The sequence below is a fragment of the Paroedura picta genome, chromosome 5 (genome assembly GCF_049243985.1).
Source record: "Paroedura picta isolate Pp20150507F chromosome 5, Ppicta_v3.0, whole genome shotgun sequence".
Lineage (NCBI taxonomy): Eukaryota > Metazoa > Chordata > Lepidosauria > Squamata > Gekkonidae > Paroedura > Paroedura picta.
The window spans coordinates 10,601,001-10,722,129 of record NC_135373.1 but is presented as its reverse complement, the minus strand read 5'-3'; the positions used below and the strand labels follow the sequence as shown (position 1 = coordinate 10,722,129).

At 46.4% G+C, this 121,129-nt stretch overlaps 4 protein-coding genes and 1 long non-coding RNA gene across 7 annotated transcripts; 1 reads left to right on the top strand and 4 right to left on the bottom strand.

Annotated features, from left to right (window-relative positions):
* Positions 1-11,208: 11,208 nt before the first annotated feature.
* Positions 11,209-19,364, bottom strand: LOC143837061 (chemerin-like receptor 1). 3 transcript variants are annotated; one of them, XM_077336480.1, is made up of 3 exons: positions 19,164-19,364; positions 17,995-18,919; positions 11,209-13,251 (listed from the first exon to the last, which is right to left on the bottom strand). In XM_077336480.1, exon 3 carries the CDS (start codon positions 13,241-13,243, stop codon positions 12,191-12,193), a length of 1,053 nt encoding a protein of 350 aa, XP_077192595.1. In that variant the 5' UTR covers positions 13,244-13,251; positions 17,995-18,919; positions 19,164-19,364; the 3' UTR covers positions 11,209-12,190. The 3 variants fall into 3 exon arrangements, with proteins under 3 accessions (XP_077192595.1, XP_077192597.1, XP_077192596.1); XM_077336482.1 differs by having other exon boundaries at positions 17,995-18,260; XM_077336481.1 differs by lacking the exon at positions 17,995-18,919.
* Positions 19,365-31,614: 12,250 nt separating this feature from the next.
* On the bottom strand, positions 31,615-50,665 carry LOC143837060 (ly6/PLAUR domain-containing protein 3-like). Its single transcript, XM_077336479.1, has 5 exons — positions 50,439-50,665; positions 40,671-40,802; positions 37,384-37,554; positions 35,111-35,251; positions 31,615-32,974 (listed from the first exon to the last, which is right to left on the bottom strand). Exons 1-5 carry the CDS (start codon positions 50,500-50,502, stop codon positions 32,421-32,423), a joined length of 1,062 nt encoding a protein of 353 aa, XP_077192594.1. The 5' UTR covers positions 50,503-50,665; the 3' UTR covers positions 31,615-32,420.
* Positions 50,666-55,361: 4,696 nt separating this feature from the next.
* LOC143838952 (uncharacterized) lies at positions 55,362-66,658 on the top strand. The gene is made up of 3 exons (XR_013231491.1): positions 55,362-55,436; positions 64,896-65,040; positions 65,404-66,658. It is a non-coding gene; the product is annotated as an uncharacterized LOC143838952 (long non-coding RNA).
* Positions 66,659-71,827: 5,169 nt separating this feature from the next.
* On the bottom strand, positions 71,828-84,139 carry LOC143837059 (uncharacterized). Its single transcript, XM_077336478.1, has 6 exons — positions 83,996-84,139; positions 83,148-83,240; positions 80,615-80,767; positions 77,835-78,020; positions 76,972-77,103; positions 71,828-75,630 (listed from the first exon to the last, which is right to left on the bottom strand). Exons 2-6 carry the CDS (start codon positions 83,227-83,229, stop codon positions 75,119-75,121), a joined length of 1,065 nt encoding a protein of 354 aa, XP_077192593.1. The 5' UTR covers positions 83,230-83,240; positions 83,996-84,139; the 3' UTR covers positions 71,828-75,118.
* Positions 84,140-92,895: 8,756 nt separating this feature from the next.
* Positions 92,896-111,409, bottom strand: LOC143838951 (urokinase plasminogen activator surface receptor-like). Its single transcript, XM_077340843.1, has 7 exons — positions 111,268-111,409; positions 103,979-104,089; positions 102,898-103,044; positions 101,562-101,723; positions 97,263-97,403; positions 96,500-96,646; positions 92,896-94,013 (listed from the first exon to the last, which is right to left on the bottom strand). Exons 1-7 carry the CDS (start codon positions 111,320-111,322, stop codon positions 93,748-93,750), a joined length of 1,029 nt encoding a protein of 342 aa, XP_077196958.1. The 5' UTR covers positions 111,323-111,409; the 3' UTR covers positions 92,896-93,747.
* Between the last annotated feature and the right edge of the window lie 9,720 nt (positions 111,410-121,129).

Sequence of the window (121,129 nt, the reverse complement as noted above, 5' to 3'; positions counted from 1 at the left end):
AGACACCCTGTGAGGGAGGTGAGACTGAGAGAGCCCTGCTCAGTCAGAACAGCTTTATCTGTACTATGGTGAGCCTAAGGTCACCCAGATGGCTGCATGTGGGGGAGCGCGGAATCAAACCCAGCTCACCAGATTAGAAGTCCGCACTCCTAATCACCACACTAAACCTGCCGCCTCCAGCCAGCCAGAAAACTTGTTTCCTCTTTGAATGGACATAGGGTAGGCTGGCCTGTCTTCAATGCATCACAGGACACTAAGATTTCCCCAAAGCTCTATAGTTTCAGGTAAATTCTAGAGCATCCTGCAATGCAATGATGTTATTTCTGGTTATGCAACTGGAAATGAGGTTCCGGGATGCTCGACTGGTCCCCTGATTCCCTCTTCACAGTAAGGATAAGACCAAGGTCAAAGGCAGGTGTAGCATGTAACAAATGCTACAGGGTTACAGGGTTCTAGGTAGAGCCTGGAGATCTCCTGCAATTACAGCAGGTCTTTGGACCACAGAGCCCTGAAAAAAAATGGCTCCTTTGAAAAATGCTCCCTGTTGAATCACTTCCCAAGCCCTACCTTTCTCAAGCTCCACCACCAAACATCCTGCAATTTCCCAACCTGGGGTTAGCAATGAATGATGTCACACATACCTTCCAAGTGGGGCACGAAGGGGCTGTTGGAATATGAAAGGTCTGTAGGGTACATGATTCAACAGCATATCTGAAGAATGTCCTGCAGGGGGCATCAGAGTAGATGGGTATTTAGCATAGTTCCATTGAGAACTTCCTGACATTTTTCAAATGCATCCCAATTGACTCATTGGAGACTTCCAGCTCCTTCGAGCCTACTTCCTTCTCACTTGCCTCCAGAACAGACAGGATGTTAGTCAGAGACTATGGGACTCTCTGTATAAAGTGGTTTCTCTTCATAATAAAACTATTTTATTCTTTTAAGTAGCCTTGTGCTGTGCACCTCTTTGCAAATTTAAACTCTGCCAACAGAGCCAAGAGTCTAAGCCAGGGGTGGCCAAACTGTAGTTCTCCAGATGTCCATGTACTACAATTCCCATGAGCCATCCATCTAATAAGCCATCCATCTAATGAGCCATCCATCTAATAAGGGGTAGCCACAAAGGGGGAGACAGAAAGGATGCTAAGATCCCTTCTCTCTCACACACAAACTCCCCTCTGGAGCCTCTTCCCAATGTTCTCTACTCACAGCCCGAACACAGGGATCGAATGTGCCACAATTAAAAGGCAAGGGATCTCATGCACGACCCTGTCCTAGATGCAGTTGCCAACTCTGGGTTGCAAAGCTTTGGAGATGGAATGTGAAACCTGGGGAGGGCAGAAGAGGGTTATAATGCCATGAACTTCATCCTCTGAAGCAGCCCTTTCTCTCCCAGGGAACACTTCTCTGTAGTCTGGAGGTTAGTTCTGCATTTTATTTTTCAGTAATGCAACTTCAGTTTTGTAGCATTCAGGTTCGGGGGGGGGGGGTGGTTAACAGCAACTCACGAAGAAGAAGAAAAAGAAGAAGAAGAAGAACTGGTTCTCACATCCTGCTTTTCTCTACCCAAAGGAGTCTCAAAGTGGTTTACATTCACCTTACCTCTCCCCACAACAGACACCCTGTGAGGGAGGTGAGGCTGACAGAGCCCTGATATTACTGAAGGAGGAGAGTTTGTTCTTATATGCTGCTTTTCTCTACCAGAAGGAGTCTCAAAGTGGCCTACAATCGCCTTCCCTTCCTCTCCCCACAACAGACACCCTGTGAAGGAGGTGAGGCAGAGAGAGCCCTGATATTACTGAAGAAGAAGAAGAGTTGGTTCTTATATGCCGCTTTTCTCTACCCGAAGGAGTCTCAAAGTAGCTGAGATTTGCCTTCCTTTTCCTCTCCCCACAACAGACACCCTGTGGGGTGGGTGAGGCTGAGAGAGCCCTGATATTCCTGCTCGGTCAGAACAGTTTTAGCAGTGCCGTGGCGAGCCCAAGGTCACCCAGCTGGCTGCATGTGGGGGAGCAGGGAATCAAACCCGGCTCACCAGATTAGAAGTCCGCACTCCTAAGCACTACACCAGTGGTTCTCAACCTGAGGATTGGGACGCCATCGGGGGTCGAATGACCCTTTCACAGGGGTCAGAAGGGTGAGCAACGTGGGGGAGGGCGCCGTCACTCTTGCCGCTCCTTATGAAGGCGCCCGCCAATTTATATACAATTTACAACGAATTTATATACGCTCATGAACAATGGATCTTCACGCCATTGGTCAGGTTCAGTTTGATTTCTGTGAAAGAACCCTTGAAATCATTTTATGGCTGGGGGTCACCACAACATGAGGAACTGGATTAAAGGATCGCGGCATTAGGAAGGTTGAGAACCACTGCGCTACACCAAGCTGGCTCTCAGGAAGCAGTCAGTTGCTGCTGTTCACCTGATGGACAGAGGGGGAGCTAAACCCAAACGAAAGGCATAGATGAATATTTTGTGCTATACTGAGACAGTCTACACTACAGTTTGCCGGTAACAGCTCCATGTTAACTTCAGAGGTACCATAGATCAGGGGTAGTCAACCTGTGGTCCTCCAGCAAACGCTGGCAGGGGCTCATGGGAATTGTAGTCCATGGACATCTGGAGAGCCACATTTTGGCCACCCTGCTCTAACGGCTGGATCATACATGCCTGTGATTGCTCTGTGTTTTGTAACTGGTGAACTTAGGGCAAGAACCAGATGTTACAAATCATACAGATCAACTCAAATGCTGTCCATAAAACAAAAATATTTGCATCTGAGCTTTCTGGGAAAGGAGAGATTATTTTAACCCTTCAAGCTCACTCATTTTTGCTGAATGTGGTTTGCTTACCCCTATGCAACTATGGACTCCTTAAAGGAAAAGAGACAATGTCTTTCAACAAAACAAAATTTTCTCCCCTTTAAAAATACCGGCAGCCATGTTGAGAGGCTCTCTGTGATTAGCAGAGGCCCAATGATTGAATCACATCTCCTATGGTTGCCAACCTCCAGGTGGGGGCCAGAGGTCTCCTGGGTCTCCAGGCACGAGAAGTCAGTTCACCTGGAGAAAACATCAGCTTGGGAAGTTGGGCCTTTACAAGTCTCTCCCCTCCCCAAAACCCAACCTGCTTAGGCTTCACCCTTGAAATTGCCAGGCATTGCCCAAGGGGGAGCTCGAAACTTTAACCTCTCCCTTTGCTGCCAACAAACAGAGGTTTTCAGAATATGCAGGTTACATTATAGCAGGCTTTCTCAACTAGGGTGTTGTGAAACCCTGGGGTTTCTTGACAACCCTGGAAGGGTTTCCTAAATGGGTGGGAGTTAATACGTTTTAAATATATTTAAAAAATGTTAGACATTTTTGGGTGATATGATGAAATATGGTCATGTCAACTCCCCCCCCCCAAAAAAGGCCAATGATGGGCCTGGAGGGGGAGGGAAGGAGAGGGGTCCCAGGTGGGCATGTACACAGCTATGCTTCCCAAACATATTTCGCACAATCACACTGCTTCTAGGGTTACTCGAAGCCTGAAGAATATTTCAGGGGATTCTCTGTGATAGAAAAGGTTGAGAGAGGCTGCTTCATAGGGAGGGAGGGATGACCTGCAACCAAATTTGGCTCTTACTCTGTTGTGACAAACAGCACAAGAATTATTTCTGCACAACAGTAAAAATAGTAAAATGGTTATAGTAAAAATGGTAAAATAGTCCCCCGTCCTCCAAAACCCTAGTCTATAATACCCATGTAAAACTTAGAACACATTGAGAAAAAAAAAGATTTGATCTGTTTCCATATTGGTGTGGGATCAATCACCCTTGAGGAATGCAGAACAGTGTAAGAAACAGTCAAGGGACTGTATGACCTCAAAGTAACTGTTCTATTACAATGGAACTTTAAAAATAGACTGGAAAGGGAAATTACTGAGTTGCAAGTCATGACAGCACTCAAAATAAGGATGTCCCCAGGACTCAACAGAGATATTGGTTTCTTATCTCACAACATATGCTAACAGTCCCCCAAAAGGGCCATAGATCCTCTTCAGTTTATTTTGTTTATTTGGGGTAATAGAATTGGATAGTGATTCTACACAATGTAACGTAATTTAGGAAGGGAGATTGAAATTTGATTCTCAAGTCTGGGGACAGAACTCTCCATGCTTGGGTGAATATGGATTGAGCATAGTGGCATGCTGACTTTTAATTACTCCCAAGTTCAATAATTGGGAAGGCACCCTTCCCTTAGTCTTTAATCTTGACATTTTTATGAGAGCCAACATGGTCCCGTGGTTAAGTGCGGTGACCTCTAATCTGGAGATCCAGGCTTGATTCCCCACTCTTCTTCCTCCATGTGCAATCAGTCTCTACCCAAAGGAGTCTCAAAGCAGCTTACAATCTCCTTCCCTTCCCCAGAATCCCTGTGAAGGAGGTGAGGCTGAGAGAGCCCTGATATTATTACTCGTTCAGAACAGCTTTATCATTGTTGTGGCGAGCCCAAGACCAGCCAGATAGTTGCATGTGGGAGAGCGAGGAATCAAACCCAACTTGCCAGCTTAGAAGTCCACACTCTGTAACCATTACACCAAGCTGGCTCTGGCTGGGTAGTAAAAAGGGAAGGGTAAGTACCAAGTCTTATTATTATTTCCCTTATAATATTTCTTTTAGAGCCTCTTGTGGCTCAGAGTGGTAAGGCAGCAGACATGCAGTCTGAAAGCTCTGCCCATGAAGCTGGGAGTTCAGTCCCAGCAGCCGGCTCAAGGTTGACTCATCCTTCCGAGGTCGGTAAAATGAGTACCCAGCTTGCTGGGGGGTAAACGGTCATGACTGGGGAAGGCACTGGCAAACCACCCCGCATTGAGTCTGCCATGAAAACGCTAGAGGGCATCACCCCAAGGGTCAGACATGACCCAGTGCTTGCACAGGGGATACCTTTACCTTTAATGTTTCTTTTATGCAGAGTTGAAGGATGATCGTGTAATTTGGCTTGTTATTCCTGTCACGCCTTTTTTTCTAGTAAACATCACCATTATGCTGGACCCTCTTTCTCCTTATGTGCTGAGGTTATTTCCACGTCATTGTCTGATGAAGTGTGCTGTGCACCCATAATCTCGCACCTAGAATAAAACCTTGTTGGTCTTAAAGATCCCATTGGCCTCAGTATCTGTTCTGCTGCTTTAGACCAACACAGCGAGCTATTTCAACCTGAACATAGATATTTATATTAAAATCATTCCTCAAAAGCCAGGATAAGAAAAGCACCCTTTCCCTGCCCCTGTTCTATCACTTTGACAGCATATATTTTACACGTTTACATGGGAACAGCTGGGGCTCATTGGGAGAACATCTGCTTGACATGCAGAAGATCTCAGGATCAATTCCTGATATTTCCAGTTACAGGGACCAGGCAGGAAGTGATGGGAAAACCTGAGACCCTGAAGACCCATCGCCATTTAAGCAGACATGACTGACTTTGGATCAGTGGTCTGATTCAGTACAAAACAGCTGCTTGTGTTCATATCAGGGATGGGCATATTGTGGCTCTCCAGATGCCCAAGGACTACAATTCCCAGGGGCTCATGGGAATTGTAGTCCATGGACATCTGGAAGGCCATAGTTTGGTCACCCCTGGTAGAGCCTGATCTCATCGGATCCCAGAAGCTAAACAGTGTCAGTACTTGGAAGAGAGAATCTCCAGGAATAATCCAGGCTGGAGTTGGCAACTCTGTGTGTGAACCTGCTATGCAATGCACAAGAGGGATTCGCTTCCTGGCTTTGAAACATCTCTTTGTCTCCAGTCCATTTCCAGAGTCAACTTCTCAAAACCGATTTCTCAGAATGTTTCTCTTGTTCTCCAATTAAGCCGAACTTCCCTTTCCAGGCTACTGATGGGGCTCAAGCAATCTTCCAACTTCTTGGTATGGCACAGCTGCGGTTTGAAAGCATCTAACAAGCAGCAATGGGTTCCATACAGTCAGGTTTTTCTTAGGTTTGCCAACTTTTGGCCAGGAAATTACTGAAGATTTGAGGAGCGGAGTCTGGGGAGGGCAGAGTTTGTGGGGAGAAGGACTTCAATGGGGTATAATGCCATAGATTCCACCTTCTAGAGAGGCCATTTTCTCCAGGGGGACTGATCTCTGTTGCCTGAAGATCAGTTGTCATCTCAGGAGGTCTCCAGCAGGGGTAGTCAAACTGCGGCCCTCCAGATGTGCATGGACTACAATTCCCAGAAGCCCCTGCCAGCATTCGCTGGCAGGGGCTTCTGGGAATTGTAGTCCATGCACATCTGGAGGGCCGCAGTTTGACTACCCCAAACAAAAATGAATCTGTGTGAGGCAAAAAATGTAAATAAGAAATTTTACTAGTGTAATCAAGTAGCTTCAATACAAACAAAACATGTTGTCATTTAGGGAACGAATCCTCCTTAAGTCTTAATTCTCAAACAATTTCTAGTAATTAAATTGTTTTCGTTGGACTTTGAATGCTGCAGGAAAGCATATGGTCAAAAGCTCTACAAATAGCCTTCCTGCAGTTTGACAGACGTGATAAAGATCTTGAGTTCTCCAGACAAAGTTCAGCGAAAACAAGTTTCTTTACTAGAAATGGTTTGAGAACTAAGACTTAAGGAAGATTCATTCCCTAAATGACAAACTTGTTTTGTTTGCACAGAAGCAGAAGCTGTTTGATTACACTTGTAAAATTGCTTAGTTTTGTCTCACATGACCTCATTTTTGTTTAACTTATTCACCATGTGGCCACATTTTGGTTACGTAACCATCTGGAGGTAAGCAAGAGAGCAACAAGGGGGTTGCCCAATGTCTGGGGATATGCAACAGACCAGGAATCACTGTGCTAAAAAGCCCTGTGTAATAAACTCAAATAAACCTTACCACTCTGTGCCACAAAGAGCCTCTTGTGGCGCAGAGTGGTAAGGCAGAAGTCATGCTGTCTGAAGCTGTCTGCCCATGAGGCTGGGAGTTCGATCCCAGCAGCCGGCTCAAGGTTGACTCAGCCTTCCATCCTTCCGAGGTGGGTAAAATGAGTACCCAGCTTGCTGGGGGGTAAACGGTAATGACTGGGGAAGGCACTGGAAAACCACCCCATATTGAGTCTGCCATGAAAACGCTGGAGGGCGTCACCCCAAGGGTCAGACATGACTCGGTGCTTGCACAGGGGGTACCTTTAATAAACTCAAAATCCCAAATCAAAAATGTTTTTTACAGAAATGTAATATTCAATTCCTTAGAAAGAATGCATGTACATTTTGACAAGATTGTTGTTGATTTCTTATTTCAGATGTCACTGTTGTTCACACGAAAACCCAGTCAAACTCATTTCGTCAAGTGCTTGCTTCTTTGGTGGACTCACAGGGTATTTCCGCACATCAGTTAAAAAAGCTGAATGGCAAAGCGCTAAATTTTTCGCGCTTCTGAGCCAATCCTCACCTATTCTGCTGTCTTCCCTTTCTCTCCGCCTTTTCATGCGTCTCACCTGCCACAACTGCTGCTGGAAATGGCAAAAGAGAGCAACACACCTTATACGCATTGTGCTTCCACCTGTCAATCAATGCAGACAACCAGTCCCCTTTCTTCATATTCTAAAGCCAACGCAATACCTGCTAATTTTTGTTTGAAAATGCATAATTCGTAAAAATGCCTATGCATCGAATCATAGATGAATAGTGCTTTTTGAATGCCACCCTTATCTGATCACAAGTCTTTTGAGACACTTAAAAACTAATATCATTCCTGATTTTTTTGGAGGGGGGGGGGGAACTTTCAAGAGGCATGCTTTGTGTTACAACTTTGAATTTTTTAAAAAAAAATTCTGGCATCACCTGCATGCTTGTCTTCCTATTTGTTGCTCCAGTAGGTTAGCCATACCCCCTTCAAGGATCGCTGCCTTGTTGTGGCAAGGGGGCTTGCGTAGCTCAGTGAAGCTATGAGCTATGCCGTGCAGGGCCACCCAAGACGGACAGGTCATAGCTGAGAGCTCTGACAAAAGGTGATCCACTGGAGAAGGAAATGGCAAACCACTCCAGTATCTTTGCCATGAAAACTCTATGGACAGTTCCAATAGGCATGCAGATGATACCACTCTAATGGCAGAAAGTGAAGAGGAACTAAAGAGCCTGTTGATGCGGGTGAAGGAGGAGAGTGCAAAAGTTGGCTTGAAACTCAACATCAAGAAAACAAAGATCATGGCAGCCGGCCCTCTCAATTCCTGGCAAATAGATGGGGAAGAAATGGAGATAGTGACAGATTTTATTTTCCTCGGCTCCAAGATCACTGCAGATGGGGACTGCAGCAAAGAAATTAAAAGACGCTTGCTCCTAGGGAGGAAAGCTATGGCAAATCTAGACAGCATCCTAAAAAGCAGAGACATCACCCTACCAACAAAAGTGCGTTTAGTCAAGGCTATGGTATTCCCAGTTGCAATGTATGGCTGCGAAAGTTGGACCATAAGGAAGGCCGAGCGTCAAAGAATTGAGGCTTTTGAACTCTGGTGCTGGAGAAGACTCTTGCGAGTCCCTTGGACTGCAAGGCGAACAAACCGGTCAGTCCTAGAGGAGATCAGCCCTGACTGCTCTTTAGAAGGCCAGATCCTGAAGATGAAACTCAAATACTTTGGCCACCTCATGAGAAGGAAGGACTCCCTGGAGAAGAGCCTAATGCTGGGAGTGATCGAGGGCAAAAGAAGAAGGGGACGACAGAGAATGAGGTGGATGGATGGAGTCACTGAAGCAGTAGGTGCAAACTTAAAAGGACTCCAGGGAATGGTAGAGGACAGGAAGGCCTGGAGGATCATTGTCCATGGGGTCGCGATGGGTCGGACACGACTTCGCACATAACAACAAGGTTAGCCATTTTTAAAAATAAATTCCTGTCCCCAGGAAGAAGGGAAAGGGAGGTGGGTATGAGGGCAGGATGAGGCAGGTGACTCTAGGACGTTTGAGCCTTCATACCTTCCCTCAGCTGGTTGACTGCTGGTTGCTCTCCTGTGCTCGTGCTAAATAGTGTAGTGTCTGCACTTACTTTGTTTATTCCATTGTCAGTCCTGTTGAATTCAGATCGATTTGAGCTCGGGTCTTCCTCTCCCCCCCTCCCTATTGAAACAGAAAAGTGTTCTGCACATGGTTAGGGTAGTTCAGAAGGGGGGGGGAGCCAAGCATAGCCTCTTTCTTACTTTTCTTGAAGGGGAGGGAGAGGATCGAAGAAGGCAGAGGAGAAAGAAAAAAAATCCATGATTGACAGAAGTTTAGAGAAATTAGGGGCTTCTCCTTTAAGGCAAGTTTGTCACATGAGCAGCTTTGGCCAATCAGGGGTTCTCTACTACGGAGTAGAGCCCAGATTCAAAACAGCCTGTTTTCTCTATCTGGATCATAAAATATTGAGGATTAAAAACACTCTAAGATATCACACAATAAAGGTAGGGTCACTCCGGATCAATCCTGCTTGTTGCAGAAGGAAAATTTAAATTGCCCCAAATAAAAACGGAAATCGTATTCTGTGTAGACAGGAGAGACTGAATCGACCTGGGATTGGAATAAAAGCTCCATACAGTTTACACCCAGGTTGGGGAAAAAGCTCAAAGACAAAATATATGGAGTTAAATCAGCAGTAAAGTATTAATCATTAGCAAAAGATTTAACATGGAGGTAAATAATTAGTCTGAGGGTTCACATTGGGGAAAGTAGCCTGTGGATTGTTGCCGCCATCGGTCGATTGTGCTGGGAGTTTTATGTTGTTTTTATCTTTTTTATGTAAACTGCCACAAGCCAGCTCTGCCAGGAATGGTGGTCTATAAATATAAATAAATATCTGTTCCATTTAATATTTCTGGTAATATTTAATTAATATTTAATATTTCTCTTGGGGGAGGAACATGTCTCATGGCTTCAGTGCCGCTCAGCACATAACACCCACTCAGGGTGGCTGTCCCGCTCCTGAATGCCTCCTTCTTCAACCAGCTTGTCTGTCTGAACAGTGGCCAGCCAATCACCTTCTGTCCCCCACTTCTGACCACCCCCTCCTCCTTCCACTTCCCCCTAAGGCTTGAAGGCTGCAGATCCCTGCCGCATGAGAGCTGCCCCTGTTGGGGAGTTCCCTAACAGCTGCCCACAGCCTTTCCAGGTCCTGGGGGGGGGAGAATTCTTCCACTCCACCCCCCTAATCTAGCACCCGTTGTATTCCTGAATGCAACGGGCTTGGCCCCTAGTATATAAATATAAATGGTAGGTCATAAACCCAGCTGATGGGTGGTTCCACAGTAGTAGTAAGGATAGTAAGGATTATATACTGGAGGGTGTAATTTTGAATTACATTGATGGCGCCACTTCTAAATTTCTAATGGTACAGTACCCCAGGTTCCAGCATTTTACACTTTACATAAAATCCACAAGCTAGGTTATCTGCTCCCCAAGGGGAGGCCCATTGTGTTGGGCAGTGGATCTGCACTAGAGTCCTTGGCAAAATATGCGGGCACTTGTCTCATGTGGGTAAGAAATATGATTCTAATTCATAACTCAGTTTTTGTGATATGTTAGTTCTGCGAGTCCACCAAAGGAGTAAGAATGTGCGGAATTGAAGTTTGACCGGGTCTTCATGTGAGTGTCATGAACCCCGATTCATGCCATCTAAGTTTCATTTTGGGCTTCTCACCAGCCGGCCCCAGCCAAGGCCATAAAGCAATAAACCTGTCGGCTATCTCCCAGCCTCCCTTCCTTTTCCCAGCGGGAAATGCTCCATGCTGATGTATCAATCTTATTATAAGTGTCCTTGTGGAGACAACTCCAAGTCTCAACAAGATAAGATAAGATAGATAAGATTCCAGGCCATCTGGTCACCTGGGAATCACCCCACCTTTGCTGTCTTCTTGCTCTCCCGTCAAAATGCCTATGTGCCCCCTCCCTTATGTGGTGGGCTCTATATCTGCCCGGAGTGTCCCTTTGTACTTTGTTATCATCAAGATCTTTGCTTAGGAAGATCTTGGTTTGCCTTAGCGTTCTGTAGACTCTCTTAGAATCCTCAACTGGCTGTTGGATTTCGGATGTGCCTTTATCTTGGACTCTGCAGGCTGGGCTCAGCCTAATTCCTGACAGTGAGCAACAGTGTGACATCTGAAATAAGAAATCAACAGCAATATTGGAAATTACACACATTCTTCTAAGTAACTGAATATAACATTTTTGTAAAAAAAAAAAAAACATTTTTAATTTCTGATTTTGCACAGTGATTTCTGGTCTGTCGGGTTACAACCACCAGGTGGTCGGGAACCCTATTTGTCATGCATAAAAAATATGTAAATCCTATTTACATTTATTTCATAGAGTATTTACATCCCCAACTTTGTATCTGAACAATAAAAAAGGCATCACACAATTGTTAAGAATTCATACAAAACGGTTAGCACCAATAGCAGCTATTAAAAACATACAATGACACAAGAGGGATGGGGATTTTTTAAAGGCCTTTTGGGGAACAAGAAAAGTTTTCAGCTGACACTGGGGGGCCTCTAGTGAGGAAATTGTCCACTATACAGAGAGAAGTGGCTCAGGGGAGCATAATCCTGTCAGATCTCAGAAGCTAAGCAGATTTGGTCCTGGTTAATACTTAGATGGGAAAGCACCCAAGATGTTCCAGGTTTGCTTTCTAGAAACAGGTAATGGCAAATCACCTTTGAACATCCGTTGCCTTGAAAGACCAATGGGAATGCCATAAAGGGGCTAGTTGCCCTCTGGCCACCAGCAGAAGATGGGGGGAAGGGTTACCAGATCCTGATTGGAAAACTCCTGAAGATTTGGGAGTAAAGCCTGGGGAGGACTGGGAATCTTAGTCCCAGAAAATTCACCCACCAAAGCATCCATTTTCTCCAGGGGAAATAATCTCTGTAGTCTGGAGATGAGCTATAACTTCAACCCAGGTCCCACTTGAAGGCTGGCATTCCTAGATCACCATTAGTTGGCTGCGACTCAAAGGCACTTTTCATACACATGTATGCCTACAGTGAAGAGTGAGCCCCACAGGACATTTGCTGAGAAAAACCTGGTGCAAAATTCTAATGGCTGTCTCCATCAGGTGACGAACCAACAGTCGACCTTTCGGCAAGAAGCCGGAAGTACAGATGAAGGCAGCAAATGAAATCCTTATGGGCTTCAGAAAACCGTCAGTGTATAGAAACTTGAATCTGTCTTTTAGGCCAGCTCGTGGGCTATGGTGGAGCAGCCCAGTTCATCAACTGAATCAGCCGCTTCTTTCTTGCGACCAGAAAGCCCCCCCAGAGAGTGGACAGTCCCTTCAAGCAAAGTCCGTCTGAAGGCCCCGGCCAGGTTCAAGCGGTTTATTTCTCGGCGGAAGTCCAGGCCCATGAAGAAGTAGAGGATGGGGTTGGTGCAGCTGTTCAGGTAAGCCAGACACGAAGCGAGAGGAAGGCCGATGGAGACTGCCTGGCCTTTGTAGCCCTTCAGTTTGAGCAAGAGGAAGAGATGGTAGGGTGCCCAGCAGAGGAAGAACGTTATGACAATCAACAGGATGACCTTGAAGGGCTTCTTGGAGCGAATGGTGGCTTGGCGTTGCTTCACCTTCACTGCAATCACCCCGTAGCAAGCCACAATGATGACAAAGGGGGCCAAGAACCCACAGACCAGCCTCAGCAGATATAAGACCCACTTCACACTCTCCCCATCCCCCAGGGCAAGGGAGCATTTTGTCTCATTGCGCTTGGAATCAAAGATCACAGTTCGATAGACGTAAAAAGGGAGGCTGGCTGCGGTGGCCGCCGACCAAGCGCCGAAGGCGGACAGCCACGCCAAGCGAGGGCCGCGGCGATTTCGGGACCACACCGGGTAGAGCACAGAGGCGGCCCGGTCCATGCTGATGGCCGCCAAGAGGAAGACGCTGCAGAACATGTTGAGGTACTTGGTGAAGCTGTTGGCTTTGCACAGGAAGCTCCCGAAGGGCCAGTTGCCTTTGTAGAAAGCGTTCTTCATCAGGGGCACGATCCGGCTGATGGAGAACAGGAAGTCCGCCAAGGCTAGGTTGAGGAAAAAGATGCAGTTGACGACGCAAGAGGCCTGGCGGACTGTGATGGCGATCACGGCTCCGTTGCCAAGGGAACCAAGGAGGAAGACCACGCTGTAGAAGAAGGCCTGAACCATGTCCACGATGTCGCTTGCATCAGTTTTGCCTTTAGGGGGCGTCAACCAAGAGGCACCAGTAGGCCACAGGGCAGTGAGGTTGGCCTCCATAGTGGAACCTGGCAAAGAAAAAGAGATAGGGGTAATGAGATGGGTCTTTTTCTGTGTGGGAGGCTTGAGGGGGCAGAAGTTCCTCATTTTTGGACCTTTGTGCCATTCTGCCTGTTGGCACTGGAGCTGAGTCATGAATACCACCTTTCAATACCCTGGGCACAAGCTTGAGTTGTGGTAGAAGCTGAGAGGCAGAGTTTGGGACCTCCTGTCATAGTGAATGAGTTAAGTAAGCAAAATGTGGCCATATGGTGAAGAGGTTAAACAATGAGGAATCTCTGCGAGGCAAAAGTGTAAACAAGAAATTTTACTAGAGAATAGCTTCGACTTGAATACAAACAATGTTATTATTTAGGGCAGGGGTAGTCAAACTGCGGCCCTCCAGATGTCTATGGACCACAATTCCCAGAAGCCCCTGCCAGCATTTGCTGGCAGGGGCTTCTGGGAATTGTGGTCCATGGACATCTGGAGGGCCGCAGTTTGACTACCCCTGATTTAGGGGATGAATCCTCCGTAGTTCTCAAACAATTTCTGGTAAATAAGCTTGTTTTCTTCGAGCTCCATCGAGAGAACTAAGTGGGCTGGCATACTCATATCCCATCCATTTAGGGATCCAAGTCTACAAGCCGTAATAACACATTATAAACACAAATGGATTTATTTTGAAAGCAATCAGAACAATCCTAGGCACATGGACAGGAAGAAGCTTAAATGAGAATGGCTGAGCCAACACCAAACAAAAAAGTCTTCACTTGCTAGCAGCAAAAGGCAATACTATCAGGGACAGTCAAAATCCCCTAGGAATTCTGTAATTTTGGGGCCATGACAAAGAATCCCTTTCTTCGGCTGCCACACATCTCAACTCAGATGGCAGAGCCCTACAAAACAGGGATTATCATAGTAAGGTAGGATCCCTATGGGAGCAGCCCATATAGGTGAGAATGGATTAAAGTCCAATTCAATGAATGAGGACTTCTGTAAAGCCAAAATATCTGCTTGTCACACACACACACAATACCTTTATTGGCATAAAGCAGCTTAGCAAGATAAACAAAGATAGTCCAGATACATCAGTCAGTTTAAATTTAAAAACTGAAGACAGAAATTCTGCCATAACAAAAGTGACATCGGCATCCTTATCACTCAATAAAAATGGGCAGATCAGGTCTCTTGAATGGTTTCTTCAAAAATATCTGCTTAACAATGAGGCTTCCTGTTGCATCTCTGCATGATTTGCAGCACAGACCATAAAGGCTAACAAAAATTGTGAGGGGATGAGTTCTGTGAATTTTTATGGCTTTCAGACTTGGGATCCCTAGATGGATGCAATGTAAGTATGCCAACACACTCACTTAGTTCTCCTGATGAAGCTCAGCGAAAAGAAGCTTATTTACCAGAAATTGTTTGAGAACTAAGGAGGACTCATAGAATCATAGAATAATAATGACCTCCTGGGTCATCTAGTCCAACCCCCTGCACTGTGCAGGACACACACAACCCTATTGCTCATCCACTGTAACCTCCCATCCCCTTGAACCTTCACAGAATCAGCCTCTCCGCCAGCCTCTGTTTAAAAATTTCCAAAGACAGAGAATCCACCACCTCCCGTGAAACCAGTCTAACTGGCAGGAACTTCTTCTGAATGTTAAGACGGAATTTCTTTTGCATTAATTTCATCCCATTGGTTCTGATCCGTCCCTCTGGGGCAAGAGAGAACAACTCTGCTCCATCCTCTATATGGCACCCTTTTAAATACTTGAAGATGGTTATGAGATCCCCTCTCAGTCATTTCCTCTCTAAGCTGAACAGACCAAGCTCCCCCAACTTTTCCTCATATGTCTTGGTCTCCAAACCCCCACCATCTTTGTTGTCCTCCTCTGGACACGCTCCAGTTTGCCTACATCCCTCTTCAACTCGGGTGCCCAAAACTGAACACAAGACTCAAAGTGAGGCCGAACCAGAGCAGAGTACAGTGGCACCATCACCTCCTGAGATCTGGACATGATACTCTGATACAGCCCCAAATCTCATTTGCCTTTTTAGCCACCGAGTCTGACATGCTGACTCATATTCAATGTATGGTCTACTAAGACTCCTAGATCCTTTCCCCACATACTACTGCCAAGACAAGTCTCCCCCATCCTATATTGATGTAATTGGTTTTTCCTAACCTGTCAAGATCATCCTGTATTCCAATTCTGTCTTCTGTTGTGTTTGCTACCCATCCCAGTATAGTATTGTCTCCAAATTTAATAAGTACCCCCTCTAATCCTTCATCCAAATCATTTATAAATATGTTGAACAACACAGGCCCCTGGTCAGATCCCTGGGGAACTCCACTTGTCACTCTTCTCCAAGACGATGCTGAACCATTAACAAGTACCCTCAGAGTACCATTTGTCAACCAGTTATTGATCCACCTGACAGAATTAGGATCCATACCGCATTTTACCAACTTGTCAACAAGAATATCATATGGACCCTTATCAAAAGCTTTACTGATATGCAGATAAACTATGTCCACAGCATCCTCCTGATCCAGCAAGGTAGCCACTTTCCCAAAAAAGAGATAAGGTTGGTCTGACATGACTTCTTTTTGTGCAACCCGTGCTTAGAAATCACAGTGCTCTGTTCCAGCTGCTCAAAGACTGACTGTTTGATGATTTGTTCCAACATTTTGCCACCTACAGATGTCAAGCTGACTGGTCGGTAGTTGCCCGGATCCTCCTTTTTCCCTTTCTTGAAGATGGGGAAAACATTGTTCTGCCTCCAATCATCTGGCACCTCACCTGTTCTCCAAGTGTCAAAAATAATGGACAGAGGTTCAGAGATGACATCTGCAAGTTCTTTTAGTACCCTTGGATGCAGCTCATCTGGCCCAGAAGATTTTGTTTCATTTAAAGAAACTAGGTGTTTATGTTGTTGTTGTTATGTGCGAAGTCGTGTCCGACCCATCGCGACCCCATGGACAATGATCCTCCAGGCATTCCTGTCCTCTACCATTCCCCCGAGTCCATTTAAGTTTGCACCTACTGCTTCAGTGACTCCATCCAGCCACCTCATTCTCTGTCGTCCCCTTCTTCTTTTGCCCTCCATCGCTCCCAGCATTAGGCTCTTCTCCAGGGAGTCCTTCCTTCTCAGGTGTTTATAGACTGCCCCAACAGTGATCCTTGGCCACCATTCCCATCCCCCTGTTGAATTAAGTTTTTGCCACATTGAGCACTATTTCCCTCACAAGAGAAGACTGAGGAGAAATAGGAGTTAAGCAGTTCAGCCCTTTCTTCATCATCTGTTATAATTTCACTTTCTTTCCCTCGCAGTGGTCCTACAGAGTCCCTGCTCTTATTCTTACTTGAAATATAACTAAAGAAGCCTTTTTTGCTATGTTTCGGACTTCTTGCTAGCCTAAGCTCCTAATAAGCTTTAGCTTTTCTAACACTCTCCCTACAATAATTCGTTATTTGTTAATAGTCATCCTTGGTAGTAAGGCCTTCCTTCCATTTCCTAAATGACTCTCTTTTATTTCTCAAATCATTTGAAAGCTGCTTATGGAGCCACCTTGGCTCCCTTAGGCTCCTTTCCTTCTTAATTGTTTGTGATTGAGCCATCATTTTTTCACTTTTAAAAAACTCCCAACCCTCTTGGACTCCCACCTCTTTGTCTTTCTGACTACGGGAATCTGCCCAACATACCTTTAAATCATCCCCTAAATCAGGGGTAGTCAACCTGTCATCCTCCAGATGTTCATGGACTACAATTCCCATGAGCCCCTGCCAGCAAACGCTGGCAGGGGCTCATGGGAATTGTAGTCCACGAACATCAGGAGGACCACAGGTTGACTATTCCCACCCTAAATAATACTTTTGTTTGTATACAAGTAGAAGCTATACCCTTTCTTGTTTACACTTTTGCCTTACAGGGACTCAGTATTGTTTAACCTATGGTGCTCCAGGACTCTTGTTCCTTTCCGCTACAGGCAAACACGGCTACCCATCTTGATCTAGCTCCGACCTTGCCCCTTCCAACCACCCTCCTCTGAGTTTTAGTCATCTCCTTTGCCCTCTGCACCAGAAACAGCTGGATCATTCGAACATTCCCAATACAGAGAATCTCCACTGCCAAAAGAGGCTGCCTTCTATAGATCCGCATGAGTCACTGTACTATGTCTCCAGTCAGGAGCACACTAGGAGCTTTGAGATGCACAGAGATGCTGGGACGGGTTCTTGAAAAGTGAATAATTCTAACGAAAGATGACTTGAATTTCTCTGCCCTGATCTTTTGACCTGCACATCTCCGTTTTGATTCAGCTTCTCCCTTTTTGACACTAGACCCAGGATTCTTTATCTGCTGGCCAGATTCCACTTCCTCATCCCTATTTTATCTCCCAAACTTCACATATTTTTGACAGCGTTTATGAGTTAATAAAACCAGTGTTGTAATGTGCATCAACGGTGCACAGCGTCTAGGAAAACATCCGAGCAATTGCATATAAAACGACACAGAAAAACACTACCCCAGGCATACCAAATGTGATCTAAACTAAGAAACCGACAGTGCGGAGCCCAAAACGGTGGGCAAAAATGCAAAAGAAAGAAGCGAAACTGGAAATATGCACATATCCCCAGTTCTTACATCCGTCGGAATGAAACCTGTTGGGCGAAACAGAGAAGTAGATTTGAATCCATTAGCACCTTAGAGAGAAAAGTGATTTCACAGGTATAATCTTTTGAATCTACTAAACTTGACTCTACCTGTTGTACTGCAGGCCAGCGCAGCCCCCCTCCGATGCAGTGACCTTTGCCTCCTTCCTTCCCGACAGTTGAAACCGAATTAAGATTTTGAAATGCTGCTGTCTTTTCAGAATGAGGGCCTAGCCTGGTTTGCAGTCTGTATTGTAATCTGTTGCCATTTAGGATCTGCGTTGTGGATGCTTCCTGCCCACCATTATCTCATAACATCTAATCAGCATTGCGGGGAGATGCAGATGCACCAAAATCTTGCAAGCCAACTTAGAACGCTCGAAAAGAAAGAAAGAAAGAAAGAAAGAAAGAGTACTTTGCAAAACAAAAAACAAACCTTATAGCAGGAGTTTGCCATTCACTGCCCAAAATCATTTTGAGTGTGTTGGGGGTCAGGCCTTTGTCTAATACTCATTTAGGAAAGTGTTGTCTTCTCCAATCAGTCATGGGGCCATTCTCTGCTCTCCTAGGATCGAACCTGGGACTTTCTGCATGCCAAGCAAAGGCTCATCTACTCAGCTGTAGCTCCCCGCTAGAAGTTTAGGGTCACTACTAAAGAGCAGTTACATTTGGTGATGATAATATTTGTAGAAGTCTGCATAGTGGATATCATAGAAACATTTGGAGATTGAACCACATACATATTACCATAGGATTCAGGTCCTATCCTTCTGATATATGATAGGAATTCATTTAAAGAGGACTGATTATTAAAGGTTAAAGAGTATCTTACATCACTGACGAAGAGACCGAAAACGAAAAAATACCTAGGAGTTGGTTTTGATGTTTTGGAAGATCGAGGAATTGTTTACAGTGGAATAAACTGTTCTTTGCCATCTCCAGCTTGAAAATCATTTCATTTGCTTGTCCCCCGAGAAGTTGGCAGAGGAGGAGACATGGACAGGAAAACCCAGAATGGCTCAATCCTGTAAACGTACTGAGCACCAAAAGCAAAGTGGAACAAAAGGCACGCAGGCTACACACACAACAACACAAATCCCAGGGCAGACGCCGTGAGCGCCTAGCCACAAATGAGGAGAAACCTAAACAGTGGTCCCACTACACAGCAGTCCTCCCTAGATGGGGACGAAGCGTGCTTCCCTTGCGCGGAATGCTCACAGGAACAGAACACAGGAAGCCCAACATCAAGGAGATGAAGAATCCCAAACCCATCCCATTACCTGTCCCCAGCTCCAGAGGAGTTCGCTCTTCTCCTGTCTGCCACAAACGTCCTTTTACAGGAAACGGGTGGTTTGCTTGCTCACTGCCTTCCCGCAGCCTGTCTGAGGGCTTGGCCTTGGGCCAACCTGAGAGCTGGCTCTCGATGAAAAGCGGAATCTGGTGCGAAAAGAGGAATCGCTTTTTGAGAGGCAGAGGGGAGAACACCAAGGCCAGTGTGGAGTAAGGAAATGTTGCCAGATGTATGCATGTGGCAGCTTGAGGCCGTGCGAAGCTGGGAGGGCAGTGACCGGGGTTTCTAAAAAACAGGGATCATTGTTCGATAAAATCTCACTCTCTTAAATTGGGGCAAGATGATTCACAGAGTCTGAGAGTTCCCTAGGAATATGCCTTGCAACAGGCAGTGTTTTATTAAGATATGAGCAGAAGGCTGAATTTCACAAGCTGAATAAAGGAGGCAAACGAGCAACAGCGTGGTGTAATTTCTTCTGATGTTTTAACAATTGCAGCGCTTCTGCTGACCAAGCTGAGGAGTTCTACTCCAATTGTCTCCAATTTTGTTGGTCTGTGTCGCTGGTAAAACTGAGAGCATTTCCGCACATTATTAAAAATAGCGTTACGCCAGCTGAATGGTGTAGCGCTAAGAGCTGTCTCGCTCTTGTCTGCCACCTTCTTACGCTTCTTGCACCCCACAAGTGCTGCTGGAAATGGCGGAAGAGAGTAATGCGCTTTATACGCTACTCTCTTCTGCCTGTCAATCAATCCTGGCAACCAATCCCCTTTCTCCATGTTTTAAAGGGCACGCGATGCCTCCTAATTTTTTAAAATTTAATACTTCTCCATTTAAACACCTATGCATCTAATCATAGATGCATAGTGCTTTTGGAATGCCACCCCTTATGGAATCACGAGTCTTGATACTTTAAAAAAAAATCTCGCTCCTGATTTTGGAGGGGAGGGGGAGGACTTTAGAGAGTCATGCATTGTGTAACAACTTTGGGAGAGAATTATTTCTGGCATCACCTGCATGCTTGTTTACCTATTCATTGCGTGAGGCTGTGCTTAATTTTTAAAAAGCACTTCCCATCCCCTGGAAGAAGGGAGAGGGAGGCAGGTACAAGGGCAGCACATTGGAGGAGGACATAGCGCTTCTTCACCTCCATGCATTTCGTTGGCTGGTAGCCTGCTGGTTGCTCTCCTGGAGCTTGCGCTTTTTAGGTTGTGGAATCCACTTTATGCGATTCCCCAACTAGCGCTTGATGTAGCAAGCAGTCTGCTGCATAGACACTGTTGGCAAGACATGTGGAATGGATAGAATATAACGACTCTCCATAGTCAATGAACAGGCAGGCTCATTTCTTTCTGCAAAAAGTATTAGAACACGCAAGAACTGCAGTTTGCATAGTCGAGCACAATATAATGGGTGTCCTGCAGGGGGCATTGAAGGAGGAGCATATTTAACATAGTTAGGACAGGAAATTGCTGGTGATTGTCAAATTATTTCCTCTAATGTCCTGATTGGAAGCCAACAGGAGAGTTCCTGCTTTTTTAACACACTGCTTCTCTACTTGCCTCCAGAACACACCTGGAGTACTGTGTGCAGTTCTGGAGGCCTCACTTCAAGAAGGACGTAGATAAAATTGAAAGGGTACAGAGGAGAGCGACGAAGATGATCTGGGGCCAAGGGACCAAGCCCTATGAAGATAGGTTGAGGGACTTGGGAATGTTCAGCCTGGAGAAAAGGAGGCTGAGAGGGGACATGATAGCCCTCTTTAAGTATTTGAAAGGTTGTCACTTGGAGGAGGGCAGGATGCTGTTCCCGTTGGCTGCAGAGGAGAGGACATGCAGTAATGGGTTTAAACTACAAGTACAACGATATAGGCTAGATATCAGGAAAAAAAATTTCACAGTCAGAGTAGTTCAGCAGTGGAATAGGCTGCCTAAGGAGGTGGTGAGCTCCCCCTCACTGGCAGTCTTCAAGCAAAGGTTGGATACACACTTTTCCTGGATGCTTTAGGATGCTTAGGGCTGATCCTGCGTTGAGCAGGGGGTTGGACTAGATGGCCTGAATGGCCCCTTCCAACTCTATGATTCTATGATTCTATGATTCCAACAGCAGCTGAACAACAGAATGACTGCCGACAACAGCTACCACTTAGATCTCTCCTCTCCTCTTTCCATGCATAGTTATTTCTCTTTTGAATAAAAACTATTTTATTCTTTAAGCAGTCTGGTGCTCTGCTCTCACTGCATATTGAAACTCTGCCAGCAAAAAATGGGAGAAACATCCAAAATTTTAGCAACGTACTCCAATGCGACATAGATGTGACATAGGCTCATTGGGAATGTTGGGGTGATGCTCTGGTTTTTGAGCAAAAATTCTGTGGTGGAAGCTAATTTTACCATAGAGTTTCTGCCCCCAAACCAGAGCATTGCCACGATGTCCTTGACGTGCTTTCATCTCTTCCAGGTCACATTTAAAGTCACATGGGCACATAGCTGAAACATTGGTCGAGGCTCCCTTTTCCTGGTAAGCCCACTCCCCAACTCCCACCAGCTGTCCAGAGAGCTCTGGCCACCCAAATGCGCTGCCATGAAGTCCACCCTTCAAAGCTGCCACTTTCTCCAGCGCCTTTTCCTCATTTGTTATTTGCCAGCACATTCTCGCTGCATTGAATTCTGAATACAGACCCCAAATTTGTGCCTGGCATTCTACATTTATGGTTTTCTCCAGCGCTGTCTGGAAGTTCATTTGTAGTTTGCATTGTGCGCTTCTGTGGAGAGAACTTGTGTTCCCCCTTTCTGCCTTGCCTCCTTTCCATTTTTTTTAAAGCTGAGCATGTGCAGTAATGCCATCACCTAACTGGTGTCTTGATGCAGTCTGGAGATCAGATGCAACACGAGGAGGTCTCTAGGCCCCACCTGGAGGTTGGTAACCCTACCTCATCCTAGGTGCTTCTGAAAGGAGTGGAAGACCGTCAATGAGAAGGCAAAGGCATTTGGTCCCTGCTCAGAAACCCTCTATTCATTAACTTAATTATATGTTATTTATTGTTCCCCCTTTCTCAGTGGGACTCAAGGTGGATTACACAGGAAACAAAGCAGTTCAATCAATAGGGTGAGACATCTGATAAGACCACACAATTGGATTTGACTTGTAGGAATCTGGAAATCAACTGGAGGTTAGGCACTGTGTTGTGTATGCAGATCTGCCGAGGATTGGAGCCTGAAGTTCGAGGCAGGATCATAATTCTGATCTAACAAGCAGGATGAATATTAAGGCCCATTCAGCACAAGGACCAATGTTGCCAATTGATTTCACAAAGCAATAACGCTATTTTAAATAGTGGAATCTCGGCGTTCCGCATACCTGCATTTGTAGTGGAATCCAGTAGCGGTTCATTCATTCCCCACAGGTTTCTGGTCTCGCAGGAATCGCTAGAAAGGAAGCGATTTTCTTCTGTGCTTGTTCCCGTCCCTGGCCGTCAATAAAACGAACAGCCAATGGGCGGTTGTTATCATGCTCCCGAAAAGCCCCTTCCCCTTTAAGCACAGTTTAAAACACACACACACACAAACACACATTTGAACGAATATGCCTTGATTCTTCCTAACGTAGAGACCCATCTAGCTGGCGTGTGAGCTGGCGAGTCATCGTTACCATGCTCCCCCGAGTGGAAAAAAAATCCCCCTCCACACGGGGGCGATTTTTGGGTGAAATTAAAGGGAACTGGCAAACAGGGGGCTGTGTTGTGCTTGTGGACTTAGCTTTAAAGCACTTCTGTGGAGAGACTGTAGCCGGAGAAGCCTCGCTGGGTGAATCAAGCCTCGCTGGTTTGTTGCTTTCCCCGCTCACTCCGAGGAAAAAAAAATGGTGATCGCTTTGCTAGAAGTTCGGAGGAGAGAGCCAGGGGGAGGGACTTTGTTGCAACCACTACATTGAGGGCCATTTCGCACGGCTTCAAAATAGCACAATGGTTGCTAATTGGAAACGCTACTAATTTGCCATAACCCACGACGTCGTAGACAATCTGCAACAATCCTGAAACCGACCCGCAAAAAGCGCTTCGTTGTAGCGCTTTCAGGGGAATCCAGAAAAGTGGATTCACCCTCCGGATAGCGATACACTCCTGCAACCAATCTGCAACAGTAGCGCTAAAGACCTGTGCGTTACCATTGTTGCTGGTTCTTCAAAGTCCCTCCTCCTGAGCCTGTCCTCCAAACTTCCGGCGAAGCGATCGCCATTTTTTTTTCTCCGAGCGAGCGGGGATAAACGCACCAGCGAGCCTCTTTCTGTTTAGAGGCTTCCCTGGCTTCAGTCCTTCACCTTTAGTCACTAAGCACAAACCACATAAAAGCCCGTATGCTGAAATAAAGTCCCTTTATTTTTTACACATTAATTCAGCCGAAAATCGGGCCCGTGAGAGGGGGGGGGATTTTTTTTTTATCACTCGAGGCAGCGTGCCAACGATCATACAATCAAACGACAGCTCACATTAGGCAGCTGGATGGGTCTCTCCGTTGCAACGAATCTACCTAGATTCGTTGCTATGGGTCTGTTTTTTTTTTTTAAACCTTTCTTAAAGGGAAAGGGGCTGTTTGGGAGCATGCTAACGGCTGCCCATTGGCTGCTTGACGGCCAGGGGCGGGACGAGCTTGGCAATAGCGCTTCCTTTCTAGCGATTTCTGCCGAGACCGGAAGCCTGTGGGAAACGCTAAAAAACGCAACTGATTCCACTACAAAGGCAGGTATGCATAACGACGAATTCCACTATTTTAAATGGCGATTTTTCATTCCGCAAACAATTTGCAACAAAGATCCCCGTGCGAAAAGGCCCTGAGAATGCACAGGTCTTTTTCACAAGTGTTGCAGGTTGTTGGCAGGAGTGTAGCGATTTTCTGAGGGTGAATCCACTTTTCAGGATTCACCGGAAATCGCTACAGCGAAGCGATTTTAGCGCTAGTATTGCAGGAGTGTTTCAGATTGTGTGCGACGTCATGTGGAACATCAAATTTGTAGCGTTTACCATTTGTAAGACTTCTGCTACTTTTAACTCGTGCGGAATGGACCTAAATATGAGCCATGAAATGAAAGCAGAATTTATACGATAGGAGCCTACTTAGCAGCAACAGCTAGCAAAAACTGTTCATAGGCCCTTGCCCTCTTTCACATGTCCCAGTGCAAACCCAGTGTCTGGAATGCCTTAAGCTAGGAGTATCAGTTGTTATAATAGTCTTACTCTCTGTTAAGAGATTGTTTCTCTAAACTGAAGTTTCCTCTCGAAAACAATGATTGAAAACAATGAAATCGATCTCCCATGAAAAAGCCAAGCAGTGAAACACACCGGGATCTGTTTAATATTCTGGACATCAAAGTACCAGCTGAAGTTTGAAGAGGCCTTAGAAGTCTGTTTATTGTACTGTAACATTCAATACACCATACGGGTATCTCAGTGCCCTATTACTTGGCCATTACTTGCCCTGGCATTGAAAACAGGATGGGAGGGCCAATTCCAATTCATCAAGGCAGGGGTGGTCAAACTGCGGCCCTCCAGATGTCCATGGACTACAATTCCCAGGAGCCCCTCCTGGGAATTGTAGTCCATGGACATCTGGAGGGCTGCAGTTTGACTACCCCTGCATCGAGGCCTGGGGACCTCTAAACAGGCATACAATTTTGCGGAGATTCCCTCCTGAATTGCTTCAGCTAGGTGAGAAGACCTTGGATGCTGCCAAACTGATCTCTCCTTGCGAAGTAGTTGTTAAGAATGGTGGGCTCCAACCTGGAGAACCGGGTTTGGTTTCCCATTTCTCCTCCACACAGAGCCTGCTGGGCGATCATCAAGACAGTCACAGTTCTCACAGGACTCTCTCAGCCCAACCTACCTCAGGAGATGCCTGTTGTGGGGAGAGGAAGGGGAAGATGGTTGCAGGCCTCCTTAAGGGAAAGAAAAGTGGGGTATAAAACCGTACTCTTCTTTGAGAAGAGAAACGCCAAGTCAGTCCCAAGAGACCTCCTTGTCCCATCATGCATTGCATCCATATTGACAAGTGGTGCTTTCATTTGCTTGATGAACAAGAGACTTTTGAAAATGTCTTTGTCTCCAGTTTTGTCACCTTTCAAGTGAGTGGAGAGGGAAGTCCAAGCGGCCAATCTCAGCCAGCGAAACCTGCATGGATTCAAACGCAAAGGCCTCACTTCCCTTTTCAGCATGGTGAGCCTGCGCATGTGGTGGTTAAGAGCAGCAGCTTCTAATCTGGAGAGCTGGGTTTGATTTCCTGCTCCTTCATGTTCAGCCAGCTGGGTGACCTTGGCCTAGTCACAGTCCTGATAGTGCTGTTCTCACTGAGCAGTCCTGTCAGGGCTCTCTCAGCCTCACCTACCTCACAGGGGGTCTGCTGTGGGGAGAGGAAGAGTAGGCAATCTCAAGCTGCTTTGAGACTCCTTTGGACAGTGAAAAACCTGGTTAAAAAAATGAACTCTTCTTCTTCCTGGGATAAGAGGCCTTTCTTTCCTCTCCCACAGGACTCCTAAAGCGATATAGTGCTCAGAGCAGACTCCACCTCTGACCTTCCCTTTCCCAGGCCAGCAAGAAAACAAAGAGGAGGCGTCAGATTTGGCCTTTGACTTCATTTATGGCCTCTGTTTAGCCCCAGACATATTTCTAATTCCAGGGCTACATTTTAGAGCCTAATAAGCAAAATGACAGCTTCTTTTCCAGTGTGACTGAGCGGCCACAAGTAGCTCGCCCACATTCCTGTATATAAATAGGATTAGAGAAGCTCTGCTAGGTCAGCCCAGCCAGGATTATGTATGCTTAACCCTTTGCCCCTTCCCCTTCCTCTTGAGAGCCAGTTTGGTATCATGGTTAAGTAGCAGTGCCCACTAATCTGGAGCACTGAGTCTCATTTCCCACTTCTCTACATGCAGCCAGCTGCATGGCCTTGGGCCAGCCCCAGTTCTCTCAAGGGTCTCTCAGCCTCACCAATCTCACAGGCTGCCTGTTCTGGAGAAAGGAAGGGGAAAGTGTTTGTAAGCTGCTATGAGACATCTTTGTATACTGAAAAGTGGGGTACACAAATAGCTTCTTCTTCTTCTTCTTCTTCTTCTTCTTCTTCTTCTTCTTCTTCTCCTTGTCCTTGTCCTTGTCCTTGTCCTTGTCCTCCTCGTCCTTCTCGTCCTCGTCCTCCTCCTCTTCTCCAATTCTTCTAGCTCTTTCTTCGGTATGCTGGGAACTGTAGTCATCAGGCTATGGAAATTCCCCAGGAATGCATTTGTTACTACCTATCCCTTTTGTTGTGTTAACCTAACTTTGGGATCTGTCTCAGCAAGACCATGAGGTGGGGAGGGCATCTGTAAATAGAGAAGTTGATCTCAACTTATGTACTTAAATGATTTCTTCCTTGTGCTGCTGCCAAGAGGCCTTCAAGGTGGTGCGGGTGTATCAGTACTAGTATCTTGATGTTGGGATTGCAATCAGCAAGTAATTGGGTGAATTCAGCCTTGAAGGGCTGTTGTTGAGCTGTTTAAGCAGCTAAGCTGTACCTGTGTGCTCACTAGGGGCATCAAGGTGTCACAGGTGAGGTTGCAATGGAAAACCCTGAGCACTTGTCCTGAGGATTCCTTTGTTTAAGGTGGGCTCCTGCCCACTTCATCCTTCTTCCGGAAGAGGAAGATCAGTGTGTACATTCTGAAGCAAAGAGTATTCAATAGGCTCTCTGCTCTCTTCATATATAGTTTCACCTGCAAAGCTAGTCATAGGGGCTTGCACTGTGTTTTCTTTGTAACAACTCTTTAAGCAGACTGAAGCAGATGAATATGACATATTTCCTGTAAATAACTATGCAGTAAACATTCTCTTTTTTAAACCTCCTCAGACAGTGAGATGTTAGATATTCCCATGCATGTGCATACTGGTGTCATGGATAATACCAAGGAGCCAGCTTGGTGTAGTGTTTAAGAGTGGCAGCTTCTAATCCCCTAACATGCAGCCAACTGGGTGACCCTGGGCTTATCACAGCCCTGATAGCACTGTTCTAACCAAGCAGTTCTCTCAGAGCTCTCTCAACCCTACCTCCCTCACATGGTGTCCGTTGTGGGGAAAGGAAGGGAAACCACTTGGAGACTCCTTCAGGCAGTGAAAAGCGGGGTATAAAAACCAATTCTTCTTCTTTTTCTTCTGGGAGAGGAGAAAGAGAAAAAACTGCAGGAAAAGCAGTGGATAATATTACCATTCGTTGAGATGTTGTGCAAGGAAAAGCCGCAGAGGGTAGTTTCCTAGTGTCTAGGCAGCTGACTATCCACAGATCTACACAAAGTTTAGGCTCCCCAGTGTGGGTGCTGAGCACCCAAGAGAAAATGCAGGCAAAATCCAAAGAGAGATCTAGCAAAGGATCCAGGGTAAACACAGCCAGAAGCAGCCACACATGGAGTTCAGGGCACACAGCAGAGCAGGGCCTCAAAATCAGATTATGGAACACGAGCTAGAATAACAAAAGCGGCTCTTAATATGGGGGGGGGAGTAAAAGGAACAAAGGTTTCATTTTCCTATATTTGGATGGAGTTGGGGGAATTTCAGAGTCCAAGCAGCCTGCTCCTGCCTATTCTGCCCCCCTCCCCAGTCCTGCCAACGCTTTTTAGAACCGGGGGTGGCCCAACTGTGGGTCTCCAGATGTCCATGGACTACAATTCCCATGACCAAGAGACCAAGAGCTCACAGCCTCGACTCTCTATTATACAGGAGCATTTGCCTCATTATATTCAAACATTAACAAGGACGGACTCATTGCCACTGACGAAAGCCAGACTGAAAACGGAAAACAAATGAATCTAGAGACTGTTTTGGCAGAGTCAAAGTCTAAATCAGGGGTAGTCAAACTGCGGCCCTCCAGATGTCCATGGACTACAATCCCCATGAGCCCCTGCCAGCATTCGCCAGCATTCGCCACTCTGTTCCGTCCACAGCCCTTTGACTGTGAGGCTTCCAGAATTGTGGACAGATGGGGCCAGCATCTAGTCCAGGAGTAGTCAAACTGCGGCCCTCCAGATGTCCATGGACTACAATTCCCATGAGCCCCCTGCCAGCAATTGCTGGCAGGGGGCTCCTGGGAATTGTAGTCCATGGACATCTGGAGGGCCGCAGTTTGACTACCCCAGGTCTAAATAAATGACATAAGAGACGTTTTATCTTCTTATACTTAATTAAGCCACTGGATAGATTCTGTCTCTCCTTTGTGGCATATTTATGACTGACAGCTGGTAGGGGCTTATGGGAATTGTAGTCCATGGACATCTGGAGAGCCACGGTCCACCTCTGCTTTAGAACAATGGCCAATGAAGGACAGGGCTAGAGTTTCTAACCTCCAGATGGCACCTGGAGATCTACTGATGTTTACAATTGATCTTTAGAGGACCAAGGTCAGTTCCCCTGGAGGACATGCCTGCTTTGGAGGGCAGATTCTATGCCATTATACCTTGCTGAAGCCTCTTCCCAAACCAAGCCCTTCCCAGGCTCCATCCCCCAAATCTCTAGGCATTTCCCATTCTAGAGCTGGCATCTCTGGGCAGGGGGACATTTCTGAGTCTGGGAGAAGAGATGGATTGGGTGCAACTCAAGGATTAAAACTGGGTGCTGACGAAATGGGAGCTCAACAGAGTTGACCGCACAGCAACCAACCGACCAGGGGAAAGACCAGGGGAAAGACTAATTGTAATGCTATTCACCTTTTTCAACCTTTTACCAGGGAGGAGCCCTGGAAATAATTTTTCAGGCTTTGAGGAGCCCCGGAAGTGATGCCAACAGGCCACACCTCCCAGCCATGCCCCTGGAAGTAACATCACTGCCCACGTTAACAGGTAGGCTCAAGGAAGACTGGGCAAAGAGACAAAAGGCAGTTTAAGGTAGGAGTAGGCATGCAGGCTCTGCCCCCTCCAAGGTGCAGAAATCGTGAGAGATCTCACTCAGAAGAAGAAGAAGAGTTGGTTCTTATATGCCGCTTTTCCCTACCCGAAGGAGGCTCAAAGTGGCTTACAGTCGCCTTCCCTTTCATCTCCCCACAACAGATACCCTGTGAGGTGGGTGAGGCCGAGAGAGCCCTGATATCACTGCCTGGTCAGAACAGTTTTATCAGTGCCGTGGCGAGCCCAAGGTCACCCAGCTGGCTGCATGTGGGGGAGTGCAGAATCGAACCCAGCATGCCAGATTAGAAGTCCGCACTCCTAACCACTACACCAAACTGGCTCTCACTCAGATATCTCAAACTTGGGAGGCAGGTTGGGGGAGCAATGACCATTGGCCAGTTCCCTAGTTTGTGACCAAGTCCATTAAGGCAGGAGGGGGAAGGCCCCTGGTTGGAAATCCCTAAATTCTGTTGCAGGACAGAAGGATGACAAAACATTGCTATTATGGGCTGAAAAAAGATTAAAAATGAAGATAGGTGCGACATGTATCTCTTCTCCTAAGTATACAAGAGAATGGAATCATAGATAGCATAACATTCCAATGATGTGACGATCCTCCTACTCTCTTATTTCCTATAATTTTGACAGTCTTAACTGGCCCAAACTAGTTTGTGGCTTTGGTGGCAGGCTCCTGTCTAATCCAGGATGTTCTCATTACTGGTTTTACCTCTGCCTCCATTCATTGCATTCATTGGTTTACAGCAGATAGTTTAAAACGCCTCTCTTCCACCAAGTGGAAACTCAACACTCAGCTATTTTTTTTTTTTAGAAGGACAGGAAGGTTGGTTTTTGTGGCTCTTCTGTGAGGCCTAAAACTCCATGTGTCTGCAAAAATTCTTTCATAACTTTGATGTGCAATTTTGGCAACTTATTTGAGAAAAAAACCCCCAATAAAGCTCTGCAAATAGGAGCCACTGTGAAACAATACAAGAGCATGGAGAATGATGAAGTAAAGATTCTTCGGGTCTTCTGATTACAAACAGTTAAACACCAGGAACATAAAAGGTAAAGGTAAAGGTATTCCCTGTGCAAGCACCGAGTCATGTCTGACCCTTGGGGTGATGCCCTCTAGTGTTTTCACGACAGACTCAATACGGGGTGGTTTGCCAGTGCCTTCCCCAGTCATTACCGTTTACCCCCCAGCAAGCTGGGTACTCATTTTACTGACCTCGAAAGGATGGAAGGCTTAGTCAACCTTGAGCTGGCTGCTGGGATTGAACTCCCAGCCTCATGGACAGAGCTTTCGGACAACATTTCTGCTGCCTTACTACTCTGCGCTACAAAAGGCTCTTGTGGAACATAATACCCCTGCTATCACAATTGTAGAAAAATGAGAAATAGAGTTTGGATCATAGACATTGCAATCCCAAGAGACAGTAGAATAGAAAAGAAGGAACAGGAGGAGATAGTGAAATACCAAGACCTTTGAATAGAGTTAGAGCAGAAGATCACTGTCATGCCAAATATCTTTAGAGCTTTTTGAGCAATGCCTGGAAGTTCAACAAGCAAATAAACACTCTGGACATTGAGCAAATGACACCAGTTCCAGAAGACCGTGTTGCTTGGAACAGGAAGAATCCTGCAATTCTCAAGAACTTGGATAGATATCAAATTGTGGAATACCATCTACCAGTCAGATATCTGATTGTGACCATTAATAACAATAATCATGGGAAAAAATAGCCAGAGACATTCTTCAGCCAAGATAAATGCCTTTTATTTTATACCCTGTGATATTACTGATCTTGGCAACAGTAGAATCTGAAGCTATTTACAAAAACAGTAGAAGAGCAGCTCCATTTTCAGCCGCCTGGGGAGCCAGGTCCATGTTTGGTGGCATTTGTGAGGTGACATACAGTTACAAAAGATATTTGAAAGTGTCCGAAAGAAAACTCGTGACCGAATTAACGAATTTTCATTTCATCCATCCACTTAACCCATCAGGATACATTCTCCTTTAGGAACTGCTAAAAAACCAAATAGCTCCATTCCAAATCTTGATTCCAGAGTTCAAACGATAAATTTTGGCATCACGGACCAAAAATCTAAAATTTTGAAGACATTCGGAACATTTTATTTCCATTCTAAACCGGACCTGACCTTGTGCATCCTAGATTGTAGGCAAATGTCTTATTTTGCAAGTAATTTCCCAGAAGTTCTTCATGAGGTAAAGTCACCAGGACTTTACTGTTCTGCAGCAATTGATTTTTGTTCAGATAAGCTCTGCTATATCATGTGGGCCTATCAATCCCTTTGATAATCAAGTACCAGCATAGATAAAACATACTGGATTAAAAAAACAAAAACAAAACTAGCACCTATATATTAGTTTAGCTGTAATTCTCACTAGCAATAGTTTCAATAATATTGATGAACCAAAGTGAGAGTCGTCAGAATGCACCTTTAATGATCTAAAGCAGGGGTAGTCAAACTGCGGCCCTCCAGATGTCCATGGACTACAATTCCCAGAAGAGAGGCTCCTGGGAATTGTAGTCCATGGACATCTGGAGGGCCGCAGTTTGATTACCCCTGATCTAAAGTCTAAACAGAGTACTTGGTTGGCAACCAAGTCTTGACTGTTAAGGTTTGGAGGAGTAGCATGTTTCTACCTTACACTCTAGATTTAAAAGGCTTCATCTTATTAAATCCAAAGAGACCTGATGGTCCATCAGTCCATCTAACAGAAGGTCCAGACATCTCTAGCCACCAGAAGCTACCTTAGCAGCCCTTCTCAGTCCCCCAAAGCCTAAAAACCTATGATATATGTCCTCTAAAGTTGTTAACTTGAAACAGGTTGAGAATTGAATATGCCTTGGTAAGTTGGTAAGCTACACCAAAAACGACCTCCCAAAATGGCCACCTGGAAGGACGGGAACAAAATGGCCAAGTGTGGATGATCCTTGAAAAAGAGCCTGTACGAAGCACCACGTACAAAAGGAATTTGACAACACTTTGTAAACTCAAAACCTGAGTTTTGTTACAAATACCTATAATGCAAAGCTCTTGCCTTGTTGGTTTGGTATCGAATTTGAGTCATCCCTTCCAAGGTGCTACAAGATAGTGCCCATAAAAACAAGGCAGTAGAAGGTGCCTGAATGAAAAAGTACTTCTGATAGGCAAAATGTGTTGCATAGATCTTGTACCTCTCTTCCCATGTTAGAGGCCAAAACACTGGTTTCAAAACAAGATGCCCAGCTTGTGTAGGCCGAAGCCTAATTTGAGTGCGAAAAAAAATCATAGAAAATGGTCTGGATTGGAACTGAACTGAGAGATGAGGTCAGTTTTCTTGGCATTCCCCTTACATAAGCAACCCAACTAGCAGCAAGTTCAGCAAAAACAACCCCCCTAAGCCTCTCACACCACCGCTATATGGGACTTGTTCTTGGTGCTTGCGCTCCTCAACGTGAACAGCATTGATAAAATATTCATTTTTCACTGGGATGGTTGCTTTGTTCTCATCGTCGTGGTCGTGGTCATGGCTGTGGTCGTGTTCATGGTCATGGTCGTGGTCATGGTCATGGTCATGGCTGTGATCATGGTTGTCGTGATTGAGCAGCGATGGGGTCCCAGTGACAGAGGGGATTTTGATGTTGGCCTCAGTAGGAGCTGGCAAACTCTCCTGAGTGGACCCAGGGGTAACTTCTTCAGTGGTGTTACTGTCACTTTGCTCGGGCAGGATTGCAAGTCGTGGGATCTTGGGAGCGAAGTAAGTTTTGTTGGAGAGGTCAACATTGCAAAGGTTACCGGAGCAACAGGAACCCACCAGCGTGATGGCTGGGCTTCCTCGCGTGACTTTGGTGCACTCCTCATCCTGAACGCAACCCTTGATGGGCCTGGTCAATGAGAACTTGCCTGAAAAATATTTGAAAAGAGGGATGGAAAAAGTGGGGAAGTGAGGAGGTTATTCGGAAGAATTTTTACTTCATTTACTTCATACTTGGCCTCTGGTTCTGTGATATTTATCACACAGATGCTGGTGCTCCTGAATGCAGCCTGCTGGTTGAGCCCGGGCAGGTTGCCCTTCCCTTCCCTGCTCCCGCGTGGGGGGAGCACTTGGCCTGGTACAGCTTGTCTGCCCTAGATTTATGTTCCTATAGGGAGCCAGGGTGGTGAAGTTTAGAATGTGATATTACAGTTCATCACAGTACCCCATTCTTAAAAATAAAAATTGCCACAGGAGGCTCCACAGTGCCATGCAGTACCACAGAGCCACTTGAGGCATTTTTTGTCCCTTCTGGGATGCTGTAGTCGGGGAAGGAGCCAGGGCAGGATAGCCTGACTCTTCTCCTGCCTCATGAGCCAGTCTTGACGTAGGCCTCCGTTGTCCTCTAGGGCAAAAAATGGAACGTGGATATATCCACATTCTCTTGCCACGGGGCAACAGAGGGCCTGAGTTGGGCCACACCTGGCATAGCAGTGGACCGGTGTCAACATCAAGAGGAACTGGGAATTAGCCCTGCCACTGGATGAGTGGTGAGGCGGGGCAAATTCCCAGTGCGGAAAAGGGTTCCTGAAATTTTTGCTGAAGGGCAGGACACATGTGCAATTAATAAGATATTATTCTTTGAAAGATAAAGAAACACAGATAGACTTGCTAGACCCCTGCCCCCCCAATCTGGTTGGGGGTTCCATACTTTCAGACTGTAGTTCCCACCCAATTACCCCCCCCACACACACACAAACACACAAAAGGAAGAATGCCAGAAATTAACGCAATACGCCCACTTGGCCAGGAGTAACTTGGCATGTTGGGAATGTCCAGGGTAATGATGCTCTGTTTTTTGGGCAAAATTCTATCATTACAGCATTGCCTCTTGATGTATGCCTACATAATTTCCAAGTCATGTAAGCATGTTGAGTTAATTTCTGTCATTCCTCCCTGCTCCCAGTAAGTGCATCTCCAATTATTCTACAGGAGAGATTTTTGAATAGGCCTTATGAAGGCCCTTGTGGCCTTAATAGGACTGATACATCTTTTCATGTGCTGCTCAGGTTTTCTGAGCATAAAAGGGACTATTATATTAAGCTAGTAATGGAACAGTCTTCCTCCTTCATCTTCCTTTGCTTACTGATAAGGATCCTAAAGCTGTCATTTTATCAATAATAAAATAATAAAAAGCCCTTATGTTCAAACAATGATGAATCGTATTCAAGTATTCAAATATTTAAAAGGCTGCCATATAGAAGTTGGAGCAGAGTTGTTCTCTCTTGCCCCAGAGGGACTGACCAAAACCAATGGGATGAAATTAATTCAAAAGAAATTCCATCCAAACATCCGGAAGAAGTTCCTGACAGTTTGGTTTCTCAGTGGAACAGGCTTCCTCAGGAGGCGGTGGGTTCTCCATCTTTGGAGATTTTTAAGCAGAGGTTGGATAGCCGTCTGATGGAGAGGCTAATTATGTGAAGGCTCAAGGGGATGGCAGGTTACAGTGGATGAGAGATAGGGTTGTGAGTGTGCTGCATAGTGCAGGGGGTTGGACTAGATGACCCATGAGGTCCCTTCCAACTCTATTATTCTATGATTCTACAGGAGAGATTTCTGAATAGGCCTTATGAAGGCCCTTGTGGCCTTAACAGGATTGATACATCTTTTCGTGTGTTCCTTGGATGCAGGTTTTCTGAGCATAAAAAGGACCGTTATATTAAGGTACTAATGGAACAGTTTTCCCCCTACATTTCCTTTGCTTACTGATAAGGATCCTAAAGTTGTCACTCTAGCAATAATTAAATGTGTTTTAATCCTTATAGCCCTTACGTTCAAACAACGATGAATGAAAATACTTTGCTGCACAAGATCTGTTATGCAGTGAGCTTCTGAGGGAATAAAAAAGGGGAGGGGGGAAGGAAAGGAAATTCCCTGCTTTCAGTAGGCCCCTTATATGGTTCACACCAACTACAAACTCTGGTGTTTGTTTTTCTGCCAAACTATCAAGTCTCTAGGGGGACTGGAACACCCAAGCTTGCCTAACTGAATGGTGGCCATCTTACCAGCTCTCATAGTGATGTTGCCATGGAAACAACCCCGAAATGAATTGTAGCACTTGACGATGGTAGAATTGTCCACTGAACACTCATCACCTTGGCAGCTATAACATTCCACCCCGTTCGGAACCATTGCAGACTCGTTCCCTGGAAAGCAAAAACCTGGAATGAGTGTGGACAAAGTGCATAGGTGCACCCTCTATATCAGCGATCCCCAACCTGTGGGCCGCGGACCACATGTGGTCCGTCAACTAATTGGAGGTGGGCCGCAAAGGACGCCTTCTCCCCCTCCCCCGGCCCTTTACTTCATCCCCCCCGGCCCTTTACAACACACTTCGGGTGTCATTGTCTCCCATCACTCGTTGCAGAGAAACAAGCTCAGGGTTCTCATTGATTTGTCATTGTCATGAGTTAAAATGTCCATGAAAATAAAATGTTCCTTATGTTCATTGTTGTGGCGTGTCTGTATCTTATTTTGAAGGGATGTTTAAACATTACCATAGCGATCAGAGAGCGTTAGGGCAGTGGTTGAGAGTAGAGGAGTAAACAACCCCCCCACACACACACCGGGCCTCAGTAAAATTGTCAAGCGTTGAGTGGTCCCCGGTGATAAAAAGGTTGGGGACCACTGCTCTACATGGTTTCAACACCCTGCCTTCTCTTCCCAAAGCATGCTGGGTACACTGGTCTGTGAAGGGGGCGTTAAGAAAACGGTGCAGTTTCTCAAAACTATAGTTCCCTGTTTCACACATAGGGATGCCATCCTTCAGGTGGGACCTGGGGGTTCCCTTGGAATTACAGGCCGTCTTCACACTAGAGTTCCTCTGCAGAAAATGGCTGCTTTGGAGGGTAGACTCTATGGTATTGGCTCCTCTAAGGTCCCTATCCTCCCCAGGAACCATCCCCAAATCTCCAGGAGTTTCCCAACCTGGATCTGGCAACACTACCTCCTTATTCCTTGCTGGTGGCCAGGGAGAACCTGGAAACCTATTTACATGAAGGAAATCATGCAATTGTACAAGTTTAAACTGGTCTATGTTAATCATAGCCTCTCGTGGTGCAGAGTGGTAAGGCAGCAGACGTGCAGTCTGAAAGCTCTGCCCATGAGGCTGGGAGTTCAATCCCAGCAGCCGGCTCAAGGTTGACTCAGCCTTCCATCCTTCCGAGGTCGGTAAGATGAGTACCCAGCTTGCTGGGGGGGGGGTAAAACGGTAATGACTGGGGAAGGGAATGGCAAACCACCCCGTATTGAGTCTGCCATGAAAACGCTAGAGGGTATCACCCCAAGGGTCAGACATGATCCAGTACTTGTACAGCAGATACCTTTACCTTTACATTTATGTTAATCATTCAGAATGCACCCCAAGCGTAGGATGTTGGGGCACCAATAAGGACACTTGTCTTCCTCCCCTCCCCTCCTAAAAACAGTGATAGGGAAGGGGTGTTCTGATCAGGCCACGGTAAAAGGAAGAGGGAAGCATTCATATATCTGTTCTCCATTCCAGTGGCTCTGATCCATACTGGGCTCCCTGAACCTGCTATCTGAGGCTATATACTGAAGGATCTGCTCACTGGTCACAAACATAGCATTTGGCTCTCAGTACATTTAGAATAAGAGAAATGCAGTGACTGGGGTTCAAAGGGGCTGTCTTTTGGAGAACACAACAAATGGTAGTGGGGCGTTTGAAAGGAAGATGATTCTGTTGGAACTGCAATCAGTAAGTAATCTGGTGAAGTCAGCCTTGAAGGGCTGTTGTTAAGCTATTTAAGCAGCTAAGCTGTTCCTGTGTACTTACTGGTGCATCATGTGTTACAGCAGAGGTTGCAGTGGGAAAATCCCAAGCACATGCTCTGGGATTCCCTTTATTTAAGCTGGGCTCCTGTCCACTTCCTCTTTCTTCAATAAGAGGAGATGTATGTGTATGTGTGCTCTGAAGCAAGGAGAGTCCTCCATTAAAGCTCCCTGCTGACGTGTAGTCTGCCTGCAGCCTAGCCACAGAGGCTTACAATCTGCTGTTTTTGTAACTACTCTTTAAGCTGTTGTATCCTGCTTCAGTAAGGAGACTGAAGCAGATGCATATGATATATATTTCTGTATAATATTTCCAGTAAAGATTATTCTCTTTTGAACCTCAAAGCACTGTGAGGCTGGATCTGTACTTCATCCACAAAGGTAACTAATAATGGCATACTGTCAAAATGTCAGGTAGCTCAGCAGCTCTATTTCTCTGGAGGGACTCTGGACCAAGCCTAGACCGAAAGTCTGAACAGATTCTCACCAATGGCTTGCAGCTGCAGATTTCTGTGGTTCAGTTTGTTGTTGCAGAAGCTGCTGTTGCACTGGTACAGCTGGGAGAAGGCAATAATGCCATGGAGCTCAACTGCTTTGTCGTTTTGCCCAGGCATGCCCAAGCCGCAGCCCTTCTCGCCAATCAAGAAATTCCCATGACCTGCAGATGGGAACAGAAGATATGCAAGGAAGTCAGGAACGGGGATCTAACTCAGAGGGTGTGACCTGATACTGCAAAAGAACAAAACTGCTCCTGCCTCTTCCTCCATCTCCTAATTAACACATGATATTACCATGTGCACAGTATTAACAGGGGGCACAGTGGGATGATGTCACCATCAAGGATTAAATTTGCCTGGTCTGACTGGTTATAGTACAGAATCTATGTTTTGCATTTGTTGCTGCTGCAAATGCAAACTAGAAGAAGAAGTAGAAGAAGTAGAAGAAGTAGAAGAAGTAGAAGAAGAAGAGTTAGTTTTTATACTCTGCTTTTCATTGCCTGAAGGAGTCTCAAGCAGTTTACAACTATCTTCCCTTTCCTCTCCCCACAACAGACACCCTGTGAGGTAGGTGAGGCTGACAGAGCCCTGATTTTTACTGCTCGGTCAGAACATCACTAACAGGGCTGTGAATGGCCCAAGGTCACCCAGCTGGCTGCATATGAAGGAGGAGCAGGGAATCAAACCCGGTTCTCCAGGGGGTTAACCTGCACTGGTTTTTTTTTTTTTTATCCCTGGTGACTCTGAATTAAAGAAAGCCATCTACACGTTATTCAATTTCCATTTTGATATTTAGTGCTTTGAATTTTCCCTCTGCAACATCTATGCTTATGCTGTAGTGAACCTTTCCCCCATGATATCCAGGAGCGGATATAACTCGCTACATTTGAGGAAACCACTGTGACCGTTTACACAATGGGAAACTCAGTGCCCCAGTTCCCATGTAGGAGCACAAATCGGGGGCGGATGAGGCAGATTGGGCCAAATGCTCCCCCATGTGGGTGCAGGAAGAGGTGGGGCAACTTGCCACGACTAAAACTCCAGCCTGCTTCCCGGCATGAAACCTCCAGTGTGTAAATAGAGAACCCCAGTATTAAGTGTAGATCTCTGCATTTTGCCGGATTAACTTCCTTCCCAGCCTCTCCAATGCTCATGTAGCAAATCAGTCTTTCGCTGATTGGTCAGGGCATCAGTTCAAAGACTGCTTGGATCCTGGTTGCCATTCCCTTATTTCTGCCCTCATTTTGTGATCTGTTTTAAAGTGACTGCGCTCCAAAATCCTACAGTTCTCTGAGCAGAGATTTGCCTCTTGGATTTACTTTCCCCACCTCGTTCTCTGTGAAGCTGGGACCCCTCCCCTTCCCATCCCTTCCAGGCTCATCATTTGCTATTGTGGAGGGGGGGGGGTGGCTCGACAGGACCATATATGGTCCTATCACCCGATACATGTTTGACAAACTTAAAAAATATATTAAAATTAATTAACTGCCACCCATTCAGGAAACCTTTTTGGGGCTGTTAAGAAAGCACAGGGTTTTACAAAACCTTGTTTGAGAAAGCCAGGCCTGAAGCATCCAGAAGAAGTATCTGTCCAGCCGCTGCTTAGAGGCAGAAGAAGAAGAAGAGTTGGTTCTTATATGCTGCTTTTCTCTACCCGAAGGAGTCAAGGCGGCTTACAATCGCTTTCCCTTTCCTCTCCCCACAACAGACACCCTGTGAGGTGGGTGAGGCTGAGAGAGCCCTGTTATAACTGCTTGGTGATAACAGTTTTACAGCGCCGTGGCAAGCCCAAGGTCACCCAGCTGGCTGCATGTGTGGGAGTGCAGAATCGAACCCAGCATGCCAGATTAAAAGTCTGCACCCCTAACCACTACATCAAACTGGCTCTGACTGTACTTCCTTAGTTAACAAGAATTGCCTTGCTGGATCCATCTAAAGTCCATCAAGTCTGTGTTCCAACGAAAAATTGGCCAGATGCTTCTGGGAAACTGGCAAGTAGGTCAAGAAGGAGATGGCATCCATTATTACGTGTTCCCCAATATTAGGCCATTGCAGGCATTTTACTGTACAAGGAGGTTGCATGCAGTTATCAGGGCTTATAATATCATCATGGCTAATAATAATCCTATTTTTAAGAGCTATTGCTCACCCCTATATCTTGTGGTGGTGAGTTCCATAGGTTAATTACACGCTGAGCAAGGAGCCTAGCCACATTACTTGTCCAGGCAGTGGGTAGAACCTCTTAATCCTCACCCTCCTTCATTAACACATTCCATTTTGATGCTCTCCGTAAGCTGTTGGCAGAACGTACCTAGCCCGGCTTCCCAGCATGGCTTCCTATTAGCCAACATCAGAGCTAAAATAACCTGTTTTCAGTGCTGGGACTCATCCTTGAAAATATGCCAAATAACGAGGCTTCATTCGAACATCTTGCCAGGACCTTTTCCTCAACCAGGGCTGTAGTTGTCTTTCATCACTAGAGGGAGCTGCTGTGTTTTTAGTCAGAATTTCAGAGAAACAAATGAAAGGGGGAAAAACTTCCATGGTCTTCCCCATCACTCACAAGAATTTCTTCTTGCCAAGACAGTGTTTTCATGGCTGCCGTAAGATGCCACAAAACATTAATAACAGGCAGGAACTCAGGTTGTGGCCATGCTCACCTGCCCCTTCTCCACCTGATGGAGCACATCTGAAAGTTTCTTGGGTTTGGTAGTCTTGACTCAAACTCTGATGTGTCATGATAACCAATGGAAGGCACCTGATAAAATTGGACATTATTTCCTCCTGGGGTTCTAAACTGGAAGGAAGTGGTTTAGAGATCTGCTCTCACCTCTGAATAATCCTAAAAGGCACCAAGGAGAAAAGGTGAGGGACCAAAAGACAGAATTAAGGTTGCCTGGCAACTGTTGAGAAGGCTGGGGAGGGGGGGAAGGAACAAACATCACAGATGACATTTTTTGAGGGAAAATACAGCTTTACATACTCATCAGAATTTGATCCAGGAAGTGACAAGGGTAGCTCTGGGAATCACTGAATACTCTGTAATAAAACCATAGAATTGCTGGTGATTCCTAGAGGTACCCTAATCATTTCTCGTGAAAGGTCCAGCGAATACCATAGGCTGCTTTGTTTCCTTTTATCCTCCCCTCCTACGCACATACACTGCTTGAAACAGTGGTGAGCATTAGGGCCTAGGGCTTGCCAAACCTACCTCAGATGGGCTCAACCCCCAAGGCTTCCTTTTGGAGAAATTAAAGAAGAGTAAATGCCTACTCACTCCATTGTACAGCAGCCACTGTTTCCACGCACACCTTGCTGGCCTCGGCACATTTCATTGTCTTCATATTCCCTGGACTGCAGCCACCATCCCCGATGTCCACGCAGTTTCGGCACTCCAGGGCCAAGACACCTACACAACAGAACAGTGGGAAAGGATTGAGTTTTGCTCATCAATGAAATGCATCATTCTATTACACTGATAGCTCACCCTTCCTCCAAATTGTCGAAGAACACTGGATCAGAGCAGGGGAGAATCTCTCTGTCTCTGTCTCTGTCTCTGTCTCTGTCTGTCTCTGTCTTTGTCTCTGTCTTTGTCTCTGTCTCTGTCTCTCCATCCATCCATCCATTCGATTTCTAGCCTGCCACTCTTGGAGACTGGCTCTTAGAGACTGGCTCGCGGCGGGTTACACAAAAATTCATTAATACAATAAAAGCCCATAAAATCCCATTAAAAACTCAATAACAGTACAATAATCCCAGAAGGCAAAAACCCTGATTCCTAACAGAATACTTTCAGAGGCAGCATGGGGGGGGGGGCAGATGTTCGGCACTGAGATGTAGACACCCCAACATTACATTGGCTCTAGCGCTGGCCCCGATCATAAACCTTGTGGAAGAGCTCCATTTTGCAGGCCCTCTGGAAAGCAGAAAGCTCTCTGAGGGCCTGTAGCTCCTCTGGAAGCTCATTTCACCAGGTAGGGGCCAGGACCGAAAAGGCCCTGGCCCTGATCAAGGCCAGGTAAGCCTCCCTAGGCCAGGAATGGTCAATAAATTGGAACCTGAGCCATTGTATGGGAGTGGCGGAATACATACAAACAAACAAACAGATAAACCAAACAACAGGATGCTACCTTGAGGTGCCAAGACAACCATCTGGGATACGTCAGGTCTCAAGCATCAAAGGTCCAGAAATCATGACAGAAAACCAGGGAGGTTCTGACACATGCACTGATATTTTAAATGTATCTTTACAGCTTGGTCCGAAACACCATAAATAAATCTGTTGTTGATATTGGCTTCTTGATGCTGGCAGTCAGAGCATTACTGCCTCCGGATATGGAGGTTCCCTTTACTCCTTATGGCTAGTAGCCATTCCATACGCTGGTCCAACCCCCTTTAAAGCCATTTATGCTCATGGCCATCACTACGTCACTACCAGCAGTGAATTCCACAATTGAATCCCTTGTTGAGCAAAGCAGTCTTTCTGTTTGTCTGTCCTGTACGTATTTCCCATCAGCTTCATGGGATGCCCTCCGGCCTTTTCTGGGAAAGGGAGAACAAGCTCACCCCAGGAGCTCAGGTTGAAATATTTATCCAACTGTCTCTCATCCAACCACCCTATGAGGGAGATCAGTCCCATCTCTCAGCCTAACTTGGCCTTTCCCAACCTTTTGACCGTGGAAATATTTTTTCCGCCTTCTGAAACCGGGCCGGAAGTGAAGTCAGTTGGCCACGCCTCCCTGCCACACCTGAGGAGGACTGGGGAGGGGAGATAAATATGTCAGTTTGAGGCAGGAGTACGCCTCCAGGTTTCACCCCCTTACCTAGGCATGGTGTGAGAATGCCACTCCGAGGTCAATGGAAGCAGCTGGTAACCTGCTTTTGCGACAGTGCTGGGAAACGCTTGTGGCTGAGTCCAGTAAGGCAGCAAGGGTCGGGAAGCTGTAGTGGTTCCCAGGAATTTGATATTGGTGCAGCTGGGTTTTACTTCCTGCCTTATTGGATTGAGCAACAAGCTAGAGAACCAGCCATAGCTCCCCTCCCCTCTCCCAATGAGTTCTCTCATGGTTTCTTCCTTTGGGAGGAGGTGGAGCCCCGTACCTACCCTCGCCTTAAACTGCCTCCTGTCAATCCTCCCTTCAGTCCTCCTTGAGCCTGTCCATTAACACAGGTGGTGATATCATTTCTGCTGACATGGCAGTTAGAATTATAGAAACATAGAATTGGAGGGATTTCCTGGGTCATCTAGTCCAACCCCCTGCACTATGCAGGACACTCACAACGCTATCGCTCATTCACTGTAACCTGCCACCCCTTTGAAGCTTCACAGAATCAGCTTCTCCGTCAGATGGCTATCCAATCTCTGTTTAAAAATTTTCAAAGATGGAGAATCCACCACCTCCTGAGGAAGCCTGTTCCACTGAGAAACCGCTGTAACTATCAGGAACTTATTCCAGGGGCTTCTTCAAAAGGCTGCCCTAGATGGATGGTGTTAGGTCATACACACTGTAGAGTTTCAAGTGAGGCCAGTACCCATCAACAAAGGCCACAAGGGGCACATTTGGTCTCTTTCCTGGTACAGACCACCCTCAAATAGAAGGACCTGTATGATTTCTGTGTCAGCTCTGGCTACATAAATCCCGATAATGGGCATCATTGCTTGGCTATGTGCCACCAAAAGGGGGGCTAGCAGCCCACAGATAGTTCAAGCAAGTATCAAGCTCCAAATGAATGTTATTTTTAAGGAGTGGCTGCAAAGTGGCCTCCTCCAAAGCAGTCACAATGGCTTCCTTTCTCAAGGAGGCATTTGGACCCAACCACCCTTCCTCTCTCCCTTTGTTTGATATAATTAGGCAGGAAAGGAAAAGATCAAAGAGACAAGGGGAGGGCTGGATGCTTTGGAATGGTCGGTTCACATCTTCTGGCTGGAGCGGTTGGAATTCCACAAAGCCAAAGCACCAATCAGAAGACAGGACAATATCCAGTCATCAACAGCTGGTTCCATCAGAGTGGTTTGTCAGGGATCCGAAGGTTGAGCAACAAAATACACTAATATTAAAATGCAAATATGATTAAGTGTGTAGCAACCACAGACTTCCTTGGTGGTCTCCCATCCAAGTACAAAACAAAGCCAGCTCTGCTCAGCTTTTGAGATCTGATGCAATCAGCCTAGCCTGGGTCATCGAGGTCAGGGAGTCAGAGCACTACCAGAACTTTCTGATATGTCCTAATCCATGACATGTAGGGACATGACGCTTGGATGACAAATCAACAACGGTTGACTGGAATAACAGTATCAGCAACAGCCTGATGTAGCACTCCATGGTTGCCACTGGTGGTTAGCTGGATCTGGCAAAGGCATGGATTCGGAATGTTAGGTCCACCCAAAGAATTGGCAGAAGAGGTCTTTTCATGCTTTTCTCAAGTGGACTTTCCTCGAAATTCCTCTCTGAGGATCAGGGGAACCTCACAAACAAAATGTATCAATGGACAGGGGATGAGACTGGAATAACAAGTGGGGAATTAGCTCAAAGGATCACTTCCCTCCTTTTCTATGTACAGCTTGCAGCAGCAGAGAATGGGAAAAGAAACTCTTCCAGTGGATTGACCCTTGTTGTCACACTCTTGTCATCCTGCTTGTGAGGTTCTCCTGACCAGCAGGGAGGACTTTGGGAACAAACAGTGGGCCATAAAATCATAAGAGAAGCCCATCCAGTCCAGCGCTCTGTGTCATGCAGCGGCCCAAACTCAGGTGTCATCAGGAGGTCCAGCAGTGGGACCAGGGGTCCGCTTGAGGAAGCCAGGAAAAGATCTTCCAGTACATTCCACAAAGTCTTCGGTGGATTCAACCCATTTTCTTCAGACAGCACCACTTTTGACCACAGTCTCCCCCAACAACATCAGGTTTTACAATAAGCTCCTGCTAATATTATGCAGATGCATGTTCCCTTCCCTGCTGTTTCGGTCCGCTGTTGACAGAACAGCCACTTGTATCTTTCTGCCTTGCTTATGAATGGGGAAATCTCTCCTGGAACCTCATTGTACCTGCCCTTCTTATTTGGTCCTTGCCCCTTTCCCTTCCATCCTGTTGTCTTCCATTCCCTCTCCTCTCCCAACCCTTTCTTGGCAGGGCAGCATCCGCTCTGGTTCTGAGCTGGGCCCAACCCTCGGAAGAGGCCAGGAGGATTCACCAAGGTGCTGGAGACAAGTCCACGATGTACGATTCACTGTTCTGTTCTGATGTCTGTGGCAACCAGCCCACCCCACTCCTTCTTGAGCTCTCTCAGCCCCACCTACCTCTCAAGGTGTCTGTTGTGGGGAGAGGAAGGGAAGGTGATTGTAAGTTGCTTTGAGACTTCTTTGGGCAGTGCAAGGCAGGTTATAAAACCCAACTCTTCTTCTTTGACACCTATTGATTTTTGCAAATCACTTTCAGATCACGTTGCCAACCTCCTGGCACTGTCTGCAGAACTCTAGAATGACAACTGATAACAGCAATCAGTTCCCAAGGTGGGCAGAGGGAATGGCAACTCCAAAGGATGGACTTCACGCTATTATACCTTGCTGAGGTCCCTGCACTCCTCAAACTCTGCCCTCCCTGGGATCCACCACTCCGAACTTCTGGGAAATTTATTCCCCTACTAGGCTTTACCCCCTGCTCTCTGATCACGACTCTCACCTGCTTTGATTTGGGAGTCTGACTAGAGAAATGAAAATACATAAAACCTCCGGGGGGATAAAGCTACCCACTTCCAGATGGAGGCTGGAGTTCTTCTGGAATTCTCCTGGAGTTCTTAAGATTACAGAGATCAGTTCCCCTGAAGAATATGGCTGCTTTGGAGGGTAGACAGTACGGCATCTTCTCCCATCCAAACTCCCCCCACTTCTCAGAGTGTTCATGCCTCAGTTTCTACCCCCAAATCTTCAGGAATTTTCAAATTTGGAGTCGGGAACTGTACCAAGGAGGGGAGAACTGCAAGGGCAAAAAAGAGTTACGCACCAAGTCCTCCCAACAGGAGAGTAAACATGGGGCAGATAATGTCACATTTCCCTTTCTGGCTCTTGTTTATTTATAATCTGCAGGCCTAATTTGAATCAGTAGGAAAGTGTTTCCAAACAGGATTAGGCTCAATAACCTCAGGTTACTCCACTCTTAGGTGGAGTCTGCATAGGGCTTTTTATCTAGTCCCACTCTGAATAAATCCCTGCCATCCACACTGAATTCGATTTCCATTTTGATTTTGGGCACTTTAAATTTGCCCTATGCAATATGCATGATTGAGCCCCTGCAATATCCAGGAGCGCATATAACTCGGTATAATTGATCAAGCTGCTTTGAGGGCTCCCAATATTAAAGTGTAGATCTGTACTTTGCTGGATTAATGTCCTCCCTACTGAGCTAGAGTAGCAGTCTGTTCCTGATTGGCTGGGCGCCATTTCAAAGACTTTCTAGTTCCTGGTTGCAAGACTTTCCTCCCAAGATTTATTGTTGCCCTACTCTTGGAATCTGTTTTAAAGTGATTGCACTCCAGAACCCCACACTTCTCTCAGCAGAGGTTTGCCTCATTCTGTGAGGCTGCTCCTAGCTCAGCTTGACTCCCCCCTGCCCACCCGCCCGCCCGCCCGCCTGCCGGCTCACTCCTTCAGGAAAGGAAAGAAACTAGCAGCCTTGTGCTCAAGTGCAGAAGGCTTTCTGTTTCAATTCGGGGACGAAGAAGCAGAAAGACTTGGATTCAAATCAAGGCTACCCTTGAAAATGTTTTGGAAACTAGAGGTGGTCCAGAATGCAGTTGCAGGGTTGTTGACTGGAATATCATGGTCAGCTCATATTACTCCAGTTCTGCGGTGGGTGACCTAGCTGTAAGTTAGTCTTCAGATCCAATTCACTGTGTTGATGTTAACCTTTTAAGCCCTTAACAGTCTGGGATCCTCAAATCCATGAGACCGCCTCTCCCGTTACAACCCTCTGCACTCCCTTTGGTCATCACCTAGTCTTTCTCAACATTTATTATTATTATCATTATTATCATTATTATTATTTAGATTTTTATTTACCACCTCTCCCGGAACCGGCTTGTGATGGGTTACAACAGTCCATAATAAATCCCCACTAAAAATTAAACAGGATGTAAAAGAATTGGAACATACGAGTAGGAAAACATGGCGGTATCAATTGGCTATTATTATTATTATTATTATTATTATTATTATTATTATTATTATTATTATTATTATTTAGATTTGTATTCCCCACCAATCCCAGAACTGGTTTGTGGCAAGTTACAGCAGTCCATAATAAAAACCCCAATGAACCCCAATCAAAATTAAACAGGGCGTAAAAGAATCAGAACATATGAGTAGGAAAACATGGCGGTATAAATTAGCTGTTCAACCCCCCATTATGACATCCAAAAGGGGAGTGTTGAGAGGGAGCCAGAGCCCGACACCAATAGGTTTCCCTGGTGTATTGCTGCCATTGACGCCCGGGGGGGGGGGCTTACTTGAAAACCCATTTGCAGACAAAAAAACGCTCCCAAGTTCTGATCAAGCCTTATAGGATAATGATTAACGGAGGCAGTTTTGAGACATAAGCTGTTATTGTGAATAACTGTTTTTAACTTTGTAGTTAACCATCCTGAGCTAAACAGGAGATGGTGGAGAAATCCCCGAGATATTCTTTAGGCTTTCAGGAACCCCAGAAGTGGTGGGTTGAAGCAGACCCACTTGGGGCCCCTCCCCTTCTCACCCCTTCCAGGCCTATCATTGGCCACTGGGGGAGCAGGTCAACATGGCAAGATATGGTCGTGTCGCCTGATAAATGTGACACGTTTTGTTTCCACAGGGCATGCAAAGCTGAATTATTTAGGCTGGTTTTTGGAGGGCAACCGTGTGTTCAGGCAGTATGGTGACAGACACATATTGTTATATTATAATGTTAATAATCATAAATATCTTATGTATCTACCACCATCTGCTGTTTAGCTCTGGACAGTTAACAACAAAGAGCCAGCTTGGTGTAGTGGTTAGGAGTGCTGATTTCTAATCTGGTGAGCCTGGTTTGATTCCATGCTCTCCGACATGCAGCCAGCTGGGTGACCTTGGGCTCGCCACGGCACTGATAAAGCTGTTCTGACTGAGCAGTAATATCAGGGCTCTCTCAGCCTCACCCACCCCACAGGGTGTCTGTTATGGGGAGAGGAAGGGAAGGCGAATGGAAGCCGCTTTGATACTCCTTCGGGTAGAGAAAAGAGGCATATAAGAACCAATTATCTTCTTCAATAATATCAGGGCTCTCTCAGCCTCACCTCCCTCCCAGGGTGTCTGTTGTGGGGAGAGGAAGGGAAAGGCGATTGTAAGCCGCTTTGAGACTCCTTCAGGCATATAAGAACCAACAGTTTTTCACTATAAAACATTTTACGTCACAAAACCGCCTCTGCTAATCATTATCCTATACGGCTTGAGCAGAACTTGGGAGGGTTTTTCTGCCTGCAGAGGGGTTTTCAGGTAAGGAGGCTTTTCTGACATCAGCCATAGGCCTGGTGGAACAGCTCCATTAATATTCATGTTTTATATTTGTTATTTGGTTTTATGTGGTTTTTACCTTATTGGTTGAAACCAACGCTGTGAATTGACTAAAAAATCCAATAAATAAATGAACGTTATAGTTCAGTTAGACTGTTTCCACACTAGGGTTTTGTCCCGGATTTGTATTTTCACAGGGTTGAGCTTTTTGCTCATTTCCACACTGAAATTCCCCGTTTTGGGCGCAGACTCGATTGGTCAACAGCAAGAAAATCCTCCAAAATCGGTTTTTTTTAAAAAAAAAAAATTCAAAGCAGGGTCTAACGGGGTCTAAATCAGGAATGGCCAGGTTTTCCCGACACATCCAGCAGCTTTTTATTTTACAACGGTCTGGCTTGAACCCCTTAAAGAGGGTCATCTTTGCCTCCATCCCACATATCTTCAACCTCCCAGTCTCAAGCTTGGTAACATAATCACAAAACTCTCTTAAGATTCATGCTATTGACCTGCCGGATAATCCCTGATTTACACTGTCAATATCTAACCTATTTGAATCACTCAGGACTCAGTAACCTCAAGGAGGTTGTGTTTGAGAAAGATAGGGCTCCCAAGTTACAGTGAACATACACATAATCCATGTACGGTGTACGCTTGATTTTCTTTATGCAGCAGCTAATTCCCAAGTTACATCTGAACAGCTGAACATGCAAATTCAACCCCAGGCACTGATCTCTGATTTAATTTGGAACATGAATTCATGTTGCTTCCTTGTTACAAAGAAGTGTACACACATACATGAAGGTTGTATTCATGTCACGTCATAACACGTGAACGGGGTTGAAGTGTGATTCTAAACGGCACCCTTTCCATGGAGGTATTGTTCTTATGAGAACAATGGCACACAATAGTGAGTAGAGAAACCCCCTGAAGGACAATTCTCACGGAAAAACAGAACATTCTGGAAGGATCTTTTTGTTGACTGTTGATATGCTAAACCTTCCCCGCTTGGTATTTTCCTATTGTCTCACACTCTATTCTGGGAGAAATTGTTCAAGTGGGCCAAGCGGAATCCTGATAGAAACACCCAGAGAGAAGAGGCGAAAACACTCACTCTTCTCCGCGTAAAAATTTCTTGAATTTTCGTTACTGCGACAAAAACGGGCCTCAAGTCTTCTTTACGAGCACATGAGTAATGTATGGCCTGCCCTTAGAAGAACTGTGACTCAAAGTTTTTGATGGAATGGGGGGGGGGGTTGGTTGAATAGAGAGGCCACAGTAAACATTTAAGTTCTGGGGTCGGTTCTTGGGTTGGGTCAGAGGTGAACCCGTTTCTGCCACTCGACTGAGCAGACCCGAAGAAAAAAATTCCAAAAGTTGAACTTTGACCTCTGGATGCCCTACCTGTGTTGGCAATCTGTTGTCTATAGCCCCCATTCAGTTGGGAGAACTTGGCCTCAGGCCCATTTTCCCAAGTGCAGTTTTTGTGGCAAAATTCTCTTGAACAGATGGGTGGAATTCATCCCTAGCAGGTTCCATGGCCACCAGATTAAGTCCTGCTTGCTCAGTGAGTGTCTATATGCAACTTTTTTGGTGAAGGTAACGTGAAATTAGCATGTATTAGTAACTAGCCTGGAGCCTTTGACCATAGGGTGAGAAAGAAAATCTCAGCAAATAGCTTCCATGTTGCAGCCTGTAAGGGAAGCCAAGCAGTAAAATAATAAACTGCTCAAGGTCACAATCCTGAGTGGAGATTTCAACCAGGTTTTGCTAGTCCAACTCCATCAGCCTAGCATCAGCCTTGGAAGTTGGACCCCTCATTTCTAATTAGAAGTCTCATGTTTGGAGAAAGAAAAGACAGAATACCCTATTGAAAGGCACAGGATCACCTGCTCCTTCAGCCACTGGCTATCAGATGCACATACAGAATCATAGGATCATAGAGTTGGAAGGGGCCATACAGGCCATCTAGTCCAACCCCCTGCTCTACGCAGGATCAGCCCTAAACATCCTAAAGCATCCAAGAAAAGTGTGCATCCAACCTTTGCTTGAAGACTGCCAGTGAGGGGGAGCTCACCACCTCCTTAGGCAGCCTATTCCACTGCTGAACTACTCTGACTGTGAAAAGAGTAGTTCAGCTGTAAATACACATTTACTGTAAATACACATGTCCGTACACTGGCAACACACATTCCCAATCCCACAACTGCGGTCCAGTTTCCCATAAAATGGAAATGCTCCTTGCACCGGACATGCTGCAATTTTTTGTAATTTCTTTCCTGGCCATCCCCAAACCACGTCTTCTGTACATGACAGTGATTCTCTTTCCCCGAAATCCGAGACAATTGAGGATTTCATCACCTCAGAGGATCTGCTCGACACCATATTCAGCACCAGGTAATCTAGATTCCACAGGCCCTTCTAAGAACCCAGCTATCAATCTATGTGTATCTGAGGATCCATCATTCTTGCACATCCAGGATGGTCCTCTGATGTCAATAACACGCATGAGCCTTCGACCTCTTACCTTTTGAGGAGAACATGAGTGTCCCCAGGAGGACACAAGCTGGGAAGAGAAAGCGGGACACCATTGTTATGTTTTGGCTCCTTTCCACCTCCCTTGGGTGCCTCCAGCTGCTGTCCGTGTGTGGAAGATGAAGCTAAGAGACTAAATATTAGTAGACAGTTGAGGCGGGGTGTCACAGCCTCTTCTGTGGGCCACTCCTCCTTAAGTTTTGGAGCTCAGCACTTGGAAGCCAGCCCAGAAGAGTCTTCTACCTCCTTTACATCCCTTCCTCAGCAATTTGAGGCTCGTTATTTTGGGCGTCACCCCTCTGAGGAACTAGAATAGCCAGTTGGGGATACTTCCCCCCCCACACACACACTGACGCTGCCGTTCACCCAAAGCTTCAAGGGTGGGGAAGATAATTATGGGCGAGTCTGGGAAGCAAAGGAGACCTGGGCTGAATCTGCACTTACTTTATTTAGTCCTGTTGAATTCAGATCGATTTGAGCTCGGGTCTTCCTGATTATTTCCCCCCGATTTGAAACAGAAAGTGCTCTGCACTTGATTTGGGGAGGGCGGAGGATTTCTCCTCCGTTTGACTGCTGGTGGAGAATCAGCTGGCGGCTGGGGGGGGGGGAGGAGGGGAGCCAGGGGAGCCGGGAGCCGGCTCCTTGTGCTTTCTTTCTCAAGCTAATACCAGCAGGGAAAGCTTGCAGCCGTCCTTTTGAAATAGGAGGATTGTCTAAATTGCAGACACTGGAAAGTAAACGCCACCCCCTCCCCTCCCTGAGTTTGCAGTAACGTTCATTAAAAAAGAAAAACGAAAGCCAGCTAGCCAGCAGCTTCTCAGAGAAGAGGCAAATCCAGAGGGAAACAAATTCCAGAGGGAAACAAAGAGAAACAATACATCTTGGGAGGAAAGTTTCATAACTGGAAGCATTTGAACTTTAGCAGGGTGTAAACTGCACGGAGCTTTTATTCCAACCCCAGATCGATTCAGTCCCTGCCCTCTACACGGAATGCGATTTCCGTTTGGATTTGGGGCGATTTAAATTTTCCTTCTGCAGCAAGAAGGATTGATCCGGAGTGACCCTGCCTTTATTGTGGGATATCTCAGACTGCTGCTAATCCTGAATATATTCAGAAAATCACATTGTTTTGAATCTGGGCTCTCCTCCGTGGTAGAGGACCCGTGATTGGCTACAGGTGGCCATGTGACAAGCCTGCCTCAAAGGAGAAGCCCCTAATTTCTCAACTTCTGTCGGCCTTGGATATTTTTTTGTGCCTTCTTCGTCCCCCCCCCTCAAGAAAAGAAAGGATTCTTTTCCTCCCTCCTCTGACTTCTTGGATCCTCTCCCCCCTTCAAGAAAAGAAAGAAAGAGTCTCCATTTGCCCCCCCCCCTCTTCTGAGCCTCCCTAACCACGTGCAGAAGACTTTCCTGTTTCAATGGGGGGGGGGGGGAGGAAGACCTGAGTTCAAAGCGATCTGAATTCAACAGGATTGACAATGGAATAAAGAAAGTAAGTGCAGACTCTGCCCAGCAGTCTGAGATATCGCACAATAAAGGTGGGGTAACTCCGGATCAATCCTTCTTGCTGCAGAAGGATAATTAAAATCACCCAAAATCCAAACGGAAATCACATTCTGTGTAGAGGGCAGGGACTGAATCGATCTGGGGTTGGAATAAAAGCTCCATGCAGTTTACAGCCTGGAAACTGCAGATTTCTCCAAGGTTTGCTGAAGGGGTGTCCTGATAAGACAGTGCTCGCAAAGTGGACCGATATATCATACATGGCACCATACTTACACATTCCAGTTTTTCGATGCGGATTACTGTGTCATGCTGAACCCTTGCAAAACCTGATCACTTCTGCTACACAGCAACAACAGGCCGAGTAGCTGGAAAACCCAAGTTCAAATTCCTGCTTCAGCCATGGAAGCTCACAGAGTGAGCTTGGGCCAATCACATACTCTTTGCCTGCCCTGCCCTGCCCTGCAGGGTTGTTGTGGAGATAAAATGGAAGAGCTGTAATCTGCTTTGGGTCTCCACTGGGGAGCAATATGAGGCAGAAATGAATGAAATAACTAAAACGAGGAAACGAGTAGGCAGTTTTGTCCTCAAGGAAGATCACCGGTTCATAATAAAATCAACTCTGCCTCTCGCTTGGGATTCTCTAAGTCGAACCCCTTGTAACTTTTTCCTAAATGAAAAGCACCAGAAACGCAAAAAGGGAGGGAAATGGCTTATCTCTTCCCTGTAAGTCACTTTCCCCCACTGGGATGGTCTCTCTCCAAGGATGTTATGCGCCCAGCAGTGGGTGTGGTACAGAGACCTGTGGCTGGTATTTTCCATGAGGAGAGAAAAGAAACCTGTGGGCAGATTTTTGAGAAAGAAATTGGCGGTGGAGAAAGTGCCGTCAAGTCACATGGTGAACCTGTAGGATTTTCACAGGAAGAGACATTCAGATGTGCTTTGCCATGGCCTCCCTCCACATCACGCCCCATGTGTCCTCAGATACTCTGAAACACAATTTCCTCAACTGTTACATAGAGGTAGAGAAAGGGTGGTGGTGGGGGAGGTTTAATTGCCAGGAAGGGCTAGCTACAGATGCATAGATAACAGGGCAATGATAACTGAGAGTGGATTAAGGCAGTTGTCAATGGCTGTAAGTCAGCATGCAAATACAAGCAATAATGGAAAGATGTGAGAATGAAGACGCAGACAAAGCAATGGCAGCCAGGTGTGTTTCCTGGTGGCTGTATTCAGGTGACCCATGAGTGTGTCATGGGGGCATGGAGGAATGATCGAAATTACATCTGCCTATTACTAGCCTATTATTATTAAGAGCCTCTTGTGGCACAGGGTGGTAAGGCAGCCAACATGCTCTCTGAAGCTCTGACCATGAGGCTGGAAGTTCGATCCCAGCAGCTGGCTCAAGGTTGACTCAACCTTCCATCCTTCCGAGGTTGGTAAAATGAGTGCCCAGCTTGCTTGCTGGGGGGTAAACGGTAATGACTGGGGAAGGCACTGGCAAACCACCCCGTATTGAGTCTGCCATGAAAACACTAGAGGGCATCACCCTAAGGGTCAGACATGACCCGGTGCTTGCACAGGGGATACCTTTACCTTTATTACTAGCAGATCGGGGTTTTTTTATTTCCATAAGACTATGCCTCTATGAATATATGAATATATTAAACAGATAAAGAAAAGTTTTTTAAAAAATTTGGGCCGCCGCCGGACCTTTAAACAGCGGGAATATATACCGGAAGGTGATTGGTTGCCTAGAGTGATTGACAGGCCAAAGCGCTACCAGTTTAAAGTGCGTTGCTCTCTCTGACACCATTTCAGCCCGCAATTATGGAGGGCAAATAGCGCTAAAAATGGCCGGAAAATCGAGACGGCAAAAAGGTGTGGAAGGTCAGTGAAGTGCTATCAGTTATCATACTTTGTGATCCATCTGGCATAACGCTATTTTGACCAATGTGCGGAAATGCCCCGAGTCCAGTGACGGCCCCAGGGCCAACAAGGAACAAAAAGGAGGAATTGAATGTCTTCATATGTGTAGATGCACACTCCGTGGGTTACATTGCCCCTGGACTCCGACTTGGTTCTGCTGCTTCAGATCGACACAGCCACCCTCCTCAAGCAAAGAAATGAACCGGGAATCCCTTCATGGATCTGATTTCACTGCCAGCAGGTGATTCAGTGGATGGAACAGGCGCCTAGTTGCCACAGACTCCCACCCAAGCCGCAGTCCAAACAGGGTGTGACATCCCTTCGCAGGAGAATATGACTCTCCGTGACTCACGCCTTCATCCGCGCTGATTCAGCACCTTTCCACCTACACACTGGGAGGGTCGCAAGAGGTAGACCCGGCAGGCTGGAACATGAACGGTCAGGCACATGCAAGGACAGAGAGCCACGAAACACTTTTGCTAAATCCTGAGCAAGAGAGCTGAGCTGTGTGTGCGTGTGTGTGTGTGGGGGGGCAAATAGGGTTCCTCAGGTAATCACTCCAGGTTGAGACATTCCTGGAGTATGGGTTCAGCAAGACCTTGACGCAGTTTCTTCAGGTACAATCAGTCCTTATTCACCCCGACTCCAACTAGAACATCGGACATCCCATGAATTTATATACACTGGCCAGGCAAGAGTTCTGACTGGCCCTTAACAGAGCCATCTGATTGGTCCATAAGGATGTCCTGTTACAGCTTCCTCATTGGCTGGATTTGGGCCCTTCATTTACATACTGTAGATCTTAAGCATACTGCCTACAGACACAATGCTGCCCTCCAAAGCTGCCATTTCCCCCAGGGGAACCAATCGATGGAGATGAGTTGTAATTCTGCAAGCTGTCCAGACCTAAGGATGCCAGCCTCCAGGTGGGACCTGGGGAATCCTTGGGAATGACAGCTAACCTCCAGTCTACATAGATCAGTTCCCATGGAGAAAGGAGGCAGCTTGAGGCAGAGGTAGGTGTCTAGGCTTTGCCCCCTGGATATAGGGAGAAGGCTGGGGAGCCACTGGGGAGTTCTCACAGAGCCCCTGGAGAGCTCTCACAAAATCTCAGGGCTCCAGTGAGCCATGTTTGGGAATCTCTTCTTTGGAGGGTGGCTCTAGGGCACTGTACCCCACTGAGGTCCCTGTCCTACCCAGGACCCATCCCCAAATCTCCAGAAGTTTCCCAACCTGGAGCTGGAAGCTTTATCCCCCATCCCCTGCCGGTAGCTATGCGGGACCTAGTAGCCCTCTCCAGACCCCACCTGGAAGTCAGTGAACTTATTCTTGCAAATCTCAAGAAGGAGGGGGTGCTTAGCAAGCGATTGAGGCCTGCCCATCGAGGCCTTTCCCCCCTGTGATCCTTGGCAGCTGCCGTAATTCAGGAAGCAGACTCCTGGCAGTTTCACTGCTGCCCCTCCCCAGACATTCCTGTTTCCGACAGCCACACAACTCAGTTATGGGAACGCCGCAATCAAAGGGAGACATTTGCATCCCGGTTGCCTAAGGAGCAGAGGTAATTAAAACAACAACACTGACAGATAAATTCCCTGCAAACCGCAGAGAAAAGCAGGTGTGTGCACACATGGTTGTGCTTGTGTGTATGTGTGTGTGTGTGTGTGTGGGGGGGTGTGTGGGGGTGTTATCAGGACAGGTGGAAGCGACAGGTGCCTTGGATTGTTTGTAAGTGTGCTGGAGGACTCAGTCGTGTGTACCCTTACCTGGGAGTAAGCCTCATTCAACGTACATAAAATTATTCCACCTGTGGAGCCAAGTCAGTTTCTATAGATTGGATTATGAGCTGGCCGGGTTGGGCGGTGGGGCTGCTTATTTTTGGGTACCATTTGCATTCTCTGGGATAGAATCATAGAATCATAGAATCATAGAGTTGGAAGGGACCTCATGGGCCATCTTGTCCAACCCCCTGCACAATGCAGGACATTCACAACCCTATCTTGAGATGTCTTGAGATACAGGAAGATCTCCACTGTGATGTGTGTTTTTGTAGTGTGGATTCCTTTCAGGGGAATTTGTGCATGCGTCTCAGTCTCGGGGCAAATCAAAAGGTGTGTTCAGTTTTATTTGGAAATAAAACAGGGAGTGATGAATCTCTGCCTACCATAGAATCATAGGATCATAGAATCATAGAGTTGGAAGGGGCCATACAGGCCATCTAGTCCAACCCCCTGCTCAACACAGGATCAGCCCAAAGCATCCTAAAGCATCCAAGAAAAGTGTGTATCCAACCTTTGCTTGAAGACTGCCATGAAGAGAGCAAAGGGGTTGCTGGGGGGCGGGGAGGGGGGGCTCCTCTAGGTGAGGCCTGGAGATCTCCTGGAATTTCTGCTGCTCTCATTCCCCTGGCTGCTTTGGAGGGTTCAAGCCGTTGTTGAACAGGAAGAGCTAACTCAGGTTAAACAAGCTACGGTCACCAGACCCAAGGTACAAACATCCTGACCGCCTCACTGTGCCTCTCTCCCTTCACCCCAGATTCGGTGCAACGTTCAGGCTGGATTTCCACCTAAGGGTCTAAATTAAACTAGGCGTGCTACAAATTTCCCAGCAGACATGTTGGACAGTTAACTCGTTTGACTGCATCAATTAGACTCGGATTGCTGGATATGTGCGTTGATCTGTTTGGTTTGTAACTGAACGACCAAATCTTGCGCTGTTTTTGCAAAACCACTGCCCCTCCTAAAAATTGCAGAGGAGCAGAAGACCCAAGAATACCCCCTCCAGTCACTTAAGAAATGAGACACGAGCTACTGTGAGACAGGTGCTCTTGTGAACTTATGTCAGTATTTCTTGACGGCCCTGGAAGGTTTTCCCAAATGGGTAGGAGTTAATTCATTTTTAATGTTTTTTAAAAGCATTGTTAAGGTCATGTCGATCTGTTCCCCCACCCCCCAAATGGCCAATGATGGGCTTGGAGGGGGTGGGAAGGGGAGGGGCTATTTTTCTCAACCATATTGATCATGATTGGGGGTTTCTCGAAACCTGAAGAATGTTTCGATGGGTGGTACAATGGTAAATAAGTTGAGAAAGGCTGGCTTATGTCCTGGTATTTCGCTAATGCTACCGAAGAACGCAATGAAACAGGCTTTGTTTGTACTACAATCCTGATCAGTGTGCATTATTGAGAATTTTTTCCTTTGGCTTTTGAAGGATTGGAAATTAAAGAGTTTAAATATTGAACAATAGGATGTTTTTTTTTTAAAAAAAGAAAGACTGGAAAAAAATATGTAGTGGATTTAACTACATCTGTTATCCATTGTTTGTCAAGCTTTGCAGGAGCACCGCAAAGGGGGAAGCTGAATTCCCCTGAGTCATATGAGAACAAACATGCACAAAATGCTAACTGTGCTGTACATTTGTACGTTTTTTTAACTGTTGCAATCTGCCCTAAGCCTCCAGGGAAAGGCAGAACAAAAGCAGAAGAATAAATCCGTGCGGTTAGAACGGAACGTGGTGAAGCAAACCACCAAACAGCTACGAGCAGTCTGTCAAAAATAAATTAAATAAATAAATACGCAATCTGTTTGCAGGTGGCTCACAAGTCGTGAACGAACTGGGAGATGTTCAGGCATCCATAGTCTAACTCTCCGCGATCTAGTTTGCTCGTTTTCGTTATCTCGCACCTCATCCATGGATCTTGGGCACATGGCTCTTCCCCCATTATCCATGATGCTGAAATGGAGCCTCCAATTTCAGAGGCAGTGTACCTCTGTGAGCTCCCTAGAGGCATTTGGCAAGACTCTGTAAGAAACCAATGGATCTTTCAACCTGCTTCAACCAGACTTTTTTTATGTTCTTGGGTGACTTCTATCCATTTGCCTTACTGCTCATAGAATCGTCGAGTTAGAAAGGATCTCTGGGGTCATCAAGTCCAGCCCTCTGCAAAATGCAGGGGATTCTCAACTACCTGCCCATGTAGGAAATTCACAACCACCTGCTCATTGAGAGCCAGTGTGTTATGATGGTTCAGAGTGGTACCCTCTTATCTGGAAAAGTGGCTTCTCCTCCTGCAGCCAGCTGGGTGACTTTGGGCCAGTCTTCAAGAAAGGGAAAAAGGAGGATCCGGGTAATTATCGACCCGTCAGCTTGACATCTGTAGCTGGTAAAATTTTGGAATAAATAATCAAACACTTGGTCCTTGAGCAGCTGGAACTGAGAACTGAGATTCAGCCTGGGTTTCGCAAGAACAAGTCATGTCAGACCAACCTTATTTCTTTTTTTGAGAAAGTGACTACCTTGCTGGATCAGGGGAATGCCATGGACATAGTTTATCTGGATTTCAGTAAGGCTTTTGATAAGGTTCCACATGATATTCTTGTTGACAAGTTGGTAAAATGTGGTATGGATCCTAATTCTGTCAGGTGGATCAATAACTGGTTGACAGATTGTACCCAGAGGGTACTTGTTAATGCTTCAGCATCTTCTTGGAAACAAGTGACAAGTGGAGTACCCCAAGGATCTGCCCTGGGGCCTGTGTTGTTCAACATATTTATAAATGATTTGGATGAGGGATTAGAGGGGATACTTATTACATTTGCAGATGATACTAAACTGGGAGGGGTAGCAAACACAACCGAAGACAGAATCAGAGTACAGGATGATCTTGATAGGCTCTAGAAGTGGGCTAAACTGAATAAAATGTTCAATAGGGACAAATGTAATGTTCTGCATTTAGGTAGGAAAAACCAAATACACCAATATAAGATGGGAGAGACTTGTCTTGGCAGTAGCATGTGCAAAAAGGATCTAGGAGTCTTAGTAGATCATACATTGAATATGAGTCAGCAGTGTGACTCAGTGGCTAAAAAGGCAAATGGGATTTGGGGCTGTATCAAATGGAGTATCGTGTCTAGATCACAGGAAGTGATGGTACCACTTTACTCTGCTCTGGTTCGGCATCACTTGGAGTACTGTGTTCAGTTTTGGGCACCCCAGTTGAAGAGGGATGTTGACAAACTAGAATGTGTCCAGAGGAGGGCAACAAAGATGGTGAGGGGGTTGGAGACCAACATATATGAAGAAAAGTTGGGGGAGCTTGGTGTGTTTAGCCTGGAGAGGAAACAACTGAGAGAGGATCTGATAACCATCTTCAAGTATTTAAAAGGGTGCCATATAGAGGATGGAGCAGAATTGTTCTCTCTTGCCCCAGAGGGACAGACTAAAATGAATGGGATGAAATTAATTCAAAAGAAATTCCATCTAAACATCTGGAAGACGTTCCTGACAGTTAGAGCGGTTTCTCGGTGGAACAGGCTTCCTTGGGAGGTGGTGGGTTCTCCATCTTTGGAAAATTTTAAACAGAGGCTAGATAGCCATCTGACAGAGAGGCTGACTCTGTGGAGGCTCAAGGGGGTGGCAGGTTACAGTAGATGAGCAATTGGGATGTGAGTGTCTTGCATAGTGCAGGGGGTTGGACTAGATGACCCATGAGGCCCCTTCCAACTCTATTATTCTATAATTCTATGATTCTAAGAGAAACAAATTTTGTATAGAAAGGGAGAGAAGAGAAAGTCCTACTGACTAACTGCTGACTATAGCCAATCTTCTGTTCTAGAGGCAAGCAGGGAGGAAGTGTGCTCAAAGGAGCAGGAAGTCTCCAGATAGCCAATTGTGACATCTCCTCTGGTGCCCCTTGTAGGATATTCTGCAGACTGCAGATCTCGCATATTCAAACAAATCAGACCCTCGGTCCATCATGAAGCTGCCTTTTCGTGAATTAAGTTAAGAGCGGCGGATTCTAATCTGGAAATCTGGGCTTGATTCCCCCTCCTGCACATGAAGCCTGCTGGGTGACTTTGGGCAAGTTACAGTTCTCTCAGAGCTCTCTCAGCATTTCCTGCCTCACAGGATATCTGTTGTAGGGAGAGGAAGGGAAGGTGATCATAAGCCTCTTTGAGGCGCCTTCAGGTAGTGAAAAGTGAGGTATAAAAGCCAACTCTTCTTCTTCTTCTTCTTCTTCTTCTTCTTCTTCTTCTTCTTCTTCTTCTTCTTCTTCTTCTTCTTCCCAGCCTGGCAACAGCATTCCAAGGGTCTCTCAGACAGAAATCATTCACATCACCTTGTCCTTTTAACTGGCGGTACTGTGGATTGAAGCTGAGACTTCTGTCATTCCACGACCCCTGAAATCAGACCCCTGATGAACCCACCCGGCATTCTATTCTATCCATTATAAAACTGTGGATTGCAGTGGCCAGATGATGAATCCTATCACCGCACAGGGAGATTTGTATTCCAGCATGGCAAAATAAGACCCACAGTCTCTGCACTTCCAGTACATGTAAAATTTCCAGCTCTGGGTTGGGAAATACCTGGAGACTTTGGGGGTGGAGCCGGGAGTGGGCAGGATTTGGGGCGGGGGGGGAGACCTCAGTGGAGTATAATGCTATCAAGTCCACCCTTCAAAGCAGCCATTTTCTCCAGGGGAACTGGTCTCCAGTTCATCCCCAGGTCCCACCTGGAGTCTGCATCCCTAAACATGCCAGGATTCACGCACTTTTTTTTGGAAAGGGGCCTTGGTTGGCTTTCACTCAGACACGGAGGAGGTTGCTGGAGTTCTGGGAAGAGGCCCGAATTCTGAGTGAAGGAAGGAAGAAGCCTCTGCTTGTTTTCATGTTTGGGCTTGTGAGTGGCACCAACTTCTGGGCGCCACCAAAGCAGTGGAACCGGTTGTCTAGACGGTCTTGAGCCTCTTCCACATGCAGCCAGATGGGTGACCTTGGGCCAGTCTCAGGAATGCCCTCACTGAGCAGTTCTCAAATGGCTCTCTCAACCCTAGCTACCTCACACAGTGTCTGTTGTGGGGAGAGGAAAGGAAAGGAGCTTGTAAGCCATTTGGGGACTCCTCCGGGTAGTGACAAGTAGGGCATGAAACACTGGCTCTTCTTCTGCTTCTCAACTTGCTGTAAGACAGAGAACCAAAGTCTGTCGGAGATCTGCATTCCTCCCTGGGATGAGTCGAGGCCTAGGGTTACCAACCTCCAGGGGTGGTCTGGAGATGTCCTGGAATGACAACTGATTTCTGGACATCAGATTCCCTGGTCAAAAGAGACAAAATGGCTGATTTGGACTCTATAGTATTATACCCTGAAGAACCTCCCCCCCCCTCCCAGATTCTACCCTAAAATCTCCAGGAGTATCCCAAACTAGAGTTGACAACCCTACAAATGGCCAATGTTTTAGGCAACATCGAGAACCCAGCAGAAGCTCCCAGCAGCAATGCAGTGAGAACAGTGAAAGACAGACTCAGGGCTGCGTGGGGATCCGGGGTGTCTGTGCAGTGGGCAAGGAAGACTGCCCAGAAGGACCGGAGGGAGGGGGGCTAGTTGGCCCCCATGCTAGTTCCTACTAATTACTCTCTATTGAGAAACATCAACCTGCAGCAGCTGCCTGGAACAACTGGAGATGCTGTTGTTAAGGTAAGCAGGCAGGGAGGGGACTTAACTCAATTGACGGAGCAATAGTTGGAGCCTGGACAGATCCGCTTTTATCTAGGCACCCTCCCCACTATGCCTGCCAGCTTCTTGAAGTTCTGCCATCAGCAAAGAACTATGCTTAGAACTTCCAGCGCACAGGAGCCAGCAGCTACACTCCTGGCTGATACCTTTCCTCAGTCCTTCCATGGATATTTATATATTTACCACTCAAGTTAAGCTAACCACTCAAGTTACTACCACCGCATTTCTGCATTCTCACAGAGTTTTCCTTTGTCTTGTTTGTATGACCTACCCCTGTGACCTCTGCTTATTTTTGACTCTGTACTCTGCAGACCAGCTGCTGGAATTCCTGGAAGAAGGATCTGGCTTTCCACCCAGCCATGGGGTGGAAACAGTTCTGGTCATGTTGATGGATGATTTCTGCAGATTTCTGCACCAGCTTCATTGGCTCCCAATGGAATTCTGAATCAGATTCAAGATGTTGGTCTTGATCTTTAAGCCCATGCACAGATCTTTAAGCCCTGGCCCAGTATATCTAAGGGAATGCCTTTCCAAATATGCCCCCCTGAAGAGAGCTACACTCAGCGAACACCAACCACCTAATGGTCCCTGGTCCTAAGGAGGTCTGCTTGGCCTTTTCAGTTCTAGCACCCACTGGGTGGAATGAGATCCCTGAGGAGCTTGCTGAGTTCCACAGAGTCTGCAAGACGGAGCTCTTCTGCCAGGCATTTGATTGAGGCCAGAGCAGCAGGTAATATCTAACTGCCCCCCTCCTCTCCTTTCTTCCCTCCCCCTCCTAAAATATATACTTACGAGCTTTGAAAGGGCCTCAGCCAGGCAGCTTAAGGTGGCCTTGGGTGGCAGCTCGCAGTCAGATCAAGTGGGACGGGTAGGAGCTGGGCAGCTCGTTAGCAGGGCCAGAACAGAGCTCCTTAGCAGTCCTTAACGAGCAACCAGCAGGCCAGGAGGCCCTCGTCAGCAGGCCTAGCCTAGCAGGCCAAGAGGCCCTTGTTAGGAGGCCCTCCACCACAATCCTTTGTCCAGGGCCTCTCCCCTTATCTACTGCTGGCTGCAGGCACTGAGGCATCTGAGAGCAGAGGCTAGAGTCCAGGGACAGAGGGCGGGAGCTGCAGGGACAGGGCCAATCAGGGCAAAGCTGGCTGCACCCTGATTGGCCCTATTCCAACTTGGACAGCCAGACACGTCCCACTCCCTAGGCTTTTTCATAAATATATAAAGGCTGATTATGTTTGGTTGCTGGCTGCTGGGGATCTACCAGGAACTCAACCGGGAACTGTTGTTTTAACTGTTGATTTTATTGTTAATTGTTAAAAATTTTATTTTACTTAATGCTGGCCATGTTGTTCAATGGCCTGAGACATCAATTGCTCAGAAGGGCAGTATAAAATCAAACAAAATAAATAAACATCAGAGTTGCAGGCACAAGGCTGCGAACTTGAGCTTGGGAAAATTCAGACAAGGCCTTGCGAGGGAGGAGTTTGGGGAAGGAAGTTCGCTCTCTGAAATGACTATTTCCTTACTGAACTGATCTCTCTTTCCTGCAGATCTGTTGTTATTCTGGCAGGACTCCAGGTTCCACTTGGGAGTTTGTTTGTTTGTTGGTTAATTAATTTATTTATGAGTTCCCTTCATGTGTATGTGCCAACAGATCATGATGATATGGCCAGAGATTCTCCTACATGTCTGATGACCCATCAGCGTTTAGGGTTGCTGTCTCTGGGTCAGGAAGTTCTTGGAGATTTTAGGAGTGTACCATGGGAAGAGCAGGGTTTGGGGCGGAGCCTCAGAAGATTCTGCTAACAGAGAATCCACCCTCCAAAGCAGCCATTTTCTTTCGATCATCCGAAAATCAACTGCAGTCTGAGAAGATCACTGGGCAATATTAATTTGCTGATGGGGTTCCATTCCAAAAAAATCTCAGATTCTCAGGCTTATGTTCCAGTTTTTTTAAAGTGCTCACATAAGGGTGCCTCCGTAGTGTGGTGTTTAATGTGGGAGATGGGTTCCATTATTCTCATCTTTAATGATCTCATGGAGATGCCAACATAAAGTAATTCTCACGGATAAATAATGCAATATATCACATTTTTTGAAAGACACTTGGAAGTTGGCAGCTCTTTGACTTCAAGGTCTTGGAGTAAAATATGTCACACCTTTGAGAAAGAGTTGAAGAAATCCCACTTAGCAAATCCCTTTGGTTTGGAGTGTGAAGAAAAGCAACATTTGATGAGGTGACGATGTTCTCCATTGTGGTTAAAGGCCCATCATTATGCATGCCAACCTCCAGGCGGTGGGTGGAGGTCCCCCTCTTACAACTCATCTCCAGGCAACCAAAATCAGTTCTTCTGGAGAAAAGTGCCCCTTTGAAACGTGGCCTCTATAGCATTATACCCCATTGAAAGCCCTCCGCTCCCCGAACCCCTGTCTTGTCAAGCTCCACTCCCCAATTCTCCAGGTATTTCCCAACCCAGAGCTGGAAATCTTACCCAACATCACTACTCGGGTTAGGTTACGATCAGGCGAAAATTGTAGTGAAACAAAGGATTGAGGACACAGAGACCGTTTACGCACTGGAGGTTTCATGCCGGGCTGCAGCCTGGAGTTTTAGTTGTGGCAGGTTGCTCCACCTCTTCCTGTATCCACAAGGGGGGGCATGTGGCCTGTTGCACCTCATCTGCCCCTAATTTGTGCTCCTGCACAGGAGCTGGGGCAGTGAAGTTCCCAGTGCATAAACGGTCAGAGTGTCAAACTGACCTTTCTTGCTCACCTAGGTATGGTGCACCACAGTGTTCCAGATATATTCAAGCCACAGCGGACTCTCTCTCCTATTTGGAAACAAAATACTATAGGAGAGCATTCACACTAGCTAGATGCTCTGCGTTACCTTCTGCCATGCTGGTGGGCCGCTTCAAGAAAACCCCATTAGCTGAAAGACTCTGCCCCTGTAATTCCGGGGAGATAGAGTCAATCGAACATGTCCTCTTAAGGTGCCCCACCTTCAACTCTGTAAGAAATAAATTCCTCCTCCCATTACTCAGGGATTCCTCCATCAGCTCAAACAAAGAAAAAGTAAAATTCCTCCTGTGGAATAGTAGGGGGCATATTATTAAGCAGGTTGCCAAATTTTGTGCGCATGTGCTTAGCACACGGGAAAGACAACTTAAGCTTAAGTGAAGATTTTCAGAGGAATTTTTTATAATGTACCCATCAATTATACAATTTTATATATTTTAAATTTTGTACTGGCTCCCTGATTATGCAATTTTCTACTCCGAAATGTTTTTTCTTGCTATCTGTTTTATCAGTGCTGTATTAAAATAAATTTGAATTTACCCAACATCCTCTGTACCAATGTTCTAGAACATTCCACACATGCCTTTGGGAAGGGATAAAAATTGCTGGAATAACCTCATCTATGTGGCCATTAAAAGCACAGGAGCTTGGCTTCACCTCTGTACACTGTTTCTATCCAAGACTAACCCAAGGGATTTTTTAAAAAAATTCAGGAAGCTGCTGCCTAACTGGTGCTGCATTCTAGAAGCCCGGCACTAAGACCTGCTACAAACTGAGTCACCTCCATGCCTGGAAGCCAATTTCAGAAGGGAGGCAGGAAATAAACAGAAGGCTGGTGGCACAGACGTTACCAGACAGGTAGGCTCAAAGACAGGGTGGTGCAGCTATTAAAGTGTCAGGCCAGGATTTATTTATTGTTTATTTCGAAATAGCATTTGCTCCTCTCTACGAACCTGTCGGAAGCGGCTCACAAAGTTAAATATAATTTAAACATATTAAAAGATATTAACTGGAAGCCAGTTGAGAGCCAGGTTGGAATCCGCACTGTGCCCCCGGAAGCCCACTGAGGAGATGTTGGGCTTTTGTTTTCTCGGGCCAGCCTACCTAGCAGGGCTGTAATTGTAAGAATAAAATAGAGGACGGAATGGTGTTGTATGCTACTGTGCATTCCCATCGGACAGAAAACTGAGGTATATATAATTCATTTCCTTATCTTTTCAGAGAAGCTAACTAGATGAGGAAGAGCCATAATCTGGGAGTGGAGGAGAACAGAACTTCTGGACAATAATAGAACTGAAGTCAAATCCCCTTTCAGATGGACTATATGTGTTTATTCTCCCCTCCTTGAGAGCCAGCTTGTTGTCATGGTGAAGAGCAGCAGTCTCTAATATGGAAAACCAGATTTGATTCCCCACTCCTCTACATGCAACCGGCTGGGTGACCTTGGGCCACAGCCTCACCTCCCTCACAGGGTGTCTGTTGTGGAGAGAGGAAGGGACGGTAATTGTAAGCCTCTTAGGGGCTCCTTTAGGTAGTAAAAAGCAGGGCACAAATAAAAAGCTGGCTATCGTCTTCCAGAGAATCTGTTCCCCCCATCATAGGAAATCATTGTCTCCTGCTCCAATATTTTTGTAACTTGGGGGTTCTTTTGAGGTGAGGTTTCTGCAGCTATGCAGAACGTTTGGTGCCTCTGCCTCAAACTGTCCCCCAGAGCCTGGAAAAGACATAAAGGGGAAATCTCCACAGACTAGAATGGTCCCATTGGTTTCAGTGGTGCCGAATTGATTCGCCTGCATCCGAATAGATACAGCCTAATCAAGACTACACTTTTTGTGATTTGGATGAATCGATTTGGTCCAAATTGAAAATGGTCCGAATCTTCTTCTCCTTGTACACAGCGAAGTTTAGTGGAATCCCAGACAGAAATTTAACAGATGCAGCTTCCCCAAGCACTCCAGCACGCAATTTTGAAGAGTATCACCTACTGAATCTCAGCCTGAATCTCATTTTAAAGATCCAGAGATCAAAGTCTTAAAAGTATTTTATTTCACCATCAAGAATTGAGCAAAGATTTAAGATCCTTCATTAGTGAGCTTACATTGATACATTTGAAAGATGTTATATTCTTCCCCATTCCCCCACAGTAAATCTGTTCTTTGCCCCCACCCCCACCCCTGAATCTTTAAGCAGCCAGATCTCAGACGATAGTCAGAACTGTTTTTATCTTTCTTAATGTGCTTCTTAGGAATGTGGAATGTACTCTAACTAGAGAGTAAGGTGAATTAGTGAAGACAATTAGTAACCCGCCATGAGCCATTCTTGGGAGTGCTGGGAAATTAATAATAATAATAATAATAATAATAATAATAATAATAATAATAATAATAATAATAATAATAATAATAATAATAATAATAATAATAATAATAATAATAATAATAATAATAATAATAATATGATTGAACCTTCCCCACACCCCAAATACCAGGCCGTGGGAGTATCAAAATGGCATCTGAGAGAGCCTTCCCACCCTGGGCCTCTTGTTCCAACTCTGAAAGAAGAAGAAATAAAAAGGTCTAATTTTGTTTTGATTTCTACCCTTATTTGGGCAGGTTGACCCGCCCCCATTCCAAGTAGCCAATGATGAATCTGGAGAGGATAGGAAGGAGAGGGGCCTTGGCCATTTAAACCTGTGCTCTCTAGGGCTCCTCCCACTTACGATGAGGGCATGACAGGGAGGTGTGGCCAGCTGACATCACTCCCTTGTACCTTGGAGACTGAAAAATATTTCAGCGGTACCTCCATGATCAATGGATTAGAAAGGGTATAAAAGAAGAACTTTGAATGTTGTTCAGTGTGCCAGCTAGGTAGGGAGATCTGAGCACTCAATTGAGGTGACATCAAGAATGATTGTTCCAAACAAAATTGTATGCTCTGTCAGCAAAAGCCTTGAGTGAATCTTCACTCTCCCAGCTATTGGGGGAAGGGATGGGGTTTGGGTGTCCTGGTATTTGGCAAACTCTCCTAACACAATACCTAATCCAAACCAAGCTTAGCAAATGGCCAGCATGGGAAATCAACTCCACCGCGAGTGAAATGGTCCTCTGGGAGTAACCACTGCAAGTGGAAATCTTAACCGGATGGGCCTGTTCTCATCTAATCAAAGAATCACCGTTCCGGTTCTGTTTTAGAGATGGAGGAATGCGAAGATGCAGCTTGGCAAAATCAGCCTCCCAAATCTGAGTAAACAACAGCACAGCATTCCAGTAGAACAACTCCAGCTTCATCACATTTCCTGAGGAAGACTTTTGTGTCTAGTCTTGCATCTAGTCTTGCATCTAGTCTTGCATCTAGTCTGGGGGGGGGGGAGCTGGTCCATCACCCACTTAGTTTCCCTTTGGGGTTGCCATCTCTGGAAAATGTGGGGGCTGAGCCTGAAGACAGTAGGGTTGGGGGAAGGGAAGAACTTCAACGGGGTATAATGTCATAGAATCCATCTCTCCAGGATACATGATCTCTGTCACCTGATTGCAGTGTCCCGTAGAGTTGCCAGCTCTGGGTTAAGAAATACCTGGGAGATGTTGGAGGTAGACTCAGAAGTGGGCAGGATTGAGGACAGGGAGGGGTCTCAGTGTAGTGTAATGCTATAGAGTCCACCTTGTCCCCTGGTCTCACCTGGAGACTTGCATCCCTAGCCAGCACCTGGAAGTTAAGCATGAAGACCGTGAGAGGCAAATGTATTACAAAAGTTCCAAGTTTATATTGTTGTAGTAAGAGCTTCAGTGAAGGCTGACTTCTAATCTGGTGAGCTGGGTTTGATTTCCTGCTCCCCACATGCATCCAGCTGGGTGACTTTGGGCTTGCCACAGCACTGATGGAACTGTTCTGACCGAGCAGTAATATCAGGGCTCTCTCAGCCTCACCTCCCTCACAGGGTGTCTGTTGTGGGGAGAGGAAAGGGAAGCCAATGTAAGCCACTGTGATACTCCTTTGGGTAGAGAAAAGTGGCATATAAGAACCAATTTTCTTTTTCTTCAGTAATATCAGGTCTATCTCAGCCTCAGCTACCTCACAAGGTGTCTGTTTTGAGGCGAGGAAGGGAAGGTGATTGTAAGCCACTTTGAGACTCCTTCTGGTAGAGACAGGCAATAAATAAGAATCAACTCCTCCTCCTCCTCCTCCTCCTCTCCTCCTCCTCCTCCTCCTCTTATAAAGAACTCACTTTCCACTAGCTTACCTAGAATTGAACAACTTCCCATAGCACTGCTTACAAATTATAAATCTTCCTCAGAATTCCAGTGCTATCTCACCTCAGAGCTGTTAACAAGCACATACTCCCTTCAAAGCACATACTCCCTAACAAGCACATACTCTACCTTCGGGTAGAGAAAAGTGACATATAAGAACCAACTCTTCTTCAAAGTCTCTCCACCATCAGTTTCTTCCCTCCCTGGGTCACAGGACATTAAAGACCTTTCTTCCTAGGTAGAGGTGAGGTAGCCAATTCCTGGTTGGGAAATTCCAGGAGATTTGGGGGATAGAGTCTGTGGAGGGTGGGGCTTGAAGGGACCTCAGTGAGGTGTAATACCATAAAGTCCACCCTCCAAAGCAGGGGTAGTCAAACTGCGGCCCTCCAGATGTCCATGGACTACAATTCCCAGGAGCCCCCCGCCAGCATTCGCTGGCAGGGGCTCCTGGGAATTGTAGTCCATGGACATCTGGAGGGCCGCAGTTTGACTACCCCTGCTCCAAAGCGTCCATTCTCATCTGGAGACTGTCTGGAATTCTGTTTCAGAGGGTAGCCCTGTTGGTCTACGATAAAACAGATTCAAGTCCAGTCACACCTTAGGGTTGAAGCTTTCCAAAATCAAAGCTTGCTTCTTCAGACGCAAGTAGAAACAGAGACCTCCGAGTCTGTTCATACCAGTCAGAAGGTGGGAGGGGGTGTTCTAAAGGATGCAGATAAAGGATGCAAAGATACCATGCATATTGTAATCATCTTGATTAAACCAGGGAGGAAATGCTGGTGGGGGCAGAAAATTAGCACCTATGGTGAGATAAGAATGCCATCTCCCTGTTCAGCTCTGGGAGGTGGGGGAGGGATCCGTAGTTCTGAACTTGTGAATTCACAACATCCTTCTCACCTTGTGACTCAATTATGCACTGGGACTTTGACGTTCATTTGTTTTTTTAAAAATCTGCATCTCATGTCACATTCAAGTAGGGCGTGTTTGTTTTTGTTTGTTTGTTTCCATCTGCACCTGTATCCCAGTAATCAGGGTTCACCATAGAGTGAGCCCAATTTCCTTCTGGGATATCCAAGAGGGGAATTTCTCTGGTTCATTGGAGAAATGGGCTCCACTTGCACAGTCTTGCCTCAGCAGATGCAGTTACCTCTTCCTCCTCCCAGGCTGTGCCTCCACTACAGACGATCTCTGCTTATTGGTCAGTTTCAGGCAGGAATTGCCTTTTGAAATCATCTTAAAGCTGCTTTCACTTCCAGATTTCCATCTTGGTGCCTTCTTTTTGTCTCAGCTCCTATGCATCAAAAGGAATTTCCCCTTTGCTTTAAGTTTTGGTGTAGTGCAGCCTTTCACAACTTTTTCACCCTTGAGAAACCCCAGAAACATTCTTCAGGCTTCGAGAAACCCCAGAAGTGGCATGATGGTGCAGAATATGGTTGGGAAGCACTGCTACGTACATGCCTACCTGGGGCCCTTCCCCTTCCCACCCCCTCCCAGCCCACCGTGGGCCTTTTTGGGAGGGGTGGGTATACATGACCTCATATGGTCATATAACCTGATGAACGTTTAACCCATTTTAAAAATATATTTAAAGCATTAATTAACTCCCATCCATTTGGGAAACCTTTCCATGGCCATCATCTTCACTGACATTCCAGGTGCTTGGGGGTAGAAATCAACATGAGAAATGCCTCCAGAGCTCACTCAGAAAAAAAGCAATAAAGAAACAATTTAACAAAGGAAACTTTCCACTATTTAAATGGCATCATTTTTCTTTTTCATGTCCTCATTAAAAAATAAACCATGGTGGAAAGTGGTGAGACAGAGATCTTTTGGGTTTGTCTGCAGGCAATTGTGTTTCTGTGTGTGTCTGTGCATTTTGCTTCAAGCAATGCACAGGGACTTGTAAACCAGGATTCTCATCAAATACCAGAGATTTGCCATTTCTTCTTAACTTGGTATCTTTCTGTACAACCCAGGGAGAAAGGGCAGGGGGAAAGATGGAGAGAGAGTGAAGAGATGGGAGAGCAATGAATGTGCATGGCCACCTACTGACTGACCAATGAGTGTTGATTGACATGAGAAAACATCACCCCCCCCCCCCCGAAATGCTTGCTTTTTTGTGCAGAAAGCATGCCCTTGGTAATCGCACCTGAGAACTGGAATATGTCAACATTGCAGATCCAGGCAGGATCTGTGTTAGAATCAACTTCAGATAGGCACCTCCAATAATGCCAAAGAAAATGGCACATGCAGAATGTACATAGAGCAGAGATCTCCACTTGTAGTCGTGTTTTACACAAGGGGAGCTTTGACTTTTGAAAGTGCATACCTTAAAACTCTTGTTGCACTCTAAGGTGCTAGTGGAGTCAAATCTAAGGTGTAATTTTGGGAGGTCTCCAGGTCTCATCTGGAGGTTGGCAACCACAGTGGAGAGCTCAAAACAGGCACTCGACGATGGGGATGAATAGATTGGCGAATGTACTGGGAGAGAGAAAGGAATATGTCTGTCAGGTTTCGTCAGGGGCATTGAAGACATCCATCTTTGCAACAACACTGCCGGGTAGCCTAGGATGAAACATGTGACTGGGCCAGGCTCATTCAGCACGGGGGGGGGGGGGGGGCGCATCTGAACTCAACTCAACTCCTGGCCTGGTATTGCCATCACTGGAGAGGATAGTCTCTCGGTAACTTTGGCCCTCTAGTGGCACCATCTTATCACTACATCCTCTTCTAATACGGATCTAATGCTTCCAAAAAATTTCCAAATCTTTTTGGGGTTAAAAGGGCATCACAGTCTTCAAATGCTAACCTGTTGGTGGTTCCTGGCCTGAGTGAAGGGCGACTGGCCTCAACCACAGCCATGGCTTTTTTGGCCCTGGCTCCAACCTGGTGGAATCAGTTGCCAGTTGAGACCAGAGCTCTGACAGAACTATTCAAGTTCCAACCTGGTGGAAAATTGCTGGCTGAGACCCGAGCTCTGACGGAACTATTCAAGTTCCATCCTGGTGGAATCAATTGCCAGCCAAGACCTGGACCCTGATGGAACTCTTTATGTTCCAACCTGGTGGAATCAGTTGCCAACTGAGACCCAGACTCTGATGGAACTATTCAAGTTCTGCAGGGCCTGCAAAATAGCACTCATCCATCAGGCATATGGTTGAGGCTGGGAAAAGCAAATGAAATGACATGGGCCTCACTCTTTCCCTCTCCAGAACATAATCCCACCACTATTCAGAACAATGTTTGAGTCCAGTGGCCCCTTGAGGACCAACCAAGTTTTATTCAAGATAGCGTCCGTGTGCAAACACACGACCTTGGATCAAACCGGGTTAGTTGGTCTTCGAGGTGCCCCTAGACTCAAACTTCGTTCCACTGCTTCAGACCAACATGGCGACCCGCCTGAATCTGCCTTACCTTCCGATTGTGCATTTCTGTTGTTTTTATTCTTGCCACCTGCGATGCTTGAAGATGACCTAAGAAGGGGAAGTCATCTCTTTGTGATGACACATCACCAATGCGTCATAGGTGACAAAAGCTCATCTGGGAAAGCAGTCGCATTGTTGGGAAATGCAGGAAGCGTTCGAACGAAGAGAGAGGATGTGCTATGCAAACCGTTGAGACCACAGGAGCGTTTATCCACTTATTCATTTATTGAAATGACTGTTGCCTCTTTTCACACCCAAAAGGCTTCCAAGGTGGCGTAATACACACGCACGCGCTCCCAATCACTAAAATAAATCTATTCCCCCCCCCCATCCATGACACCAGCAAGTAGCAGGAAGCACATTAAAACTATAGTCATTTAAAACAAAACACCATGCAGCAGATAAAGCGAGGGCGGTAGCCTCTAATAGACACTTTCGTAGCCAATAAAAGCAATAGGTATACTGAGCAAAACACCCACTTAACACACACGAAGCTGCCTTCTACAGTGTGAGGTCACTGGTCCATCAAGGTCAGTCTTGTCTACTCTGACCATCACCTGCTCTCTGGGATCTCAGGCTGTGATCTTTGATATCACTTCTTACCCGGTCCTTTTTAACTGGACATCCCAGAGATTGAACCTGAGACCTGGAAATTTGAGGTTCTCCCACTGAGCCACAAAGGCTCAGTGCCTGGATAAGAGAACTAGGTGGGGCCGTGGCTCTGCGGTGGTTGAGCCTCTGGTTTGCATGCAGGAAGATCCAGGCTCAATCATTGGCATCTCCAGTTAAAAGAACAGGCTCACCTGCGTTCGTACAGGCACTGACTCCATGGGCACGTGTCAAAATTTCTTGGCAGCCCGAAAGAAGGGGACTGTCACCTGATAAATGGACTTTCCCCATCTGATCCATTTTGATTGATTTTGTCACTGTAAAAAAAACTGTTCTTATGTTTTGTTTATTTTACTGGCTTCGTTGTGTGTTTTGCATTCTATCCGTAGACGTGGGCCAAAATTTAGACCTCCGAGGATGACCCAGTGTGGGTCAAAACACATCAACTCTAAGATCGAAGATTGTATGGGGCATATAATAATCTGTCAATAATGGCCTATGGGTTTTGTGTATGTTTTTAATCTCAATATTTGTTTTTTAAAAAGCTGTGCGCAATAAAAGCTTTGGGATTTTCTCCAGAATTTCTGGTTCGGATGGCCTATGACCAAGCTAAAGAGGTTATCAAACAGCGAGTAGTGGATATAGAACGCCAACATGGTCTAGCAAATACCTCTGCCTTCATTGTTAGTGCAAAGGAGAGACAGAATCTGTCCAGTGGCTTAATTAAGTATAAGAAGATAAAAAGTCTCTTATCTCATTTATTTAGACTTTGACTCTGCCAAAACTGTCTCTAGATTCATTTGTTTCCTGTTTTCAGTCTGGCTTTCGTCAGTGGCAATGAGTCCGTCCTTGTTAATGTTTGAATATAATGAGGCAAATGCTCTTGTATAATGGAGAGTCAAGGCTGTGAGCTCTTGGTCTCCAAATGCCCTTCCCTCAGTTGTACTTGTAGGGCGATACAAGAAAATTCCCTATGGCTCTGGCCAGATAGAAACATTGGACCATATCCTTTTACATTGTCAGTTTTATAATGACATTCATTCCATATTTATCACACCATGGTTACAAAGAGTCCCAGGGCCTTCAGGACAATCCTATATCTCCCTGCTGCTCATAGACACAAATTGTTCCATAACATATAGTGTTGCCAGGTTTTGTGCTGCAGCCATGAAAAGGCGGCGGAAGTTGACTAAAACTTAGCTGACCCTGAGAGCAATTAGAACAATTACCTATATTTCCATTTAGTTTTAATTTATGTTTTAGCAGACACATAGTCTAAGTGTTTAACATAATGCTATTTTATGAGTAAAACCATGTTTTAGCCAGATTATCTGTATAATTGTGAAATTGCTTTGATTTTGCTGGTCTATGACCGTAATAAAGATATGTATGTATGTATAAATGCTTACATAATTTTATAACCTATTGTCTAAATCGCACAGACATCCAACCTTTCAGGTCATTGCTAATTCCAGTTACATTTTTTGTTTTCTGTTTCATCTCCACTTAAAAAGCCTGAGCAGGAGGGGTTACGAAAGGCCTCTATCTAAAGCTCTGGAGATCTATTTCTGATGGGACCAAAAAAGAGTTGCCTGGTCCCTCAGATCTACTGGCAGAAATTAACGCAGTGGGTCTACATGACCCGGAAGTAGGGTAGGCACATAGGGGACATGGGAGGGGAGCATGATATTCTAGCTTTTGGTCAAAAACTCTATGGTAGAATCAGCCTTTACCATAGAATTTTGCCCCTAAACCAGAGCGTCAAACCCTCCCTCCCCCCACATCCCCAATTTGCCTCTGTCACTTCTGGATCATGTAGGCATATAGCATTAATTTCTGGTATTCTTTCTTTTTTTGGGGGAGGGGGTTAATTGAGGGGGAGAACTTGGGCTGAAAGTGGGGGATACCTGTCCTGACTAGGGGGTCTAGCATCCCTAGACAAGACTAACCTGGCTAGACCAGCAATTTAAGTCCGAATAAGGCAGATTCTTGTGTTAAAATTGTTTTCACTTAGTACCTATTAGCAGTTGGGCAGGGGTAGGGTGATACAGTCGCAGAAGGTGGAATGAAGAGGTTTATAGGGTAGAACAAGTGACTATGGTGGTAAGAACACCACGCCTGGTTCCAGGTCAGGCTTCAAGGCTGTCCTGGGCCCATCACATACAAGCCCTCTAATGAATTTATAGCATACTAGAAGGACGAAAAAGGAAAGCCAAGTTAAAAGGCAGCTGTTGCTGTAGCCCTGAGCAGAGAAGGAACTTTATTATTAAACTCTGGAGCTCTGGAGTGAAACTTCTTCTGTTATACAAAACAGGATGCACAGAAACAAGCCACAGAAAAAGACACCATCTGTGTATTATTGCCTATATACAATAATAGGAAAGTGTCTTGAAGAAAAGTTCTTCATACTGTTGTCAGCTTAGATGTTCTTTCTTCCAATAGCTACAGTTGGAGACTATAACTGAAGTCAAGAATATTAAAACTGAAGCTGTTGGAATAACATCTGGAGGGCCACAGTTTGCCCACCCCTGGTCTAAGCTGACAACTGTAAGAAGAACTTTTCTTCAAGACACTTTCATATGTCTAGCTTCTTCTGCTTTTCTGCTCTGTGGCATACTCCCAAACACTCAAGGTGCCCCCAAACCGCATTATGGATCACCATATCCTGAGGATCGCACTGCCCAGGGCTACCAGCCAGAGGTAAGGTGGAAGGCCGGGATGTGGGGGACTCTGATTCGCTGCTCGTGGATTTAGTGTGTTATTGGTGCTGGTTGATGTTTGGTTATCATCCTCATATTCCTCATAATCATACAATGGATTCTTGAGGGTGGTTGTGTGGGTGTCATCCTGTTCATGGGCAGGTGTGACGGTAACCTCTTCAGACGCTGTAAGAGTGTCTTGTATGTCATTGGCAATATTGTGTTGGGAGGAATTGGTAGGTTGAGGTCTGGATGAGCGCAGGGAGGGCGCGATTGTGCTGTTCGGCAGTCTTGAAGAGGAATTCATTTTGCTAATCTCCTGAGGGACAACCATCTTCCCATTGCAAAAGTCGCCGTGGCAACAGGAGCCCCACAGCTTCAACTCAATGGGGCCAAAGGACTGGCTCTCAGGGTCATTACAGGTTGGGTCTTGGCAGGTTTTGATGAGAAAATCCACTGCAAGATGTCCTAAGGGGAGTCAAAAGTCAGTCAGGTTGAGCATTGAGGCAGGCTCAATTTCCCCAGAATGCAATGCAATATGAGAAGGAATAACACTACGGAGGTGGCAGACCACAAAGAGTGTGGGAGGGGAGAAGTAAGGCATTCTGGGTGATGCAGGCCCTGATGTCACATGACAGAGGGAAAGGCAATTTATAGCAGTGGTCCCCAACCCCCGGTCTGGGGACCGGTACCGGTCTGTGGATCAGTCAGTACCGGGCCGCGGCTCCTCCTCATCCTCTTCTCCAGCTGCTGCCTCGGGGGGCTGCCCTGCCGCCGGCTCACCTTTGGTGCTCTTCAGCAGCCACCATGGCTCGGGCTTCCCCTCGGCGTGACACTGCGCAGCTGCTGCTGACAGTGCCCCCCAGCGGAAGGTGGGAAGCCAGGGGCGCCGGCGGGAAAGCAAGTGGAGCAGGGGCTCAGGCGGCAGCGACGTCCCTCAGAAAAAGACTACCTCCCCGGGCCTTAGTAAAATTGTCAAGCGTTGACCGGCCCCCAGTGATAAAAAGGTTGGGGATCACTGATTTATAGCATCAATGAGGCAAAACCAATACATGTAGTAAGGCTTCCAACCTCCCAAGTGGGCTTGCAGTTCTCCCAGAATTATAGATGGCAGTGACTAGTTCTCCAGGAGAAAATGGCTGGTTTGGAGGGTGGGTAATCTGTAGGGGGGGCCTGGAGTTCTCCCATAATTATAACTGATCTCCAGGTAGCAGGGATCAGTTCCCCTGGAGGAGGGTGGCATCATATCTAGGGTTGCCAGACTCTCTCCTCCTTGGTTGAGGTGGGGGCCTCTGCTTTTGGGTTGCATCTCTGCCCCAGTTAACCCTCCCCCAGGAAAGAATGCTGGGAATTAATGGGAAGTGACACAGGCCCACTGGAGGCCTAGATGATGCTCTAGTTTTTGGGCAAAACTCTATGGTAGAAGCTAGTTCAACCATAGAGTTTTTGCTCAAAAAAACAGAGTGTCACTGCTCCAGACATCCCCAGTATGGATGTCATGTAGGCATGTCACATTAATTTCTGGCGTTCCTTCCCATTCCCAGTATGTGCATCCCCATGCCCTGGCGACAGATCCAATCACTTCCTTCCTCTCCTGAAACTCTGTGTTACCCAGCATCCACCCTGAAATCTCCAATAATTTCCCAGGTTGGAGCTGACAACTCTAGCAGCCCACCCCAAACGCCGTCCTCCCTTGGTACTGCCTTGCCCCCTCTCCAATGCAAATGCATTGAGATCCACAACAGTCTCAGGACCGAGAAACATTTTAGTGGGATAAAAGGCTAGCTGGAGTTTGGAATCAGACCTCACCTACTGTGATGGTGCCGTTGCCATGGTAGCACTGGGAATGTTCCCTTTCACACATCACTGTGTCACGGATGTCTTCGTTGGGGTCCAGTACGAAGCCAGAATAGCACCGGTTGGAGCTGCTTGCTTCAGATGCTAGGAGATATATATTTAAAAATAAATATTACTCGCTTTGCAAACTACTGGGGCTGGATCCAGAATCCGTTTCCCTCCCCTCACACTTTGAAGCTCTCCTCTATTTTGAACTGCTGTGTGGCAGGCAGGAATTCAACAGGGACCGCAATGTTTCCTCTTCCATTCCAGGAAGTGCTGCCCCTGCCCGATTTCTGTTTGGCATGCAGCTCTTAAAGGGCCGCAAAAAAGAAACGGGCCAGAGGCCTGTTGGTTTAATTTAATTTATGAAAATATTTCATTGAAAGGCACAGAGCCCAAATCTTCCCTTGCTATCACCCTCCCAGGCAATGGGTATTCAGAGGTACACTGCTTCTGCACTTGGAGGTTCCACATGGCCATTGTGACTTGTGGTGGGAACTGTGGTCAGATTGCAGCCCACTCAGGGCAACTCCAGAGGGTTTTCAAGCCAAGCAATGAACAGAGGCAGTTTGCCATTGCCTGCCTCTGCCACGAATCTGCCTAATCTCCTTTTAAAGCCATTCAGACTTATCAGCTGTCAGTATATCCTGTGGTGGTGAGTTCCACACATTAATTAGGCACCCTGGAAAGAAGCACTTTGTCAATTAACTTTGATGGACATCCTTGAATTTTGGAGTTATGGAAAAGCAGGGGGGGGGAGTTTCTTGTTGTCTATTCTGCTGCAAGGGGAAAATAATATATTTCGGACTTCCCTTCTTTGGTGACCGTCTTACCTTTCTCCTGTTCAGGCATCTTGAAGTCATTGGCGTCCATCGGCTCCCCGTTGCAAAGGTCAGTGTGACAGTAGCGCACACTGGAATGAAGAACGAGGTGCTGGCCGCCAGAGGCGGAGGGCCCTGCTTCGTCTTTAAGGTCCTCACTGGCGCAGCCTCTATGAATAACGAGCATGGCCGTTTTTTCTAAAGCAGAGGAAAACATATAAGGAGAAATACATATAAGGAACATGCAAATGAAATTATAAATGGGAAGAACTGGAAAGCAGGAACCCAGGGTTCCAAAGACCGCCCGTTTGTTGTCAGCGTTTAAATATGCAAATTGGGTGTGGCGCCAAGCGGCTTAAAGGAATAAAATAGCTGTGTTGAGAAACGAACTTTGTTTCGAAAGAAGAGAGAGACCCGAGTCTAACAAAAACAAACAAACAAACCATCTTGCTCAGGTCTCACGAACTGAGGGCCATGGCTTGGTGGACTGAATCTGCACGGAGCTTTTATTCCAATGCCAGGTTGTTTCAGTTCCTGCCATCTCCACTGACTGCAATTTCCATTTTGATTTTGTCCAATTTAAATTTTCCCTCTGCAACAAGCATGAATGATCCGGAGTGACCCTACCTTTATTCTGTAATATCCTAGAGTGGATATAACTGTCAATATTTGAAGAATCGGATTGAGAAAGCATGAAAAAGCATGAGGAGCTCTGCCTGTTTCTAATTTGGGGCTGAACATGGTAGAGAAGCCCTGATTGGCCAGGACATCAGTTCCTGGTTTCCAGGCTTAAAGGGGAAGCCCTAACTTTTCTCAGCAGAAGCTCCAGAAGCCTAAACTTCTCTCAGTAGAGATTTGCCTCTTGTTTTTTTTCTCCCTCCTCTGCTGTCTCCAATCCTCTCCTCCATCCTCATTCAAGAAAAGAAAGAAAGAAGCTCCTGCTGTGCTTGGCTCCCCCCATCCCCTTCTGGGTTTTCCTAACCACTTGCAGAACACTTTTCTGTTTCAATGGGGAGTGGGGGGGGGGGGAGGAAGACCCGATTTCAAATCCATCTTGATACAGCAGGATCCATAACAGAATAAACAAAGTAAGTGCAGATTCAGCCCCAGGAAGAGAAGTTGGTTTTTATACCCCACTTTTCACTACCAAAAAGAGTCTCAAAGCAGCTTACAAAAACCTTTCCCTTCCTCTCCCTGCAACAGCCAGGGTTCTTACAAGGAACACCCTGGAGGGCCCACATCCTGCCCGCACTGGCAATCAGTGAACTATTGGATCAGCCGAGGGACTGCCTCTCCACCTATGCCCCCCAAAGAGCACAACGCTCTGCAGGCACCAACATGCTGGCGATCCCTGGCCCCAGGGAGGCTCTTCTGGCCTCAACCAAGGCCAGGACTTTCTGTATCCTGACCCCCCCCCCCTGGAGGAATGAGCTCCCCAAAGAGATCAGGGCCCTGCTGGAACTAAAACAGTTCTGCAGGGCTTGCAAAACAGAACTCTTCCACCAGGCTTCCGGCCGAGACTAATGAAGCAATTCCGCCAATCAGAGCCCAGAGGCTCCTTTCACCACCAAATACATCTCGCAGGCAGGAGTACCAAACCACAGTGCTGCACTAACATCGGATCACTAGCTGTAAAGGCAGTGTTAAGCATTCTATTGTTATGAGCTCTACTGTTGGAAATATTATATGTTCTCAATTATTGACTAGCCTGCCAATGAATAAGTGATACATCCGTTTTGGCATAAACATGGCCACAGCCTTTATTGCAAACCCCACCAGAGGGTTGGCTCGGCACAGGAAAGGAGCCTGAACCCCACAACTGTCCGGCTGCTTAAATCCCAGGGCCCATGGTGCCTGGAACCTGCTTCAGTCCCAGCTGGGAGAACGGTCCCTTTTGTGACATGGAATCCCTACGAGGGAGGTGACTGATTGGGGTCCAACAGGCATCCACCTCCGTTTGGTTTCCCCGGCTGCCTGCCTACAGGCCCCTGGCCTCCCAGCCAAGTAGGCTGCACCCATATGTAAGCTGGTTTCTTTAAGGAGACCTCTGACCTCAGGGAGTCCAGTACGCAGACCGGACTCCCTGCCAACAGGCTCCACCGTGCTGAATCTGCAGCTGCGACAAAATTGAGGTGAAAATCCAAAAACTGTAACATGACATAATAACCAATAACAAGGGCAGGAGGGAGGGAAGCTGTTTCGGCTGTGGATGGCGCGGAGAGGAAAGGTGACTGTAAGCTGCTTTGAGACTCCTTCAGGTAGAGAAAAATGGCATATAAGAACCAGCTCTTCTTCTTCCGTGATATCAGGGCTCTCTCAGCCCCACCTTCCTCACAGGGTGTTTGTTGTTGGGAGAGGAAAGGGAAGGCGACTGTAAGCCGCTTTGAGCCTCCTTCGGGTATAGAAAAGTGGCATATAAGAAACAACTTTTCTTCTTCTTCAGTAATCTCAGGGCTCCCTCAGCCTCACCTCCCTTACAGGGTGTCTGTTGTGGGGAGAGGAAAGGGAAGGCGAGTGGAAGCCGCTTTGAGACTCCTTCTGGTAGCGAAAAGTGGCATTTAAGAACCAACTCTTCTTCAAATACTAACCTTCTGAGAGCTGATGAAATCAGAGGGCTCTGTCTTACTAGGAACAGATATTTCCAAAGGGTTCTTTTTTTTTTTTTTTACTCCTAATGTCCCCTCCAGATGGCCTGTAGGATCACAGAGAATTTCCCTCCCAACAGGTTCTTGCACCCTCTGATTTGACTGTTACGTATTTGGAAGCTTTCCCAGGGTTAGGGTTGTGCTCACCTGCATTGAGCATCAGATGTGCCTCTGCACAAGCATTTTGGCTTGCGGAGCAGACGCTGACGACGGTGGGTGCCATGGAGAACTCACTGCTGATCTGGTCTCTGGAAACAGGTTGGATGGAGGTATAGGTATGGCACCTCAAGGCAAAAGCCCCTGAAGTAGAGACCAAACACGGAGGATAAACATTGCAAGCTGATGTCAGAAGGCACTGTGCTGTTCCTGGGCTAATACAGACAAACTTAAAATCTCCAAAATACCATTTTGGGGTCTGACCTATATTTATCTCTAATTATTATTTACTAGTAATAATAATCTTTATTTTTATATCCCGCCCTTCCTAACAGCTCAGGGCAGGTAACAGCTTGGGATAAAACACAGAGATTGTTTAAAGGCCAGAATACACATTAAAACCTCCAGACCTTAAAACAGCCCCATTCAGCGGAATTTGAGGGCAGGATTGCGGGTCTTTCTCGGGGAGGCAGGTCTTCCCTTTATTCCCAGCAGAGGCCTCCATTTTTTGTTGTTGTGTCTGACCTCAACTATTGATCTGGCAGAACAGCCCTGTCTTGCAGGCCCTGTGGAACTGGTAAAAGTCCTGCAGGGCCATGATCTCTTTCAGCAGAGCGTTCTACCAGGCCGAAGCCAACACTGAAAAGGCCCTGGTCCTAGCTGAGGCCAAACTCAGCTCTTTTGGGCGGGGGATCTTAAGCAGTATAGTAATAAACCAAAATCCTCTGAATGATACTACACAGCTTTCGTTTGGGGATATTGATTGGATCAGCATGCTCACCTGTTGTAATTGCAATTTACAAGTAATTTGGTGAATTCAGCCTTGAAGGGCTGTTGTTACGAGGTTTAAGCAGCTGGGATGTACCTGAATGCTCAATAGTGTACCAAGTGGTCACAAGTGACATTGCAATGGAAAAACCTGGGGATTTCTGTGCTTAAAGTTGGCTCCTGCCCACTTTCTCCTTCAGGAAGCAGAAGATAAGTGTACATGTGTTCTGAAGCAAGCAAGGAGCAAACTCTATGCTCTCCATCTGTAGATGTGTGGCATGTAGTCTGCTTGCACCAGCCACAGGGGCTTGCAATGTGTTTTCTTTGTAATTAGCTTTTAAACTTTTGTACTCGGCTTCAGTAAGAAGCTGATGAACATGATAGATTTCTGTAAATAATCTTTCCAATAAAGATTATCTGTCTAAAGCCATATTGGAAGCGTGGTATAGAAATTTAATAATAATAATAATAATAATAATAATAATAATAATAATAATAATCCTCAAAGTGCTGAGGATATGGATCTGTGCCTCATCTACGAAGGTAACTAGCAACTGCATACTTTCCAAACACTTATTCTGCAGCTCTAATTTTCCAGAGGAACCTAGGACCAAGTCTAGCTCAAAAGTCCTGATACCACCTATTCCTAAAAAAATTATAAATTGATGACTTCCAGGAATTATAACTGATCCACTGGTTCAAATAATCCCATGCACGTAAAACAGCCCAGAAGGAAAAATTTAAAAACCCTCCAGACATTTGTCTTGTTTTTAACTGCCATTTGTTTCCAGCAAGCAGTGCCCTAAGAATAATTGTCTAGCATCAAGTTGCACACCATATAGGGTAACCCTAGCTAGGCCTAAGGGGCTTTCAAGGCAAGAGATATTCAGGGGTAGCTTGCTGTTGCCTGCCTCTGAGTAGCAAGCAATGGCGGCCTCCCATCCAAGTGACCCTGCTTAGCCAACATTGGGCTATTTATGTTGTTTAGCATTGTTTTTCAAATGACCTTTCCTGATAAGCAAAAGAAAGGGAGAGACCCTTCTTAGGTACCAGCCAATCTATGCTTTGTGTGTTCGCACACTAGATTTCCCTATTAAAAATAATCCTTTGTACACGTCTGCTGCTCTTAGTTATTTTTAGTTAATGGGCTAAATGGAGCATCAACACCCCTCAGGATTGCCAGGTCCCCATAGGGATACCAGACTCCAGGTGGGACGTGGGGTTCCCCCAGAATTACATCTCATCTCCAGACTACAGAGGTCAGTTTCCCTGAGAAAATGGCTGCTTTTGAAAAGTGGGCTGTATGGCACAGGACCCCGCCGAGGTCCCTGTCCTCCCCAGGTTCTTGTTGTTTGGTGCGAAGTAGTGTCCGACCCATCACGACCCCATGGACAATGATCCCCCAGGCCTTCCTGTCCTCTACCATTCCCCGGAGTCCATTTAAGTTCGCACCTACTGCTTCAGTGACTCCATCCAGCCACCTCATTCTCTGTCATCCCCTTCTTCCTTTGCCCTCGATCGCTCCCAGCATTAGGCTCTTCTCCAGGGAGTCCTTCCTTCTCATGAGGTGGCCAGAGTATTTTGAGTTTCATCTTCAGGATCTGGCCTTCGAAGGAGCAGTCAGGGCTGATCTCCTCTAGGTCTGATCCCAGGTTCTACCACCCCCCAGGTTCTACCACCCAAATCTCCAGGGGTTCTCCAGCCTGGAGCTGGCTACTTAGATGTCCAGCAACTTTTAAAAAGCGAAACTTGGTACCTGAGATAAGAAGAGTCAAGTGTAGGAATGCCAATGGTGCAGCTGTGCCGATCCTCCTCCAATTCTGCCGGGAACCGTCCATAGTTCTAGATCCTTCCACAAGACAATGAGAAATGTCTAACTGGCAGCAGAAGGGAAAGATACGTCTGTGGCTGGAGGCACATGTGCCAATCTTTGTCACTCTGTGTGTATGTGTGTGCACTTGTGAAGATTGGGCAAAGACTGACTTCCTGACTCAGGGAAGAAAAGTAAGTGTAAACACACCGGGGGGGGGGGGAAGTTGCCTTGAGTTTTTGCTGCAACTTGGCTACTTAAATGCACCAGTTTTTGTCCTCCCCCTTCTTTGTAGGCCATTGTTTCCCCATTCCTCCCCCCCCCCCCGGTTTTCCCTATGTTGTCTGAAAATAACGCAGGAAAAAGCTGAGGAGAACAATGACCAGCAAACAATAATTTATATAAGGGAAGGGGGAAATGATGCCGTTAAATAGCCAAACTGTCACCAAAAAAAATTCTACTCACAGTCTGACTCTCAGAGGGTATGTGAAACACATACCTGCTCAGGGCTACTTGATCAGGGCCCCCTCCCTCCCCTGCAAGCACACATACACATAAACACACATACAGACTTCCTTCTCTCTCTCCCCCCCCCCCTTACCTGTTGGTTTCCCAACCTCATCCTTGGTTTCTCCCTCCCTCCTTCACAATCACATAGAGACTCCCTTTCCTCACCCGCCCATTTCCCCCTTATCTGTTGGGTTTCCCAACCTTTCCCTTCCCTTCTCTCCCACCCAAGCAAACACACACACAGATTCCCTTCCCTTCCCTTCCCCCTCCCCCTTCCCATTTACCTTTTTACCTTTGAGCCACCTCTGCTACTTCCTCACCCCCCTGCTGGTGTCACAGGTGCTGGCTGGGCCCCTGGGGGTGCCGCGGCCTCTACATTGGCCTTGGAGGTAGCATAGCCTCTTGCTCACCCCCCCCCCCGCTGGCATTGAAGGTGCTGGCTGGGCCCCTTGGGGGTCTCTGAGGCCTCTGCCTCCTCAGCTCCCTTGGCTTCTTTTGCCTCTTTTGGCACACTTCCTGGGGTGGGTCTAAAGATGTCACTTCTGTATTTATATCTATTTCAGGAGGCGCACCAGAAGATGTGTCCCACACCAAAACTTGGCACGGAAAAGATAAGGGTGAAGCAAATGCTAACAGACTGGGTGTCATTTAGGCATTTCCTTCTGCCTAAATGACAGATTCAAGTCTTGATAAAATGCACATTGAGTGCATGAATTCGGGTCCCATCACTACCCCCAAGTTGTGATGGAATAGGCCTGCTGGAGGAGATGGTGAGACTTTGACTGTTGGTTGATGGCAGATGGAATGTCATGGGTGAGGTTCACTGAGGTTCATCTGGGATTAGGGTTGCCAGGCAACTGGCAGCAGATAGGTGGTGGCATGTACTTATCGCCAGGGGCAGGAGCAATCTATGCAATGTTAGCACTTCCAGTTGATGCCAGAAGTGACATCATTGCAGGGGGATGAAGATTGCCCCCCCCCGCCACCCATTTTGTTGGGCTGCTTTTGCAGGTATCAGCATGAGTTCCCAGGAGTTTGCTTGCCATGAGATTCAGGCGTTTTCCCTAAGGCACCACATTTACAACCTACAGAGCCACATGACTCCTGTTTGCCCTGTGCACCACCCCTAACACACACGTACAATTATATAAGAAGAAGAGCGGGGTGGATGGGGTTGTACCCCGCTTTCCACTACACAGAGAGAGGGGGGGAAGGAAGGAAGGAAGGAAGGAAGGAAGGAAGGAAGGAAGGAAGGAAGCTGTTGGAATGAGCTCCTGGAAGAGTTAAGGGCCCTGATGGAACAGGGCCGGTAAGATGGAGCTCTTCCACCATGCATTTGGTTGAGGCCAGGCTAAGAAGATCAGGTCCCTTCCTATATAGGCCCTATTTGAAGGTCATCGGGCAGGAGTTACCCCCCAAGTGGGGGTTGGGGACTGTTGATTGCTGTGGTCGAGTGTGTGAAGAAGGGAGGGGAGCATTAGACTAGTTTTATTGCCAGGACATAGGATTGTGTATTTTTCTTCTGTTTTATGTGATTTTATCATTTTACTAGGCGCCGCTTGTGGCGCAGAGTGGTAAGGCAGGAGAAATGTGCTGTCAGAAGCTGTCTGCCCATGAGGCTGGGAGTTTGATCCCAGCAGCCGGCTCAAGGTTGACTCAGCCTTCCATCCTTCCGAGGTCGGTAAAATGAGTACCCAGCTTGCTGGGGGGTAAACGGTAATGACTGGGGAAGGCACTGGCAAAACCACCCCGCATTGAGTCTGCCATGAAAACACTAGAGGGCATCACCCCAAGGGTCAGACATGACTCGGTGCTTGCACAGGGGATACCTTTACCTTTACTTTTATCATTTTACTATAAACCACCACGAGCCAGTATGGCCTGAGAGGGGCGGTCAATAAATATAATATTAAAATAAAATAAATAAATATAAATAAAGCACCTTTTTGGGTTTTTTTATCATTTCTTGCTAGCCTAAGCTCATACTGAGCTTTAGCTTTTCTAACACTCTCTCTACAAGCACTGGTTATTTGTATATATTCTTCCTTGGTTATAAGGTCCTCCTTCCATTTCCTACACGTGTCTTTTTTATTACTCACTTCTTTTGAAAGCTGTTTATGGAGCCTCCATGGTTTCTTTAGGCACCTTCCATCTCAAGGGAATTGTTTGTGATTGAGCCTTCAGTATTTCACTTTTGAGAAAACTCCCAACCTTCATGGACTTCCATCTCCTTAAATTTTTCTGACCATCGGTTTCTAGGCAACATAACTTTAAGTTTGTTAAAATGTGCTCTCCTGAAGTCCAGCCTGTATGTGTGTACTACGTACAGCTTTTCTCTTCTCCAGGATCATAAAGTTCAAAATCATATGGTCACTACCATTGAGCCCACAGCTTTTATCTCATCAACCAGTTCTTCCCAGTTGGTGAGAATCAAGTCTAAACTACCAGGCGGTCCTTCAGATATGCGAGTCTCAGACCGCGAAGGGCCTTAAAGGTCAAAGCCAGAACCTTGAACCTGATCTGGACCATAACCAGTAACCAATGCAGTTGCCTCAGCACTGGCTGGATATGGGCCCCCCAAGATGTTCCTGTGAGGACCCCAACGGTCACATTTTGAACCAGCTGTAAGTTCCGGGTCAGAGGCAAGGGCAGGCCTGCATAATTACAGAAATCAGTTTTGGAGGTGAGGATCACATGGATCACCATGGCCAGGCGTTCAGAGGACAGGCAGGGTGCTAGTAGGGTTGTGCCTCTGGTGAGTAAGAGCCTTTAATAGCACAAAAGCCCACCCAGCAGAGGGTGGAGCTGACAAAAGCATCCTGTTGGTGAAGCAGGGATTTCAGCTAGCACCCGTCATCTCTGTGTCTTCTGCATCTTTAAATTGGATGTACAATAAAAGAGTTATAAAAAGGCATGATTAAAAATATAGTTTTTGTTACGCTATTATATTTGTTCCAAAACTACTTTGACGTTTCGTTATGTTGTCATTTTTGTGAATTATACTTGAGTGTGTATTTTGTGAGTAAACTGGGATTCCCCCCTCATTTTTGTGCTTGTTTTTGGGGTACCTCCCCTATTTGTTGATTCCCACCTGGAGATTGGCTGCCCTACCAGAGGAGTGAAGAAAGGGGAGTGAAACCTCACTCCCTTTATGTTGGTCAGCTTATTCTTTATCAGTGCTGCTGCTGGGACAGAGTTTTTAAATCTCTCTTCCCCAGGCAAGGCAGCCCACCACACCCCCACTTTGGGACCGGGGAAACCCCTGCTTAGGCACATCCCCCTTGCTTTAGGGAAATCCCTAGGGGCAATCACATCTTACCTGCCCTCCTGTCCCTCAGGCGATGGCTGAGTAAAACTGGGAACCACATACCAATCCCAAGCCCCACTGAGCAAAGGCCTTATCCATTTTCCTGAAATATGGTAAGGGTGCCATATTGGGATTGGTGCTCAGAAACGTCAAAAGACCCAGGTCCCAAACCATTGTCTGAATGATCCCTGAGATAATGTCATTTTCCTGAGCCTTATAGTTTTCTCAAAGATGCTTATGATTTTATTTTTAACTAGATATTAAGCCCGCTGTACCCAAAATACAGCGGGTGCTAGCGTGGTGGGTGGATGGATGGGTACAAGGAAGGAAGAAAGGGAGAAAGAGAGACAAAGAGAAAGACAGAAAGAAAGGGAGGAAGACAGAAAGAGACAAAAGAAGAGGGAGAGAAACAGGGAGTGAGAAAGAGGCAGATAGGATAGAAGGAAGGAAGGAAGGAAGGAAGGAAGGAAGGAAGGAAGGAAGGACAAAGGGAAAGCTGGGAGGAAGGAAGGCAGGAAGGGAGTCAGGTAGGTGGCATGAAAGGGGACAGGGCAGGGGTGAGAGGAAGAGGGGGTAAGGTGCCGTGGGGGGAGTGGACAGTAGCAATGGATGAGGGAGGTGGGGGAAGGGGTGGGTGGTTGGGGGCTGGTAAGCAGCAGCGGAGGTGAGCGGGGATGGTGGGAAGATCACGTGGGGGAGGAGGGAGGGCTTGTTCGGGGCAGCGGAGGTGAGCGGCGATGTGGGGGCTCAGGAAGCCCGACGGGCCACACAGGAAGCCCGACGGGCCCGTCAGGCTTGACACCGAGGTTGGAACATCCTGCATGGCAAAGGGACAGGCCCGCTGCGGCTGCGCGGCTATCCATTTGCCGGGACGAAGCTCAGGGGGCCACCCTGACCACCACCTACCTTGCTTGGCTGCAGGATAATGGCGGCGATGGGGCAAGCTGGCCGACATGGGGGGGGGCAGGTCGGCAGGCGCTTTGCAGCTGCCGATTCATGTCAGAGGCCAAGGGGCCAATTGGCCCCTTGGCGGCAGACTGACAACTGGAGGGCTCAATCGCCAGGCGCTTTGCACTTGGTGATTGGGCCCTCCGGTTGTCAATCCAAGGGGAAGGGGCCAATGACCACCCTTCCCCATCCCGGACAGGGCCCACCTCAAGGGCCCTTACTGCTTTATTTATACCGTTCCTGCGGAGTGGTTTAAAGATGTTCCTCTCATGTTAAGGATGCCAGGTCCCCCTGGCCACTAGCCAGGGATGGAGAGGCAGGGTTGGGAAACTCCTGGAGATTTGGGGGTGGAGCCTCAGTGGGGTACAATGCCATATAATATGTCCTCCAAAGCTTCCATTTTCTCCAGGGGAACTCATCTCTGTTGCCTGGAGATGAGGTGTAGTTCCAGGGGATCCCCAGGTCTCACCTGGAGGCTGGCATCCCTATTTCCTGTGCCGCAAGAATGCAGTAGAAGATAGTTCATGTAAAGCAAGGTTGACAATATGGAACAAGCCAGTCTACCGGTTTACTTCATTTCCTCTTTGCAAAACCAGGAAATTTCCCAAGAAGTAATTGTTACAAAAAACTAGAGTGTTTTTTTTAAGGAACCATTTCTGCAACAAAAGGTTGTGAAATATTTTGGACCCCCACCCCACCCCGGATGTTTCAACATTGTGTGCCTGCGTGCCTTGTGTCAGTATAGCAATTAGAAATGGCACAACAAAATCAAAGTCCAGTATCACCTTTAAGACCGACAAAGATTTATTCCAGGCGTGAGCTTTCGAGTGCAAGCACTCTTCCTCAGACTATGATCTTCCATTATGACAGTGGGAATATAAAGCAAAAGTTAATTCTGTTAAATTAGTAAACTGTGTCACAACATCCAAATACAGCGATATGATAATTCTTTGCCAAAACAGCCAATCTGTACCCTTGAATTCAGTTGTAGTTCACAAAAACATAGGAGAAATTAAACTGTCTATGTCAGTCATCAAAGCCTCCCACCCCACCATTTGCTGCCGGCCCCATCTGTCTCCATCCAAGTGTGAAACATTCCTGCAAGTGAATTGCTACACTGGCAGCTATCTCATCCTAAGACCAGGGAGTCAAACTCCAAATTCCATTACATATCACTACCATCACCTTACAGTCACATTGTCCCAAATAAAATAAATTGTGAGGAATGTGGATACACATTAAACAAGGTTAAGCTTGCATTGTGAGATAAAAAACCAATGTCCTTGTTGAGTCCAGGGCACGTCATAGTTTTGAGTGTTGTAATAACTTGCATTTCTGCAATCTCCCTTTCTAGCCTGTTCTTGAAGTTCCTTTGTAATAAAACATGTATTGAATGTCCTGGAAGGCTGAAGTGTTCTCCTACAGGTTTTTCAGTTCTGTGGTTCTTGATGTCAGACCTGTGTCCATTAATCCTTTGGCGGAGGGTTTGACCTGTTTGCCATATGTAGAGAACAGAGGGACATTGTTGGCATTTGATGGCATATACAATGTTGGAAGATAAGCAAGTGTATAAGCCTTTGATGGTGTAGGTCAGGGGTAGTCAAACTGCGGCTCTCCAGATGTCCAAGGACTACAATTCCCAGGAGCCCCCTGCCAGCGAACACTGGCAGGGGGCTCCTGGGAATTGTAGTCCATGGACATCTGGAGGGCCGTAGTTTGACTACCCCTGGTGTAGGTGATGTTGTTAGGTCCAGTTATTGTGGCATTATAGTGTATATGGTAGCAAAGTTGGCATCTGGGTTTTTTGTAAGCTCTAATACCAGTCCATGTTCACATTAAATGCTGCATTGGAGTGGTGGGGAATAAATCGAATAATAATAATAATAATAATAATAATAATAATAATAATAATAATAATAGTTGTTGTTGTGGGTGAGGAGTTGTTTGAGATTGGAGGACTGTCTATGTAAAAGAAAAGGTCTACCCCCCCCCCCCCCCCGGTGCTTGGGAACGAAAACTGTCATTATCCAATAGAGATTGTAAGTCACTGGTGATGCGTTGTACTGTCTTGAGCTGAGAACTATATGAAACCACTAGTGTTGTTCTGTTGTTTTCTCTTTTGGGTCTGTCTTCTAACAGGTTTTCTCTTGGTATCCATCTGGCTTTGTTAGTCTGTTCCTTGACCTAACTGGCTGGGTGATTTAGTTCCAAAATGGTTTGCTGTAGATCGTTTTGGTGGGAATCTCTATCTGTGGGATTGGAGCAGATGCAGTTGTAATGTAGGGCCTGGCTGTATACAATGGATTCTTTGGTATATTTAGGATGGTAGCTGGAGGCATGCAAGTACGTTTGTTGGTCAGTAGGCTTTCGGTATAAGGTGGTCTCTAGGCATCCATTGTTTATTTTTACAGTAGTGTCCAGAAAATATATTTCTTGCGTAGATTGGTTCGTTGCCAGGTTGATAGTGGGGTGAAAGTCATTGTATGCCTGCTGGAAAATATCCAGGGCCTTTTTACCACGTGTCCAGATGATAAAAATGTCATCAATGAATCGCAGCTCTAAGAGAGGTATGAGTGGGTGAGCATTCAGGAATTCCTCCATGCATTCAGGAAGAAGGAGGGAGGTGAGGCTGAGAGAGCCCTGATATTACTGAAGAAGAGAATTGGTTCTTATATGCCGCTTTTCTCTACTCAACGGAATGTCAAAGTGGCTTACATTCGCCTTCCCTTTCCTCTCCCCACAACAGACATCCTGTGAGGGAGGTGAGGCTGAGAGAGTCCTGATATTACTGAAAAAGAGAATTGGTTCTTATATGCCATTTTTCTCTCCCAAAGGAGTCTCAAAACGCCTTAGATTCGCCTTCTCTTTCCTCTCCCCACAACAGACCCCCTGTGAGGTGGGTGAGGCTGAGAGAGCCCTGATATTACTGCTCGGTCAGAACAACTTTATCAGTGCCATGGTGAGCCCAAGGTCACCCAGCTGGCTGCATGTGGAGGAGCGTAGAATCAAACCCGGCTCACCAGATTAGCAGTCCGCACTCCTAACGAGGATTAAGCGCTTCGGCACGGTTTGGCCACCTCAGCGATCACTGAAGCCCACGGCAGCCAGTGCTATGGCATGGAGAGGATGGGCAGCGGCGGTAGCAGCAATGTGCCAACCAGCTGCCGCACCTCCTCTCGGTGCCATGGCGCTGGCCTCTTACGCGCCGCGTTGGGCTTTGGTGATCTCTGAGGCAGCCGAACCGCGCTAAAGCACTCAATCCTACTCCTAACCACTACACCAAGCTGGCTCTCCTGTGGTCAAGGCCAGGCGAACCTCTCTCAGGCCAGAGACCATTGACCTGTTGGAACCAGCAGAACCTAATGCTCTTCAGGGGATGTATTCAGAGAGGTGGTCCCCCAGGTACGCTGGGCCTAGAATGCAAATGGCCTGAAGGGTCAAAACTGGTATCTTGAACCTAATCCAGTACACTCAGAGACAATGCAGCTGCCTGAGCACAGGGAGTATATGAACCCTCCACAGTATTCCAGTGAGGCCTCTGGAGTAGGGTCAAGGGAAGGCCCACACAGAGTGAGTTACAGAAGTCTAATCTGGAGGGGATATTTGCATGGATGAATGTGGCTAAGTGATCTAGCCCAGGTATGGCACTCATAGCCTAGCCTGGTGTAGATGGTAGAATGCCTTCTGGGCTTCTTTGGTGATTTGAACCCCCTTGGAAAGGGAGGCATCAGGGATCACACCCAGATTCCTGATGGTCTGAGCAGCAGTAAGTTGTACACTGTCCATGCTAGGCAAACAGGCTTCCTCCACCGGTCCCTTCCTACCCAGCCACAGGACTTCCATCTTTGAAGGGTTCAGCCACAGCCTCCAGACATCTGGCTAGTTGAAGTCTGGCTGGCTGCCCATCAGGAGGTAGAGCTGGGGGTCATCTGGATATTGATGGCATCCAAGCTCAAACCTTTGCACAAACTGGGCAAGAGTTTGGGCAAGTGAAGATGTTGAATAACATTGGGGAAAGGACTGCCCCCTGCTGGACACCACATTGTAGCATCTAGCAATGGGATCGGTCCTACCTGACTGCAACCCCCTGCCTTTGACCCTGGAGAAAGGAGACTAATGCTATCTCTTGAATCCTAGCATTGACCAGGTGGCGAGCTAACAGTTAATATAATAATGGCATGTCTATATGTCTATAATAACTACAGCCTCCAGATGGGGGCTGGAGATCTCCAAGAACCACAACTAATCTACATGGCTAGCGTTGCCGACCTCCAGATGGTGACGAAGGAGAGACAGAATCTATCCAGTGGCTTAATTAAGCATAAGAAGATAAAAAGTCTCTTATGTTATTTATTTAGGCTTTGACTCTGCCAGATAAAATAACATAAGAGACTTTTTATCTTCTTATGCTTAATTAAGCCACTGGATAGATTCTGTCTCTCCTTCGTCACTATTTTGGAATCGTCCGTTTTTTTCGTGCAACCTCCAGATGGCGGCTGGAGGTCAGCTGGAGAAAAGGGCTGCTTTGAGAGGTGGCTCTGGCACTATACCCCACTGTAGTCCTTCTCCTCTCAGGCTCCACACCCAAACCTCTAAATGTTTTCCCAACACAGAGCTGGTAGCTTCAGCTTTGCTTGAGCACCTGTTCAGTGCCCCTCCCCAACCATGCCACAGCAGGTGGCCACCCAAATTTCTGGGAAACCACGAACCCCCTGGGAGCTCTCACGGAACCCCTGGGTTCCGTGGAGCCACGGTTGGGAACCCCCGGGTTATGATGATTTCCCTACATTTCCCAGCAAGCTCCCACTACCATTCCTCAAGGCCTGCAGGTAGAGAATGCAACCGATCGTGGTCATCTTGCTTGCAATTAATGTGTCAAACCTTCATTGCAATACTATAAAAATAGTTTATTGACATAAATAATGCTTATATATAAAATAATAATGAAATAACTGGAAAACACCATTCCCATGTGACTTCCTTCCGAAGGGCAAGCTTGGGGAGGGGGAAAGGCAGCCATTTCAGAGGAGAGGGTGCTACCGCAAGGCCTACGTTTTCTGAACAGCCTTGTGCCGGGGGATGTGTCTGGTGGGAAGCTACAAAAGGAAGCTAGCCATATCCTTGAGGGCGGGAGTCCTTTGCCTCAATAAATAACAATAAATAATAAGGTGGATGTTTCTTGGTTTTGATTTTCATGGAGTTAAATTGATTTACCAACAGGGATCTTTAGCTAGAAGGGATGTCAGCATGCTTGCTTTAATTCATTCCCTTTACTCTCCTGCAGCTGAGAATAGGACCCAGAAACCCTAAATTCCAGTCCTGTTTAGGGATGCCAGACCCCAGTTGGGACCTGGGGATCCTCCAGTTTTACAGGAGAACCTGGTTGCTTTGAAGGGTGGACTCCACTGCATTATACTCCACTGAGGTCCCTTCCCACCCTAAATCCTGCCCACTCCCGGCTCCACCCCACAAAGTTTCCAGGACCCTAGTCCTGTTCTTCTTTAACACTCGTCTCTAGCTGGCCCTCCACTTGAGTTCAGGTTCTGGGACTCATATCTGGAACATCTGCCTGCTGCCCTGGAGAACAGGACGGGACGGCTGAGAGAGTGGGCTGGAGTTCCTCAGCAATATGGGAATTGCACTCTGCATAGACTCAGAGACCATGTCTACTTCACACATTAGTTCACAGCTGCACTGAGGAACTGGGGGAGAGGGAGGAGTTCCAGAGATGAGCTCGGCTGATCCCTGGCCCAGGGAGCACTCCAATGTTGGTGCTGAAGGTCAGGAGCTCTCTGGGCTGAGCAGAAAGGCCAGCCAGAGCAGCAGACTTGCTGAAAGCAAAACAAGGGGGGCCGGGAGGTTGTGGCTGGCTTGGCTCCTGCCAGAAGGCTTCAGACTGGTCTCATCTGTGATCCTGCTGTTGCAGAGTTTGCCGGTGCAGCAGCGGGTGTGGAGGGCTCCCAAGTTCTTGTAGATGGCAGTATAGGGGCTGTCGCACCATAAAGGGGAAGCACAGCCCTTGATGATGGAACTCTGTCCGGAGACACCTGAATGGAGAAACAGACGGGACATGAATTCAAAGATGAACCCCCAGGGGCTGTATTCTGCCTTCTGCCCCCAACTCCCTGCATAGGGTTGCAAGCACCACCTTGGTCAAATGCCAAAATATTTCAAGGGAAGATGGAGTTTGGAGAGAATATGGTCACTTATGTGTGGCGCTCTAAGACTTTCTCAGAATTTCTATGGTAAAGACCATAGAGAAAAGGGGAATTCCTAGAGGGCCATTGTGTAGTCCATTTTCTGGCCATTCTTTTTTCTCCTGCTCCTCAATTTCTTGCACATGGGAGAGGAGGACCAAGGGCTGGGCAAAGAGTAACAATGGGCTAATTTTGAAATTGGTTTACAAAATTAAACAGTATTAATTTCTGGGCATAAATCAAACTACCGTATATACTCTCATATAAGTCGAGTTTTTCAGCCCTTTTCTAAAGCTGAAAAAGTCTCACTTGGCTTATATGTGGGGTTTTTTTTTAAAAAGCTGCCAGACTAGACATGAGGGTGGGGGTGGGAGACATGTATACTTAACTGAAGAAGCAGAGGCAGGAAGAAACTCAGCAAGCCCAGGTGGGACAGTGGTAGGGGAGGGAAGAGCAGTCTCCACCTTCCCACCTCACTGCCTTAACAAGGCTAGCACGAGGCTAGCATGTGCTGCTGCTTCAGGAAGCTCTGAAGCCTCTGTTTCAGAGGGAGAGCAGAGAGCAGAAGGAGGAGACGCCCCTAGAGGAAGGAATGGAAAGTGGAGGGAACACCTGGCTAAGAAGAAGGGAATGGGACAAGAAGAAGGATTGGATATAAAAAGGCAAGAGGGGTCAGAGGGAAAGAGGAAGGAGGAAAGAAAAGAGGGAGGAGGAGGGTGGGAAGAAAAGGGGGAAAAAAGATCCTGCCCAAAAGGGAAGGGAAGGGAAGGGAAGGGAAGGGAAGGGAAGGGAAGGGAAGGGAAGGGAAGGGAAGGGGGAAAAGCCACTATCCAAACTCCAGCCTCAGCTTATATGCAAGTCAATAAGGGTTTCTAGCATTTTGTGGTGAAATTAGGTGCCTCGGCTTATCTGTGGGTCGGCTTATATCCAAATATATATGGTACAGGTTTTTTACCTTTAAAGTTCTAAAAAGCATGGGGTTATGGTATCTTAAGGACGATCTCCTCCTAAACTATCTAGCCTGCTCATTAAGATCTGTTTCCCAGCCCCTAGTTAAGATCTAGTTTGGGAAATACCTGGAGATTTGTAATGGGGGAGCAGGGGAGGGCAATGGTTGGGAGGGGAGGGACCTCAGCAGGGTATAAGGCCATAGAGTTCACCCAGAAAGCAGCCATTTCCTCTGGGGGAGCTGATCTTGGTTGTCCAGAGATCAAGTGTAATATCAGGAGAGCTCCAGATTAGCAACCCTAAGTGAGATGGGGGGCAACTAGAGACAGGGACTTTTCTGTGGCGGCCCTTTGCCTCTGAAAAAACCTTTCCCCTTCCTGTTAGACACTAGGCCAAAACACATCTTTAAAAAAAAACAGGTTTTTAATTAGGGTTGCCAGCTTTGGGCTGGGGAATAATTGGGAACTTTGGGGGTGGAGCCTGGAGTGAATGGAATTTCATTCGGGCAGGGACATCAGTGGAGTATAACACCACAGAGTCCCTCCTCCAAAGCAGCCATTTTTTCCAGGGGGGGTGATCTCTGCGCCTGTAAATCAGCTGTAAAACCGGGGGGACCCCTAGGTGCCACCTGGAGACTGGCGTGCCCAGTTTCAATTAAAGGTTTTATGTTACTATTTTTTCCCTCTGCATGGTTGCACCACTCCTGGGGTTTCTTGAAGCCTGTCAGGGGTTTCTCAACGGTAAAGAAGCTGAGAAAGGCTGCTCTGTACCAATATCATCTATGTTTCCACTTCGCAAATCTTCTGAGTGAATTAATTAGTGGCTCTAATGCCAGATGAGAGGGCGGGGCCAACTGTCAAGTGTACCCGAATGAGAGAATTCTGTTAACCCTTTCCCTCCCAGAGTTACACTATCCAACAACAACGTCACACTAGGAGCTGAGAAATGAGGGGTCGGGTCTGCAATCTGTTAGAGAAGCTTGTTGGGGGATCTTGGACCAATTGCATGATCTCTGACTGAGCGACCTCACATGTAGGCATATGCTTGCTTTCAGTAAGCAAACTCCTGCGAATGAACTACACGGCTGTGGAACCCGGCTGAGGATAAAGTGATACATGAAGGAAAAACCATGGAAGGAATAAACTAGGAAAGAATATGTATTCATTCACTCCAGACACAGAGGACTAGGCCAAATTTAGTTCTGCAAAGCAGCCATTTTCTCCATGGAAACAGAATTCTGTGTCTGGAGATCAGTTGTAATGCCATGAGAACTCCAGGCCCCACCTGGAGGATGGCAACTCTACTATTAATAATTCTGAGAGTGAAATTTGTCCATGCAGCTTGACCTCAGGAGAGAGGATGTGGAGCTGTTAAGAGGAGATACTCACCGTCTATTCCCGAGGCCTCTAAGCACTGGCTCATGGGCCCCCGGCACTGCTCCTGGGTGATATCTTCAGGAGCACAACCATGGCTAAAGTTCCCCTCACAGCTGTAACATGTCGCCCCATTCAAGGGAAGGGGGGAGGCTTTATAGTCTGCAGGAGAAAGAATGGAATACTGTGAATATGAAACGGGAGTCAGTTTGGTGCAGATGAAGAACCGCGAGATCTGGGGCACTTCCACACATTCTCATTTTCCCCCTTTTCCTTCATGTGCTTTGCTCCCTCTAGTGGTCAACATCGCTGTATGTCCGGCATATGTCCCCCACAGATTTAAACTGCAAGTTATTATGTTGGGCATCAAATATCGAATTGACCACTAGAGGCAGCAAAGGATATGAAAAAAGGGGGGAGGACCAAAGCAACAGGGACATACAAGCGAGAAAAATCAGAATGCATGAGGGCTTTCTCAGGATCCAGACAGGATTTGACTTAGAAGCAATGATTTATCTGTGTAAATAAATAAAATAAATATTGTGGCATTTCACTGGTGAAGAAGGCCCTCTAGGGCTGCAGGCTTTGAATTTCAAAATACTGTCTCTTGCCTATGCACTCACTCCCTGAAATGGATCCATTTCTGTGGGTTCATTCAACCCAGGCCTTGTTTATTTGTTATTTTACTGCATTCTCAGGCTCCAGTTGCCTCCTTCTTAGGATCTCCTAGCTACATAACGCACAACCCATACAATAAATAATCAATGATAAATCTCACCTTGGGTCTCTTTGTTGCACAAGCTGGAGTTGCAGCACTGGATTAGGTAAAAGCTGTTCTGGTTATGGAACCCCAAAGTCTCCCAACAGTGGGACAGCTGCGCACAACCTTTGATGTGCAATTCGTCCTGGGGGAAGAACTCTGGCAGAGGAGAGAGAACAGCCATTGGGAACAAATTTAGAGTCTAGGGGCACCTTGAAGACCAACAGAGTTTTCCCCCAAGGTATGAGCTTTCATGTGCATGCACACATCCTCAGATGCAATGTCATGGACTGGAAGGAATCAGTTCAAACTTATAGGTAGAGTGTGAGAGGAAATTAACATAAGGTAAAGGTAAAGGTCTCCCCTGTGCAAGCCCCAAGTCATGTCTGACCCTTGGGGTGACGCCCTCTAGCGTTTTCGTGGCAGACTCAATACGGGGTGGTTTGCCAGTGCCTTCCCCAGTCATGACCGTTTACCCCCCAGCAAGCTGGGTACTCATTTTCCCGACCTCGGAAGGATGGAAGGCTGAGTCAACCTTGAGCCGGCTGCTGGGATTGAACTCCCAGCCTCATGGTCAGAGCTTCAGACAGCATGTTGGCTGCCTTACCATCTGGTGCCACAAGAGGCTAATTATTAGCATACAGCATAATAAAAACGTTTCACAGGTTCCAGAGATAAACAGGAAAAAACAGCTATTTAGATTTATATGTATTCACTTGAGATTGAATTGCACAGGAAACATTTGGCCACAATAAGAATGTAAATGTCTACATTAGGACAACAATGGGCAAATAGATAGCTGAGGTCTTGCTCTTTCGCCCTCTTGAATCAGATGACCCACTTGAATCAGCCATTGGGAATGCAGCCTTTCACCTCTCCGAGTACCAGTGGCAAAATGAATGCCAGCCAGGGAAGAACGGAAGCTCATGCTAGGAGGAAACTAGCACCAACCAATTGTTGTGATATAAAATGTTAGCATGTAAAGGTAAAGGTAAAGGTATCCCCTGTGCAAGCACCGAGTCATGTCTGACCCTTGGGGTGACGCCCTCTAGCGTTTTCATGGCAGACTCAATACGGGGTGGTTTGCCAGTGCCTTCCCCAGTCATTACCGTTTACCCCCCAGCAAGCTGGGTACTCATTTTACCGACCTCGGAAGGATGGAAGGCTGAGTCAACCTTGAGCCGGCTGCTGGGATTGAACTCCCAACCTCATGGGCAAAGCTTTCAGGCGGCTGCCTTACCACTCTGTGCCACAAGAGGCTCTTGTAGGGGTGACCAAACGACAGCTGTCCAGTTGTCCATGGACTACAATTACCATGAGCCCCTGGCAGTGGCTCATGGTAATTGTAGTCTATGGACATGTGGAGAGCCACAATTTGGATGCCCCTGTCTAAAAGGAAAGGGGGTGAAGCCAAAGGTGCAGAAAGCTTCCTTGGGAGATAGCCTATGCTCAGCTTGCTTGAGAGATGGCCACGCTCAAGCATCCCCCTCCGTTCTGATCAAGGGAATTACAATGTGCTTTTGCATCCTTTAAAGGCATTCTTTCCAATATTCCACCCCCGCCTTCTGACTGTGATAAAAAGATTCCAGCCTCCACCCCAACTCATGTATAACAAGCACCCATGAAGCACCCCCAACTCATGTATGACAAGCACCCATTATACGGGATTGGACCATCTGTTAAGGATGCCACCTTCCAGGTGGGACCAGGAGATTCCGAGATTTACAGTTCATCTCCAGGAAGCAGTGATCAGTCCCCCTAGGGAAAATGGCTGCGTTGGAGGCTAAACTCCATAGAATTATTCTCCACTGAGATCCCTCCAACGCCTATCCTGCCCACTCCTGGTTCTGCCCCACAATTCTCCAGGGATTTTCCAACCCGGAACTGGCACGCCAGCAATGCTCCCGTTCATTCTCTGTAATATAATTAGAGGCATAAATAATTTATACAATGCCATTATATTAGAAGCAGATCTTTGTAGAGACCAGCTACGGGTATTTAATGAATATTTGAGAAGATCATTTTATGAGAAATAATTTGTAAATATTGACCTAAATGAAGACATTTTACTGTATACTCTTAAAGCCCAAAGGCAAAACATGGGGAAGGGGTGTTATATTTTGGAGCTGAAGTCTGTGCTCAGGTATGTCTAACAGTCGAGTGAAATACATGAAAGGAAGATTCAGTTTTGTGGAGGATGAACCTTTGTGCAAGATTAATTTCTTGAATGTGAAACATAAGTAAACATGATTTGAGCTAACAAAAACCTGCTTGTACAAATTGTTATCTGGCCTTTATGAACAGCAGTTGCTTTTTGTTTCCCATCCTTTGTTGTATTTGCCTAATTGCCTCCAGCTAGAACATGTGACCTCCTGCCTGACTACGCAGGTTGTTCACTATTGCTTGGGGGGAAATGGAGGGGGGGAATAAGAGTTGTGCTCATGCTATGACATTCCTTTCAGCACAAACTGTTAAGTAGGGTTGTGATGTTCACCTGGTGACAAGAAGAGAATCAGGAGATTGGGTTGCCGTATCCAAGGCTGATTCTGCACTTACTTTGTTTATTCCATGATGGATCCTGCTGAATTCTGATTGATTTGAACTCGGGTCTTTCTCTATTCCCCCCACCCCTGAATTGAAACAGAAAGAGTTCTGCACTTGATTGGGGAAGCTTAGAGTGGGGAGGGGAGCCTAGCGCAGCAGGAGCCTCTTTCTTTTCTTGAACAAAGGGGGGGGGAAGGATTGGAAACAGCAGAGGAGGGGGGAATAAATCCAAGAGCCAAATCTCTGCTGAGAGAAGTTAGAGCTTCTGGAGCTCAGTCACTTTAAGGGAAGCCTTGCAATTGGGAACCAGGAAGTCTTTAAACTGATGCCCTGGCCAATCAGGGAAGACTGCTTTGCTACAGCGTTGTAGGCATGAGGTAGCAAGTTAATTCACAAAAAGCAGAGAGCTGCACATTTACTGATTGGACCCAGGAGCGATTGGCCCAGAACAGCGAGTGGCAAGTTGTGTGTGGGGGGGCGCGGGTGCTAGCCCGCTGCTGGCAGGCGCAAACGTGCATGTGCGGCAGCTCTGGGCATGCGCATTAGCACCCACCTGTGCCCGGGCCTCCCTCTCTCCTCCCCCCAGCAGAGCGGTCCGCAGCCTGAGAAAGGTTGGCGGCCACTGCTCTAAAGTAATATAATTTTAAGTTCTATTTTATGATCTTTTAAAAATTGCATTATATCAAATGACCATATTCTTTTGGTCTTTTATGTATTAACTTCATACAACTTGGTCTGAACAACTGTAATAAAGTTTGAACTGAACTACTGATGGCGATTTTTCAAATATCAAGGGTTATATCCACTTCTGGATATTGTGGGGGAAAGGTATGGTCACTCCAGATCAATCATGCATGTTGCAGAGGGAAAATTTAAAGTGCCCCAAATCAAAGTGGAAATTGAATTTAGTGTAGACGGCAGGGATTTATTTGAGCTGGCAATGGGTAAAAAGCCCTGTGCAGACTACACCCAGGTAGGGAAACTCCTCAAGATTTGCAGGTGAAGCCTAGGGATGATGGACTTCAATGGGAACCCACCCTCTGAAGCATCCCTTTTCTCCAGAGGGGGTGGGTGTCTGATCTCTATAGTCTGGAGATGAGCTATAATTCCAGGGGATCCCCAGGTCCTACCTGGAGGCTGGCATCCATACCTGGAAGTGACATCACAGTGTCAAGGCGATGTTCTAGAATTCTAGAGTGCCGAGTTGATGTGGATATGTAACTTCTGCATTTACGCCAGAAGGAAGAATGCCAGACACATCCCCATACATGCCAATATCACTTTTTGTTTAGAAGAAAGAAGAAGAGTTGGTTCTTATATGCCGCTTTTCTCTACCCGAAGGAGGCTCAAAGCGGCTTACAGTCACCTTCCCTTTCCTTTCCCCACAACAGACACCCTGTGAGGGAGGTGAGGCTGAGAGAGCCCTGATATTATGTAGGCATGTCCTGTTAAATTACAGAGTTCTCCCCCATCATCTTCCCCTACCCAGCTGCTCCACGAGATCTGGCAACCCTAATCAGAAGTGATATCACAGCACTGGCTTATTCTCATGGCCCCGCCTCCTCAAGCTCCCACCAATTACTAGCAGTGGACTAGGCCACACCCCTAACCAGTCCCACCCCAAGGTAAGTGGGCTCCAGATCCTGGCAGTGTTCCAGGAGACTGGCTTTGCTTGAACATTCCCTCTGGGCTTTCTGCCTTGATCTGATGTTGACTTTTCGGAGGGATTACTCTCTGGGGCGATGAGAAGGATCGTAGATGATGAAGACCCACCTTCTGGCACCGTGAAGGACGTGATGTCCACACAGTGCTCTCCGGGCCTTGAGCAGCGCATCTGAGCCAGGGTGAGATTAGAGCAGGACTGATCGGCCGAGCCACAGGAATAGCACTGCCTGAGGTTTGGCGGGTGACCCCGGGCGAGGAGAACGTCCAAGACTGCCAGGGGAGAAAGCGGCAAAGGGAACAGTTAACCATGTCCAGTTCAGCAGGTGATTCTTTATGTGTTTGCCTAGGAATAGAAACAAACATTTCCAAGAGAAAAGCAGGTTTCATTGTTTTAGATGACGCAAACATGTTAGGCAATACCTTGGATATGGTGGCCAATTTTGGGTTGAGAAATTCCTAGAGATGGGGGGGGGAGCACCTATGAAACTGCCTTATATGTAGACTGGCAACATCTCTACAGGGTCTCAAGGAGAGGTCTTTCTGGGCCCCTCCTGCCTGGTTCTTTTGACTGGAGATGCCAGGGACTGAACGTGGGATCTTCTGCATGACAAGCAGTGGCTCTGCCACTGGGAAACCAAATGAGGCCATGTGTGTTAGATCTGTGATGGGATCGCCTAGCTTAAAAAAAGAACCTCTCCACCCCAAGGAGTGTAATTAGGATTCGGGCAGCCAAGTTGAATAGGAGTCAGATCCTCGTCCCATGCTGCTGTCAGCTCTGCCGGGGCAAAAGACAGGCAGCGTTTGTGCTTCCCCTTTTTATAGGACTAAAGTGTAAGCAGTGTGAGGAGTAGGGTTGCCAACCTCTAGGTCAGGACTGGAGTCTCCCTAGAATGACAACCCATCTTTTCCCCTGCAGGAAATGGCAGCTCTGGGAAGTTGTCTCTATGATATCACATCCTGGCTGAGTGTTGGCAGAGTCTGAATGTGCAGAGAGTGTACAGCACCAGGCTGCTTAAAATAATAAAATAGTTTTTTTTGGAAGAGAAACAGCTATGGAGACAGAGACAGAGACAGGGACCTAACTACCTAGCTGCAGTCATTCTTCTGTTCTTTAACAAGTGTTCTAGAGGGAAGAAGTGTGCTCAAAAAGCAGGAAGTCTCCTGTTCAGTCAAAGAGAGCACCGGAGGAGATGATTTGAAAATCATCAGGAAATTCCTAGCATATCTATGCCTAATATAACTCTCCTCCAATGCCCCCTACAGGGCACTCGTTATATTCTGCTCAATTATGCACACTGCAGATCTTACAAATTCCAATACTTTTCTCCCCAAAATTCACCCTCCCCAGTCTCTACCCCCAAATCTCCAGGAATCCCCCAATCTGGAGTTGGCAACCCTGGGGGGAGGGAGTGGTGAGTATCCCTCCATGTTCCTCTCAGCTGACCATAAGGGGTGTGTTCATTGCAGAGTTCTCTCTCGCAGTGCTCTTCCGCCAAAAACACAACCTGGTTGTTGGAGAGGTACGAGACGGAATTGTTGGCTTTCCCACTCACGTCGCAGTCCTTGTTGTAGTACGTAGAGATCCCTGATCCTGTGGGGAAAGAGGGAGGGAGACTCAGGAAGATTTTAAACTACAGTTCAAAGCAGTCTTCACTTACGGCCTGAACGTGTCATCACCCTTTGCCTCAGAAGACACATGGAAGAAGAAAACTGTGCTAGGTCCCAATTTTGCATCTTTCTTTGTAATTCAGGCTGATGGTTCACCTATATTTTATAGCAGCATCTCATGCATATATGGTTATCTGTCAATTTACATTTTTTATTTGATGTTTTCGGGCAGTCCTTAGAACTGTTCTGTGAGCTAAAGAGCCACCCTGGAAAGGTGGCATAGACATATTTAACGGGGGGAAAAGAACAGCCATAAATGTTTGAAAGAGAGTGGCAAAATTACTCAGGGAACGTAGGAGGGTGACCTTACAGGTACTTGCCAATAGGTACCCACCATAAGCAGATTTCCCCTCATTTGCAGATCTGGGGTGTTTTAGCTCAAATGTTTTCGAGCATATTAAAATAGACATATTTCCCACTAGATTTGGGTCCAGTGGCACCTTAGAAACCAACCAGATTTGCAGGGTGCAAGCTATTCAGAGTGGAAGCTCAAACCCTGAAAATCCGTTTAGTTTCTAAGATGCTACGGGGCTCGTAACTAGCTGTTTTACTGCAAACCAACATGGTTATCCACTGAAATGTATAATTCCAGGACCACTAGGTGGCTTTCAGAGCAATCCTCCCACTTCTTATAGACTAGAGGTGAGTGAGTGACTGAGTGAGTAGGCCAGAGTATGGCCACCCCTAAAGGGTTAATAAGCCCTTTCTTTCCACATCGTTGTGAGGCAAATTGAGGCTGCAGTTGACATTGGATAGACGGAACAATCCATGTGATCCTCTTCTCTCAGTTTGAGCGTTTAAGGAAATGGGGAGGGGAGACCTTCTGACCACCACCCACGGCCCTCTGCGAAACTCACGGGTTAGTGTTGTCATGACAGTAGTGCGGCACCGGTCTTGGTGTTCTGGGCAGACTTGAGCTTCCAGGCAATTGCTGTCTCCATCACAAGAGTAGCACTGAAGACCGAAGGCTACAAGACAAGAATGAGAAGGGAAATCCTTGGGAGACCAAGCCTGGAAGTAGAACATGAGGCCTGCCTATTTAACTGTCCAGCAAGTTCCGGTATGCTCTGTCTCATAAACCAGCCTTTCTCAACTTTTCTTACCATTGAAAACTTCCTGAAACATTCTTCAGGCTTCAAGAAACTCTGCAAGTGATGCCAGAAGGCCACACCTCCCTGCCACGCCCTCAGAAGTCACATGTCACCAGAAGTGACATCACCCAGGCGCTTCCACCGGAAGTGACATCAAGCTCCATAGCCATGCAAGAAGCGATCCAGAGGCCTACTCCGCTGGACCAGGAGCAGGGCTGGGACAGGCATCCGCTGTTTCGTCAGCCCTACCAATCCCTCCCATGCAATTAAATTAAAATGTGATTAGTTATCTCTCTGGACTCCTGTTGCTACCATGCAATGAGTCTCAGCCAGCAAGGATTCATATGGCCAGGGCTCCTCCCCTTTCCGACCCCTCCAGGCTCATCACTGGACATTTTGGAAGGGGCTGGGTGGTTCGATATAGCCATATATGGTCAAATCACCCAATTAAAAAAAAAAGTTATACACACGTACACACAATTAATTAACTTCCACCTAGTTCACGAAATCCCTGTTGGGAAAACCTGTCATAAACCATCACAGCCAGCTTGGTGTAGTGGTTAGGAGCGCGGACTCCTAATCTGGTGAGTTGAGTTTGATTCCCCACTCCTCCTCCACATGCAGCCAGCTGGGTGACCTTGGGCTCACCGCAGCACTGATAAAGCTGTTCTGACTGAGCAGGAATATCAGGGCTCTCTCAGCCTCACCTCCCTCACAGGGTGTCTGTTGTGGGGAGAGGAAAGGGAAGGCAACTGTAAACCTCTTTGAGACTCCTTCGGGTAGAGAAAAGCAGCATGTAAGATCTTATTCTTCTTCAGTAATATCAGGGCTCTCTCAACCTCACCTACCTCACAGGGTGTCTGTTCTGGGGAGAGGAAAGGGAAGGTGACTGGAAGCCACTTTGAGACTCCAGGTAGGGAAAAGCGTCATATAAGAACCAACTCTTCTTCTTCAGTAATATCAGGGCTCTCTCAGCCTCACCTCCCTCACAGGGTGTCTGTTGTGGGGAAAAGAAAGGGAAGGTGACTATAAGCCACTTTGAGACTCCTTTGGGTAGAGAAAAGCGTCATATAAGAACCAACTCTTCTGCTTCTACATTAAGGAGACTGACATGAATCTGTATCTGTATTAAACTGCAGGCTGGAAAAATGGGCCCTGCTCCTTCCTCTCGAGATGGGCTTCTTGCAGGAGATGGGGGAATTGTAAGCTTGGAGGTGAAATGAGACTCCACAGCCATCATGAAGTTCCACTGAAATGGGATCTCCCATCTGGCTGTGCTCTGTGAACATCCCATAATGATTAATGAAAGGCAGGCTTTGGACACTGCAGTTCTTTGGGGGAAGGGGGGTGGTAATAATCCAAGAGGCTGGTCATTGCAGTTCTAAAAACACTTTCCAAAAATGGAGGTTACTTTTGACTAAACCTGTTTAAGATGGAGCCTCTCGTGGCGCAGAGTGGTAAGGCAGCAGACATGCAGTCTGAAGCTCTGTCCATGAGACTGGGAGTTCAATCCCAGCAGCCGGCTCAAGGTTGACTCAGCCTTCCATCCTTCCGAGGTCGGTAAAATGAGTACCCAGCTTGCTAGGGGTAAACGGTAATGACTGGGGAAGGCACTGGCAAACCACCCCGTATTGAGTGTGCCATGAAAACGCTAGAGGGCGTCACCCCAAGGGTCAGACATGACCCGGTACTTGCACAGGGGATACCTTTACCTTTACCTTTATTTAAGATGGCTTTTACCCTCCCTATTTCTTGTTAGAACATCCAGGATCTGTAGATCGCATGATTCAACTGCATATGAAGAATATCCTATAAGGGGCATTGGGGGAGATGTGCAGTTTTCATATATGATTAGTAAATTACTGATATTTTTCAAATAATCTTCTGTGTTTTGATTGGCTCATTTAGAGACTTCCTGCTCCTTGGATCACACTTCCTCCCTGCTTGCCCCCACAACGTCAGTTATACTGAAAGGTCTCTTTTCTTTACATAGTTGTGTCTCTTCTCAATAAAAGTATTTTATCCTCCTTTGCGTATTTAAACCCTACCCGCATTCCTGCCCTCACCAGTATGTTCAAATCCATTTCAAGAGCCCTAGACTAATTGCAGGTGTCCCCCCCCCTGCACACACACATCTCCTTGTTTCTGCTCTAACCACTAGACACCGCTGTCTTCTTTGAGAGCCAGGGCGAGACCTTAGAATCGCTGGATCCCCGTTTTGATGGGAAACAAACATTTTCATTCTGATGCATACTTGTTGGATATTTTTTCATGATGCTAATTTAGCTATAACTGTTGTAGGAGTCATTCTCTCTGTTGTAAAGGAAGTGTGCTCAAAGATGCAGGAAGTCCCCTGTTGACAATGGAGATTATTTGAAAATCAGAACAAAGTTCCTATTCTAACTATGCTAAATACACATCTCCTCTGATGCCCCCTGCAGGACGCTCTTCATATTCTGCTCAGTCATGACACTGCAGATCTTGCATATCCCAACAACAAGCAGGTGGGGGTGCCAGGGTGGGGTTTAGGGAGTGGAGGGAACATGGTAAGATATAATGCCACAGAGTTCACCTTCCCAAGAAGCCATTTCCTCAGGAAGCAGGATAAATGTGTCCAACGAATAAACAATAAATCAGCCACCTATGTAGTCTGGGGAACCCTGGTCATTCCTGGAAATCTCTAGTCCCTACCTGGAGGATGGCGACTCTGCACGCTGCCTGGTAGTGGGAAAGATACACACCAATCATACCCCCACCGTCTCCTGTGGCTAGCTTGTGAGTGGCCCTAAGCAGAGCTGGCTGACTCACAACATTGGAATCTAGAGCTGGTCAAGCCTCTTCTCTCTGGAACTCAAGCCCCTAAGTGCATTATACCAACCTACCTCACAGGGCTGTTGTGAGGGCTCAAAGATAACCCATAGGGCTTTTGAGCACTGCAACCACTGACATGATGTATAGTGAAATGTTGTGCCCACACTATTCAAGCCTGCCAGAAAGGTATAAAATATTGACCATGATAATTACATGCCCTTTTAGTTACATATATTGGAAATTTCAGCTAAAGTTTTTTTCATGATTAATCTCTGCATTCTCTGTGACCGTTGACATTGTGCATGAAGTCTTCTCCGACCCTGGCTGAAATCAAATCTCCCTTCTTCCCTTTCTGAACACCTGCAGGATCTCGGATGCTGAGTAAAGGCTGGCAGGATGTGAGTCTGTCTATTGAGCTGGATGCAGGGAAATTTCAATCAAGCAGAAAGGAGTGACTAACTAATCAGAGAAAGGACCTCCTGTCCACTTAAGCCCCCCTACAGCCAAGACATTTGTATTGGGTGGAAGCAAATGAGTACACGGATGATCAGCCGTCATTATTTTCTCTCCTTTAGAATCAAGGAATCATAGAATCACAGAATTGGAAGGGACCACTTGGGTCATCTAGTCCAATCCCCTGCACTGTGCAGGACACTCACAACCCTATCGCTCATCCACTGTAACCTGCCACCCCCTTGAACCTTCACAGAATCAGCCTCTCGGTCAGATGGATATCCAGCCTCTGTTTACAAATCTCCAAAGATTGAGAACCCACCATCTCCTGAGGAAGCCTGTTCCGTTCTAACTGTCAGGAACTTCTTCCGGATGTTTAGATGGAATTTCTTTTGAATTAATTTAATCTCATTTATTCTGGTCCATTCTTCTGGGGCAAGAGTGAATAATTCTGCTCCATCGTCTATATGGCAGCCTTTTAAATACTTGAAGATGGTTATCAGATCCCCTCTCAGTCATCTCCACTCTAGGCTAAACAGACCAAGCTCCCCCAACCCCCTCACCATGTTTGTTGTCCTCCTCTGGACACGCTCCAGTTTGTCTGTACCAAACTAGAGCAGAGTAAAGTGATATCCGTGATCTGGCCATGATACTCTATTTGATACAGCCCCAAATCCCATTTGCCTTTTTAGCCACCGAGTCACACTGCTGACTCATGTTCAATGTATGGTCTACTAAGACTCCTAGATCCTTTTCACACATGCTACTGCCAAGACAAGTCTCTCCCATCTTCTAATGGTGTATTTGGGTTTTCCTACCTAAATGCAGAACTTTATATTTGTCCCTATAGAACTTCATTGTATTCATTTTAGCCCACTTCTTGGGCCTATCAAGATCATCTTGTACTCTGATTCTGTCTTCGGTTGTGTTTGCTACCCCTCCCAGTTTAGTATCTAATCTAATCCCACATCCAAATCATTTATAAATATGTTGGACAACACAGGTCCCAGGACAGATCCCTCCAACACAATTTCACACACACACACACACATTGCAGGGCTTTTTTTTTTTTTTTAAGCATGGACTCCTCAGCCCTGCTAAATGTTGATTTTGTTCTAGTCTGTGGCATAGAGAATTCACATTTGAAAGATTTAGGACAGGAACTGCACCTTTTCACCTCACCTCCTCACTGGGAAGACTTGTGACAGATTTCACACAGACTCTGAGGTCCATTCCGCACGACTTCAATGTTGCAAAAGGCTTGCAAATTGTAAAGGCTACTAATTTGCAGTTCCGCAAGACGTCGCACACAATCTGCCACACTCCTGAAACAGTCCCGCAAAAAGTGATTCGTTGTAGTGCTTAAAGGGAAATCAGGAAAAGTGGATTCACCCTCCAAAAAGCGCTACACTCTTGCAAACAATCTGCAACACTAGCGAAAAAGACCTGTGCGTTACCATTGTTGTGGTTCCAGCAAAGTCCCTCCCCCTGGCTCTCTCCTACGAACGTCTGGCGAAGCGATTGCCATTTTTTTTTCTCGGAGCGAGCAGAAAGCAGCGAACCGGCGAGCCTTCATTCACCCAGCGAGGCTTCTCCAGCTACAGTCCCTCCACAGAAGTGCTTTAAAGCTCCCCTGTCACCAAGCACAACACAGCCCCGTTGGCAAGTTCCCTTTATTTTCAGCCGAAAATCTCGCCCGTGCAGGGGGGGATTTTTTTTTTCACTCAGGGGAACATGGCAACAATGAATCACCAGCTCACATGCCAGCTGCCAGCTAGATGGGTCTATCCATTGCAACGAATTAACACATATTAATTGCAATGTGTGTGTGGTTTTTTTTAAACTTGTCTTAAATGGAAAGGGGCTTTCCCGGAGCATGATAACAACCGCCCATTGGCTGTTCATTTGACTGACAGCCAGGGGCGGGACAAAGCACGGGAAAAATCACTTCCTGTCTACCGATTTTTGCAAGCCCGGAAACCTGTGGGAAACAAATGAAACACTTCTGGATTCTACTAAAAAAGCAGGTATGCATAACGCCGGGATTGCACTTTTAAAAATAGCGTTTCCGCTTTGTGGGACCAATTGGCAACATTGGTCCTTGTGCGGAATCAGCCTGAGTCTTAATTGGAGAAGTGTGACAAATGATTGAGGGGGCCCAGCTCCTTTTTGGCTATAGGCCTGGACCTGCTACACAAAACCACTTCCCATAAAAACTCCAACCCCCAAAGAATGGTATTGAGAAGTCCTGTGTTCCTCCTCCCTAATTCGCCGTCTTCAGCCAACTTCTCCTGCTAGGCATGCACTTTTAAGTCTTGAATCCAGGGGATTCCTAGCCTAGATAGGGCAACTCTGCCCCCCCCCCCATCCCATATCCTGCTGCCCACCAGATGAACATGGTAACCCAACTACGAAACCTCTGGCTTTGTGCCCCCATCCAGATATAACTCACTCATTGTATTTTTAATGCATCCTACAGCACTATATGTGGCTGTATTGCACCCGGATGTACTCTCAAAGCACGGCACGCAATTTCCTGGAAACAACGGCTTCTAATCCACTGGACCCAAAACTCTATTCTGGTTTGAGGAACCCAGAATTAAAAAAATAAATAAACACCTCACAAACGACAATCTTGTGTAATGGGACGTCATCCACTAAAATAACAGCAGCTGGCCATCCATGCGGAACAACTGCTTTAACAGCAGGGTGGAGAAAGAGTTAAGCAAGACCAGACTGTATTAAGACTGTGTTAAGAAAACACCAACCGTTAGGTCCAGGGACTCCTGGCCGGCACTTTTCGGCCCATTCACACCAGGCAGAGAACATTTCACCCACAACTTTCCATTCTAGCCCTTACAGGCCACTCGAGAGAAGAACGGAAAATGGTTTCCTTTCATATGAACAGCTTTCCTGTCAGTGTGCCGCTGCTTCCCCTCTCTCACATAAGACCCCCATTTTCTTACCAGGGATGAAATCTGCTTTGAGATCAGAACCCACTGCCATCTCAAGAACACATATGCTCTGACTACTGAACCTTGCTACCTTCCTCAAATTGGAAAGCCATCTTAGAAGGAGAAAAGTTGGTTCTTCTATGCCACTTTTTCTCTACCCGAAAGAGTCTCAAAGCAGCTTCCAGTTGCCTTCCCTTTCCTCTCCCCACAACAGACACCCTGTGAGGGAGGTGAGGCCAAGAGAGTCCTGATCTCACTGAAGAAGAAGAGTTGGTTCTTCTATGCCACTTTTCTCTACCCGAAGGAGTCTCAAAATGGCTTACAATCACCCTCCCTTTTTTCTCCCCACAACCCTGTGAGGTGGGTGAGGCCGAGAGAGCCCTGATATTCCTGCTCATTCAGAACAGCTTTATCAGTGCTGTGGTGAGCCCAAGGTCACCCAGCTGGCTGCATGTGGGGGAGTGCAGAATCGAACCCGGCTCCCCAGATTAAAAGTCCGCACTCCTAACCACTATAACAAGCTGGCTCTCTTAGATTGTAAGCTAGTAACATCTAACCACTGGAACAACTGCCCTCACCAATTCCGGGGCAGAAAATTACAGTCAATTGATACATACCAACATGGCACAACATATGAGCAGAAATATATGTGTGTAGATAGATAGATAGATAGATAGATAGATAGATAGATAGATAGATAGATAGATAGATAGATAGATAGATAGATAGATATTAATTCATTATGTATTCATTTAATTTATATACTGCCCCACACTATGATGTCTCGGGGCAGCGTACATAGAACAAGTAAGAACAAAATCTACACATATATTTTACCCTGAGCCACCAGCGAAGACAGGAGGCAGAAACAGATCCAGAAGAAGAAATGCATATCCTCAAGGAGCGAAGGGAGAGAGGCGATGGGTTTCTAATGTGCAAATGTATTTCTTTTCCCCCTCTGCCTCTTCTCAGCCCTGCAAAGATTCTCTGCCAGCACTTCTTGGTCTGTTTATTCTTTTAAAAAGGTTTTTCCCTCTGGCCCCACCTCTGACATCATTTGGAGAGGAACTTCACCTCTCCTCCCCCCCCCCCCCCGCTGAATCTGAAAGGATGACACAGCCAGTAGTCAGACTAGTACAGGAAGAGGGGGGGAAGCAGTGACTTTGCCCGCCTGTGTATACACTACAGCTCAATGGCTTTTCCTTGGCATCTGCTCTCAGTGCATCCGGGAACGTATAAAGTCATTTTTGAGGCTGTAAAGTCACATGTTTCAAAGGGTCACTGAACATGTGCAGAGCACAGATCGCTTTTGCCTTCATTGGAGTCTGCCTGCGGACAGGAAGAGAGGATTCCAGGCCTGGAGCATGAGTTTCTAGCTTTATTTTTGAATGTATACCTTGTCTTTCTCTCTGGCGGGGACCCAAAGAGGCTTATATTGTTCTCCTGAGAAGTAGGTCAAGTGGAGCATGTGCGACTGGCCCAAAGTCACCCCACAAGCTTGATCCTTTCCTTCACCCATTTCAGGTCTTAATGACAAAGGTTGTAATCTTCTGCAGCCTTGGAATAGGTCCGATTATATTCAGGGCACCCAGGCCCAAACTGCATTGCTGCTCTGTAACAGAATCCTGAGCTGGTGGTTTTTTATCATGTACGATGAGCCAAACATCTCACAAAGAAATCTGGGACCTAATCTGTCCAACCCCAGCAAGGCTAAATTCACATCCAGACGCATGAATGTTGGAATGCAGATTCACACCTTGCAAAGTTCTCGTGTCTCCCACATTTCTGCCTTGTCCGTCTGCGTAGACATGAGCTGGAGTTCTGCGTGCCAAAAATGTATTTCGGCATGCAAGCAGGTTTCGGTTCAGGTCTGTGGTGTGCTGAGGGTGGGCGTGGGGTCCCTTGTTATAGGAGAGACTTTCCACCCTTTACCCCTAAGTAAGTCTGCAGGTTCGGTAGACACAGACAGTTCTTCGAAAACAATCAGCTCTTTATTAACTCCAAACTCCAGCCAGAAACACCAAACACTCATCAACAAAACATAACTTATAAACACTTGTACCAGCCCTCAAAAGAATCTGATTGGTCCCTCACGGGAGGAGTTCATTGGTCCATAATTTCAATTAAAGGTAGTCTCTGATTGGCTGAATTACGATCCTTCATTAGCATAGTGGTTGGCATTAGCACTATGGAGTTCACATGCATAACACCCCCTGCCCAGCTGGTGTGGGGGGGAAATAGGAAAAGGGGGATAGCACTGGTGATGTCACTTCCTCTTCTGCTGGAAGTGATATCATGAGCCTGGGTGATGCTGGAGCACTGATCCCCAGGAACTGGGGGTGGGGAGGATGCTGGCATCAGCTGGCAAACATATCTGGGAGGGAGGGACTTAAGGCCCACCTTTGTAACAGATTTAAAATGGCCCCAGGGAGTTGCTATTTGATTAGTTTAGAAAAAACATGTGTATTATAATGGGCTGACTGGGCAAAGGCATTTCATTAATTAATTCATTCATTCATTCATTCATTCATTTATTCATTCATTCATTCATTCATTCATTCATTCATTCATTTCCTGCTTTTCCACCCAAACAAGGCTGTCATTTGTGGCTCCGGGGATCGATTCGTATCAGCTAAACATTGTGTCAGAGAGGGGAAGCTTAATCCTCCTTTCCCTACCTGCCACGATCCTGATTCAGATTGGGTCTGCATTCACCTGGCATGGGAATTAAATCCCATGCAGAGAACTCTTGATCACATTTGATTGAAGGAACCCAGGATGCCACCTAGGAGGGCCCTCTTAGGTGGAACCTGGAAACCTCCCAGAAATACATCTGATGTCCAGACCACAGAGATCAGATCCCCTGGAAGAAATGGCAACTTTGGAAGGAGGGGTGGATTCTACCCCTCTATGGTTCCTCCCCTCCTAGAACCCTGCTCTCCTCAGGCTCTACTCCCAGATCTCCAGGTGCTTCCCATTCTGGATTTGGCAGTTCTAGAAGCTGAGAGCTTTGTGACATGAGAACTGGCTTTTGCGGATGGGTCAGCTTAGGGCACCGGGTTTGTTTCTGTTCCGCTTCTTCTCGGTGCTGTATTCTTGGATGAATCTGTCCGCAAGTTTGCCGGCAGGCAGTATTTCTGGCATTCCTCAGAGACGAAAGAAAAGTCTTGAGTCCAGTTTCAGCCATTAGTTGCCTCCATGAAAAACAGATGTTCCAGTTGAGTCCCAGATTTATTCATTTTAGTTATCATATGGCACATGTAATGAAGCCAGGAAATACGAGGATTGTCTAGCAGCCAGGCAAGGGGCATTCACTTAACTATATATATATATATAGATTATCATCTCTGTTAAATATGTCAAGGTTGAGCTTGTAAAATAAGCTTCCAGCACAAAAAACCCAGCACGCTGGCAGCTCTTCTCAAAATTCTTAAGAGGTTAGACTCTTTAACGTCATATTGACGGGTAAGTCCTCAACATTTCTTTCTACTGCATCATCACTCTTATTTGGCAACAGCTTTCGCACCTTTAGATCTAATTGTAGATAGTCTCAAAAAATTGGATGATTTACCTATACAAAACTTTGATTTAAACTAATTGGCATGTATACTTTGACCTACTGGAAGCTCATTCTCTCTTGTATACTTAAAAACACCTTTATGTATCTTCTTGTAAAAAAAAGTCATTCCATTAATAGCTCACTGTACTCATAATAAGTCTAGTCTCCTTATTGTTTTTACACATTTTGTTACTGAAACACCCTTTGGCTGGAAGATAAGTGGTAAACTCTCTTTTCAGTGGACGAAACAAGATCACAGCTAACAACTCATTGCTGTATCCTTGTTATATTTCTTCCTTCTCTATACAGCTTTGCTGCATCAGATGTTTACTAGACTTCAATGTGTAACTATATTTTCGAATGTCTAAACTTTATCGTGCCTTGTCGCGTGTAAGAATTATCTACTAGAATGTCCTTGTTAATATTATGCTTTACTATTGAGATTTTTTTTTGCAAAAAAATACTTAGAATAAATAATTCACAGCAACATACTCTAAGTTTTCTTTTAGATTCAGTTTAATTTATTTTCTTGCATCCTGGCAGCAGTACTGTTTACTCTTTGGGCTCTTTTTTAATTTGGTTTGCATTCTATATACTGTATAACCCAGGGGTAGTCAAACTGCAGCCCTCCTGATGTCCATAGACTACAATTCCCAGGAGCCCCTGCCAGCGTTTGCTGGCAGGGGCTCCTGGGAATTGTAGTCCATGGACATCAGGGGGGCTGCAGTTTGACTACCCCTGGTATAACCCCTTTTATTAGTAATAGTTTGACATAACAAAAACTAGACATGGAACTGTGTAATGAATTTGATCAAATGGTTACATGGAGAAAACTAAAGAAAAAGAAAGACTATTTTCAGCGCCATTGATGAGATTCAGGGATTAGTGTAGAGAGGACAAAGAGGAATCTGGTCCCCCAAATGTCCCATCTACTTCTCTTTTCTATTTCCACTCAACCTTGTGACCACCGTGGATTGCAACTGCTGACAGCTTCTTGCTATATCTAAACCAAAATGCCGCAGCCTTGCAAAAGGAGATCTATATATGGATTTAAAGCCAAACTTACCATTTGGAATGGGTCAAAAGAACGTCCCGAATCACACCCACCTTGCCTGACCCCACAGAGCAGAGCTGGCCAGCCACTGATGTCCTGAAATTATGACTGCCAGCTCCAGATTCGGAAATACTGGGAGATTTTATGATTTGCATCTGAGGAGAGCAGGGCTTCGGGAGGAGATGGGCTTCAATGGTTTATTGATGGCAATTTAACATTTACATTTGTGATGGAAAAATAAGTCCTTGGCTTTTCTGGATCTTATGGTTTATTTCACAGACAGCTTAAAACTTATGGTGAATCCTTACAGGAAATAAACAGATAAGAATGTTTACCTATATTCTACAGAATTTCCTCCTCAGTTCCTTAAAAGCAATATTCCTTAAAGGTGGTTCACCAAATCAAAAAGGAATTCAAGTTATGAATGGGACTTTAAGGCCAATGCTGTAAAACTCATGATAGATTTAAACAGTACAGCAGGGGTAGTCAACCTGTGGTCCTCCAGATGTTCATGGACTACAATTCCCATGAGCCCCTGCCAGCGTTTGCTGGCAGGGGCTCATGGGAATTGTAGTCCATGAACATCTGGAGGACCACAGGTTGACTACCCCTGCAGTACAGGTTATCCACAGCATATTATGCATGGCTTCTTTAAGAAGACAGTCGTTCTAATTTGTAAGGGACTTTTGGAACAACAGAAGGTTAAACTAGGTCACAGTGCTACAGTGCTTAAACTGGGTTTTTGGAGTTTTCTCCACTTGCCAACAATATTAAAAAGATTGTTTATTGGCATTGGCACATCCTGGGATGTGGAATAAAACCAAAAATAGGACTGAGAAAAACTTTGTTCATAAGAAACCTGCTGGCACACACTGATGTGTGTAGGGTCAGTAGGGTTACTCCTCATGTATAGCGACATTATAAATGTTTAAATTATCAGCTGAGCAAACATGTCTGGGAAGCAAAACAAGTTGTGTTTCCAGATTTGAAATTAAGGTTTTCCCCCAAACGGTAACGCCAAACTATGTGGATTTTCAGTGTAACAAGCTTTCTCAGGAGGTGGTGGGTTCTCCATCTTTGGAAATTTTTAAACAGAGGCTGGCTAGCCATCTGACCGAGAGGCTGATCCTGCGAAGGCTCAAGGGGGTGGCAGGTTACAGGGGATGAGCGAGAGGGTTGTGAGTGTCCTGCATAGTCCAGGGGGTTGGACTAGATGACCCAGGATGTCCCTTCCAACTCTATTATTCTATGATTCTATGTGTTTATTTAGTGATCTGTCCCTGCTGTCTCAAATATATAGATAAATCAACAAGACCTATTGAAGTGAGCATTGGGGAACACCACTCTCATATTAAAAATCAAATAACAGAAGCTCTTTTAGTGACGCACTTTCTAGGGGAAAAAAAGCATCCTGCAGATGATTTAAGATATTTAATTCTTGATGTGTTAAACTTTAAGCCTTTTGAGAAAGTGAATGTAGATAAAACTGTCTTGCAAAAAGAAAAGTCTTTCATTCACAGATTTCAAACATTGGCACCGACTGGTTTAAACAATGACTCTCTTGTTGTTTGTAGATGTGTACTTGATGCCGATTTCTTTCCCTGTAACCACCATCATTTTCATGATACATTTCTGTTATGCTTGTGTAAGTCATTTTAAATCAGTTCTTGTTCTTGAGTTGAATTGTCAACTCATCACTTTAGTCTGGAGATGAGCTATAACGATTGCTCCCTTTAAGTATCTGAAAGGTTCTCACTTGGAGGAGGGTAGGAGGCAGGTCCTGTTGGCAGCAGCACAAGAATGAGTTTAAATTATGTATAGAAAAGTACCAGCTAGATATCAAGGTTTTTTTTTCAAAATCAGAATAGTTTAGCAGTGGGATGGGCTGCCTAAGGAGATGGGGAATTTCCCCTCACTGGTGGTCTTCAAGCAGCAGCTGGACTTATCCTGGATGCTTTAGGCTGATCCTGCGCTGAGCAGGGGGTGGAACTAGATGGCCTGCATGGCCCCTTTTCACTCTAGGATTCTATGAGTCTTGTTCAGCAGTGGGACAGGCTGCCTAAGGAGGTGGTGAGCTCCCCCTCACTGGTGGTCTTCAAGCAGCAGGACTTATCCTACATGCTTTAGGCTGATCCTGCATTGAGCAGGGGTTGGGACTAGGTGGTCTGCATGGCCCCTTCCCGCTCTAGGATTCTATGAGTCTAGTTCAGCAATGGGAAGGGCTAAGGAGGTGGCGAACTCCCCTCACTGATGATATTCAAGCAGCAGCTGGACAGGTACTTATCCTGGATGCCTTAGCATTGAGCAGGGGGTAAGACTAGATGGCCTGTGCGGCCCCTTCCAACTCTAGCAGGATTCTGTGATTCTAAGGTCCATGCTGTTGGAATTGCAATTCCCGTTCTGTGGTTCCACTCCACTGGAAACACATATACCTTGAACTGAGGTGATGTATTAGAGATGACTGAGCAGAACACATTCTTTCCTTCTCCTAGCTGCACCATTTTCTTCCCATCTTGATGCCTTGTGAGTAACCCACATGGATTGTAAGCAGCATTCCATATAATCAAGTCACCACAGGAGTGGGCAAAGGAGCAGTGGAGGGGAATGAGCGCTTTGCTACAACCTGAAACAACCGGAGACTGAGCTGTTCGAGACTCTCCGAAACATCTGAGGAATTCGCTATGTCATAAGGCCAAGTCTTGGAACACCTCCGTAGCGCTTTCGAAAGATACAGCTCGAATCGAAGGAGAAACTGCCTTGGTGTATTCAAAATCCAGAAAAGAAGAGAAGGAAGAATGTTAAAGCTCTCAGATTCGTAGGACTCGGCTACATCAGACTAAAAAAGCATCGGATGCAGGTGTTTACTTAGAGAGGAGGGTTATTTGGGATTTTATTGTGCTTTGTCTGTTTTTCAGCTGGCAATGGTTGGCTTCACCTCCCCCTGACCCAATTACTGACTCTTGTTCTGAGGACACGTAGACCAATCGGTAGCTTGGGAGAAGGGCCAATCAGGGTCTTTGGCAGGCTAGCCAAACTGTTTATAAGTTCGTGTTGCGCCTGGGGTCTTTCTTCTGTGTTTCTGGTTGGAACTGGCGTTAATAAAGAGCTGATGGTTTTCGAACAACTGGATCTGAGTCTACCGAACCCACAGACTTAATACTTAATAAATATCAAATTACATACTCTCTGGTGTCTGGCTTTCTGGAGGAGCTGGACAGATGGCTTGGGAAGTTGATAAGCAGTACATGAAGGATTTAGGGTTGCCAGCCTCTAGGTGGTGGCTGAAGATCTCTTGGGATTATGACTGATCTCCAGGAGACAGAGATCAGTTCACCGGGAGAAAATGGCAACTTAAAGATGGATTCATTGGCATTATCCCCCACTGAAGTCCCTCCCATCCCCAAGCCCCTCTCTCCTCGAGCTATAGCTCCAAAATCTCCAGATATATGCCACCCCAGAGTTGGCAACCCTAATGAAAAAGGTAGAAATCTGTTCACTCAACAGTGTCTCATATTCAGTGGTTTTCTGGGTCGGAACATGGAAGTGCTGTTGAAAAGCCATGGTCAATATGTATAAATTGCACTCTTGTGCAGTTCTTAATCAATTGTCCCTTTCAGGATGGATCAGTAAACCGTAGGTTCGCCAGCTGCAGGGTGGGAAATACCTGGAGACTTGGTGTGGAGATTGAGGAGTGTGGTGTTGGGGGAGGACAGGCCCTTCAGTGGGGTATAATGCCAAAGAGCCAGGTGGCCAAACTGGGGCTCTCCAGGTTATTTATTTATAATTTATTTATAATTCTACTTCTATCCCACCACTCCCACGGACTGGCTCGTGGTGGCTAACAAATTCTAAAAACCCCACATTAAAATCCATTATCTTCTGTTCCACTTAATATTTCTGGTAAAGGCTAGGAGGAGGAGCTGGTCTCATACCTTGTGCTCCTCAGTGCTTAACACCCACTCAGGGTGGCTGTCCCACCCTTGAGTGCCTCCTCCTCCAACTGGCTTGCCTGTCTGTCCAGTGGCCAGCCAGGTATTAAGGTTGGGCGCTTTGGCCACCAAAGTGGCTGTTTACACCCGAAGCAGCCAGTGCCGTGACACAGGGGAAGTGGTGGTGCTGGCGCCAGCATGCCAGTCAGCACATACATGCAAGCGCAGAGCTCTTCGCCTGTGTGTAGGCGGCAGGTTGCATGCCACCAGTGCCCCCCTCCCCCTCCCGCGCCGTAGCGCTGGCTGGTTTGGGCACGAATGGCCACTTCAGCACCAAAGAGCCCAATCCTACCAGGTATATTATACCTGGTATATACGTCTCTTAAAAACTGTCCTATAGGCCAGTGGTCCCCAACCTTTTTCCGGCTGGGGACCGGCGGGGCAACTGCCCCGCCCTGCAGCGCACATGTGCGCCCGCACCCGCGCAGCACGCATGCGCAGCTGAGCCGTGCATGCGCGAATGCGCGATGCGCGGCCGGATTTGTGCATGCGCTGCACTTTTGCGCATGCGTGCATGCGCGAAAGTGCCACACACGTGCAATTTCAGCAGCGCATCGTGCATGTGCGCATTCGCGATAAGGCCGGGCATGCGCGATGTGCGCGCGCGGCTCTGATTCCCTCTCCCCCCCTCCTGCAGCAAGCTTGCGGCCCAGAGAAACTTTTTACTACGGGGGGCGGGGAGAGGGAACCGCGACCCGGCGCCCTGGCCTTCGCGCCCCGGCACCGTGCCGCGGACCACAGGTTGGGGACCACTGCTAGAGGCAAATTCTCTTTCAAATGTCTGAGGAGAAATGAATCATAACGCAAAAGAGTACCCTGTCTGTGGGCTTCATATAGGATGAAACGTTGACATCTCCCCCCTCCTTAATCACCACTATTGTATCTAGAAAAGGGTTTATGGACTCATTGCCTAGCCAAGCTTGTTCTGATTCAAGCTTGGTACTTGAAAAGGTGAGCAACGGCAGAAACTGTATTAAATATTAAAACGCAAAATATTTATTTTAGTACATGTGCGCATATAGAACTTTAAAACATCAACATATATCTGGCATGGTAAAGATGTTAGACATAAAGAGTTTAAGGGCCATTGTATAAGAAGAAACTTAATAACAGTCTGGAAGAGATATAAAAACAGGATGGAACCTTATACCCCATTATGGCTCTCTCCGGAAGAAATGTCGAGTCTTTGGGGATTAAAGGAAACCCCTCATTGGTATACCTATAGGGAATTGATTTATATTGATGGAAAAACTGTTAAACTGAAATCAAGAGAAGACCTTTCAGATCATAGGATAGATTGGTTTTTATATTATCAAATGGCAGAACTGTTTAAAATACATAAAGATAAGGGTTTCAATATACAAAAATCTAGATTTCAGAAAGAAATATTAGAACAGGAGGGTAAAGAAATTTCAAAAATCTACAAGCAGATGTTAGAATAGAATATGGAAGACGAAAAAGTCAAAGAAGTAATGATTTCTTGGGCTAGGGATTTTGGCAACACGGTGAGTTTGGACACTTGGGAAAGTTTATGGAAGTTTGATATGCGTTCACCCCTTGTCACTCTATTATAGAGAATATTTATAAAATGATTTACCATTGGCATCTTACTCCAGTTAAGTTAGCTAAATGGAATAAAAAAATAGGCGACAAATGTTGGAAATGTAAACAGGAGAGGGGTGACTTTTTTCACATGTGGTGGGAATGTAAGAAAGCAAGACAGTATTGGGAGAATATACTTGTGGAATTAAAAAAATGTTAAAAATTAATTTTGAAAAAAAAAACGTGTTATTTCTATTGAACCTTTTGGAGGGCAGGGTCCACAAAGATCATAGAGTTTTATTTATGTATGCTACTTCTGCAGCCAGAATTGTTTTTGCTTCTAAATGGAAGAGCCCTGATATTCCCTCCACTGAAGAGTGGTTAAGAAAACTGGCGGACTACGCTGAAGTTGCCAAATTGTCTGCCATCTACAAAGATCCCGATCTTGGAAAATAGGCAAAGCAATTTGGAATTATATGAAAAAAAAAACTATCCAGACTCTGCAAAGATTTGTAGAATTTAACATAGCAACAGCAGGTTCTAAGCATAGTTATG

Bases quoted from the DNA above. Each gene is read 5' to 3' on its own strand.
- LOC143838951 (XM_077340843.1), bottom strand. From the start codon at position 111,322: ATGCATTTCTTCTTCTGGATCTGTTTCTGCCTCCTGTCTTCGCTGGTG. The intron at 101,724-102,897 runs GTCAGCTGAGAG...CTCCCCTGGCAG, and splicing joins CAATGAACACACCCCTTATG to TCTTGGACGTTCTCCTCGCC. The intron at 97,404-101,561 runs GTGGGTCTTCAT...CTCCTCTGCCAG, and splicing joins GTCCTTCACGGTGCCAGAAG to AGTTCTTCCCCCAGGACGAA.
- LOC143837060 (XM_077336479.1), bottom strand. From the start codon at position 50,502: ATGGTGTCCCGCTTTCTCTTCCCAGCTTGTGTCCTCCTGGGGACACTC. The intron at 37,555-40,670 runs GTGAGTAGGCAT...TCCCATCTGCAG, and splicing joins AGTGGCTGCTGTACAATGGA to GTCATGGGAATTTCTTGATT. The intron at 32,975-35,110 runs GTAAGATGGCCA...AATATTTTTCAG, and splicing joins CAACATCACTATGAGAGCTG to GCAAGTTCTCATTGACCAGG.
- LOC143837061 (XM_077336480.1), bottom strand. From the start codon at position 13,243: ATGGAGGCCAACCTCACTGCCCTGTGGCCTACTGGTGCCTCTTGGTTG.
- LOC143837059 (XM_077336478.1), bottom strand. From the start codon at position 83,229: ATGGACGGTTCCCGGCAGAATTGGAGGAGGATCGGCACAGCTGCACCA. The intron at 80,768-83,147 runs GTACCAAGTTTC...TCTCTACTTCAG, and splicing joins CTTGACTCTTCTTATCTCAG to GGGCTTTTGCCTTGAGGTGC. The intron at 75,631-76,971 runs GTGAGGTCTGAT...GACTCCCCTTAG, and splicing joins CAACGGCACCATCACAGTAG to GACATCTTGCAGTGGATTTT.